The sequence below is a fragment of the Martes martes genome, assembly GCF_963455335.1.
Source record: "Martes martes genome assembly, chromosome: 5".
NCBI classification, from domain to species: Eukaryota; Metazoa; Chordata; class Mammalia; order Carnivora; family Mustelidae; genus Martes; species Martes martes.
This window is the reverse complement of record NC_137892.1, coordinates 123,493,893-123,638,071: the sequence shown is the minus strand read 5'-3', so window position 1 is coordinate 123,638,071 and position 144,179 is coordinate 123,493,893. Positions and strand designations below refer to the sequence as shown.

Here is a 144,179-nt window from a genome sequence, read left to right as displayed (position 1 = left end):
TTGTTTTGTTGACTGTTTCCTTTGCTGTGCAGAAGCTTTTGATCTTGATGAAGTCCCAAAAGTTCATTTTCGCTTTTGTTTCCTTTGCCTTTGGAGACATATCTTGAAAGAAGTTGCTGTGGCCTATGTTCTCTAGGATTCTGATGGATTCCTGTCTTACGTTGAGGTCTTTTATCCATTTCGAGTTTATCTTTGTGTACGGTGTAAGAGAATGGTCGAGTTTCATTCTTCTACATATAGCTGTCCAATTTTCCCAGCACCATTTATTGAAGAGACTGTCTTTTTTCCACTGTATATTTTTTCCTGCTTTGTCAAAGATTATTTGACCATAGAGTTGAGGGTCCATATCTGGGCTCTCTACTCTGTTCTACTGGTCTATGTGTCTGTTTTTATGCCAGTACCATGCTGTCTTGGTGATCACAGCTTTGTAGTAGAGCTTGAAATCAGGTAACGTGATGCCGCCAGTTTTATTTTTGTTTTTCAACATTTCCTTAGCGATTCGGGGTCTCTTCTGATTCCATACAAATTTTAGGATTATTTGCTCCAGCTCTTTGAAAAATACCGGTGGAATTTTGATCGGAATGGCATTAAAAGTATAGATTGCTCTAAGCAGTATAGACATTTTAGCAATGTTTATTCTTCCAATCCAATAGCATGGAATGGTCTTCCATCTTTTTGTGTCTTCTCCGATTTCTTTCATGAGTGTTCTGTAGTTCCTCGAGTACAGATCCTTTACCTCTTTGGTTAGGTTTATTCCCAGGTATCTTATGGTTCTTGGTGCTATAGTAAATGGAATCGATTTTCTAATTTCCCTTTCTGTATTTTCATTGTTAGTGTATAAGAAAGCAACTGACTTCTGTACATTGTACAGTTAGAGTTTTTAAAGGCAGAGTAGGGGTGGACTTGGCGGTAGGTGAGGACAAAGGGGATTAGGGATGATGTAAGTCTCTAAGAATTTTGGAAGCAAGGTCTCCAGGACCTTGAGGGGCTAGCTATTGTTGGCGAAAGGTTATTTATTACCAGTAATAAAAATCTTCTCCTGAGACCCTTTAGATGTATATCAGTGGGTCATGTGCTTGGGAATGATTCTCAACACTATCTTGGAGGTTTAGAGATAAAGTTTCCTAAAGGAATTATTAAAGTAGACTTACAGGATCCTGGTTGGACCTGTCGGGGTAGGGGGTCGGTCAGGCTAGGATTGTCCTTAGCAAAACCTCAAGGTGAGGGCAGGTTAAGTCCCTAGAGGAGAGCCACTCTGCCTGTTTCAAGGACTTGTCAGTAGGTAAGGAATTTCTTTCTTTTTTTTTAAGATTTTATTTATTTATTTGACAGACAGAGATCACAAGTAGGCAGAGGCAGGCAGAGAGAGAGGGGGAAGCAGGCTCCCTGCTGAGCAGAGAGCCCAATGTGGGGCTCGATCCCAGAACCCTGAGATCATGACCTGAGCTGAAGGCAGAGGCCCAACCCGCTGAGCCACCCAGGCGACCCTAGGTAAGGAATTTTAATGATTTTCTTCTGCCTCTGTTTCCCACATCAGGTGTAGAAACAGGGGAAGGGGGAGTCAGAAGAGACAAATTGCTGCCAGAAGGCAGAGAAAGCGTTCCTGGTTTCAGAGCTCATCAGCCCCAACAGAGAGGCAAACACCATGTTTTCCTGCCAACAAGTGGGGAGAGGGGTTAGGCAGTCCACGTCAGGCCAGAGAAGACAGAAAATTTCCCTGGAACAAAGGGAGTTTGGGTAGCTGCTTGGGAATGTTCCTTAATGTCTCTGTCCCAAGGGAGATGAACCCCAGTTGGCTCCAGTTATAGCCATCAACCCGGGAAATAAGTGAGGGAGAAGCCCCCCCCATCTGTTAGGAGGAACACAGAGAGAGAAAGTCAGAGTCCCCTTTGCTAGGGATGGCCTGTGTATCCTCCAGCAACCTGGGTTTACCAGGAGGCCGCTTAGTTACATAATTATCATCCAATATGTCAGGAGGGGATTCCTAGCCAGACATACTTGGGCAAACACATTGTGCAGGAGGCCTTTAGGTCGGGGTCACAGTGTAAAGCTGTGAAGGCCTAGGTGTGAGCAATGAAGGTCCCCTAGATCCACTCACCCTATTCCCTGCGGAGGAGATCTGACTGATAGATCCCCCAGAGGCCATGCAGTGTTCCAGGAGCTCAGTCCTTTCCTAAGTTTTGCAAAGCAGTTTGCTTCCAGGGGGCTAAAAGGCACCCCAAAGTAAAGTCCTCGGGAACCAAAGAAGCCTACTGAGGCCATGCTCCCCGAAAAGTAAAAGTCCATTACCAAATGCCCCCTGACTCGTGGCTGGCATCCCACGCACAATACGTCAGAGGTTCCTGTGTCAAAAGTGAATAGAGGTGTCCTTCAAGCAAGACATCACTAGTGATGAGGATCCTGCCTCCCCATGAAGGCACTCCTACCATCAAAGGCCCTGGAGGGGTGCTGGCATCCCTCCCCTTCCCCATTGCATCCTAGGCTACAGATGGGTGCCTGGTGAATGGACTGAAATGCCATGCCATGCTGATTAAGTTCTAGAACCTAGGTGAGGTTCGGTGGGGTGAGGTCGGGAGCCGATGACCAAGAAAGAATTCTTGAGACATCTTTTTTTATTTATTTTTTATTTATTTTATTTATTTTTTTAAAGATTTTTTTAAAATTTATTTATTTGACAGACAGATCACAAGTAGGCAGAGAGGCAGGCAGAGAGAGAAGGGAGGAAGCAGGCTCCCTGCTGAGCAGAGAGCCCCATGCGGGGCTCGATCCCAGGACGCTAGGATCATGACCTGAGCCGAAGGCAGCGGCTTTAACCCACTGAGCCACCCAGGTGCCCCTCTTGAGACATCTTTGGTGCAAAATGGTGGTTTATTAAAGCACGGGGACAGGACCCGTGGGCAGGAAGAGCTGCTCCCCCAGCTTGTGAGGAATGGCAGATTATGTACCCTGCTACCCTGCGGGCTGGGGGAAGGGGAGGTTTCAATGGAGCTTTCATATGCTAAAGAGGGTCTACAAGGTGCCGGGATATGGGAGGCTTGATCAATGTTGTCTTTTGGCAAGCCGTTAACATCAAGATAGTTGGGAGATTCCTGTCTTGCAGGATTGTGATCTCTGCAAGTTAACTATTTGTTTCTCATTTATGGCGGTCAGGGGTGCCTGAGGAATGCTACACTTATCACTGAGGGGAGCAGATGGAGAGGGGGTGCAAGGTGCCAGCTTTTGCTTTGTCCTCAGTCAGCCTCCTGCTCCCTCATCATTCCCCCCTGAACAATTTTGACCCTTAAATCTTTAAGGTAGTTGAAGGTGGAAGGTCTCATCTTCTGTTAACTTCTTCCTGCTGAATAGGGGTGTAGAGCTGTCCCTACCTACTCGGGTCAACATTGATCAGTTGAGGAATGTGTAGGGGAGTTAGGAAAGGTGGAGGCAGCTGAATCCAGCGCTGACAGGGAAGAAGTGTCTTTGCGTGTAGTAAGGATCATCTGTCGTGGTGAAGTCATTGAAGCAATGGAGTCTCGGCACCAAGTAGAGTAACATTGAACGAAGCAACATATTAAGATTAATAAGGTGGTAAGAATGAGAAGTCCGAAAAGGAGATTTTTAATTGTTGGCCATAGTCCTCCTTCAAACCAGGAACTTAACCAATCACTGAGAGAGAAGGATCTTATAGAGCCTTAATCTGGTTATTCATATCTTTTATTAGTCCTGAGACATTTTTGTGATAGTCTGGGATGTATACGCAACATTCCGTTTTGATAATTGCGCATGTGCCACCCTGTGCTGCTGTCAGGACATCTAAGGCCATCCTATTTTGTAGGACTGCCTTGCGTTATCTGTGAGATTTCTGTATTAAGTAAGGAGATGCTATTTAGTAAATCATTGAGTGCCTTTGTAGTATATTTATTAAGGGCTTTTACATGCCAAATGACATCCTCTAGTCCCACAGATGGAACAAAAATGGATGTTAAGTGATCATACTATTTAAAAACAGATCGTGTCCATCTTTGCTTTAAATCGGAGGATTAGCTGGAGTGGTGATGGTTTTAGTAATGTGCCCATGAATCCAGGCAAATCCTAAGATACAGCGACCTATCCACCCTGGAGGAAGGCAGGGCCACAGGTTAGTTCCACATATCCAGTGGGTTCCGTTTGGAGCTGGCCATCTAATGCCAGGTTGCCTTATCCAATCAGTAGCAAACCAGTCAGTAGCCTGGAGTCCTATTATTTGGGAACACATTTCTAATGATAGCCATCCTAGATGTCGTGTGTTATTTGCCCAAGTGTCATACGTATGATTTCTTTGTTCCCAGCATAAAACTGCCTTTTGACTGAGCCGTCCAATCGTGGGTGTGAGCCCCAAATATGTATCCCAGATTTGATATATGCCATCCTTAGTATAGCGATAAGGAGGGTTTTAACTTAGGCCCATATTTGATTGGGGAGTCATGGCTTGACAGCAATCCCCTTTCCTTCCAAATAGCTCCATGGGCATGTAGTACCAGGAAGGCATATTTGGAGTCAGTGTTGTTTATTTTTAGGCTTTGGCAATTGCAAAGTGCTAGTGAGCACTATGGCATACCTAGCTTTTCTTATTCTTTCTATGAAAAGTATTGTCATCAGTAAACCAACTGTCATTTGTATTTTTAACAGGAGCATCTTAAATCTGGCCAAATAGAGTAAGCAAGATCAATAACCTCTGAACAGTTTTGCTCTATAGAGAAGTACAATGGTCAGGTTCAGGCATACAGGTAACTAGGTTTAAAGTTTGACAAGTTTTAAGTATTATTCCTGGCATATCTGTAAGTGTAGCCCAGTATTTAATAAGCCGGCCTCCATTATCCATTGGTGGCCTTTGGCTTCTAAGACAAATCTGGACCTGATGTGAAGTCATTACAGTCAGAGACTGTCCCATAGTGAGCTTTGAGGCTCTTTTTATGAGGAGGGTTGTTCTATGCTTGGCTAAAACATTTGTTTGCAATTGGACCTCAACAGAGGTGGCTTCTAGGATAAATATGATTAAGGGATGAAACCATTAAGAAGCCCTTTGAGTGGTCCAGCCTTAACAATATCCTAATTACAAAGGATCACTGGCAAGTGGGAGAAAACTTGTCAAGAGATGAGAGGAGTCCCTCATGCATCATCTAATCCAATCATAAAGAAAGTGGGGTCATCCATTATCTCCACAAGTCCATAGTTAATCCTATGGAGTGCGGTATGCTGGCTTTTAGGCAATTTCATTATTCCAGCCACATACAAGGTGATAGTTAAATTATACAATTGGTGGGGAATCAATCCCATTTTCTAATTGTTTAATCACATGCCATAGGGTTTTGTTATTGTCCCCACGAAATAAAAAAGCAAGAAGATCGTCTAAATGAGCTATTGTGCAACTTTTCTGAAGTTTACCTCAAGTTGTCTAGTTTAGGTAAACAAACATTTAAAGACAATCAGGCCTAGAATTTAACATCCATAAAGGTGTGTTATTAAAACAATTTTTTTTTCTCTAAAATAACCCTCATTTCTAGAGATAGCCAAATCAGGACTAATTTATTTAAGAAACAAGTCCAGTTTTAACAAACTTGGCCTAATTATTTACATAAGCTCAGCAAGAACAGTGAGTGTGATCATATAGATCTTTTAGAATCTGCTTTGCTGGAACTTCTTATAAGGAATCTCTAGGTTGAACTTTTAGTAGCCTCTCCGGGCCAGAAGCCAAGCCACATACTTGCCATCAGACGTGCCTGCAATACCTGTCGACTTGGGCAAATTCTTCCTGAGGTCCTGCCCCTGCCAGGGAGTGACATTCTTTACTCACCTGGTGAGGCTGCTGGGAACTCTGTAAGCAAGGTATCAGGCCAACAGTTCCAAGGGGCTTTATGGCTCCAGGTTTCAAAAAGTCAACCTTAGTTCCTTTAAGCTGTCTGGTCATATCTGAGTCTTTTCAAATATGACAATCCAGTCAAAGCCTTGGTAAAATAATCCATGTTTCCAATGCTGTCCTGTTACAAGAACAGACTCTTATTGAACTTATGCAAATGACTGATTGCCATGGAAGAAAAAATACTTATTGAGACCTTTTGGTTTCAGAGGGTTCAGATAGAGAGAAAAGTTGAATGCTTTGATTCCTTTACAAATGAGTACTTTTACAGCTCTGTAAGTTACAGATAACTTAAGAAAAAAGTTTCCTTAGTCTGGAAGAGCAAACATTAGAGAACCAGCAATGTCTAAAATAAGACAAAACATTAAGAGACACAACACTATAATCTTTTAGTTCATTTAGTCCCATGTTACTAAATCTGGTGAATGCAGCTTTAGTTAGTTCTGGAAATTCTTACCCATTTCAGTTTTAGGATTTTCAAGTATATTAAATATCTGTATTTGTCCTGAAAGTCCTTTATATGAATCTCCTTTAAGATAAAACTCATTTTACAAGAGAAATAAAACAATTATAAACGACAAAAACTCAGAATGGATATGGTTAGAGCTGATGAGACGAGAGTTTACACTTTAGCTGGCAAGGAAATCAGGTTATTTCTGTGACACATAACATTTCCATAATTACAATATCAAGCGATGATCTCTCAAAACATTAAAACTTTAGGAAATGCATAGAATCTCTAGAATAGTTATAGCATTTTCGCAAATGTGACCCAAGGTTTATCTTTGGTTTAGCAGTACTTCATGAGTACTTATAACTTAGCATACCAAGGAAAAGCCTGAGTTAAAGAGATTTACAACTTAAATCTTGTCCACATTTGCTAAGATCTTATAAAGTTTTAAAGCACATGCCTAAATATAATTAGGGATGTTAAATACCTGATAAAACAAAACATAGAAACTGGGTTTTCTGGGCAGGCAAAGAGAAAAATTATTTACATTTTCTTAACAGCAGATAAATTAATCTAAGAAAACTATGTCCTTTTGAACAGAGAGAATTTCAGTCTTACACCAACGTACCTTTAATAAAACCCATTCGTTTCAATCTTACTCCGTCCTGACCATAGCTAAAATTCCTTTTCTGAAGATTTCCCTTCACAAACCTTCTACAACTTTCCTTTGCATTCAGGTTTTGTCCCAAGTCATTTCCTTCCAAAAAACCATCTTATTTAGGACAAATTTACCTTTTATCTTTAATAAAATGCATTTCCATTCCTTAAATCTTTCTTACATATCATCTAATTTTCCACAGAGTTGTTTCCCTTATTTTCCATCAGTCTTAGTTACACTCAGTACTCTTAGTACTCTTAGAAACACCTTAATCAGTTATTAACCAATTGTGAACTGTTATAACAGAATTCTTTAGATGGCAAATTTATCAATCAGTTAAGCACAAAAACATGTTTACCAACAGATTTAAATACTCTTAGTTTCTTTGCAGTAAGAAGTCAAAAGCACAAACCTACATTCAGTAATTAATGACTTCGCATTTTACTCTGTGTGGTTAAGACCTAGATGTCCATAATTTAATTCCATTTGTCATCCAACCAAAACTTTAAAGTTTCAGGTTACCAGAGACTTTGAAAGCTACTTCAGCAATTACCCATTAAAACTTTGAGACAGACAATTAACCATCAGTTTAGTAATTTCTTTGCTAACAAATTTTAACAAATAACACGAGCTTATTTGATCGTCAGTAAACTTCGAAGTTTCATATTTACTGCTGATAACTTAAAAGACGTCTATCTTAATTAAACCAACAAACTTAACTTAGTTCCAATACTGATTTACGTTCCACCTGTGCCCACTCCACTTTGAATGTTTACCTGAGACACGGGTGGGACGATCTGGAGTGGGGGGTGTTAGGTCCAGGGGGTGCTCTTCTTGCTCCTTGACAGTGAGGAGAGAAGGAGCCGTGGTGCATGATCTAGAGGCTAGTCATGCAGGCTGCATGCACGTTGGTGCAGAAACACGAGAAGGGGGGAGACAGAAGAAACAAAGTGCTGCCAGGAGGCAGAGAAATGATGCCCGATTTTAGAGCTCATCAGCCTCAACAGAGGAGCAGACACCGTGTTTTCCCACCAGCAGGGGGGGAGGGGTTAAGCAGTCCAAGCCAGGCCAGAGAAAACAGGGAATTTCCCTGAAACAACGAGAGTTTTGGCAGCTGCTTGGGAATATTCCTTAAGGTCTCTGTCTTGAGTTAAGACTAACCCCAGGGGCGCCTGGGTGGCTCAGTGGGTTAAAGCCTCTGCCTTTGGTTCAGATCATGATCCCAGGGTCCTGGGATCGAGCCCTGCATCAGGCTCTCTGCTCAGCAGGGAGCCTGCTTCCTTTCCTCTCTCTCTGGCTGCCTCTCCGCCTACCTGTGATCTCTGTCTGTCAAATAAATAAATAAAATCTAAAAAAAAAAAAAAAGACTAACCCCAGTTGGCTCCAGTTATAGCCATTAACACGGGAAATGAGTAAAGGAGAAGCCCCCACATCTATTAGGAGAAACAGAGAGAGATAAAGTCAGAGTCCCCTTTGCTAGGGATGGCCCAGCAACCTAGGTTTACTAGAAGGCGGCTTATTAACATAATTATCATCCAGTATGTCAGGTGGAAGTTTACTAGCTGACTCATTCCGGCAAACAAATTCTGCAAAAGCCCCTTAGTTCGGGGTCCTGGTGCAGAGCAATGAAGGCCTAGGTATGAGCAATGAAGGTATCCTAAGTCCATTTGCTGTTTCCTGCAGAGGAGATCTGACTCATTCCGGCAAACAAATTCTGCAAAAGCCCCTTAGTTCGGGGTCCTGGTGCAGAGCAATGAAGGCCTAGGTATGAGCAATGAAGGTATCCTAGGTCCATTTGCTGTTTCCTGCAGAGGAGATCTAACTATCCTGCAGATAGATCCCACTGAGGCCATGCAGTGTTACAGGAGCTCAATACTTTTCTAAGGTTTGCAATCCAAATTATTTCCAGTGGGTTAAAAGGCACCGCAAGATAGAGTCCTTGGGAACTGAAGAAGCCTACTGAGGCCATGCTCCCAGAAAAGTAAAGAAGGTCCATTACCAAATCCCCCCTGACTCCTGGGTGGCGTCCCACACAGGATATGTCGGAGGTTCTTGTGTGTCAAAGCTTCCCCAAACCCAGAAGCAGCCCCAGGGCCCAGCCCAGGCAGCTGGTAATTCCTTATCTCCCAGAGGGCGGGTCAAGCTCTTACACAGAGCCCAGTCAAGCCTCTTGAGCCGCACTCTCCAGGCTCTGCTGGAGGGAAAGATCAGCACCAGCCCTGGAACCGGCTCCGAGCTCCTCCCCTGCCCACTTCCTGACATGGTTGGCTCAGGAGAAGTGACAGAGAAATGCGTGTACACCTGGGTGAGTATGTGTTCAGTGCCATATCTTCCCAGAACTTCTGTGGGAGATACCAGAGCACTATTTTCTTCTTTTTTTTTAATGAGAAATCTCATCACATAACTTTCTCTTATAGAACATATCAGTAGACTCTCACTGCCATTAAAGCTATTGAAAATGACCTTTGCATCCTTGTGCCCTCAGAGTATGGATTATTTCTAAATCATTTCTGCCCTTTTCCTGTCAGTCAGTCATACTGGACTGGACAGACTGCTTCCAGGTCTGCCCACCACATTCCTTTCCCCCTCAGAGCCCGCTACTCAGTTTTCCCCTCTGCCTATCATTCTCCTCTCTCTTCTTTCATTTGGCTCCTGCTGACTCAACATCTCAACATTTCCCTTCTTCCTCTTTCCTTCAATGTGTGCTTACCGAGTCCTATTATGTGCTAAGGGCTAGTGATATTCTGGGGTTCAAAATTAATATGGTTTAGGTCCTTGAGGAGTTTTCAGTTCATTAGCAGAAGCAGACCAAAAAAGTGTATATAAATATATAAAACTTTATCATAATGAAAAAAATCACATAATGAAAAATACCACAATGAAAAATAAGATACATTTGTCTACAGACACAGTTAACTGAGTGAAGGGGCTGAGATAATGAACCCTCTGTTTTCAAGAACTTTTCATAATCACAACATTATTCTGTATTTAATAATTAGAATTATTTAGTTTATTTCTCATACCATTATTTTCCTTTTCAGTACTCACTACTTAAGATATATCCTGAGCCACTTAGAAAAACAAAGCAAATTGCAACAGCACGGTAAAAAATGAATTGCATTATTTTTCACACCTTCCTATTTTTGTCTGCCAAGTGACTTTGCAGTCCTGTCTGCTGTGGGTCTACAGCATTTCTCCACCTCATGGATGCTGGGTACATAGGTTAGTGAGTGGTTTGTTATGTGGCATTTTTTTGTGACAATAATCAACAAAACCTGTAGATACTGCCAAGTCCCTTGCGTATTTTAGAAAAGCTCTTGGTGTATTCTAATCTTCAGTGTGAGAAGGCATTACCTCACCAACATTTCTTTTGTGGCATAATACAAAGAGAATTACAAATTGCTTATTTAAAATAATTATGGATTCACATTTTTAGTCATAGGAGCCTCAACCACAACACTCCCACTATGTCCCCCAAAGTATGACTTACTGGAAAAAGGAAGCAAAACTACTGACTAAAACAGAGACATCCCTGTCTGGTACTACCTGTAGTGTTTATTTTTTGAAATGTAGAAAAAGGGAGTTTAGATCTCTGCATTTCCTGTTCAGAAAGACATCTGTATTGATGTTCACATGCTCCCATACTCCAGTGAAACTAGAGTTTGGAACCCACACCTTTATTGATGGTTTGGTGGTATGAGTAAAAAATAACTCAGGAAGGTCACTAATTCAAGAAGATTTTAACAGAGATGGTGGTGACAGGTTAGTAGCTGATTAAAATAAAGTGTAAAAGTCAGGCAGGTCAAAGATGGAATGAGTTGATTTTTATATGGTACCATTCCCAGAGAATAAAACCTGCTTGTGATATGTGCTATCTTGACACACACACACACACACACACACACACACAGGTCCCATTTCTCCCTAAGCATCACTCTTTCTCTGCTCTATTTAATAGTCTTCTCAAAATCTGTAGCCTGTTCTCCTCAAGAATATTCCAACGAGACTTTGATGCCACAACTACTTCTATCAAAATCACCTAGAAACACCTTGCTAAATGCTGGAGTCCTCAGTTTTTGCCATCCTTTACTTATTAGCAGAATTTTACATATTATTCACTCCCACTTTTCTTACTTGAGAGAATTGACATATAACATTATAGTAGTTTTAGGCATAGGCATTTTCTAAAAATCCTCCTTCAGTGGTGTTCCGGGGCCCTTCCCCCTCCCAGTGTTTTCCCTTCTGTATCAGTATCTTTTAGCTTCCCATGATCCTAACATCGTAGAACCTTTAAACACAATATTTGGATATTTCTCCCTTATTTAAATCCACTCCTTGGCAATCATAGCTTTAAATATTATCTAAATATGAATGAGCTCTAAAAGTATTCTCCAGCCTAGATTTCTCTCCTAAATCCCTGAATTCCAGACCGGTACAATACCACCTACTGTCTTTTCCTAAGTAATCAAAGACACCTTGAAGTCAGCATTTCCAAATCAGACTTGTCCTATCTCCCAAAGCCTGCTTCCCCTGACATCTTCTCTGTCTGGATTATAGCTACATTGTTTTTCAGCTGCCTGAGCTAAAAATCTTGGTGTCATCCTTATTTCTTCTTCTTTCATAGCCAGCATTCACTTTGGCTGCCAGTCCTATCAGCTTTACTTTCCAAATAGGTTTAAAATTCTGTAGCTTACTACATCCACCACAGTAACACGATCCAAGCCATCCGTGCTTCTAGTCTAGATAATCGTGAAGGCCTCCTCATTTGTTCCCTGATTCTGATTTTGACCCAATTACCTATTGTCCACACTGCAGCTGGGGGAAATTATCCATATCTGTATTTATATCGACCCCAATATATAAATCTATAGACATTTGTTTTTTAGAATGTCAATCATTTAATGCCACCCCATCCTTCCAAACCTATCAATGACTTGCCCTACTAGTCAGAGAGAAAGCAAAAATCATTACAGTTGCTCATTTCCCAAGGCTTCCGTCCCTAGACACTTCTTCAGTGAGGTGTTTCCTAATCATCTGATTTGAAATTAAGCTCCAACATTCTCTTTAGCAATCCTTTCCTCTCTTTCTTCTATGGCTCTTAATGATACCTGATGTCATACCTTTTTGCTAATTATTTTTGTTTCTTGGTCTTTTCCTATGGGAATGCAAAATTCATGAGAGCTAGGATGTTTGCTATTTCTTGATTATAGCTTCAGAGCACAGTATGAAATAAATATTCAGAGAAAAAAATGGAAAAATGAATGAATCTCATGAATCTTGTTTGGCTGAAATCGTAGGTGAATAAATTAGCTAATGAGTTAAAACTGTCAGAGCAGATTCCAGCACCAAACAGAAGTAAGGAGATAGGTTTTCTGATCTTTAGATATCCCTTATACCTTAAAGTCTTAGGGTTCTCTGGAGACAGGGCACGTATTGGATAAGAAAAAATTACATTAGTGCTTCCTTTTTTTTTCTCCTCCTCCAGATGGTGACAGCATAGGAAATGCAGCCGATAATGCAGAACGATAGCTCTGCCTCAGCATGTACTAGGCCCATTGTCCCTAGGAAATGGGACACGCTGAAGAATTAAGTATGTCTTCCTGAAAGTTGAGTGAGCCCCATCCCATAGATCCCACTCTGTGTAGGCCTATGTCTGCCTTTCAAAAGCCATGATAACCAACTGATAAGCACTCTGATTAATTTCACATATTAAGTATAAATTTGATGACAGGACGGATTGGCCTTGGAGGTAGTACTTGTAAAGACCATCTTGTATCACTGAGGGGCATTCTTGAAATTCTATTCCTGTCAAGACCTAAACCCCCATACATTTCACTCAACACTGTGGGGATTTATAGTGTCAGCAGTCTCAGTGCAGTTTTCATCTGCTGTGCACAGAGAAGGATTTGAAACAGCAATACCCACACAGTCCACGGGCACTGAGACATGAAAGCAACAAGGAGCATGACTGCGCATGGGTGCACACAGACATATATTAAGGGCAGGGGCCCGAGAAAGGGGAGTACAAAAATATACTTAATTATTTTCAGTCAAAAAAGCGTATGTGGCAGTTGATGTGACTGTGTAGAGAGTTTACATTTCCAGATTCTCAAATTCCTTTAACTCCTAAAAATACCACTATTATATTATGGCTTTATTAAAAGACTGGAGAAACATATTCCCGATCTCTTGTGGAGTCATAGAGCTAAATGAGTGGGTAAAAACTTTTAATTATATAGATGAATTTGACAAAAATGGAAGTTCACAGAAGTGACCAATGGATGTTTCCACTTTCATGCAATGCAGAGGAGCCCATGGAACCATCATGAAGAGAAGCTGGCCAGTGCATCGATGGCTGCTCTTACAGTACATGGTGAATCGTCTTCCCGCCTTGATGCCATAAAATTGTTAACTGCATAATGCTTACAAAATTATAAAAATCAATAAATGGAGAACTATTCAGTGTCAGGGGAAAGATGCTGATTCAGAATTCAAAGGGTTAGGAACTAAGAAAACATATGGTCATTCCTGTGCCTCACCTCTTACTTTTTCCTAAAAAACACCACATGTCTCAGAACAGAGATGTTGATCTTGAGACCCCAGCTTGACAGATGTCAGTTTGTCAGATGTCCAGATGGTGAAGTACTTGGCACAAGGTAAATTAAATAAATAAATACATAAAAATTAAAAAAGGAAAAAGCAAAAAATCTAGGCCGGGAGACTCTGTATTTCCAAACAGACTCAAAGGGAATAAAGTAGCGAGGGCTTGTATACATGGTAATTGAGAGCATGGCAGAAAATAGCACATCAAAAATATGATTAAAAATGACTACGTCTAGGGGCGCCTGTGTGGCTCAATTGGTTAAGCGTCCTCCTTTGGTGCAGGTCATGATCCTAAGGTCCTGGAATCGAGTCCCACTTCAGGCTCCTTGCTCAGCAGGGAGCCTGCTTCTCCCTCTGCCTGTTGCTCCCCCTGCTTGTGCTCTCGCTCTCTCTCCCTCTTTCTCTATGACAAAAAAAAAAAAAATAGAAATGACTCTGCCCAGCAGGAACACCACTACTATGGCTCAGAAAATAGGAAAGGTGATAACGTGGTTGTGAAGGTCAGGATGTTCATGTACCGCATCAATATCACCTCCCAATGAACCCAGGCCACAGGGATGCTAGGATTCTGTCGAGGCAAAGAAATTTCGTGGTCTTATCCTTGGATACGACTGTGTTTGTTATCTAGACCTAGAAAATTAAGTTCTCTTGGAGAAACTTTAATCACTGATGTGGTAACTATTTTCCACTCAACAAAGCAATTTCCTAGAGAAAATAGAGGCTCATGAAATGCATTTTGAAAGTGCTCTAAGAAAATATGGATGGACTTACAGGGAGTGTACTGAACTCCTCATACAAAGATCATAAGGTAAAATGGAGTTCTGAATGTGGCTTGTCAGCCCAAGAAAAAAATTCTGATAACTTAATTCAATAAGTGATATATGAAGTATTATATTTGTGATGGACTCAAGACTCCTTTTTTTGGTCAGTCCTTTTTGTTGTTGTTGTTGTGCATTTAAAAGTGAATGTCTATGTGCAGTATTTTTGTATATAAATTATTCTCAATAAGCTATTAAATACTTAGTAATAAATAAGGTAATAAAGTAATAGGTAGTTCACCCCCCAAAAAGAATGCATCTCTAGTTTTCAGAATATATGCTCTGGAGGACACCTGGGGGGCTCGGATGGTTCAGGGTCTGTCTTTGGATCAAGCCCCACATAGAGCCCCAGTGCAGGCTCCCTGCTCACCAGGGAGCAGGGAGTCTGCTTCTCTTTCTCCCTCTGCCCCTCTCCCCCCTGCTCATGCTCTCTCTCTCTCTCTCTCTCTCTCTCTAAAGAATAAATAAAAAAATTTTTTAATAAGATTTTTTTTTAAATATTTTATTTGACAGAGAGAAATCACAACTAGGCAGAGAGGCAGGTAGAGAGAGAGGAGGAAGCAGGCCCCCCGCGGAGCAGAGAGCCCGAGGCGGGGCTCGATCCCAGGACTCTGAGATCATGATCTGAGCCGAAGGCAGAGGCTTTAACCCACTGAGCCACCCAGGCGCCCCAAATAAAATTTTTTTTTAAAGAAAGAATATATGCTATGGAAAAAATTAGAGGAGCCTCCTCTTGTAAGCTCTGCCTTCTAAATTTATTTGGCTACCACTTTAAAGTGATAAAGAAAATTCTATGGACTCATAATCTGTTGTAGTTATTTATACGTTTTTAGGAAGCTTTCCTATGGGATGGGGCAGGGGAAAACAACCGTGAGTAAGATAGATAACTTTCCAGCTCTCAGAACTTTTAATCTTGAGGAATATAGAAAATACATATATAATTACCTCATACAGTTTTAAGTCTAGATGAAAAACTATAGAGGCGACGGCAGCAGGAACGGGACCTGGGCTAAGCTGAGCAGGGGAAGGGTAACGGAAAGGGAGGCTTCCACAGTCATTTATGGATGGTGATAGAGAGCAGGACACCGAATGGGCAACTCTATTGGATAAAGATCATGACATGAAGGCAGCCAAGAGGCAAGGGAAGCATTTAAAGATTTGAAGCAAGTTTCTTTGTTGTTTCTTTTGTTAGTTTTTTGTCCCGGATAGTGAGAGCCGAAATAGAGCAGAGGTGTGATTTTATTAATATGATGCTACTCCAAAGTGCTGTCATTTTCAAAGATTTGTCAGATAAGTCCTGTCCTTTCAGCCCTTGAACAGTGCTGAGTAAGTGGTACTGTTAGCAATTATACTCTTTTGCTGTTGAGGAAACTGAGGCTCATAAGGTATCTCATGGTTATTAAGGAAGTGAGTGCCAGAATGGAAATTAACATCTTTATCTCTTGGCTCTTAGAGTGCTTGTGCCTGTTGCCCTCTTTCCACTTGTCTTCTAGAGAAAGATAAGCAATGACTCTCTTTTTGTCAATGAAGTACATAAAATCCATTACAATTTAATGGAAATTTTAAAAACGGAGGAAATATAGTGATATCTCTCTTAAGGGACTGTTTTATATTCTGCTCTAGTGTGGTTTATGTGTGGTAAGTGATGTTATTTTATGGCATTGTAACAGGGAAAGCAGATTTGTGGCAAGTCCTTGAATTGGGAAAAATCTTCAGTTTCTGAGTAGAACCTATAATTTGCATTTGATTTTATAATTCTAGGATTAAGTCATTATAGCATGTTGTATACAATTAAGGCTGAAGAATACTTTCATTTTACGTATTAATGATGTTCACATAGGAAAAGATGTCCATGAAAGCCAGACTGAGAAAGTCAGTGAAAAGTTAGCCTGAAAAAAAAAAAAAAAGAAGTATTTTACATCTGAGATAGAGTGATTTCAGTTTTTTTTTTTTTTAAAGGATTTTATTTATTTGGCAGGGAGAGGTCACAAGCAGGCAGAGAGGCAGGCAGAGAGAGAGGGGGAAGCAGGCTCCCCGCCGAGCAGAGAGCCTGATGCGGGGCTCGATCCCAGGACCCTGAGATCATGACCCGAGCGGAAGGCAGAGGCTTAACCCACTGAGCCACCCAGGCGCCCCGTGATTTCAGTTTGAAGATCATGCTAGATTTTGTATGTGGAAGAGATCAAAGAGAGAAGTAAAAAGTTTATATGTAATAGCATAACTTAAAATAGAAAGCTTATTTTCTTATTTTGGCCCCACTAATTTATATGAACCAAAGTGTAAACTCATCATGCAATACTTTGTTTTCATCTGTACAGTGGGAGGAAAATGATATCCTTACTTCTAGTGAAATTGTGGAACTCAAGAAGGAATCTCTTAGAGCATTTCTTTTTTTTTTTTTTTTAAAGATTTTATTTATTTATTTGACAGACACAGATCACAAGTAGGCAGAGAGACAGGCAGAGAGAGAGGGAGAAGCAGGCTCTCTGCTGAGCAGAGAGCCTAATGCGGGGCTTGATCCCAGGACCCTGAGATCACGACCTGGGCCGAAGGCAGAGGCTTAACCCACTGAGCCACCCAGGTGCCCCTCTTAGAGCATTTCTAAACAGAAAATAGTATACAAGGGATAAATTTGAAAGAGATGAGAACTTGAATGAAAAACAGGGCAGAGGAGAATTCCCTATCTGGAATAAAATGAAAGAAATGGAAAGTAAGAGTTGCCTGTAACTCTTAGAAACTATCTTCTAGGTTACTGGGGTTTCTATTTAGAACTTTTTCACCTTGGTGCCTCAGAGACTAGAAAATAATTTAAGTAATGGATCTTGCCAGATTTCCTTTTGTGTATATTATATACTTTGTATTTTGCATATTTCAGTGGTATTGTGTGTTTCCATTTTACCAATTTTTCAGTTTTTACAGGTTTTAGGGGTCAACCTGTTGCTCCATTTATATATAGTAATCTTGAATTTGCTTTTACTTTTGAATAAATATTTTCATGATTTAATCAGTGGACAGTAATTAAAAGCATTTATTGAGTACTGGCATAAATTCTGTGTCTGAAAAAATAAAATGCATTGTTTAAGAAAAATTGAAAGCTACTTCCATTTAATTCATTAGCTCTTCATTTACAAAATCAAATTAATGAATGGGACAGCCCTATTCACAATATAGATGCTTCTGATTATTCCTAAAACAAGGCTTCATATATAATAGTTTTCACGACTTAAAATTTGAGATACGTTATCGCAAGTTCTAAGCAGTCTGGCCACACAGGAACTAGAACTTTTACAGTCTGAGTTTTATCGCCCCTCCAAGACTCTCATTAACACAGTTCCTGTTTATTGTTCACTTTCCTTTCCATGCCATTATTAATTCCATGCCACTATGAATTTGTTACTTCATCTCATTTACTGTAGGAAAACACCTTCCTGACACCCCATAAGATTTTGTGCCATTATATCATTAAACTGCTCACCTCAGGATGCCCATCTTTATAATTATCCCTGGGCTTTTCCAACGAGCCTAAGGTAACGTATGCTATTAAGATACCTTTTCTTGGGACGCCTGGGTGGCTCAGTCAGTTAAGATACCTTTTCTTGTATCATTGATTATTTTTATAAACAACAGTTTAATTCTTTGCTTTAACTGAAATTTTACTTTTTCCTCCAGCTCTCGTCACCAGAGAATATTGTTTTCTCACTTTCCTAATTCATTAGAAGACTGAGCAGGTTTCCATGCTAATTGCAGACCATGTTTTTGCCTCTGCTAGACAGCCATCGCTTTTTGGAAATCGTTACCAAACCTTGACGCTAGCTTTTTCACAACGGGTGTCAGCAACTAACAGTCAAATTGCATTCCCTCTCATTGATGACTTCACCAGCAAGCTCCTGGCTTTTTTCACCATCTCCTACCTTGCCAAATATTTTTACAATTTCACCATCAGCAGCAATGACCCTTCTGCCACCTGCAATGTCCATCACATCTAGATATTTCAAGGCCATTTTTATATTACTCAATTCACCCTTGAGAGACGGGTCATGCTTTTCATGTTTGGAAATGATCAATCTCAACGAACTCACACTTTGTGCACAACAAAATCATATTTATTGCATTTTTTTTTTTACCTTTTTGCAATTTCCCATCCTGTGTTTTTCCCACCCCTCAATTAAGTAGCTTGGCCACCATATTAAGTGACTAACAATTTGTTTAATTCAGTTAATTATTACTAATTATTGTGGATAGGTACTGTATTAGAGAGTTAGGATTTGAAGAATTTAAGACAAAAACAACAAAGGTTGACAAACATAGTAATTCCCCCTAGAAAATTTAATTCAGTAAGCACTAGAAAGTACTGCCACAACAGTTGGATACCCAGCATGTTGTAAAACAAAAATCCAACAGTGCCAGCTCAGGTGGCTTAATAGGTAAGATGACAGCCTCTGTCATGAAGCCCAGAGAAAAATATGTGGATGATAAAGCAAGATACTCAGAAGTTGTAGTGTGGTCATAGAGAGGTTACAGGGTTTAAAGTCAGGCTGAAAAAGATTCAAAGAAGGATTTCTTGATTAAGGCCAAATAGTTTGCAGCAAGGCATCCAAAAGTAGAAGCCTGAATACTGTCCCCCCAAAGACCAGCCAGAAAGTCACATCTCACCGACCACAAGCACAGAATCTGGACTACACCAGGGACAACATGGTGAAGATGATAAGGGTGCTCAAAATCAAAAGGAGATTCAAGGCCTTCTTATCATGTTATAATAAGAACATTGAAAGATTTGTTATGTCATGACCTCATCTTGGAGAAAATGAGAACAAGAAGAAAGCATCAGAAAGGCAGAATTCTCTGCCATCCCCATTTTGGTAAGAAATGACTGACATCCATCATTGTGTAAGTTTAAGGTGTATACATCATGATGGTGTGATTGACATGTATAGTGAAATGATGACCACAAGAGGTTCAGTTAACATCCATCCTCTCATATAGATCCAGGAACCGCAAAGAAAGAAGAAAGAAGAAAAAAAAAGTGCTCCTTGTAATGAGAATTCTCATGGTTTAATCCAACAACTTTCCTATATATCCTACAGGAATGTTAGCTCTAGTCATGTTGTAAATTATGTTCCTAGTACTTATTTATCCTCTCATTGGTAATTTATGCATTTGGACCATCTCCCTCCCATTTCTCCTCCCCCCAAACCTCTGCCTCTGGAATCCTCAAGTCTGGTCTCTTTATGTATGTTTAGATTACTTGTATATATAGATACATACATACTTAGATCCCACCTATGAGATCATACCGTATTTGTCTTTCAGTCACACAGTATTTCTCTTTCTCCGTCTGGCTTATTTCACTTAGTACAATACCTTGAAGGTCCATCTATGTTATTGCAAATGGTAAGATTTCCTGGTTGTGTGTGTGATTGAATAATATTTCACTGTCTATGTATAGACCACAACTTCTGTATCCATTCATCTATCAATGGACACTCAGGTTATTTCCAAGTCTTGGCTACTCTAAACAATGCAGTTGTGAACATGGGGGTACAGCTGTCTTTTCAAGTTAGTGTTTTCATTTCCTTTGGGTATATTCCTGGGAGTGGAATTGTTGGATCCTAGGGTAGTTCTATTTTTAGTTTTTTGGATTCTCCACAATGTTTTCCATAGTGGCAACACCAGCTTATAGTTCTACCAACAGTGCACTAGGGTTGTCTCTTCTTTACATTCATGCTGACATTTCCTATCTCATCTTTCTGATAATGGCCATTCCAACAGGTTGAGGTGATAGATCATTCTAGTTTGAACTTGAGCACCTTTACATGTACCCACTGGCCTGAAAGGCAGAGCATTTATCTGAAAGTGACTAAATCATTGAAAATAGGTTTTTATACTTGTGAGAACTGTGAGATCATATGTTGGCAGGTTAAACTACACAACTGACCCTTGAATAATGTGAGGGTTAAGGTCACTGACCCCTGTAAAATTGAAAATCCAAGTGTAACTTTTGACTCCCTAAAAACTTAATTACTAAAAGCCTGTTGACAAGAAGCCTTATGGATAACTTAAACAGTCTATTAACACTTATTTTATAGGTTATAGGTATCCCCTACTGCATTCTTATCATTAAGAAGGTAAGGAAAATCATAAGAAAATTACAAGGAAGAGAAGAAATACATTTACAGTACTGTACTGTACTGAAAAAGTTCACACATAAGTAGATCTATGCAGTCCAAATCTGTTGTTCAAAAGTCACCTGTTCTTTTTCCTTCTTTCAAAACACAGCAGAATGGAAAACTGCTAGCAAATTAGATCTTTTATAGAAAACAAAAATGCTAGCTTTCCTTTACATGTTTAAGGAGTATTATGAGTAAATTTTTAAGCCTACAATTACTATTTTCTCTTCAATATAGATCTCTGTAATATGTCATCAGGAAAATAGGAGTATAAAACAAACACTTTCTGAGACACAGCAGAACTTACATAATCAAATGTGAGTCGACTTCCTAAGTCATCAGTTACCTGACACTCACAATCCATGGATGACAGATCTTCAGAACAGCAGCTTATTTGGAATTAGCTATGAATGCATTTCACCAGTGCCATAAAGAAAGCAGTGTCATTACTCTGTGACCATACCTTGAATTCCTCATAATGTCATCTTTTTCAGTGTAACTATCTGTCTACCGTTACTTTCCTGCAGCCACGCATATTTTTAGCTTGAAGGGAGAATTAGTGATACCCCATCTGTCAATTAACACGAAAAATCAAAAGCTCTGTGGAGAAGGTTGGGTTTTGAAATGATGATGACAAATTTTCTCAGAACCATGGACAGCAGCAACCACCCTACTGCCCTGCTGTGAATTACAGACTTAATCTGCCAGGAATAGCACCATGCCATTTACACATAACTACACAACGTATATAAGAGAAAGAAATGTGGAACATTGTTCCTCCCAATGAAACTAGAAATGGGCAAAATAAGAACTTTGGAAGATACATAGGTTGTGAGTGGGCTTTGAAGCAAATTCAGACTGATTTCAGTCTCTGATTTTAGTTTCATTTTTAAATTTGCTGCTGGAATGTCAGCAGATGCCTGAGTTTGATTAATACACTCTAGGATGATGCTAGAAAGTGTGTGAGGCTCATGCAAATAAAATACTGTTTTTATTGGATTATGTTCTGAAAATTGTTTCAGTAAGCAATTGCCTTAATTTTTCAAGGAAATTTTCAGTGTTCCAGAAGGAAATGCTATGGCTCTGTACCTTGAGGACTGCCTTCTAGCTTAAAGATAGAAAGACATTAAAAGTTTTCCAATGAGTTTTCTTTAAAAAAAAAAAATCAAAACATCACAATAGCTGGCATGTATATCCTAGAGAAGCAGGCAAGAAAAGGAGACTGTAAATATGGCAAAACAAAACTGTATGGGTTTTGAAAAGAATATAGGAAGATAAGATGTGATTTAGTGTTATATTTCTGTGTTATATTTATTGATACTTCTGTGTTCTATTTATATAACACAGAAATATTCTGTGTTATATTTATTGATATTTATTCTGTTATACTTATTGATATTTCAATTATGTGTATTTGTCACTGCCTTTGACACTCTAAGCAGGAGTGTCAACAAATTTTTGAAATGACAAAATGCAAATTATATTAGTGATTGGTGTGGCAAAAAAATTCACTTGAAGAATTGTCAAAATAATCTTACAAATGTTAAAAAAAAAAAGGCAGCAGGACCTTTAATAATAAAAAAAATTCCCCAATCCATTCCCCTTTAACCCTTTATCTAAAAACCAAGTTCTGGGGTGCCTGGGTGGCTCAGTGGGTTAAAGCCTCTGACTTCGGCTAAGGTCATGATCGAGTCCCTCATTGGGCTCTCTGCTCAGCAGGGAGCCTTCTTCCTCCTCTTTCTTTGCCTGCCTCTCCACCTACTTGTGATCTCTGTCAAATAAATAAATAAAATCTTTAAAAAAAATAAAAACTGAGTTCTTATATTACTAATTTTGGTTCACTGATTTTTCTCTAGTATGGTATTTCTTTCTTTTTTTTTTTTTTAAGATTTTATTTATTCATTTGACAGACATAGAGGCAGAGAGGCAGGCCGAGACAGAGAGAGGGGGAAGCAGGCTCCCTGCTGAGCAGAGAGCCTGATGTGGGGCTCGATCCCAGGACCCCGGGATCATGACCTGAACCAAAGGCAGAGGCTTTAACCCACTGAGCCACCCAGGCGCCCCTCTAGTATGGTATTTCTTAAATATCCTTAACTCTCTCATTTTCCAAATTTAATTGTTACCCTTTTTAGTTAAAACAGGACATGATGTTTTACTCTGATAAAATGTTTTGTTCTTTGCTCCCAATTCATAAAGTGTTCTCTAACTTTTATTTCTTTTTTTTTTTTTTTTTTTTTAAAGATTTTATTTATTTGACAGACTGAGATCACAAGCAGGCAGAGGCAGGCAGAGAGAGAGGAGGAAGCAGGCTCCCTGCTGAGCAGAGAGCCCGATGCGGGGCTCGATCCCAGGACCCTGAGATCATGACCTGAGCTGAAGGCAGAGGCTTTAACCCGCTGAGCCACCCAGGCGCCCCGATCCCAGGACCCTGAGATCATGACCTGAGCTGAAGGCAGAGGCTTTAACCCGCTGAGCCACCCAGGCGCCCCCTAACTTTTATTTCTTGTAGAGCTCTTTCTCTCTGTGATTCTCCCCAGACTCCCAACTTACATTGCCTGTCTTACATTGCTCTAAAAACAAAACAAAACAACAAAAAAACCACTAAAAACTAAAAACAAAACAAAACAAAACAAAAAAAACCCTCTCTTGCATATTCCTTTTTTTTTTTTTTAAGATTTTATTTATTTATTTGGCAGGGGTGGGGTGGGGAGAAGGCTCTCCACTGTGCAGAGAGCCCAATGTAGGGCTCCATCCCAGGACCCCAAGATTACAACCTGAGCCCAAGGCAGATGTTTAACCCACTGAGCTGCAACCCAGGCGCCCCATATTCCTTTTCATTCACCAAACACCTCCCTTTCTCCTGGAAACTGCAGCCCTGCCTCTGTAGCCTGGACTGATTGCCATCTCTAGATCTGCTATTCCAGGGGACTGGAATTTTGATGTCATTTCCTTTATCACCTTTTATTTATGGTCTATTTCCTTATAATGCTAAAACATCTAAGTAACTTTCTAAGATCAAATATGTGGAAAGAAGTTTCCTGATGTCTGAAATTATTTTTTTATTCTAACTCAAACTTAATTGAAAATAGTAGTGAACAGCTGGTTTAAAATCATCTCTCAAAATTAAAAACAAAACAGAACAAAAACAAAAGTCACTCCTTTGTCATCTGTTAGCCAGTGTTGCTGATGGGAATACCAATGCTAATTACATAATCCCTCCTTCCCAGGTAACTATTTCCTCAGCCTCTTCTGCCTCCTCACCCTCCTTCCTATAGACCAAAGGGGGAAAAAAAAAAGGAAAAAAAACAACTTCTAAATTTCTTTAGTTTTTCTGCCATTTCACAACTCTTCATCACAGTATCGGGATTTCTATTTTCATGGGTTCGGGATGCTTCTCTGACACGAAGACATGTTTTTTACTTTGCCCTTCTGAGCATCCCTGTCCGATTGATGTGGGACAGCCTCCACTGATATTCTCTGCTGTCACCTTCCTCTCACGTGCTCTGTGTCATCCATTTCTCTTTTCTTGGAATATCATCCATGGCCCTTTTTACTAATTGCTACTCAGCAAAGATACTTTCATTTATTGTCCCCTTCTAAGACCCTTCTGTCTCTCACCTCTTTTGAACAGCATCACCCTCCATTATGTACTTTTACTGAAGATAAAGTCATTCGAGAAAGACTTTGCTTATACATCATCTTCTTGCACTCTCCCTCTGCCAGGGCTCAGGGTGTCCTTGAATCTATGTTGGTCTTGACTATCTGTTCCTATTTAACAAGTAAACCATGTAAGCAGAATCCAGGAGCACTATGTAATTTGTTGGGGTGGACTAAGGAAGATTCTGTGTTTCCCTGTGTGACTGGAAGACAGGGCAGGCTTTTAGAGTGGGACTGTCTAAGTGCTGGTATGTGAAGAACTTTCTACCCCAGAGCCATTCATTTCTCTCTCTTTACCTGGGTAGGAGAATAGAGTTTTCTATGTGGAAGACATTTTGTCAGTACTCAAGGGGAGAAGTCTATTGTTTGAAATACTGTTTCACTCATATTTAGGTTTCCTTTTGTGTCTCACATCTGCCCCAAGTTATTACCAGCTTCTCAAAATACTGATCTCCAGGGGTGCCTGGGTGGCTCAATGGGTTAAAGCCTCTGCCTTCTGCTCGGGTCATGATCCCAGAGTCCTGGGATCAAGCCCCACATCGGGCTTTCTGCTCCCCCCTCCCCACCCTACTCTGCCTACTTGTGATCTGTCTGTCAAATAAACAAAATCTTAAAAAAAAAATACTGATCTCCAAGGTTATCCATGGGACAATGTCTTACTTTTGGCTCAATACTTCTGTATCAGAACCTAGGCTAACTCTTGTTTTTCTCCCAGTTACTGGTTAACCCTTACTGATCTGTTCTCTGGGGCTTACAACTGTGTTGAAATGTTTTGTCTACTACTGGCACCCCACTTTTTTCTTTTTTTGTTATGAAATTACACTCTCTTACTTCATTTATTTTCAATTTAATGTATCTTCAGAAGAAGGAAAAAGATGTATGGCCAATTTTTCTTTTTGATAAATGTTACTGTTTGGAAAAGTAATGCACAACTTGACAGAGAAAGAATGTATAGCTTCTGACTTTTCAGATCTAATGTTATGGTGGTTCAAATTATTTTTCTTTATCTAAATATACTTGGAGTTCTTAGAAAAATGTCAAACTGCACAATTACCTAAATATGACTGGACTGGCATGCAACGGATTACTTCAAAAATTAAGGTATGATTGTGTGAATGATTGTGTGAGTGTGTGTGTGTGTGTATTTTCAAGCCTGGCGTATCTAGTACTTTATGTTCTTCTCATAATTTTATTCAACACCTTAGCCACAGCAGTTAGGCACAAGAAATAACAAGTATCCAAACTGGAAAAGAACAACTAAAACTGCCACTATTTGCAGAGCCTATGATTTTATATTTAGAAAACCCTAAAGACTTTACCAAAAAAAGTAAGAACTTATAAGCAAATTCAGTAAAATTGCAGAGTACAAAATCAATACACAAAATCTGTTCCATTTCTCTCCATTATTGACAAATTACCAAAAGAATTAAGAAAATAATTCCATTTACAATTGCATCAAAGGAATAAAATATCTAAGAATAAATTTAACCAAGGAAATGAAAGATCTGTCTCCTAAAATGTGTATACAGTTGATAAAGAAATTAGAAATAAATTGAAAGATACTCTGTGGGAGGGTATGGGCTATGATGAGTGCTGTGAAATGTGTAAACCTGATGATTCACAGACCTGTACCCCTGGGGATAAAAATACATTATATGTTTATTAAAATAAAAAAAAATAAAAAAAAGATACTCTGTGCTCATAGATTGAAATAATTAAGATTTTTAAAAAGTCTATATTACCTTAAGCCATCTATAGATTAAATGAAATCCCTATCAAGTATGAAGCAGCATTTTAAAAACCAAAATAGGATAAATAATGTTAAAATTGGTCTGGAACAACAAAGATCCTAAATAGCCAAAGCAATTTTAAGAAGGAACAAAGCTGGAGGCATCCCGCTCCCTGATTTCAAATATTACCAAGCTATAGTAATCAAAACAGTATAGTGTTAGCAAGAAATCCAACACATAGACCCATGCAACAGAATAAAGAGAAACACAGTCATGCATGTATGAGAACTTATGTTAAAGAAGACCAGAATATAAAATGGAGAAAGGAGAGTCTCTTCAATACATAACATTCGGATAACTAGACAGCAATATACAAAAAAAAAAAAAAAAAAAAAGAAAAAAGAAAAAAAAGAAAGAAAGAAAGAAAAAAAAAAGAAAACTCAGACTCCTCTCTTTTATCATATACAAAAATCAACTCAAACTTGGTTGAGGACTTCAATTTAAGACTTGAACCCATGAAACGCTCATTTAAAAAAGAAAAAAAAAAGGAGGTGGTAAATTCCAGGACACTGATCTTAGTGATGATTTTTTTTTGTGACTCCAAAAGCAAAAGTAAACAAAAGCAAAAATTAACAAATAATCAATAAAACTAAAAAGCTTCTGCACAGCAAAGGAAGCCACCAAAAAATCAAAAGACAACCGATTGCAGTAATTTCTCCCATTCAAATCATGTATCTTATTAAGGGGCTAATATCCAAAATATATATCTAAAAAATCTCATACAATTCAATAGAAAAAGTCTGATAAAAAAATAGGCAGAGGATATGAATAGACATTTTCCCAAAGAAGAGGTATAAATGGCCAACATGAAAACATGCCAAAATCACTAATCATCTTGGAATTGCAAATCAACAGCACAATGACCTATTATCCCATACCTATCAGAATGGCTATTATCAAAAACAAGAAATAAGGGGGCATCTGGGTGGCTCAGTCAATTTAGCATCTGACTCTTGATTTCAGCTCAGGTCGTAATCTCAGGGTTGTGAGATCAAGCACCATTTTAGGCTCAGTGTGGGCCATGGATCCCACTTTAGATTCTCTTTCTTCCTTCTCACCCTCTGCACTACCCCCCACCCCAAAAAGGCAAGAAATAACAAGTGTTGGCATAAAGAAAAGGAACCTTTTGTGCAATGTTAATAGAAATATAATTTGGTACAACTAATACGGAAAACATTACAAATGTTCCTCTAAAAATTTAAAGTAGAACTACCATATGATCCCGCAATTCCACTTCTGCGTATTTACCTGAAGTAAATAAAAGCACTAATTTCAAAAAGATACGTGCACCCCTATGTTTATTGCAGCATTACTTATAATAGCTAAGATATGAAACAACCTAAGTATCCATCAATGGATAAATGCATAGGGATGATATATATATACACATACATACATATGTAATATGTATATACATTATATATATAATTGAATACTGTGTTCTTTATATATAGGAATATATATATATATATACAAGGAATACATATATACACACTATAGATCTACGTATAGATATGAAGGTATTTAGGAATACTACTCAGCCATAAAAAGAATGAAATCTGACTATTTGCAACAACATGGATGAAGCTTGAGGGTGTTATGCCATGTGAAATATGTGAAATAGGTCAGAAAGAGAAAGAGAAATCCATGTAATATTACTTTTATGTGGAACCTAAAAAACAAAACAGTGAACAAAATCAAACAAAACTCATGGATACAGAGAACCAGAAGGGTGGTTGCCAGAGAAGAGGAGGGTGGGGGGTTAAGTGAAATGAAGTAAGTTTCATTTCAATTCTAGTTATGAAATAAGTAGGTCCTCGGGATGTAATTTTATAGGATGGTGACTAACGTCAGTAACATTGTATTTCATTGCATATTTGAAAATTACTAAAGGTAAATCTTAAATGCTGTAATCATAAACAGAAATGTTTTGTATCATTGTATGAAAACTGATAGTAACTACTTACTGTGGTAAACAATTTGCAGCATATATAAATACTGAATCATCATGTTGTATAGCTGAAACTAATACACTGTTATATGTCAATTACAGCTCAATAAAATATTCATAAATGAGGGTAAAATTAAAGAAAACTTTATTTTCTATAGCAAAACACTGCTTGGGATAAGCAAAGATAGAAATCAACTTACTGTTTCTGTCCTTACATCTGGAAACAAAATACCTGTGTGGAAGGAGTATATTGATACCTGCATGTCTGCTATACTGCCCAGGGTTTGGGGCAAAAGATGTTTCAACTGTTAAAAATTAGGGGGGGGGGCGGTGATGAGGGGTAGAGAAGGGACCCTTGCATTACAGTATAGAACTACTTTCTTCATAGATGTTGGTATCAACAATTCTTGATGATAAAATGAAAAACTTTTTTTTTTTTAAAGATTTTCTTTATTTATTTGACAGACAGAGATCACAAGTAGGCAGAGAGGCAGGCAGAGAGAGAGAGGGGGGGAAGCAGGCTCCCCGCCGAGCAGAGAGCCCGATGCGGGGCTCGATCCCAGGACCCTGAGATCATGACCTGAGCCGAAGGCAGAGGCTTAACCCACTGAGCCACCCAGGCGCCCCGAAAAACAGTTTTAGATGATGCCATAAAGTTGCTATTTCTCAAGAACCAGCTCAGGAGCACATTTAACCATGGTGTGAAATGTGGACAAAGAACATAAATCCTCCACTAAGAAATCAAAAGGTAGCAGGGGAGGGCTTTGCCACAGGGTGCTTTAGCCAAAAGGGGCATTGCAGGAATAGTGTCAAGAAAACGGGATAGATTTTCCTTAGTGCTTTGAAGATCAAGAGCTCAAAACCTTTAAGTAAAAGAGTTCAGGGTCCCCAGAAAAAGAAAAAGGAAACATAGCTTCTGTGACACAAAGTCAGTCATTTTAGTTACCCAGTTGTTTTCTGCGATCTATATTCGACTTGCCCAAGCACACGTATTGCAGAACTCCTAGAAAATGTCAGAATTACAAAAAAAAGAGTCTTGGTGGTTAAGTACTTTAAGGGGAAAAAGGGACTGCAAAAAATGAATGGTCTATCAGACAAGGAAAGAGCCTAGCCGTATCAGAGACACTAAATGAGTAGAAAAGCCTCAGTGCTGGGTCAGAAGTAAGCGAGGCCCTGCATTCCCTGCCTGAGATAAGGAGCCCTAAACCCCATCTAGTTAATTATTTACTTTTTATTTGGCTTATTTCTTTAGTGTCAACCTGTCATTTAAATTCCAGTTTGTGAACATACAGTGCAATATATAGTTTCAGGTGTAAAATTTAGGTATTCATGGTTTACATACGACACCAAGAGCTCATCACAGCCGGTGCCCCATCTAGTTTCTATGGTCTCTCGGAACATGTCCATAGCCCCCTTCCCTTCCTCCTACCTCTGCTTCATTATAATGTTAAAGTCACCACTCAAGGAGCACTACAAACCTCACCAACATAACATACAACGCATGTAGAGGCACGTTTCCTAAGCACTCACGCATGACATCACACGCACCTGGACATGCAATGAGAACACTCCCTTTGGTGAACATTCATCTTCACCCTAAGTAAAAGAAACCCACTCCCCCCAACTGGGGAGTCACAGCTTTGTAACTTCTTCCCCAACATCATCTTTGCTGCAAAAATCATCCTTTGTAATGACAACTCTACCTGGTATAGTCACTGTCACTAACTCACCAAGAAGTGAACTTACATTAGTTCTTTCACAATATTAGGCTTAGGAGACAATTTTTAGTACAGAAGTGAATTAAACAAGTCTCTGCAAGGCCTTGGAGAAAATGTTTTGGCTTCAGATGGCAAAATCCTCTGAGTTAAATGGAAATGAAATCTTATGGAAAATCACGTTGACCAAAAACCACTTGAAAATTGTTTTTTTGTGCTTAGACTTGAGAGTGCAGAAGGAACTCAAGTGTCAAGTCTTATCGAAGGGAGGGAAGCCCTACAGGACAAAATGAACATTTAGTTTCCTTTCTGGACTGAGCAAATATAACCCTCTTTCTGAACCTGTGGCTTGGCCAGAGTAGTGGACTTTGAGAGAAGAAAATGCCAGTGAGCTGTAGTATGTAGTCTGATGACCTTCAATTTGAGATGACTGCTCTGTCCTAAGCCAGCAGTGTATTTCTGTCACAGTTCCTGTTAAGACTGTCTTGCCATTCGTAAGAAAACAGTGAATAGTTTGCTACTGTTTTCCATTCTTTTATGTGTGAGCAAGCTGCTGTATTTAACAAGCATCCTGAGCAGGAATAGAATTTATTTCATTTCAATTGAAAATAAATCCCTTTGCATTTAACTCAATCTTGCCTGAGAATTAAGTATTTTGTGCAGCAAAAGTAGGCACAGGTCTCACGTTAAAGAAATTTCAATTCTTTACCCGTAGCACAAAAATACTTTTTATACATATACAAGCTTGTAAAAGGAGTTCATGGAAATAAAGAGTTTATACTGTAATTCTGTAATTACTATGCCTAACAATTCACTTCTATGATGCCACTCCACAAGAATGTTTTTTCAAAGTCATATAAATTTGTGTCTTAGACTAATTTGTTTTCACATTGTCTTGGATTATGGCTGAGTTAAAATTTGCTATTGAACACTGTCAAGAACATTAATGAAAATAAACTTCGATTTTACTTCAGTAATTTAACAAAAACTTAAATTTACCTTATGAATTTTAAAAATTTATACAAAGAAATAAAATTAAGAAAAGCCAATTCTTCCTAAGAGCCTTCTTTGTTCTTCCCAAGAAGTTTGCCTTTAGTTTTAAGAGTGGGGAGCCTTGAAACTGATGCTGAATAAATCATGTACAATTTATCTACTTCATTAGCAACTTGTATAGAAGAAATTTATGAAAAGAATTTAAGATCTAATTGAATACATTTTTTTTTTGGCATGGAAGAACTAGAATTTCAACGACCTGCCTTTGTGACATAAAGTGAATATAGTTTATGGTGATGGTAAACTACATAGAGAGAGTGAGCTAATGAATTGGCTGAAAAAACTGCATCCACAGGAAAATGTCCTTCTCTCCCTAAAATAGCAGTGGAAATTATTACTGCAATATTCTATCTACAAATTAGTGACCTCATTAAGTTACTAAAAGCTGTGAATATAATAACTTCTTGTGTGGCTGAACCTAAAAATTACTCTAAAAACTTCCCCTGAGTGAAATGATGAAGAAATATTGCTCTCTATTATAGATTGTATAGATAAATTACATGTATACAAATATACAAACTTGGAGGAAAGAAAGAAAGAAAGAAAGAACATCTTTTTCTATTGTAATACCCTCCCACTATTCAAGTACTCCAGTGTACACCTTCCAAAAATCAGGACAGTCTTCTACAACACCATCATACAACCCTCCCACTTAGGAAATCAACGTTCCTGCAACGTTATGTTCCAGTTCAGAGATGTCCCTGTAATTTTGCCACCACTGCATGAATGTGCCTTCTCCATTTCTAATCCAGTCTTCGTTTCTAGTCCAGTCTAGCCCAGGAAACAGTTGTTCATGATGTTCATGTTTCATAAGTTTTCAGTCTGAAAGAGTTGCTTAATCTGGCCTGTCTTTTATATCCGTAACAGTCTTGAACATTTGCAAGTTTTCACATTATAAAATGATCTCTCACCTGAGTCTGGAGCATGTTTTGTCATACCCAGACTCCGACTTCTCCGTGGTAAAGTCGTCATTGTGAAGAGAGCTATTTCAGTATTACACCAGCACACTGATCCTTAACAAAGCTCCAGCCACCATCATTATTTTCCCCAGTTATTAATGGCTCGCATTACTTCCTTATTTTGTTACCTTATTAAAGAAGAATTTTCTTTAAACTTTTATTTTTGTGTTTATATATTTGTATCAGTATGAACTCATGAGTTCCTGTTTTATGAAAGGGGGTATAATCTGATACTTTTAATTATTTTGATGCCCAATTGTCCTAGATAATTCTCACTGAGAGAACCATCAAGTAGGCTTTTATACACTTTGATGTGTCTTTATCATTCTTTGAGCACGTCTTTGCTTTCTGGTATAAGTTATTCCTGGACAAGAAGTCGTGTTAGTGCTGGTGATATTTAGAAACCAAAAATAATGGTAAGTGGCTGTCAGTAAGCCTGCACTCATCCGTGAACACACACACACACACACACACACACACACACACACACACCTGATTCTCATTATTCATAACATAAAAATAGACTTTATTCTATGAAGTCATTGCAAGTCCCAAATTAGGAAACACTGAATCATTGTCCCTGTGGATACAGGGTTAATTTCCCAGCAGCCTCTGGTCACATTTCCACCAACTGATCAATACACGACCACGTTCTCTGTGTGTTTCTGGTTGAAAACCAATTTTTAATATATATTATTAATTCATTAAGCTATAACTCATGATAACAGTGTAAGTTTAACCTGAACAAAGCTTATCTAAAACACGTATTTTTTTCCATTAGGCACATCATAGTTACTTTGTACTAGGAACACTAGAGATGGAGTGCAACTGTCCTTCAGAACAATATATTACTTAAAATATAACCCATGGGAAATTTTACTAGTTATCAAGCACGTTTAGATATAGCTTTAAGAAAAACACATACTGGCAACAGGTCTCTGGGGGAGAGGACGATATACGGCCTTGAAGCCGAGCAGCTGGGAACGCCCGCTCAGGGCAGAACGCTGCCTGCTTCATTTTTCCGTTATCCGCCCCCACCCCCCCCAGCACCTATGGCTGGTTAAGTAAGTCCTTTGAATGTGCTTGTTCAACTATAAACTTTATACTGCTTGTTCAGACTTATTTCACCCTCCTTCTTTTTTTACCTACGAGGCACACGACTAATGTTTGGCCACCTTCGGCTCTTTTGTTGGTTACTGTCTATATCTAATAAAAGCGGGACTGAGGAGTTGTTCGGGGCAACAGTCTTTTCGACTGTGACAACAGTAGACCGCAGCTGACTCGTTTGTGCCTCATTCTTCTCCCGTGCGCCGTCAGGAAGCGGCAATGGAGGGGCACCTGGGTGGCTCATTCGGTTAAGGGACCAACTCTTGATTTTGGCTTACATCACGGTCTCAGGGTTGTGAGATCGAGCCCTGCTTCAGGTTTTATGCTGGGCGTGCAGCCTGGTTAGGATTCTCTCTCTCCCTCGTTCGCCCCCTTTCCCTTGCTCTCTTAAGTAAAAATAAATGAATTAATAAGTTAATTAATTAAAACTAAAAAAAAAAAAACCACTAGACAGACCTTCGGCACTATGCTTCGGGAGCCATTTTAAGCAACAAAATCTGCCCCCCTCTCCAAGTACAGACATGTGAAGACCATGGCACTAAGCAGACTGAAAAAAAAAAATCTGTTCACACTGTGGGCATTTAAACAAAAAGCAGAGCATTGCTTTGTTCGCCCTCAGTTGGCAACATGCAAGTTAGAAACTCTGATTTTTTTTTGTGACTCTATTCATGTCTGCAATTCACTATGAAAAGACTAGATTGATTTCGGGGTTAAAAATAAATTCTTGCAAGCAAATGAATCCTGAAACATGTAATCCATGAGTAATTGGGATTAAGTTGCATATTTAAAAAGAAGATAAGTGTTCGTACCCGTATTTTAAATTCCAAACCCAAATCTTTGAATCCTTTGTTAGTGCATTACCAAGTGTAAATCCAACTGTTCCCAATGTATTGACTTATTTGCCCAATCAACAGACTTGACGCAATGTAACCAAACTTCTATCCACTCTGGCCACCTTCACTACCTAACCTGCAGGGGCCTGTCCCCCAAGCCCTCCAGATTGGGGACCCCTGAGCCACACCCTAGGACTCCACCTGCCACCCAGTAGGAAATCGTGCCATTCGGAGCTGCGCAAAACCCTCAGAGCAGGAGAAACCTGCACGCCCCCTCTGAGGCCACCCCTACCTTCGGTGCCCCAGCTGGCTGCAAACATGGAGGCTGACACTCAGCCAGCTCCCATCCCTCAACTCTGCTGTGGGAAAGCTCCCCTGTGCGGGGACCCTTGGGGGAGTCACGTGAGCCTGGCCCGTGTTCCTGGATGGCCGCGAAACACACCTAGCGAGAAAGCCCTCTAGACCGCAGGCACCAGCGTGGCACAAATCACCGCCCAATGCCAGCCAATTCTCACGAGCTTTTTGCCCAAATCAACATTGATTTGGGCAGAAAGCTCGTGAGAATTGGCCGGAAAGCGCTGGTAAACTTGCTTCCGGGGGCTCGGGCCTGCAGTGCCGCCGCCTGGGACTGGCCCAGGATTCCAAGTGGCTGCGGCCTGAACCCTGTAAGAAAGCCCTTGACGAGCCAGGCGCACGCGAGGCCAATGCTTCCCACTACTCGGCCCCCTCGGGTGCCCACCCCGGCGCTGGCAGATGGGGCCTGCCATGCCCTTGGCCCTCGGTCTAACCCTTGGTTGGGTTTTCAAGCTTCCGTGTCCAGGGGCCTGTCCCCCGAGCCCTCCAGACTGGGGACCCCGGAGCCATACCCTATGATTCTGCCTGTCCTCCCTGGAGGAAACCATGGAGCTGCACAGAACCCTCAGACCAGGAGAAACCCTCATGCCTACCTGAGGCCACCGCCACCTCCAGCGGCCCGCCCTGGCCACAAATCCCAGAACCTGACATGCCACCTGACCCCCATCTTCGACTCACCCCCCCCCGCCCCCACCCCAGGATCCTGCCTCAGTGACAGCAGATCGGGTCTTCCAAGCCCATAGGCCCTAACCCTAGGTTGGGTTTTCAGGCTTCTGTCCCCAGGGACCTGGCCCCCAAGCCCTCCATATTGGGGACCCCTGAGCCACATCCCAGAAGGCCCTTCCCTGAGGGCCCTCACAGAAGAAAGCTCCCCGGGGGGCAGCTTTGGGGGGGGGGCGCAATAGCGCATAGGGCTTGGGCTTTTTTTTGGCAGAAGGCGGCGCCAAAGGTGAGGGTGGCTTGAGGTGGGCATGCAGGTTTCTCCCGCTCTGAGTGTTTCCCGAAGCTCCCAAGGGCACGGGTTCCTCCTGGGTGGCAGGCAGAGTCCTGCCGTATGGCTCAGGGGTCCCCAGTCTGGAGGGCTCAGGGGCCAGGCCCCTGGGCACAGAAGCCTGAAAACCCAACCAAGGGTTAGGCCAAGGGCCTAGGGGCATGGCAGGCCTGAACCGCCAGCACCCTTGTGTGCACCCCAGGGGGCTGAGTAGCAGGAGGCACTGGCCTCACGTGTGCCTGGCTCGGAGAGGGCTTTCTCATAGGGTTCCGCTGCAACAACTTGGGACCCTGGGGCCAGGACCCGGCGGCAGCCCTGTGGGCCAGCGCTGCCAGAAAAGTTTGCCCGTGGTTTTCCAGCCAATTCTCACAAGCTTTCTGCCCAAATCGAAATCGTGGTCTAGAGAACTTTATCGCTAGGTGTGTGTCGTGGCCATCCGGGAATAAGGGTCTGGCCCTTGAGGCTCCCCCGAGGTTCCCCACGCAGGGGAGCTTTCCCGGGGCAGAGTTGAGGGAGGGGGTCCGTCTGAACATCAGTCTGTGTTTGCAGCCCGCTGGGGTGCCATGGTGGGGGTGGCCTCAGCGGGGGCAAGAAGGTTTTTCCCGCTCTGAGGGTTATGTGTAGCTCCTAATGGCACAGTTTCCTCCTGGGTGGCAGGCCTCCCGGGATGTGTCTGCTGAGCCACCAGATTGTGGACCCTGGAGCCACACCCTAGGATTCCACCTGCCATCCTAGAGGAAACTGTGCCGTTCAGAGCTGCGCAGAATACTCAGACCGGGAGAAACCCGCATACCTCCCGGAGGCCACCCCCACCTCCGGTGGTGCCCCCTGGCCATGATACCTGGAGCCTGAAACACCACCTGACCCCCATCCTCAACTCAGACCCCCACGGACCTGCCTCAGCGCTGGCAGATCGGGCCTGCCATGCCCCTGGGCCCTAACCCTACCTATAGGTTGGGTTTTCAGGCTTCCATCCCCAGAGACCTGGCCCCCAAGCCCTCCAGATTAGGGACCCCAGAGCCAAAACCCAGGACACCACCTGCCTCTATCCAGGGGAATTCCCAAAGACTCTCCTTCTGACTTCACCACCCATGAAACTGCCGAGAAAATACAGCATGTCCAACTCTCTAGATGGTCCACTGAGTGAAACTAGAAAGTCAAGCTTCCCTTTTAAATCGTCCAAGGCTCCTTGGAGTCATTTTGAATTTTCCCTCTGCCCTCATTGGAACTGTTTGGGTGAAAAGACAAATCCATTAGGATACATCACCTTTGAAAAAAGGAGAAGCCATCATCCAAGTCTCTATCTGACCACAAACAGCCACCTCACTCTAGATGCTGGCCATCCCATCACAGCCTAGGCCCAGTGGAATAAACACTGTTAGAAGAAGGAACACATGTATGTTCAAAACACACACCTCCATCTCACCTTCCCTTTCGAATCCAAGGGATTGCATGGTAAAGAGATGTTCCATATACCTTTGTAAGCCAGAAATGAACCGAGAAAATGGGATCCCCTGCCATATGCTCCCTGCAGGGAAACTCGGGAACTCTAGAGTGGCGCCCACTCTAGATGGCTGACATCTGCTTCAGTGTGGCTTTGTGGCTCCACTGGAGACCAGAGAAAAGCCCAGGAGGTTTGGGGTGAAAAGAGAAGTTTTACCTCCCGTCCTGGCATGGATGTGACATTGTGCCTAATGGGCCTGCTGTTTTCTCTGAACGCGGACGTCCTGGGACAAGCTGCATGACTGACTCTGTTGCTGATTTCCAAACTTCAGGTCTCGTGGAGCCAGAGTGAAGAAGGGTTGTCAGGCGGGGAAGGCAGGCACCTCCCACCTACAGCCTACACACCTGCTCCGATTCCTGGGAGGAGAGACACATGCTTGTTTCTTCAGTGGTAATTAACTTCCTTCTAAAGCTGACCAATGCCTTTGTCCTTTTTGGAGAAGCAAATATACTCTCCCAAACAAACACTCAACTCTTCGCTTCCAAATGCACCATGGCCGGGTTTGGTTTGCCTCCGGCTCCAGACCCCCCACTGGGAGGACCCTCCTGAACACTTGACAGCACACTGCCAGCAAACCTGGGAAAACGGGGCACAATGTTGAGTGGGGGCCCGGCTCCAGGGATTGTTACCACCACTCTTGAGCCTGGAAAACAGAAACTATACAGCTCACCACTCCCTCCTGTAAAAACAAGCAGAGCGTCCCCTTTCAGGGTTTCTCACCCAGCACCTCACCACTGCACTCAGAGCCAACAGGCTGCCCTGACTCCTCGTCCCATGTTTCCCACTGCAGCTCGCCACTGCCTCCAGTGGTGGCAAGCGGCATTACCATGCCTTCCAGGGACTCTCGCACCACAGCTCACCACTCCCTCCAGTGGCGTGAACCTGCACTGCCCGGTCTTCCAAAGACTCCTAAAGCAGCTCCCAACGCTTCCGCAGGTCTAAAGCCACACTGGCACTGTTCCTCCAGATTGGGGACGTCTGAGCCACACTCCAGGACTCCACCTGCCACCCGGGAGGAAACCGTGCCATTCGGAGCTGCGTAGAACACTCAGAATGGAACAAACCCACATGTCTCCCTGAGGCCACCCTTACTGTCGACGGCCCTCCCTGGCCACAAACTCACAGCCTGACCTGGTTCCTGATGCCCGCCCCAACTCAGCCCCCTGAGGAGCCTTCCTCTGCACTGGCAGATCAGGCTCGCCTGCCCCTAGGCCCTAACCCAAACCCTAGGTTGGGTTTTCATGCTTTCATTCCAGAGACCTGTCCCCCGAGCCCTCTAGATTGGGGACCCCTGAGCTTCACACCAGGACTCTGCCTGCCACCCAGGAGGAAACTGTGCCATTCCAAGCTGCGTAAAACCCTCAGCGTGGGAGAAATCGCATGCCTCACTGAGACCACCCCACATCCGGCGGGCCCCCCTGGACACAAAACCCAGAGCCTGACATGCCGCCTGACCACCGTCCTTGACTCAGCCCCCCAGTAATCCAGCATCACCGCCGGCAGATGTGGCCTGCCAAGGCCCTAGGCCCTAATCCTAAACCTAGGTTGGGTTTTCAAGATTCTGTCCCCAGAGACCTGGCCCCCAAGCCCTCCAGATTGGGGACCCCAGAACTCTGGGTCTAGGGACCAGACTGAGCCACACCCCAGAACCCCGCCTGCCACCGAGAAGGAACCTGTGTCATTCAGAGCTGCGCCAAACCCTCAGATCGGGAGAAACCTGCATGCCCCCCTTGAGGCCACCCCCACCTTCGGCGCCCCACTGGGCTGCAAACATGGAAGCTGACAGTCAGCCGGATCCCCTCCCTCAACTCTGCCCCCATAAAGCTCCCCCGTGCAGGGGCCCTCAGGGGAGCTGCATGGGCCCGGCCCGTGTTCCCTGATGCCTGCAACACGACCTAGCGAGAAAGCGCTCTAACTGGGGGTGCCAGCATGGGCCCAATCGTTGCCCCACGCCGGCCAATTCTCACGAGCTTTCTGCTCAAATTGATATCGATTTGGGCAGAAAGCTCTTGAGAATTGGCCAAAACCGCCCCCCCCCCCCACACCAAACTTGCTTCTGGCAGCGCCGGCCCGCAGGGTCACTGCTTGTGCCTGGCCCAGGGTCTTGAGTGGCCTGAACCCTGCAAGGAAGCCCTCTCCAGGCCAGGCACGCATGAAGCCAACACCTCCCGCTACTCATCCCCCTGGGGTGCCAGCCCCAGCCCTGGCGGATCGGGCCTGCCATTCCCCTGGGCCCTCTGCCTAACCCTTCGTTGTGTTTTCAGGCTTCTGTCTCCAAGGGCCTGTGCCTCAAACCCTCCTGATTGGGGATGCTGGAGCCACACCTTAGGAGTCCGCCTGCCACCTAGGAGGACACTATGCTGGTTGGAGCTGTTCAGAACTCTCATGGGAGAAACCCTCATGCCTCCCTGAGGCCACCCCCACATTCGGCATTCTCCACTGACTACAAACTCAGAGCATGAAGAGCTTCCGGACCCAGGTCCTTGATTCAGCCCCTAGGGGAACCCGCCTCAATGCTGGCAGATGGGGCTTGCCATGTCACTAGGCCTTAATCATAACCCTAGCTGTGGTAGCCAGGCTTCTGTTCCCAGAGGCCTGGCCCCAAGCCTGCCAGATTGGGGACCCCTAAGACTCACACCGGAACTCCGACAGCAGCCTAGGGCAAAATGATGCCATTTGGAACTGCGCAGAACCCTCAGAGATGGAGAAACTCGCATGCCCCCCTAAAGCCACCCCCACCTTTCATGGCCCCCTGGCCACAAACCAGGATCTGGTGCGTCACTGGATGCATGCCCACAACTCAGGCCCAAGAGGAGCCTGCCTCAGGGCCAGCAGATCCGGCCTGCCATGCCTAGTCCCTAACCCTAACCCTAGGTGGGATGTACAGGTTTCCATGCCCAGGGGCCTGGCCCCCAAGTCTGCCAGGTTGGGGACCCCTGAGACTCCCCCTGGGACTCCACCTGCCACCCAGAGTGAAACGGTGCCATTTGGAGTTGGGCAGAAACTTGAGCATAACCTGCCTGACGCCTGAGGCACCCCCAGCTTCAGTTGCCCCTCTGGACACAAACCCAGAGTCTGTTGTACCACATGACACAAGCACTCAACTCAGCCCACCGTGGAGCCTGCCTCAGCACCAGCAGATCGGATCTTCCCTGCCCCTAGGCCCTAACCCTAACCCTAGTTTGGGTTTTCAGGCTTCCATCCCAAGAGGCCTGGCCCCCATGCTCCCAAATTAAGGACCCCTGAGCAACACCCCAGGACTCTGCCCGCCACGGGGGAGGAAACCGTGCCTTTTGGAGCTGCGCAGAACCCTCAGAGAGGGAGAAACCTGCATGCTCCCCTAAAGCCACCTCCACAATCAGCGCCTCCCCCCTCCCGCCACAAACCCAGATTCTGGTGTGCTGCCGGACGCATGCCCTCAACTCAGCCCCCCGGGGATTCCGCCTCAGCGCCGGCAAATCGGGCCTGCCATGCCCCTAAGCCCTAACCCTAAGCCTAAATTGATATCAATTTGGGCAGAAAGCCCTTGAGAACTGGCCGGCGTTGGGCAGCGATTTGGGCCGTGCTGGTGCCACGGTCTAGAGTGCTTTCTCGCTAGGTGTGCGTCGAGACCATCTGGTAACATGGGCTGGGTCCCCGTGGCTTATTTGAGGGCCCCTGCCCAGGGGAGATTTCTGGGGGCAGTGTGGAGGGAGGGGGTTCAACTGAGTGTCAGCCTCCATGTTTGTGGCCTGGTGGGGCGCTGAAGGTGGGGGATGCCTCCGGGTGGGGGGCATGCAGTTTTCTCCCGCTCTGAGGGTTTTGCACAGCTCCAAATGGTGTGAATTTCTCCTGGGTGGCAGAGTCCTGGGGTGTGGCTCAGTGGTCTCCAATCTGGAGGGATCGGGTGCCAGGTCTCTGGGGATAGAAGCCAGAAAACCCAACCTAGAATTAGCGTTAGGGGCTAGGGGTATGGCAGGACCAGTGGGCTGGCGCTGAGGCGGGCTCCCTGGGAGGCTGAGTGGAGGGCAGTGGTGAGACGGGGCATCAGGCTCCAAATTTGTGGCTGGAGGGGAGCGCCAAATGTGGGGGTGGCCTCAGCGGGACATGCCAGTTTCTCCCACTCTGAGGGTTTTGCGCAGCTCCAAATGGTGCGAATTTCTCCTGGGTGGCAGAGTCCTGGGGTGTGGCTCAGCGGCCCCCAATCTGGAGGGCTTGCGGGCCAGGCCTCTGGGGCTGAAGCCTGAAAACCCAACCTAGGGTTAGGGCCTAGGGGCATGGCAGGCCCCATCTGCCAGCCCTGAGGCCGGCTCCCCAGGGGGCTGAGTAGAGGAAAGGGTTGGTTGGCCTTTTGAGGCGATTCTGGCCTGCCCTTGAGGGACTTCATGCTGGTGGGTCATGGAGCCCCATTAAACAACTTGTCTAGGTCAAGCTCATTCTTCTTCCTCCCTCTTTCCTTCCCAGACCCAGAGCACCTCTTTGTCCCCCTCCCCTCCAAGGATTATTATGAGGTGGTACAATTGTGGTCCCTTCTGGGTGACCAACCCTCTGGCCTAGGGGACACTGCCTCGGGAGTTCCCACTGGAGGAAGTCCCAGTGGATGGGATGGGACTGACATCTCCTTCGATGTGAAGAAGGGCTCTACCATCCACTGGCCATGAGCTTCCTTGGCTGGCTCCCTCTTCTGCTTGGCTGCCTCGGTGGCTTGAGACAATTCTCCACCAAGTAGATGCTGATCTACACCAACTGTGCACAGGCCTAGGGCACGGGTGGGCAGGGCAAGGGATATGGGGAGAGATGCCTCCTTTAGGGACCTCAGATTTGGGTTCTTTGGATTATGGAACTCTAAACAACCAACCAACTTTCAACAACACCCCCCATGTAGTCAACTGTCTTGTCCAGCCAGCATGCCAATCAGCTATTGAACAAACTTGCATCCAGAAGGCTTTCTGTCTATCCACTCATTCTCAGTCATGCCACACCATTCCATTCATCCGTCTTCCTTCAAATCCATCACCCTATTCACCCATCCTCCATCCGCTACCCGTCATGTATCAGTTCAACCAACCCAACCATTCGTCCTCTGTGAACACGGCCATTCCACCCATTCATTTCATTCAGTCATTCTAACAATCAGTTCAACAGGTTTGTCCCCATTTCTCTCCCATCTTCTCCACAGCACACCCATCTTCCTCCCCCACACCACCATCCAAGCTTCAGCAACATCATTCCGACTGGGAGAGAACTTCAATGTGACCTGCATGTCTCTGGGTGAGCCGGAAATTGCTGTGGGCTTTGTCTGGGGAATATCCAGGGCAGAGGGGAAGAGAAGGCTGCAGATGTGTGTCCATGGTGACGGTGTGTTGGCCAAGAGCACGAGAGTGAGGGTCGGGAGTGATCATGTCCAAGTGGAACCACTGCTGGACTGCTACTTTGAGTGACCTTGGGCCTCACGTGTCCTTGTTTAGTTTATTGTATAAAATGTATAATGTGATCCTTCGTTAATTTATCCAATAATAATTACTGAGCAGCCACCATATTCCAGACACTGTAGTTCGTGCAGACACCACAAGGATGAGGCACAAAGAGCTCTGGTTTCTGCTGTCTGCAAGCATACAGTCTACCTGGGGAGGAAGAAGTGGGAAATGACCATGATCATGGAGAGAAGACTAAACATCCCTGATGTACCAAGGATACATCAGGGCAACGTCATAGGAGCTTCTTAAGACAGAGTGGTCAGGGAGTCTTCTCTGAGGTGACATTCAAGCTGAGATCAGACTGGCCCAAATGGCATGAACACGGGGCTGGGACAAGTGCTCGGGCCTTATGCTCTGTGTATGTAGTAAGAGATGGATGAAATCCTTTAGCAACTGTTCCCCGGGCACCTGCCGTGGGTCAGACCTTCCTAAGGTGTTGTTGGACAGGTGGCAGTGATGTTCCTTCCTCTCAAAGACCGTACCCCCATAACCCTCAAACATCTGGAGAGCAACTGGGTCACGCAGTAGATCAGCCAGCACTGACAACTTCAAGAATCCTTAAAAGGGCTTCTTGGAAGAGCTGAAATTTGACCCGAGCCCTGCAGGGAGGGCTGGACCAACAAAGACACGGTGAAGGTGAGCTCTCCAGAGGCCTTAGGAGGAAAAGAGTGGGGGGTCATTCTCCCCCTTGTCCAAAATGGAAACTGAGACCCAGCAAGGGGAAAAGAAGGCACAGATGGTTGGGAGACACGGCTTTGCTGTACTAGTCCTTCCCCAGATATGTTCTTTGGAATGGTAGGATACCAAAAAGTACAGCCCCAAACCCCCCAAAAAAGTGTTTTGTTTTTTTTTTTTCTCTTACCTTGGAGACTCACAACTCTCACACATATGTGACAGACTCAGTGGTCTGAGTCTCTCCAATTTAATATTGCTTGACTCAGTGTTTCCCAAACAATTTTCATAATAGAACCCTTCCCCCTTGGGGAGGTAGCACCCATTAACAACCACACAAAACCAGAGTGCCTTACCGGGGGAGGAGGGGGTTGCTGCTCCCTGCCAAGCTACTTCCTGCATCTCCTTGAGTTGGAGAGGAGACCCTAGCTTGTCCCCAGGGACTTGAGAAGCTCACCTTTGCCACAAAGAACCTTTCCTTTCAGGTGCTCTGATCTGCATGTATGGATTGGACGAGTCCCCGTCCCTGAAGGAATACGCAGTGTCTCTCACTTGGCTGCTGGTGCCTGAGCCGGACACCTGGGCTGGCTGATGAACAGTTATTTTTTGTCCCGGCAGTTGGGCTGACCCCCCATCAGGGAGTAGGCCAGTGTCGTTCGCTGAGGAAGCCTGGTGCAGCAAGAGGCAGGCAGCACCCTGTATGTGGAAGAGGCCCTGGGCTGGGGACCCTGGCATCTCTACCTGCCAGCCCACCAACCTTCAGGGCACGGGAACTGCCACCATCTGTATCCGTGTGACCCGAAGCCCTCATGTCTCCCCTGCCCCTTCCTAGCTCCCTCCCTAGCTGCAGGCATGCTACTGTGGAGCAATGGGCCAAAACAGGGGTAGGTAACCATGTGAACCTTGGTATTTTTGATGCCAAGGAGTTGTTACTCTCAAAAGAATGCAAAAAGGACCTTTGCACTCACACCTTATACTCTGCCCGCACATCACTGTTTCCACACCTTGCACCAACCTCACAGCCTCCCTCCAAGCCCTGAGCTGTTCTGACGGCCAGTCTTCCCTCCAACATCAGCCCCCACTCCAAGGCTGGGCAGAGCTAGGGCCAGTCGGGTACCAGTACCCCAGGAGGGAGCCCAGAGCCACTGGCAAGTCACTCAGGCCACATATTGTCACATATTGCTCAATGGACCCTGGTTCCTCAGTGCCTCTCTCAGGAAAACACAGAGGCCAAATAAACACAATGCCATGGTTTCCAGGGCTTGTCTCCCCGGGGTGAGGGCGTGACCACAGTTTATCTCCCTGCCTCTGCCATAGGCTACATGAGGGAAGCCCTGCTCCCCACAACTTGCTCCTTCTCCAGCCTAGCCCTTCTCAATTAAAACGATGCTTTCTAAAGTACATTCTGCAGCCTGAAGTGCTTAGGTTGGGGTAGGACGTTGGTCAAAGGAGTTTTGAAAATGCTGGATACTCTGCTTCCTTCTTGGAAATTTGCAGTTCACATTAGCGCATTAAGGGTTCTGAGAAGTCCTGCACTTTGCAGATCTGTTTAACTTGACGGAATCTCGAGTTTCTCAGATTACTTGGCTATCAATTCTTTGCTTGGTCATGCCTATTAATGTGCAACGAATTAGCGTATCCCAGACAAACTTTGGGGAAAGATGCATGAAGTACATGTGTACTTCACTCCAGAGCTCTTCCCAAGGCTCCCAGATATATAACCTGTTTGCCCATAGCCAGAGAAGCATCTCCCTTAGCCCTACTAGGGGAGAAATGGAGAAAGAGAGTCACATCTGAATTCCAGAACAAGAAATGGCTGAAGACCAGGTCTGGTTTGATGGAGCTAACCTCAGTTCTACTGGACTGGCCTTTCTTACTTGCTGGTCTGGGGCTTGGGGCTGGAGCTGGGGAATCTCGGGCAAGGCCCTCCAGCTCTCGTGATTCTCAGTTTGCTGTGCTGCTGAAGAGGGATGAGAACTGGCTTCGAGAATCTTAGGTAGCTGACGGGAGGGAGTGTCTGTGAGAGCATTGAATTAAAATGCTCTGTGCAGGGGAGGGGTTCTCCGTACAGTGTCCAGCTGACCTGAAGCTTCCTGAGAAGAATATTAAATCCACAGACAGTCTGGGCTGCACGGACCTGCCGAGGCTGGTTCCTCCAGCCTCCCCTCTGCACTGATGGGGAAGCTGAGGGCCAGGCTCGGGGGTCCTGGCACCTGGCATCAGGCGTGGTAGAAGGAGTAAAGGTAGGGAGCAGGAGGAAGAGAGAAACCAGAAGTGGGTGGGTGGGGGGGGCAGGTAGAGGAAGGAGGAGAAGGTAAGTCACACGTCTGATTTTTCCAGAGCCCGAGGAGAAAAACAAACACAGCGAGCTAAGAGCGGGATGACAGCTGAGGTTCTGGCCCCGGCTTTGTGGGCTCCACTCCCCAACGTGGTTTCCTCATCTCTACAGGGATGAGGTTCTAGCTCTGGCAGCGAGGTGTCTCCAGACCCACGAGGTGGCCCTGAGACAGAGAGACCTGGAGGGCTGAGGGAGTGAGCCTCGCCTGGTCAGGGAGGAGGATCGCTGGTTTATCCCCTGGGCTGACCAGACTCTGGGACCAGAAGCAGTGGCATACCCCAGGTCATGCCTAGCCTCTGCCTTGGCTGGTTCGGGCCCTGGCACCGCCAGCCCCATGGCTCTCCAGCAACCCCTTTTCCAGCTGCCCACCTTTCCCTGTTAATTCCCAGGGTCTGGCCCACTTCCTCCCCTGTCCCCAGCCCCCTGTCTGACCTTCAAACAAACCTAGAATGGGACATTGTAGAGACTCAAGTATCATTCGTTCAGTTCCCCTGCCTGTTTTAGAGGAGGGGTAAACTGAGGCTAAGGGAGGGTCTGAGCAGAGGCGAGAACATCTGGGGAAAGCTACCAAGTCAGGACCAGGGGGCTTGTCTCTTTGTCAGATGGCCTCAGCAGCACTGCCCCCGGGAAAAGCTTAGGATGTTCCTGATTTGAACAGAGAGAACAGGGAGGGACGGAAGGACTCCTTTTGCTTGTTCCCTGGGCCAGCTCCAGGGAAGGCACATCTGGGGCCTTCCATCACCCCAAGGGTGATCCTGCATGGCCCAGGACCCCAGGCCTCTGGGCACACACCCTGGCTCCCACCTCACTCCTGCCCTCCGCCCTTCCTGGGACAAGAAGAGAGGCTCCTGCTGTCTTCTTCAGTAAGTCCTCAAGAGGGAGCCGTGACCACAGGCGTCATGGAGGGCCCAGGCTCTGGGCCCTAGCTGGCGAGGAAGGAGACCTCCGTGGGGGTGACAGAGGCCAGGGGGAAGGCAGGGGAGGCGTCAGTCCCGAGGACCCGGTACAGCAGCTCCTCCTTCTCCTGCTGGAGCTGTTGCCGCAACTGGGACTCCTTCTCCAGGGCCTCGCGGGCGAGAAGCAGGTCCTCCGAGAGCTGTCTGTGGGTGCAGACAGAGGCCCGTGTTGCCAGTGGGGAACAGCCTGGCAGCGGCTGCACCAACCAGCCCATTCCTCCAGGGGGCCTTCCACAGAGGGGCCGCCTGCCAGCATCAGGACCCCCACCACCCTGTCATCCCCCTGGACGCAAGGGGTCATTGGATCCCTTGACAGAGCAGAGTGGCCCTCACAGATAGACAGCTCTGGGTTCGGATCTGCCCACCACTTAGCTGTGTAACCCTGAACAAGTCCTTGACTCCTGCCAAGTTTCAGTTTCCTCATCTGTAAAATGGGAGTGATAACAGGTGGACAGGCTCTTAGAGTAATTATGAGGCTTAGATGAGATAATGTGTAAACAATTCAATGAATTATGTCTGACACATGATTGTGGCTCTCGTTTACCAAGCCTTTAGAATGGGTTCCTTCATTCATATATACTCATTCATTCATTCCTTAGGTCACCCCAGCTAGACATTTCCTGTCCCCTCTTCCTGTATCGGGCTTTGCAGTGGAGACGACTCAGCCAGGATGGGGACAGATATCAATCCGGACACTAAGACCGAGGTTCCTGGACAGAGCTGGTCTGCTGGGATTCTTGACTGTCAAGGAAAGAGGGAGCCACATTCCCCAGAAAGGACTGGGCCTGCCTGTTGGTCCATTTCCCGGGTTCTCCAAGACCCTCCCAACTGGAGATGTTGACCAAATGGTGGTGAGGGGAGGATGGGGGCAGGGGACAGCTACCTTGACATAACCATCTGGTTGCGGGCCCGGACATGGAGGTCCTCGTTCTCCTGCTGCAGGGTGGAGATTTTTTCCTCCAACATCAGATTTTTTTCTTTCTGTAACAAATCAGATGGCACTCAGAAAGCCACCGACCTCACATGGCACAATGGATGCCATCACCTCCCTCTTATCTGTGGTCACTGAAAACACTGACTCAGTCTGGACTCGATGTTACATTTTGTGAAGCAGTAAGATTACTTTAAAAAACACACCCGAGGAGTGAACACAGAGCTGCCAGTTTTTAATTTTGCCACGTGAGACGTAGCAAAAAAATATAGCCACTCCCATCTAACGTCTCCATCAGTGCATAAGGGAAAGGATATTTTTGGTTCCCCGAAGTCAGGATATAATCTATATAAATAAAATTACATGTGTCTGTTATGCTAGTGCACAAAAATGGTTGAACAAAATTCACAGGGAGTGTCTGAGATGGTCTGATTAGAATACAGGTTGTGCGGCACCCACGAGTAGGGAGATTTCTTCTGGAGTAACATAATCTCTCTCTGGATGCTGCCCTAGGTTCCCAAGGCCTCCCTTCTCCTGGAGACAAAGCCATCAGTGTGCTCAATGCCCATCACTCCCCAGGCCTGTCCTTGATGATTCTGGCCTCCTTTCTGTCTGATGGTTCAGCGTTGCCTTCTTCCCAGCCCCTGCCTGGCCCGGAACACCTGCCAGCCTCTCCCAATTAGCCAAGGTGACCCTGGGGTCACCCAAGTTAGAGCAGCAGGAATAGCTCAGAAAAGCCCAGGGCCCATATGAGAAGGGGCCCGTGCTTGACCCAGACTGGCTGCAGACCAGCCTCTGCTGTCTCCAGGGCCAGCATGGGTGGCAGGTCCACGCTGGTGTGGCCTATGCTGGAACCTCCTCAAAGGGCCTTCCCTCCACACCCTTTACAAAGAAAATGCTCAGAAAGGCCAAGCCTGAGGCTGCGTCGCCCCCAGCTGCCAGGCACAGACCACTGTTTCCATGAGGATCAGCCGCTTGTCCAGCTCGTGAATACGCTCATTCTTCATCTCGATGACAAAGTGTAAACTCTCCAGCTCCTGCTCCCAGAACTGGCTGGGGCTCCCATAATCCTAGACACGGATGTAGAATGATCTCATCAGACCAGCAGGCAGGGAGAGAGGGGTACGGGCTACCTGCTGCTCTCCCATTCTGCCTCCAAATCACTGTCTTCCTCTCCCCAGTCACCTCCGTCCCTTGGGGCTCACGGTAAGTGCTTAACGTGCTCCATCTCCTTCCAGCCTAATAATACGCTCAGCCACAAGCCCCGTTCCCACCCTAGATGAGGAACTGTAGTTCCGAGCGGTTAAGCTGCTCGTGCTAAATGCTAGGTTACCTCTTTGCACCTAGTTCCTTCTGAATCCAGAGCCCAAGCACATCACGACCCCCCATGCTTCTCTCTCAGCCTTGCTTTCCCCCTCAGTGACACGGGGACCCTCTTTCTTCCAGGTCCTTGTGAAAGTAAGAGTGTCAGGTCTAGCCCTGGCCTTGAAGAGGAACCGGATTTTCCCAGTGTCCAGACCCTGACCTCCCTGGAGATTCGAGAAGGAAAAGTTGCCAGGTTAACTGCCACCTGCCTGGATGTGCTTCTTATAGTCTCGGCTCAAAATGGACTCTTCTACCCTCTTCATCTTGGCTTGGAAGACCTCCAGCTGTGAGGACAGTCCATCGATGGTCTCCTGGAGAAGGGAGTGGGAGGGAGATGGCCAAAGGCTGGTTCATAAAGGCTGGAGGTGGACTTCTCACCCCAGAGAGGGCACGGTTTGGGTTCTTCCATGAATCTTCATCCTGCCCTACCCACCAATGCAGGCTTGATTTGTTTCAACCACTGCCTGAAACATACCAGCCCCATCTCTGCTCATAAAGCCTTTAAGGACTCCCAGTGCGCTTGGGGACCATGTCTGGGTATCTGAGGCTGGTGGTGCTAGCTCGACATTGAAAGCCCACCCAAGCCGGACTCTGTACTTCCTCAGTCTTCCCTCTCCGTCCTCCCATTGCCAAGTATATTCTTGCCTCCTACATTCCCCTTCCAAGAGCTTCCCGCATCCAAACCTTGCCCAATACCTTCACGATAGAGCACACCTTTCATATGGCTCATGGGCCCCACAACTTGGCCTTTGCCTCCTCGCCAGCCTTAGTTCCCTGGTTACTCATACTCTTCCTCCCAGGGGGATCTTGGACTTTTTTCAGTTCTACAGGTAATCACATTTCCCCCTCTTCTCTATGTCTTTCAGCACACTGGGTTTTTTTTTTTTTTTTCTACCTAGGGCATGCCTCTTACATCTTTTTCATCAGAAGAATTCTAATCTATCCTTCAGGTTCCAGATAAGGTTTCATCCCTCTGGGAAGGCCCTGACCTGATAAATTGACTCAGATGCCTTCCTTCATGCTTCCGAAGCTCCCCATGTATCCACCTGCCAGCCCCGTCGCACCATGGTACCTGGCCCATGAGGTCTCCAAGATCCTCCAAGCGCAGTTCTCAGAGAAATAGGGCAACCCTGATCTGCTACCAAGTCCTCTGGAGCTAACAGCTCAATCACCACATCGAGGGGCTGGATACACAGAAGACACTCACCTCTGTCCCTCACCCCTAAGCAGAGGCCAGGAGGCTTTCCCGCAGGTCCTCCCCTCCCCCGCAGAGATGGCCATGAGTTCCCTCTCACCTGCAGGGTCTCCTTGGCCTCCTGAAAGGAGTGGGTAAGGGCTTCCTTCTCCTGCTCATGCGAGGCCCGGAGGACTGTAGGGAAAGGAGACCTCCGTGAGCTCAGACACCCAGGAACTTTACCCTAAAGCCTTCTGGCAGGCCCCATGAGGCCCGGAGAACCTGGGCAATCGGCTGGGGCCCACAGGGGCCCAGGGGCTGGGGATGGTCTTACTCATCCTTTGCTGGGCTTGCAGCTGCGCCAGAAATATAGTAGAGATTTAATGAAAGCTCATGGAAATGGAGACAAATGATATCTTGGGAGGAACTGTGAACCCTACCAGATTGTGGGACCCACCCACGCCGCACTGAGGCTAAGACCCAAAGACCCTGCAGCAAGCTTGCTCATCTGACTCGCCAGCCATGACAATGCACAGGGCCGATGTTTTGCAAGCTGGGTTACCCAAACTTGGAAACCATTAAATCATTATTTCTCAAACCAGGGCAGAGAACTACAATAAGTACATTCGCTCTGGAGCCAGGAAATCTACTTTGTTGTCATTCTGCTTCTTCCACAACCGAGGAACCTTGAGAGGATCACCTCAGATATTAAAACGTTCTACTGCAGGCACCTGGGTGGCTCAGTCATTAAGCGTCTGCCTTCTTTATTTTATTTCATTTCATTTCATTTTTTTTTTAAAAGATTTTATTTATTTATTTGTCAGAGAGAGAGAGAGAGAGAGCGAGCACAGGCAGACAGAGTGGCAGAGGGAGAAGCAGGCTCCCTGCGGAGCAAGGAGCCCGACGTGGGACTCGATCCCAGGACGCCGGGACCATGACCTGAGCCGAAGGCAGCTGCTTAACCAACTGAGCCACCCAGGCGTCCCTCATTTCATTTTTTCAGTGTTCCAGGATTCATTGTTTATGCACCACACCCGGTGCTCCATGTAATACGTGCACTCCTTAATACCCACCACCAGGCTCACCCCACCTCCCAGCCCCCTCCCCTCCAAAACCCTCAGTTTGTTTCTCAGAGTCCACAGTCTCTCATAGTTCATCTCCCCCTCCGATTTCCCTCAACTCACTTCTCTTCTCCTTCTCCCAATGTCCTCCTTCTGCTCAGGTCCTGATCCCAGGGTCCTGGGATTGAGCCCCACATTGGGCTCCCTGCTTGGTGGAGAGCCTGCTTCTCCCGCTCCTGCTTCCCTTCCTTGTGTTCCCTCTCTCCCTGTCTTTCTCTGTCAAATAAATAAATAAAATCTTTTTTTTTTAAAGATTTTATTTATTTGACCGACAGAGATCACAAGTAGGCAGAAAGGCAGGCAGAGAGAGGAGGAAGCAGGCTCCCCGCCAAGCAGAGAGCCCGATGTGGGGCTCAATCCCAGGACCCTGGGATCATGACCTGAGCCGAAGGCAGAGGCTTTAACCCACTGAGCCACCCAGGCGCCCCAAATAAATAAAATCTTAAAAAAAACAAAAAAAAAGTTCTACTGCGTCAACTGTGATATGAGTTGTTCTAAGGGATGACCCAAGGATGACGTGAGGAAAGGACACACAAGGGCTCTCCAGACTGGGCAGTGCTGTGCAGATTTGCTATTATTCCCCCAAATCAGTGTAGTTATATTTCTTATCCCACCTCCTCTACGGAGTCCCTTATGGAAAATTCCAACTTTGTCTCAACTGAAAGAAGACAATGGGGAAGTGACCAATCATTGGGTGGGATGGGAAGTAGGACAGGGAGGACAGGAAAAAAAGTGTCATATGACCAAAGGCCCAGGTAGTGGGCTTGTGTCTCAGTGGGCAGTGACAGAGAGAAAACAATGTTCATTCATATAAATGTGATAGAGCTGTCCAAAACTCAAGAGATCAGCTGTATAAAAATGACAAGCTGAATTTTTTCCAACTATGGGCTGAATCTGTTAATTTGCTGACCAAGACAATTTCTGATTCCAGGTAAGCTGGAGGATGTACGCTCCATACAGTTTGTCCTACTCCATGTAGCTATAAAACCCAGGCAGAATGGATGGGATAGCTATTCGCAGACTCTGAACAGTAAATGGTGGCAGGGAGACGTGCCAAGAAGACCAGAATTTGAAGTAGCGTGAAACCAAGAGTTTTAAACAAGACTCAGAATCTCATGTTTTCAAATATTTCAGAATATCATTTATAATTACTCAGCATGCAAATCCAAATGGCTCAGCATAAAAATCCAAAACGTCTCAGCATACAAAGAAGCAGGAAAATCTTAACTTGGCTGAGAAAGACATTCGGCAGATGCCAACACTGAGATGCTACAGATGTTGGAATTATTGACAGAGACTTTAAGACAGCTGATACAAAAATGTCTCGTGAAGTAAGGGTGAGCACTCTTGAAGAGAATGGAAAAATGGAAAGCCCTAGCAAATATATAGAAGCTATTAAAAAGAACCAAAAGGAAAGTTTAGAACTAAAAAATGTAATAAATTAAAAAACAACAACAACTCAGTGGGTGGGCTCAGTACCAGAATAGAGATGGCACAGATAAAGAGGCAGTGAACATGAATACGGATCAATAGAGATTATCCAGTCCAAACAACTGAGAGAAAAACAATTGGGAAAAAATGAGCAAATCCTCAGGGACATATAAAACAATCCAAAAAGTCTAATATTTATAGATCAAAATCTCAGAAAGAGAAGAGAAAGAGTGTGGTGCAGAAACTGTATTTGAAGAGAGAATGGTTGAATGCTTCCCAAATCTTGCAAAATAGAAACCTACCTACTGGAGACACCCACTGAACCCCAAACAGGGGAAGCCCAGGGAAATCCACACCCAAACACATCTTTTTTTTTTTTTTTTTTAAAGATTTTACTTATTTATTTTTCAGAGAGAGTGAGAGAGCACAAGCAGGGAGAGAGGCAGGCAGAGGGAGAGGGAGAAACAGGCTCTGCCCTGAGCAGGGAGCCCAGTGCAGGACTCGATCCCAGAATCCTGGGATCATGATCTGAGCCAAAGGCAGATGCTTGTCGACTGAGCCACCCAGGCAACCCCAGACACGTTATTTTTGAAAACTAATGACAAAGAAAAAATCTGGAATAGACCCAGACAAAAACAATGCATTACTTAGAGGAAACAACAGTTTGAATGACTGTGAATTTCTTATTAGAAACCTTGGAGACTAGAGAGAGTAAGAACATAAATAGGGAATTAAAAACTGCCAAAATTAAAGAACTGTAAATCTAGAAGCCCATAGCCAGTGAAAATGTCCTCAGGAACGAAGATGAAACTAAGACATTCTCAGAAGAAGAAACACTAAGATAATTTCTCATCTGCAGACCTTCTAAATGAACTGCTTAAGGAAATTCTTCAGATCAAAAAAAAAAAAAAATGATACCAAAGGCAACTTCCGAACTTCAAGAGTATAGGAAGAACAACAGAACCCTGCCTGGGTAATATAATAGCCTAGTCTTCTTCTTTTTCTCCCCTTGTGCTCTTTAAAATATGATTAATGGTAAATCAACATTATAACAGTGTAACACTGTCTGATGGGGCAGTCAGTGTATGTGGATGCCATACCTAAGACCGGTACAACAGAAAGGAGAGAGGATAGGGATCTAGAGGATAGCAGGCTTTCTTTTCTTTCTTCTTCTTCTTCTTCTTCTTTTTTTTTTTTTTTAAGATTTTTATTTTTTTATTTGAGAGAGTGGGAGTGCACAAGAAGGGGGTGAGGGGAGAGGGAGAGGAAGAAGCAGACTCCCATTGAGCAGGGAGCCTGATGTGGGGCTCGATCCCCAAACCCAGGATCATGACCTGAGCCAAAGGCAGATATCCAACCAACTGAGCCATCCAGGCGTCTTGATGGTAGGCTTTCTACATTCCCCTGGAGAGGCAGAATGTGAATTCTAAGTAGACTCAACTATTTTGTAATTCTTAGAGCAATCACACACACAAAAAGAACTATACAAGAGATATAGTAAAAAAGACCAGAGACAAGTTAAAAATGGAATACTCAAAAATGTTCAAATACTCCAAAAGAAAGCAGGGACAGGAATGTAGAGCATAAAAACAACAGACCTACATCCAACCATAGCAGTACGAACACAAACTAAATGGTCTAAACATGCTAAAGAAAAGACAGAGATTGTCAGACTGGAGCTTTAAAAAAACACCCAGCGGGGCACCTGGGTGGCTCAGTGGGTTAAAGCCTCTGCCTTCTGCTCGGGTCATGATCCCGGGGTCCTGGGATCGAGCCCCACATTGGGCTCTCTGCTCAGTGGGGAGCCTGCTTCCTCCTCTCTCTCTGCCTGCCTCTCTGCCTACTTGTGATCTCTCTGTCAAATAAATAAATAAATTAAAAAAAAACCCAAAAACACCCAGCTATGTGCTACTTACAAGAAATCCACTTGACATAGATGTCACATGTAGATCACAAGTAAAAAGGTAGAACAAGCAACATGAATCAGAGGAAAGCAGTAGTGGCTGTATTCATTTCAGATGAAGTGCACTTAAGAATAAGGAATAACGGGACGCCTGGGTGGCTCAGTTGGTTGGACGACTGCCTTCGGCTCAGGTCATGATCCCGGAGTCCCGGGATCGAGTCCCACATCGGGCTCCCAGCTCCACGGGGAGTCTGCTTCTCCCTCTGACCTCCTCCTTGCTCATGCTCTCTCTCACTGCCTCTCTCTCAAATAAATAAATTAAAAAAAAATAAGGAATAACATCAGGGATGAAGACATTGGCATTACATAATGATCAAGAGGTCAGTTCTCTAAGAAAACATGACAATCCCAAGTGCTTGTATACCTAACGAAGGAACTTTGAGATCCATGAAGCAAAAACTAACAGAACTGAAAGGAGAAATAGACAAATATACACAATTATAGTGAGGAATTTCAACACTCTTCAGCATTCAATAGAAAAAGGAGGCATAAAATCAGTAGAATATAGAAGAACTGAGCACTGTCCATATCCTGATTTAACCACTTTATAAACTACAACCTACAGTAGCAGAATACACATTTTTTTCAAGTACGCATGAAACATTCACAAGATAGACCATATCCTGAGTCGTAAAACAAGCCTTAACAAATTATAAAAGGAGCAAAATACAAACTCTGTCCTCTGACCACAATGAAATCAAACTGGAAATCAGTCACAGAAGGAGAACTACCAATCTCCAGACACTTATAAGTGTTCAATGAGCCAAAGAGGAAGTCTCAAGGGAAACTAGAACATATTTTTAACTGAACACAAATGAAAATACAACACATCAATCTGTGGGATGCAGAAATACAGGGCTTAGGGAGAAATTCGTAGCACTAAATGCTTCTGTAAGAAAAGGAGAAAGGTTTCAAATGAGTAATATAAGCTCCTAGTGTAAGAAATCATAAAAAGAAGAGTTAACGGAATATAAAGGAGCCAGGAGAAGGAAATAAACATAACAGGAATCAATGAGATTAAAAATGGAAAAATTGGGAAAAACATCAATAAAACCAAAAGCTGATTTTTGGAAAGGATTAATAAAGTTGGTAAACCTTAAGCAAGACCGACAAAGAAAAAGAGAATACACAAAGTACCAATATCAAGAAATTAAGAGGGAATATCACCACAGACACAGAAGATATTTAAAACAATAGTAAGAGACTATTATGAGCAATACTAAGCATATAAACCTGATAACTTAGATGAAATGTACCAATTCCTGAAAAACCACGAACTGCCAAAACTCACCTAAGATAAAACACATCACCTGGGCATTCCTATAATTACTAAAGAATTCAAATTTGTACTTAAATACTTTCTGGAATACAAATATTTGAGAACAGATGGTTTCATTCACAAATTCTATTGAACATATAAAAATGATACCATACAAGTTCTATACAATCTCTTCCAGAAATGAAAGATGAAGGGACAGTTCTCAACTCATTCCATGGGGCAAGAAAACCTTGAAACTAAAACCAGACAGATAGTACAGAACAACAGCCCTCATGAATACAAACACCTTCAGTAAAATATTAACAAATCAAGTTCAGCAATACATAAAAAAGAATACATTAACGTGACTGAGTAGGGTTTATGCCAGGAATACAAGGCTAGTTCAAAATTTGAAATTCAAATCAATGTAATCCACGATATTAACAGTCCGAAGAAGAAAAATCACACAATTATATGGGTCATAGATCTAAATGTAAAACTTAAAACCATACAAATTTTGGAAGACAACATAGAAGATCTTTGTTGCCTGGGGTTAGAATTTCTAAGATATGATACCTCAAGCATAGTGAATGAAAGAAAAAATAATACATTTAGAATTTATCAACATTAAAAGCTTTGCTTTATAATATACATTGTAAAGGGAATGAGAAAAAAAAAACCCTCCAGCCTAGGGGAAAATATTTGCAAATACAAAGGACTTGCATCCAAAATACATAAAGATCTCTCAAAACTCAACAGTAAGAACAAGCAAGCTACGGAATGGGTAAGAGATTGGAATGGATATTGGACCAGATGATACCCAGACAGTGAGTAAGCACAAGAAGAAATGGTCAACATCCTTAGTCATTACTTAAATGCAAATCAAATCCATGATGAGATATCACCACACACCAGTTAGGATGGCTAAAACTTAAAAGAAAAATTGGCAAGTGTTGGGCGAGAAGGAAGAGTGGAACTCCTATATGGCTCACAGGAAGGCGGCATCATGGCCACTTAGGCAACCAGTTTCCGGTTTCCCATAAAGCTCAACATATACTTATCATATGGACGCTCTATCGTACTCCTGCACTATTTACCCAAGAGAAATGGAAATTTAGGAACACACAGAAATCTGTACGTGAATGTTCAGAAGAGGATCTATTCACATTCGCCTTGAAATGGAAACAACCGAAATGTCCTACAAGTGAATGAGTAAACAATGGAATACAACCCAGCAGTGGGGGAAAAAACCTGAACTTTTAATACATGTAACTTGGACGAATCTCAAAGATATCACGATGAGGGCTGCCTGGGTGGTTCAGTCAGTTAGTTAAGCATCTGACTTCGGTTCAAGATCCCAGGGTCCTGGGAGGGCGCCCCATGTCTGGCTCCTTGCTTAGCGGGGAGTCTGCTTGTCTCTCTGCCCCTCTCCCATTCATGCTCCCTCTCTCTGTCTCTCTCAAATAAATAAATCAATAAAATCTTTGAAAAAAAAAAGATGCCATGAAGAGTGAAAGAAGCCACTATCAAAAATCAGGTATTACTTTGTTTATAAAACAACCTTGAAAGGACAAAACTATAGGGATGGGGAGCAAATCAGTGGGTGCCTGTGTGGTAATTCCACACAGAGGAATTGGGAGTAGTGGTGGAATTGAGGACAGAAGGACAGCCTGAGGGGCACCTGGGTGGCTTAGTCAGTTAAGCATCTGACTCTTGGTTTCCACTCAGGTGGTGATCTCGGCCTCCTGGGATGGAGGCTCCTGTCAGTCTCCTTCGTTCGGTGCAGAGTGCTGGGTATTCTCTCTTTCTCTCCCTCTGCCCCTTCCCCTGCTTGTGTGCTTTCTCTCTCTTTCTAATAAAATAAAATAAAATCTTCTTAAAAAAGGATAGCCTGAGAGAATTTGGGGGAGTTGGAACTGTTTTGTGTCAGATTACGGTGTGATTACGTGAATGTACACCTGTGTTAGAATTTAGGGAACTGTATACCAAAACAGTCAATTTTACTGTATGATAATTTAAAAAATAAAAAAAAAAGAGAAAATAAAAGACAACAAAGCATAGTCAAAGGTGAAAACCACCACTAGCTTCTCCCAGTTATCTATGTACTGTCCCCCAAACACATAAAATCCTATATTTTCCTTCCCACTATGTTTTTATTTATTCATTTAACACACACCGGTGTACCACCTAATATAAGGCAAGTGATTTAGAAATAACTATGTAGGAATTCTAACTGATGGGAAGAACTCAAGACAAACAGTCCCTTCTCCTATGGGGTTTTTCCATGAGGAAATTTTTCTTATCAATATATTTATAATATACTAAAAATAGTATCACACCAATGCATGGAGAACAGAGCTGTTTTCCTACAACAGCGTCCTGACAAGGGGAAGGTAGATTTTAGAGATATGGAAAGTGACCTGAGGTTCAAGGTAGCTTCTAGAGATACAGAAACAGAGCTGAGGTTGAGTGACAGGCCCAACATTGCACAGCGCGTTAGAATTAAAACACAGCTCTTCAGATTCCCAGGGCTAGGGCTTCAAATCCATTCCAAAACATTTTGTGCTAATGTTGCAATATGTTTCAAGAATCCTAAAATTGTTCAGACCTCTGTTCTAGTTATTCCATTTCTGGGAATCTAAGGACATAATCGTGAAATGTGGGCACATCTTTATGCAAAAGACGTTTAGTGCGGTGTTATTTACAGCAGTTAAAATCTGGAAGTCTAGACTCAAGATATAAGGAAAACCATGTATGCAATGGCCTAACTTTATCAACATTTACAAGCAGCATAATTATTTGGAAACATGTTGGAAACAATGTTAAATGAAAAGAACAGGATCTAAAATTTTACACATAAAATAATCCTAACTGGGGGGCACCTGGGTGGCTTAGTGAATTGATTGTCTGACTTTTGGTTTCAGCTTAGGGCATGATCTCAGGGTCGTGAGATCGATCGAGCCCTAAGTTGGGCTCTGTATGGAGTCTTCTTGAGATTCTTCCCCCTCCTACTCCCATCTCCCTGTTCCTCCCCCTGCTTGTGCGCGCTCTCTCTCTCTCTCAAATCTATCTATTTAAAAAAATAGTCCTACCTATATTTTTAAAAGACAGTTCTCGAGAAAGACCATGCAAATACCAGTGATGAAAGGAAACACTGGTATAACATTTCTAGGTCTGTTTCAGTAACATTAAAAATGTACCCAACAGGGCGCCTGGGTGGCTCAGTGGGTTAAGCCTCTGCCTTTGGCTCAGGTCACGATCTCAGGGTCCTGGGATCGAGCCCCGCATTGGTCTCTCCACTCAGCGGGGAGCCTGCTTCCCCCTCTGTCTCTGCCTGCCTCTCTGCCTACTTGTGATCTCTCTATCAAATAAATAAAATCTTAAAAAAAAAATGTACCCAACCTTCTCCAAAGAAGACATACAGATGGCCAAAAAGCACATGAAAAGATGCTCAGCATAATTAGGCATTAGGGAAATAGAAATCTAAACCACCATGAGCTACCACTCCAGCTTCACTAGGATGGCAACAATAGCAACTATAATGACAAGGGAAAATGACAAGGACTGGCCACGATGTGGGGCAATTGGAACCCTTGGGCGTCGCTGGTGGGGACGCAGAGCGGCGCTGCTGCTGTCGCAGACTGTTTGGCTGTCTCTCACAAAGCTGAGCACAAATTTGCTGAGTAACCCCACAAATCTACCGCTGGGAAGACACCCAGGGAACCGAAAGTGGGTGTCCAAGCAGGTGCTCGTACTAGCGGCACTATTCACAGTTGCCAAAGGGTGGAGGCAGCGCAGGTGTTCATCAACTTTACAAAGTGTGTTTACGAAGTGTGGCGTGTCCGTGCCAATGAGAACAGAATATGACTCAGCCATAAAAAGGAATGGACTAGCTTTTAAAATGGGAGGGAAAAAAAGAAATAGTGCAAATGTACAGTGCCACAGGGATATGCCCAGCAAACATTGTGCTGGGTGAAGAAGCTGGACTCGGGGGGCCACAGATGGCATGATGTCATTTAGTGAGTGTCCCAAACAGACGAAACCATGGCCAGAGAGTGGACTGGTGGCTGCCAGGAGCTAGGAGGCTGGGGAGGGGCAGGAAGTGACTGCTTGGTGGGGACAGGACTCACTGTCAGGGTGATGAGGGTGTACTGGAACGGGATGGGGTGACAGTGGCAGGGCACTCTGGATGTATGAAATGTCACTAATGGTAACCGTCTTACGTGTATTTTACCAAAATAAAAAAAAAATACATAAACTTTGTCACACCACTTCTACTAGAAGGTTATTCTAAAGATAAAATCACGAATGTGGCCGGGATTTTACAAGACAGTGTTCACTGTGGAAGTATCATTGCTATTATAAACAATGGCAGAAGTTTGAAATCACCCAAATGCCTAACGAACGGGGCTCAGTTAAATGAACAAGGGCTGACATTGGAAGGATATGTAATTACTAAAACTTCTGCTATAGAAGTTTAATGACAAGATGTTAGTAGAAGTCAAAGTGAGAACAATTTATCTCCTTCCCTCCAAAGTCTGTGTGTGTATGTGTGTAGATGAATATCCCAGGTAAACACACACACACACACACACACACACACACACACACAGAATGAAAGGGATCTATATCAAAGGGGTAACAGGGACTAGTTCTGGTGGAATTACATACAATTTTAATTTTCTCAATAAGAAAATAGTAAGTACTAACAATTGTTCGCTTAGTATCTTGTGAAATATTAGGTACTGTTCTAAATCTTATCTATATGTGCATCAAATCATTTAATTCTCATAAAGACCCTACGAACGAAGTTAACCCAATTCTTCAAGGGTACACAGCCAGTGAGAGTAAGAGGAGAGGCTGGGATCCCAACCCAGGGACTGTACCTGGAGAGCCTGAGGTCCTAACCATGATGCTTTAAGATCATTTTGTTTAACCCATAGATTCTAAACTTTTATGATGGTCACATCACACTATAAAAGGGATAAAAGTATTTGAAAAAAATAACCTAACTATAAATTTTAAGACCTGTCATTGTTGTAGGAAAGGAATATAGATATTTAAAAATTCTATTTGTCTAGATTTTTCAAATTTCTTTAAGGAATATGAATTGCTTTTAAAATGGAAAGGGAAAAAAAAAATCTCTCCACTAAGGTTAGACAAAGCATGGTGTCAGTTTTAAAGTCATGTCCAAAAGGACAAGTCCAAAGACCCTGAAGACCCCAGTCCCTGAAGCAGCCAACTCTTTGTGGACCAGAGGCACGAGGGGGCAGCCAGAGGCAGGGGGAGGGCCCAGCGGTGGGAGGGAGGGGCTAGAGACAGGAGGTGGCAGCCAGTGGGAGTCCCCCTGTGAACTCGGAAGGTGGGGACAAAAGAAGGGGCCCTCCACACCCTTGGTAGCGAAGAATCTCCATCCTTACCTTGCAGGGTCTCCTCATGCTCTCCCTCCAGGACTCTTCTCTGTTCATCTAGTTTCTCTTGAAGCTCTAGCTTCCTGTCCTTCTCCGCCTGGGGACAGGAGGTGGCCCCCAGCATGAGAGCGAGCAGGTTCAATGCAGCCCCCCTCATTCACACACCAGCGCCTGGAGCTTCGTAGAGGTTGGTGATTAGAGTCCCATCCCACCATCTGAGCGATGGGCACAAGACCATCAGGACACAGCAGGTGTCGCTGACTCTGCCTTCTTTAGATCTTAGAAGGGGGCTCCCAGAGAACAGTCTAGGTGGGAGGGATGTAGGAGTCTTCTCATCTTGATGCCCACTCCAGGCAGGAAGTCTTTCTACTGTGTTAGTGTTTCCCAATCTTGCACCGCATACCATGAATACAATGAATTATATGAAAGCCATTACAAATATTTATTCAAAAGATAAAGAACTTCCTTCTTGGTACAGGCATAAGAGTTGGTTAGAACACCCAAATCCAAAGGTGGTCCTCATTCTGGCATAGAGCAAGGTTGACTGAGCAAGAGGAAGCGGGAAGGGTTGTGTGTCGCCCGGTCTCACCTGTTGTGCCCATTTCTTCCTGTCCTCTTCGTGTTGCAGGAGAATTCTGGTTATCTCCTTCTGGTACTCCTCAGCCTCCTCAGATGCGCAGAGCTGGACGGCTGGGGCTACAGGTGAGGAAGCAAAAAAATCACACAGAGCCGGGGTGAGGCCAGGGTCTTCCCTATGGGAAGCCAGGGCGAAGGGGCGAGAACTCCAGGCTCCACCTCAAGAATGGTGTCAGTTGGGAGCAACCTCCAGTGGCAGCCACTCACATCTCTCTGGCTTGGGAGACCCTCCTCAGTGCGGGGGGCCAGTGGTCTCATTCTGCCCCCTACGGTCCGCAGCAGAGCTGGTAACTCACAGGATGGACTCAGCCCATAACAATGCTGTTTGCTCGCACAAATATCTAAAGTAAAAAAAGGGGGGCACCTGGTTGGCTTAGTCGGTTAAGCGTCTGCCTTTGGCTCAGGTCATGATCTCGGGATCCTGGGATTGAGTCCCGCACTGGGCTCCCTGCCCAGTGGGGAATCTGCTCCTCCTCCTCCCCGGCCCCCCGACTTAGGCTCTCACACTCTCTCTCTCTGAAATAAATAAATAAAATCTTTTAAAAAATGAAGTAAAAAAAAAAAAAAAGTTGCCAAGACTTAATAACTGGGCAACTTTTACTTCATACACAGATTTCCAAGTTTTCTTGAAGAAGCCAAAGGCCTGGCAGTGTGTACCTTTGTGCCAACCAGGACCCAACGCCAAGGCACAGCTGTCTCCTGCTTCATCCAGGACGGGGCTCTGCTGTCTGCCACAGACCTCGCCTGTCTCTCCTGAGGGCGCACTGAAGGGGCCACTTCACCACCTGCTTTGCCTGCTGGGATCTGTGAGTGTCTGAGTGTGGGACCCCTAACCTTTAGCATCCCCCCACCAAAATGGAGGCAGAGGGGCTGCTGTGAGTGGGAAGCAGATGCAAACAGGAAGTCTAGCCCTTGCTTATGGAAACTCCAGAAAAGGGCCCTGCCAATGCCACTCTGAGTCCAGCAGGCTCTGGGTGTGCCCTAAGGCATGCCCCACCCTCTCTGAGCCTCAGTTACCCAATATGGGAAATCAGGATAATAATAACACCTAGCTCACAGGACTATGGAGATAATCAAATCAGGAAACGATGGTAACAGAAATAACACCAGCAAGGTAAGGAATACTGAGAGCTTACTGTGCCCAGGAACATGCCAGCCTTGTTCCAGGGGCCTCACGGGGAACACGTCGTCCTCACAACAATCCAGTGTGGTGGGGACTACATTTATCCCCATTTCACAGAAGAGGAAACTGAGGGACAGAGAAGTTATGCAACTAGCCCAGGATCACACCGTTCATAGTCGGGGCCCGGGCTGGAACCTGCACAGTCTGATCTCATGGCAGGACCTCCTGACGGCCACCTCACCCTGCCTGCTGATGCACACAGAGCAGGAAGCATCGTGTCAGGCATTTAGAGATAGCTCAATAAATGTGGTTTTGTTTACTGAATGCTCTCTGGAGAGTCATTATTGCTCCTGACAACCCTTAGAGGGGGTGGCATCACGAATATAGTTGGCATTGTCATTAATGGTCATATTATTTTTGCAGAGCACCAGGGGCAGGGTTGGCAAAGAGCATGAGGAAAAAGCTGAGGAGTGGGGCTGCGAGCCAGGAAGCCAGCCCTGGGCTGCCTGTCAGGATGGGGGTTGGGGGGAGTGAGTCAGTGCCCTGGGTCCTGGGGGACGGCCATGGTCAATTTCAGGGAACCCCAGACTCTCACAAACCATTGGGCTCAGGGTCCCAAACGTTGGTCCACAAGACCAGTACCTGGACTAGCCCTGGCCAGGGAGAGGCTTAGAACAAAGACAGACCGTCACCACCAGGACAGAGTCTTCAGCCCCACTCCCAGGGACTCTTGTTGAGCTGGTCTGCGGCAGGGCCCCAGAATGCGTAACTTTGAAGTTCCCCCAGGTAATTCTTATGCACAGGCAGATTACAGAGCCTCTGAATTCGGGTCCAGTTGCTTATCTGGTATTTAAACGTCGTCTACAATGGCCCCGCCAGTCTCCAGTCTGTAACTGAACCCTTTCAGAGATGGAGAGCTCATTTCATTACTAGGTAGCTCTGGCGGTTTTAAATCAACAATCATACAAAACATCCTTTGAGATTCAACTGAATTCTGCCTGCCTGTTTCTGCCACCTTGAGGCCTTTGTACTGACCTCTGGGTCACACTGAACAAGGCTTATCTTTCTTCTCTCTGAGGGCACTGCAGACACTTAGGGAGACCTGTTGTGTTTTATTGCAACATCTTCTTTCCAGGTAGAACATCCTTTGCTCCTTTAAGTCCTCTTTACAGTACTGGGTTCCAGATTCCTCACCAGCCTGATCTGTCTCCACTGTTCTCCCTCCAATTTTTCTGGATTCTCCTGAAAAGGTACTTTACAGAAATAAACTCAGCACCCCAGGTGTAGTATCAGTAGCCAGGAAGAGGCAAGTACAAGTCAGGAGTATCACCTCCTTGATTTTAGACATGATACTGCTATTAATGTAACCTACCTAAGATCTCATGAGATAATTAAATAGCTGTATCAGCTTTGTTGATTATAAAGTAGGAAACCTTATGAAGGGTAGGAAGGGCATTTATGGGGCTGGCTACTCACCTGTATCCCCATTGAGGGGACCTAGTTCCTGTGGCTCTGGTCTGGGTGGCTGATCTGGTTTTGGGCGCCTCTGGAAGAAATGAGACAACAGTGAGGTGAAGGTAGAGGGTAGGAGGTCAGTGTAAGGATGGATGCTATAGTAGGATCCTTCCAAAGGCAAGACGGGACCGACGTCCAGCTATGCCAGACCTTGCCTTGGATCTAGTTACTTAGGCTGCCTCCCTCACTAGCCAAAGGCAGCACTAGCTCTGTGGAGAAGGGGTTCCCTGAGTAGGATTTCTCATCATTACCAGGGAAACCCTCAGTGGGGAGTTTGCCGCTGGTTGACCTCTCCTTAGATTCTCGTGGTTTGTGCCATCACCCATGAGGCCCTCCCCACCTCTTCCTTCTTCCAGCTCTTGGCCAGACCTTTTGCTATTACCCTCAACCCAATTACAGCTGAAACTTCCCACCCTCTAGTTCAGAGACAATTACCCTTTCCTCTCAGGAACTATGGTTACCACAACTTCTTTCCAAGTTCCCTGTATTCGGGGCAAAGCATCAGAACTCCAAGCCGTGGGGTGGGGGGTGGGGAGCACCCAGGTAGCCCAGTTGGTTAAGCCTCCAGCTCTTGGTTTAGGCTCAGGTCATGATCTCAGGGTCCTGGGATCGAGCCCAGTGTGTCACTCCACGCTCAGCTCAAGAGTCTGCTTGTCCCTCTCCCTCCCCTTCTACTCTTCCCCATGCTCGCACTCTCCATCTCTCTCTCAAATGAGTAAATAAATTCTTGAGGAAGAAGAAGAAGAAGAAAAATGATGATGAGGAGGAGGAGGAGGAGGAAGGGAAGGAGAAGAAGAAAAAGGAAAACTCTGGGTGTGGAGTCTCCTTAAGATTCTCTCCCTTGGGTACACCTGGGTGGCTCAGTCGGTTGAGCCACTGCCTTCAGCTCAGGTCATGATCCCAGGGTCCTGGGATCGAGTTCCGCATCAGGCTCCTTGTCCAGCAGGGAGCCTGCTTCTCTCTCTGTCTCTGCCTGCCACTCTGCCCCCTTCCCCCTCCCTCCCTCTCTAAAAAAAAAAAAAAAAAAGAAAGAAAGAAAGAAAGAAAAGAAAGAAAAAATAGAGAGATACTTAAAAAAAATAAGTCATCCTGTGGAAAGGGTATGAAAATGTTCAATTAACTGTACTTTTTACTCTGGTCACAGATTTTTAAAAGTCAGTTATTGCATACAATTATTAACAATATCCTGAACTCAAGAATGATTGACCTGCTGTTAGAAAGCGTACTTCTGCTTGGGGAAGGAAGGTGAGTCAAGGGCGGGCTTCTACAACCTTCTGTTCCTGCCCCACAGTGCCCAGCACAGAGTCTGGTGCAGCTGGAGCCCCTGGCAGATGGAACAAGACACGGTGCCTTCCCCCAGCCCTTGGGGGCCGGCATCCCTGACAGCTGAGGTCTCCTTCCACTGGGTGAAGGGTGAAGACCTGAAGACTCGGCTCTCCTGCCCACGAGAGAGGGGATGCCCGGCCCAGGCCCAAGTCAGGGAAATTGTCAAAGCAAGTCTGGGGAAGTGACAGGAGCCAGCCTTTGTACCCCGGGCTGTAGGAAGGAGGGAGATCAATAGGTGTCTCATCCCCATTGCCACCACTGGTTACGCTAACCTGGGGGTGTTTTCATGGGATTGAGAATTCCCGGATTCTAGTCCCAGCTCTTCTATAACCCTGGACAAATCTCTTCCCTCCTCTGGGTTCCTGCCCCCTCCTTTGCTAGGTATAGAGTCAAGAAGGTCTTAGTGGATCCCCGTGGGGTTCCAACTCTTAGCCTCTGACCTCTGCTCCTCTCCATAGTACTCACAGCCAAGTTTATCACAGGAAACCCAGGGAGTGCTGTGCCTAGATGGGAAACTCAACATTAGAACCAGGTCTCAGCACAGTAGAGACAGAAGCAATGTGGTTAAGAACCCCGGGATTCCAGGGGCGCCTGGATGGCTCAGCTGGTGAAGCATCCAGCTCTTGGTTTCGGCGTAGGTCATGATCTCGGGGCTGTGGGATCAATCCCCAAGTCAGGCTCTGGGCTCAGCATGGAGTCTGCTTCTCTGCCTCTGCCCCTCCCTACCTCTAAAATAAATAAATAAACAAAAACTTTTAAAAAATTAAAAAAAAAAAAACTCTAAAAAAAAAAAAAGAATTACCCACACCAGGATTCAAATCCTAAATGTAACACTGTGTGACTGCATGGCCTCTCTACGCCTGGGTTTCCTCAGGAGGTCGTTTTAAGGATTAGATGGGATAATGGCCCTAGAGTGTCTGGCATATTCTGAGAGCTCAAACATTGCCTGAGTTTATTATGTTCTGTCTGGAAAGCAGGGCAAGAACAAAGGCCCTGTAGTGCTTTGGTAGCTCTCCCTCAGACTGGCCTGAAGTAAGATCATCGAGCTCATGAAAAACTGTCTTCTGCCAGATCACCACCGCAGAAGGATGAAAAACTCTCCCCCACTAACAGCTTCTGGACCACAGGCAGGACAGGACCCTGCGCTCAAGTCCCCAGATCCTGACAAAATGACTCCCAGGATTACAGCTTCCAGCGATGTCCAAGACTTATCACCAGGACGCCTGGGTGGCTCAGTCAGTGAAGCGTCTGCCTTCAGCTCAGGTCATGATCCCAGGGTCCTGGGATCGAGTCCTGCCTTGGGCTCCTTGCTTGGTGAGGAGTCTGCTTCTCCCTCTCTGTCTGCCTGCCTCTCCCCCTGCTTGTACTCACTCTTTCTACTTATATGACTTAAAAAAAAAAAAAAAAAAAAGACTCACCACCATCTGTTCTCAGGCGAACATCCTCTTCTTTCTCCCTATTTCTTCAATAAATATTTGTAAACATCTCCCTCCAATTATAGTAGTAGTAATAATAGATCTATTTATTAATTACTGGGACATTACATATACTTCCTTATGTTGTACTTTTTCAAATATATTATGAGCCTTTACGATACGGCATTAAGTGTTCTGTAGATATATTAATTCGAATGACTCAAATATTACATCTTTGTGAACGAGTTCAATCGTTTAACAATCTGCATGAATACTTCATTTATTTCCATTTCTTAATTTCCGAATTATGCTTTCACTAATCACTTGCTGATTTATATGATTTTTTTTACCCATCCAAAACCACCGGCTTTACCCTCTGTAAAGGTTCTACCCATGAATGCACCCACTGTTGGCGCACGACAAGGACAGTTTCACGGCAGCCCTGACAACAGGGACTAACTAGTATTACTTCTTTAAAAAAACTGGCAAATTTGCTAGACCCAAACCAAACAAGCCTGTTGTACTCCTGGCCCCAGTGGGCACATCCCTGTGTTCGAAGCCATCCTGAGGCATTCATCCCAGCATGACGCACCCTCCATGGTTCCTCAGGCTTCCAGACTGAGCACCTGTCATGTTTCCTCTCTGTCTCTCCCCAGCACTGAGTTAGTCCCCAGCAGCTCTGTGCCTGGGTGCCTGCTCGGACACCCATGTGGGGATCTACCTGGCTCCCTATGTTTCTCCAACGAGGCCAAGGGGCTCCTTGAGGACAGGGACCATGTTTCAAACATGGATTTGTCCCAGCATCTGCTATGATGCCCAGAACACTATTTCTAGGAATGTGGTCTCTAGATCTCCTGTATTAGGACCTCCTGGAATCTTTGCTTTACACAGCCTCTGGCGCCCAGTTCTAGACCCACAGGATCCAAGGGTGGTGGGTGTGCTGGGGAGCTCTAATCAGCCAGTCTATGCAGGCAGCTCTGATGCTCACAGGAGCCTGAGGACACGTAGCCCAGAGCTGAGCAGGAATTGATAAGGACATGAAAAATCCGCAGGCTGGGGCTCGGGCAGCTCCCTCCTCAGAAGCCACTGAGCAGAGATCACCCTGTGGTGGGAGAGGACAGGAGCTGGGAGACGGACACAAGAATTTCCCCTTCCAAAAGCAGAGCAGGGAGGTCCAGGGCTGGGGTCAGTCATCCAGACTGAGCTCTGGAAAAGGGAGAGCAGGGTCAGTGGGGTTTCCTGAGTCAACAGAAACTGGGAGAAGACAGCGAAAGGGGGGCAGCTGGCAGCACAGGATGTAGGGAGAACCCAGGACTGGGGGAGACACCAGGAGACCCGGGTTCCAGCTTTCCTATGAGACTTTGCTGGACCTCAGTTTCTCTATCTGCCACACGTCAGGGTCGGAACAGGTGTTCTGTTCGTTCTTCCAAATGCCAGGACAGCCCTTCCACTATGGAGGCCGGAAACAGCGCCCTTGTCTCTTGGTAACACACACCCAGTTCTGGTCCGGCCCAGACCAGAGCCCTGCTTTGAGTCCAACCTGAAACGAACCTGGTCTGTGGCAGGATGTGGCTGCCAGATACGGTGCAGAGTCTGGGTAGAGTGGGAGCGCGGTGGCTAGAGCTGTGGAGAAGCCAGATGAGCTCACATCGGGTCCAGTGAGACCCCCAAGGATATGCTTGCATTTCTAATGGTAAATCGACAAACTGGAATGCATCCAAACGGAGCTGACGACACATGGAAGGAGCCCCAAACCAGATTACAGGAGCTACTGTTAACAATCGTTGGTCAGCCTCAAGAACAGGTGAGAAAACCTGGCTGCTGCCTTCAAATCTCTGCCTTCAAATCTCATGAGGTAGAAGCTGCTAGTGTGTGGTCCGCAGCCTCGGAGGGCAGGCTTGTGGTTAAGGACTAGAAGTTCCAAGAAGTTTCAGTTCAACATGAAGTAGAATTTCAGAACTATCCCAGACAGAGATAGGCTGCCTTACTAGAGTTGGGGGTTTGGTAGTGGTATGAGTTTCCTGTCACTGGTAGCATGCAAGAAAGGCAAACTTCATTTTGCAGGTTGAATGGCATGATCACAGAGAACCTTCAACTCCGACAGTCTATAATTCTATAAAGCATCCTTGATGTTCAGCAAGTTAAGCCCTCTGGTAAGGGTTAAAGTTCAGGTGGTGTGTGAAAGCCACCAGCATGAACACGACCTTGGAGGGTTCTGTTGAATGTTCTCCAGGTTGTAGTACTTTGGGGTGAATTTCCAGAGTCCTGTACTAAAGCCTTTGGGGCAGACGCCTCAATTTCCCTCATACTGTGAGCCGCACCAGGCTACCGTGAGTAAGGCAGAAGCCGTTCAGACAGAAGCTGCCCAGCCATTCCTTATGTTGGGGCCCCTGCTAGGATGGGAATCAAGAGCAGCCCTGAGGATGGCCCAGGCTTTCCTGACCACACTTGGTCTCACTTCCCTGTAGGGACCATCACACCATGCTTTCCAAGGGCCTTCGGGCTTTGTGTATTTCTGATTGAGTGGTATCAGTCAGAGTGGTCCTCATTATTTCTGCTTCGCTTAGAGAATTTAGTAATCAAAGGACCTGTAAGAGTTACCTAGCTCTTGGGTGCCTTAGGTGGCTCAGTTGGTTAAGCATCTGCCTTTGGCTCAGGTCATGATCCCAGGGTCCTGGGATCGAGCCCTACATCAGGCTCCTTACTCCACAAGGAGTCTGTTTCTCCCTCCACCCCTCCTCCTGGTCATTCTCTCAATCTCTCTCTCTCTCTCAAATAATAAATAAATAAAATTTTCAAAAAAAAAAAAAAAGTCACTAGTTCCTTTCCTGTCCCCTGGTTTCACTCAGCCACAGAGTTCTATCACATCCATTCTGGCTGAGGAATGCTTCCTGGGACCCAGAAGGCAGGGTTGGAAGGATCCCTGAAGACTATTTATTCCAATCCCAGCTTCCTATTCCCAGATGGAGAAACTGAGGCCCGGAGGTGGGATGGACAACACTTGTCAGAAGCCACAAAGCAGGGGAGCAGAGCCCTAATGAGAATCCAGATTCAAGGGGGAGCCTGGAGGCCCTTCCATTTCCTTTATGCATATGCCAGATTGATCCCCATAGCCAAAGAAGAGAGGACAGACCAGATCCATAGCCTCAGGGGACTCAGGTCACACCCCTGTGCTGTATCAGAGCTGCCTTTCCGGTGTCTAGACTCAGTGTGGGTGGGGCCCGCACCAGTAGTTTCAGAATCTTAACAACCCCTGGGCAGAGCCTATTGGCTAAAGGGAGAGGCAGGAAGGAGGGGTGGGGTGGTGCGGGGGCCCAGAGGGCCCCCTCCAGAAGGGGGAGGAAAGGCAGGGCCTAAAAGTTCAAGGCTGTTGAGAAATATGAGCATTCACACCCAAATCACAGAGGCTCTGTTGGAAGATCATCTTAAAGACACAGGTCTCAGCTTCCCTATCTCTAAGATGGACAGGCAGAAGCATTTTGCCCAAGTAATGCCTGAATTTGATTTCATTTTCACCGTGCTGGGGACACTGAAGATTCAGTTCATCTCATTCATGTTTCAGCATGTGGCGTCAGCATCGCCCATTGCGTGCCCCAGGACAGACCAGCATGGCTAGGAGATCACGGTGGCCTAACGGTTGGAGGGCCAGCCTGCACCACTCAGCTCCGCTGTGGGGCACCGCGCATTGTCGGAACACCTGTGATGGCCCCAGCGCTCCCCAGGCAGGGCCGGATGTGGTCTCTAGTGCTTCTATCTGATCAACTGAGAAGTGAGATCTCAGAGGAGGACAGAACCACTTCCCTCTTCAGAACCAACCCGCCGAGGCCTTGGTGGACTGCAGGGGAGGCCTTAAGCATGGGGCCCAGCCCCATTCACAGACAGACTGTGAGAGAAAGGCTTTCTGACGCGCAATATTCCTTGTCTTTCTCCCCAGAGCCCACGTTTTCCTGTCCGCTACGTTTTCCTGTCCGCTACAAGCTTCCTGGGGTGTCCACAGTTCTGGTCGGCTTGGAGGGCCTGGAGCTGGCAAAAGCCTTCAACACCAAGTCTGGCATTTGGGTCTGCCTGAGACCCTGAGGCAGTGGGACAGAAAATGATGTCAGCAGCCGAGGCAGAGGAAGAGACATGCCGAGGGCTGAGATAATATGCCAGATGTCCACCGGCCTCTCCAACCCAATGGCAAACTCCCACGTGGGGCTCTAGAGTCAAAATCTGGGCTTGCCACTTGCTATGTGACCTTGGGAAAGTACCTCACCCTCTCCTGGCTATGGTTGCTTCTTCTCTGTGGCCTGGAGTTGGGCATTGGGGATACATCGGAGTCCTTCTAGTGTTGACATGCTTTGGATGTAGGAGAAGGGGCAGAGTGAGGTCATCCTGCCACCTCATCCTGTATCAGTCCTGTCAGGCTCGTTTGCTCAGGGCAGACAATCTGACACTCAGCTGTCAACCCCTGAGTGAAGAAGGCCTCCCCAGAGGACAAGAAAAGAGGCGCCCTTGCTCAGGAGAACCCAGGTGGGTGTCCTGAGCCCTTCCCACCACCCCCTGTTCTCGAGCAGCCCCTGTGGGGAGGCCGTAATTGCCTGGGGCGCAGGGTGACGGGGAGTCAGTAGCTGTCCCCCCCAGGTTATAGGCACAGGGCCTCACACCCCCGCAACCGCACTGCCCGCAGAGAGACACACATTAGCGAGGGCAGCCGTGCCTCCCCGGGGAACTCAGGGCACGTCGTTTGTAACACGGACACACCAGAAGCCAGCTGCATGTCTGTTGTGGGGCCTGCCTCGACACACGAAGGTACGTGACACTACGCAAGTCACGCGTAAGTCTCAACCATGGAGGACATTTACCTACAAAGTTAGAAAGGCATTTAGTAGAACACGGATATGCAAAATAAGCCTTTTTTCTCAGTACATCAATGCACACAAACGAACAGAGAAAAAGCCCCTAGAAAAGCACAGACGGACGGCACTTGTCATTTCTAGAGAAAGGACAGAGACTGTTGTAGCCAAGGAGGGGGGCATTTAGTATTACCCGAATTCTTAGAATTTTTTAAACAGAGATGTATTCATGTTTTACTTGTGTGCAAAGGATTAACAACAAGAAGACATACCTCTCTTGAAACTGAAAAGCAGCCGAGGCAGTCATTTTACAGATGGGGACGTCAAGGCCCAGGGAGAACACCTCCTAGCTCAGATCCCCAGCCAGTGAGTGGCAGAGGCTGGAGTCAGAGCGCGGCTGACTCCCAGGGCAGCGCTTTCTCCCACAGGACCCGAGGCTGGTGGCCGAAAAAGCCTCTGGGCCTTGCCCAAGCACCTCCTTGCTTGCCACGCTCCCTACTCTTCTGGGGCAGCCGTGGGTCCAAACGGGAGGCCTTGGGTTCTTGCTGCCCACTTTGACTGACAGTGGAGGGTGAGAGCAGGGGTTGGGAGTCATTAACCTGAAGATGTACAAGTTTCCCAGGGCTGCTGTAACAAATTACCCCCGAGTCGGAGCCCTAAAACAGAAATGGATTCTCTCACAGTTCTGGGGGCTGGGAGTCCAAAATCAAGGTGTCGGGAGAGTTGGTTCCTTCTGGGGGTTCTGAGGGAGAATCTGTTCGATCCCTCTCTCCCAGCTCCTGGAGGGTGCCACAGATCCTTGGTGTTTCTTGGCTTGTGTGTCTGCAGCACTCTGAGCTCTGCTTCTGTTATCACATGGCCTTCACCCTGTCCAAATTGTCCTGTTCTTATGAGGACAACAGTCATTGGATGAAGGCACACCGTAATCCAGTAGGACCTCGTCTTAACTGGATTCCATCTCCTAAAAAACCCATTTTCAAATAAGGTCACATTCATAGGTTCTCGGTGTACCTGAGTTTTAGTGGGGGTGTGCATTCTACCCCCACACCAGTACAGATAACTTTCTAATCTAATGTCAAGGCTACATCCTAAAGGAGTGGGCAGCAGGTAGGGTTGGGGGGAGCCGGGGAGAAGTGGCGAGGAGGTCTACAAAGTTCCTTGTATACTCAGTGTATAGTGGGAGAGAGGGAGAAGTGGAAGTAGGTCACGCTGTACATCACTTATCTGGGGGAAAGCCTGGACGTGGGATGGATGTTTTATGTATTGTAAGCCGTTTGGCCTAGATGTTCTGGAAGATTCAGGTTTGAAAATAAAGTGACAAGATAAACGATTCCTAGGGATTAAAATTCACCTGGCAAGAGAAGCAGGATGACTTGTCTTCAGGTAATGGACAGATTTAGATCTACACATGCTAAAGATGGGTAGGTTTTTTCTCTTGCTCCTACTGTCTGCCCACGCTGGGCTCACAGGAGCTCCTCCTCCCCCACCTATGGGTCCTGCTCTCCCTAATCGTCCAGCAGGGCTCACAGGGTTCTGAGGGTGGAGGACGCTGAGGGGACAAATATGGGAACCCAGGTGCCCCCAAGATGTCAGAGCCAGAACTCGGGCCAACCATCGGGCTCTCCCTTTTACTGGGAGGGAGGGGGTGTCTCTACATTTTCCAAGTTTATTTTTTGAACATGAATGTTCATGAATGTTATATGAAGACCTTTGAGAACCCCCTTTCCAGGCAGATTTCAGGCTGTTGTTTACTAGCTGATCTGTGAACACTGAGAGGTCAGGGGGCAGTGCCTCCCCCCTCAGGACCATCACCAACTTGACTTTCATAGCAGCCTGCTTCTGGGCAACTAATGTGAAGTTTTATCTTTTCCGCCCTCTTTACAACAAAAAGGACATGAAGCATGGGCCCCAAACTCAGCACCCAATTGAGGCAAAGATAAAAGTCTTTAGGTGGTAGGGGACATATCCTACCCTTGGGGGACCTACACTAGCCACCTGGGAATTCAACTACAAAGGAAAAGAACAGAATTAAAACCACATACTTGTGCAGAAAATGTGTTGCCAAAGACTGTGTCTCTAAGGCAAGGATTATCATAAAGTTTTCTAATGGTCTTAGGCCACTGGTACAGATGTCCTCTTATAAAACAGAAATCTGGCTTTCAACCTCACAAGATTTTCAGAGTACCTATATATGGAAGCTGATACTGGATTTAGCTGGTATGATTTTTTTTTTTTTAAGATTTTAATTTATTTATTTGAGAGAGAGACAGTGAGAGAGAGCATGAGAGGTGAGAAGGTCAGAGGGAGAAGCAGACTCCCCATGGAGCTGGGAGCCCGATGTGGGACTCGATCCTGGGACTCCGGGATCTTGACCCGAGCCCAAGACAGTTGCTCAACCGACTGAGCCACCCAGGTGCCCTAGCTGGGATGATTTTATGGGTTGGGCAAAAAATCACCAGCTCAGAGGCTACGTACACACCATTGTCTCCACGATGCTTGGGGGACAGGGCTCAGGGCCCAGGAAAGTCAGCTTCCTCTCAAGTTCTTCAACCGCCCAACCCTTGGCAAACCAAGCTGAAAGGTCAGATTCGCCCTGTTCTATTGCCCAGGTGTCAGGAGCCCGGACTAGCCTCTATCCCACTCACCCCACACAACTGTCTAGCCCTACCCGCCAACCTTCAAAGCCCAGCCAAGAGGCCAGCTCTCCCAGGAGGCCTTCCCTCAGCTCCTCCACTCCCCTCTGAGCTCAGAGCCACCCCTCCTCCACCCATCAGGATGAAAACCCGAGGATGCTTATGAAGAATGAGGGTAGGAGCTGGGAATGCAAACAACCAAGGGTCCAAACCAGTTACATAAGCCATGGAGCATGCACAGAATATTAGGTGGAATTAAAAGTCGTGTTTCCATGGACTATGTAACAAGAAGGCCTCCAGCAAAATATTAACTAGAATATAACCTCTTTAAAATATAGTCCCAATCATGTAAAAATAGTCACCCTTGTGTATATTTTATATATATATATATGAGACACTGAAATGTACATAGAGGCTATATCTTAATGGTGATTTTTAAACTTCTTTGTATTTTCCCAAGCTCTGAAATTTTACCTTAAATATTATAATAATCAGAATTAGATTTTTTTCTTTTTTAAAAAAATTTTTAGTCATTTATTTGATAGAGAGAGATAGAGAGAGAGAGAGAGTACAAGCAGGCAGAATATAGTAGGTAGAGGCAGAGGCAGAAGCAGGCTCCCCGCTGAGCAAGGAGACCGATGCTGGACTCAATCCCAAGACCCCAGGATCATGACCTGAGCCGAAGGCAGACACTTAACCCACGGAGCACCCAGGCACCCCAGAATTAGATTTCTTAAGTCGAATCCTAAATATTTACTAGTCCTGGGCTCGCATCCCCTCTTCTAGTCTTGCCAAAATGTCACCTGACTTCTGCTTGAACTCCTCTGGAGATGGGAAACTTGCTACCTTTCTTCCTCACGAGAAGTAGAATCTGGCTTCCTTTAGCTTCACCGGCCACAATTCTGCCTTCTGGAACAACAGAGAACAAGGTTGCTCCCCACGTCCCCTTGGCAACACTTCAGAGGTTCGAAGGCAACAGCCAGGCTCCAGGCTTCATGTCCCCAACCCCAAGGAGATTAATATCCCCCTGTCTCCCACATCCCTGTTTGCTTTTGCTTGGCACGATCCAGGCAGTGATGTCTATGAAGTATGATTACGTCTCCCTCTGGCCTCACCCACATGACCTCCTATCAAGGGCACGCCACTTGCCGGTCAGTGTACCAGGGGCTCTGCTGCGTGCCTTCTTTCAACTAATCTTTAGAACAACCCTATGACCCAGGAGCTAATCTCACACCTCTCTCACAGATGAGGAAACTGAAGCATGGAGAAGCCAAGTCCTGTCCACAGCCACTTAACGGAGTGTGACTGAGCTAAGACCGAAGCAGCACCTAACACCCAGCCTGCTGTGCACAGGGAGAAAATGAACACAGGACCCCGGCTCTAGAGCCTATCCCTTCAGTGTCCGTGGTTTGTTTCGGAATTTCCTGTGCCCTGCCGGCCTCTTCCAAATCATTCACTTCTGCATCCCTACCTCGCTCACTGGCCTGCTACCCAGAAGTGCTCCTGAAAGGCTCCTGAAAGACCGACCCATTGAGGACCCGTTGCCTGAGGCCCAGCTGTGGGAGCTGTGCTGAGCGGGTTCTCCGACTCTCTGCTCTGGGCTGTGGTGCTGCGGCCAGAGCCAAAGTCCTGGGGGCTGCGGAGTTCTGACACCACACCAGGCACACAGGGCATTGACCATGAGGTACTAGGTGACCTTCCCCACCCGGCCAAGGGGGCCCTGTAAGCTACTGGGGATGGAAAGCCCCTCTGGACTCCCATGTCATTCCTATAGCCAAGTCCACAGCAAATTTCTTTCCTTGGCCCCTCCCCGTCAAGTCTTCCTGGGGACATGACCACATCACCCAGGGTCTCAGTCAAGATGGGTTTAGGAAGGACTTGACAGTGCCAATGACTCCTCAGCCCCCACCTGCCAGGGATCCCCACTTCAGCACTCATCAGGGTTTCAACTCATCCCAGTAAAGCCCTGACTTAGTCTCAGGTTGGGTCTCTTGGCTAAGCCCACCAGGCACAGGAGACTACAGGACTCAGCAAACCCTCTAATCCTTTAACTTGGAAAGACTGAGAGGTCCTAGTGGTCAGGCCTCTGTCCCCAGCTGGGGTAGTCCCCACTGAGCACATTGGGCTCCTTCCTTGCTGCCGGCTACCTCTACTTTCCACAGTGAGCCCCGTCATTCTGCACTTTCCTCTGGCTCAGCCCTGGCTCAGGCTCTTCTCTCTGCCTCAACTGGAACTCCTCCCAAACCTTCAACGCTCAGTCAAGGCATCTCCACACCTCTTCTTCCCCCATCCAAGGAGTCTTTCTGCATCTCCCGAGGCTGGGTGAGATTCCACTGTTGCACACCGGCCTGGCCCCTAGCCTGGCTGGTTGGCCCTCACTTGCTCACTCAAATAGTTGGGCAGCACCTAAAGGAGGCGATGAGCACCAGAGGGAAGTGCAGAAAACCAGGCTCAGTTGAACAGCTTTGTCATCGATGGACCCTATGACACTGGACTCACCACTCCTGCTTGAAGCTCTGGGACTTCACCTGTGGCGTGGCAAAGAGCCGGCAGCTCAGCCGAGCTTCCGGGGCTTTTGTAAGGCCTGTGGGATGTGAAAGCTCTCTGCAAAGTCCACTCAGCGTGAGTCATGGTTGCCGTGACCTAACCCTTCTGCAGTGTGAGCTCATTTTTGTACATCCCATCCTTGGGGCCCTGTATCCCCGAGGGGACTGACAGCTGGTGGGGATGGCCTTGTGAGCTCAGGCCTTGTGGGGTTTGGATGAGAAACTGGGCAGGGGCACAGCCTGGAGCGATGGAAACAGGCGTGAACTTCAAATGAACTGGCTTATAGGTCCTGCCCCACAGGGGCAGGGGCCTGGCATTGCTGGGGCCGGGAAGATATGCCAGGCTGCCCTGAGGCAATGGAGTGAAAGCTTTAATGCCAAAAGGCTCTGGAATCAGTAAGAAGCCACCAGAAACACAGAGTAGGGATATGGACAAAGAACACTGGACTAGGGAGCCGGACACCTGGGTTCCACTCTAAGTTACTCTGTGACTTCAGTCAAGACCCTTCCCTTCTCCAGGCCTTACCCTCTGATCTGTGCATCAGCACAGGTGGTACCCGGGGCCCTTTTCCAAGGGGATAGTCTGTGGGGGCTTTACTTGCCCTTCACAGCTTGGGGTGGGGGGGTGGGGTTGTCCAGTTCAGGCTGTGCCAAGGACAGACAGGGACAGCTGGTAAGGCTCTTGGAAGGACGAGGAGGCAGGGGAACCCATGCTCACTGTGGAAGTGTCAGGCCTGGAAGGGAGCCCCTCTTCCAGTCTCCTTCCACCCCTGCCTAGATGGAAGTCACTCTTGGCCCACTTTGCAGACAGAGATGTTGACACAGATACACAGAACACAGACTCTCAGACCCTTGGGAATCATCGTGCTCATCTCCCTCCCTCTCCATGCAGAGGGAGAAACTGAGGCCCTAAGAGTGGTACAGGCTTGCTCAAGGTCACTAACATGTTTATGGTAGAGCCAGGACTGATGTCCACCCATTGCTGGCTCCATTCCGGGTCTCAAAGCAGGCTCAGCTTTCTCTGCCCACCATCCCTATCGGCCAGCCCTCCACTTCCACGGCTGCAGGCAAGCCTCAGTTTCCCTGCTGGAGTGAGGGAAGACCAGCGGGAGGGTTTCCCGTCAGAGCCTCGTGAAGTTTTTAGGAATAAAGGAGGAGCCAGAGGCATTGTACTTGGGGTGAAAACTCTTCTCCCTGAACTAGCACAGGGCAGGGAAAGCTTGCGTTGGCCCCAGTAAAATGAGAGAGAGAGAGAGAGAGAGAGAGAGAGAGGAATTCAAGTTTTATGAAAAATAACTACTTTTGGTTGCAGTGTGGGGCCTCTCTGGGTCTCCGGAGGGACTGCTCATCAAGTTTATGGGACCACCGACTCCCACCTAGCTGAAAAGCAAGGAGTAGTAGGCAGAAGGGTTAGAACTTGAGGGTCCTCCCTTCCCCCTCTGCGCCTCGGGCGTCCCCCTGAGGAAGTTGTCCTCTGGCTCCAGGCTCCGACCTTCTGTGCTGGTCAGAACCCAAGGGGCACCTGGTCCCACTGTCAGAAACCCGAGTAGAGTCTCCCCGGCCCTAACCTAGCTCCGAGGCCCCTCGGGGGAGGGACAGGAAGGAAAGGAAGGGCAGCAGCAGGCGGTAGCTCTCCTCCCTCTTTGGCCCCTCCCAGTACTCCCAGGACAGCCCACACGCACCGGCTCTGGGGCCTGAAGAGGTTTGAGGCCAGCGCTTCTCAAAGTTTAAAGCCTGTTGTAATCACCTGGACATCTCGTTAAAAGGCAGGTTCTAGGTTAGCAGGTCCCGGGCAGAGCCTGAGATTCTGCATTTCAAACAGGTCCCGGGTGGTGCCGCTGCTGTAAATCCGTGGACCACTCTGCGAGTAGCGGCCGCGGAGACCGTGTGCCTCAGAACGGTGGGAAAAGCGGAAGGCCCAGAGAGGTCAAGTCACTTGTCCGTGGCCACACAGCGAGCAGCCCCAGACGGAAGGAAAAGGGCACCTGCCATAGCGCTAATCATTTCCCCACTCCGGCAGCCGGAATTAGCTGCGCTTCCCGGGCCCAGGGGCCGTGTTCGTAAACTCGGCTGCCCCGCGCGGCTCAGCCCCGCACCGGCGCTAAGAGCGCCGCCCGGCGGAGCTTTCCCTGCCTCCCTCCGCGCCGGCCTCTCGCCGTCCTCCGCCTGGCACCCCGGGACGACCGGAGGGGGCCGGCGGCGCCGAGAGTCCCTGCGGCGGAGCGGTTCCGCACCCTCCTCCCTTCCCGAGGCAAACTTCGCCGCCCGCGCCCATTACCTTTTTGGGGGCTTTGCAGCAGCACAGCCTGCTGTGTCCGCAGCCCATCCTCCTCCGGGGACTCCCGGGCGCCGCCTCCTAACTCCGGCTGGGCCCCCCCGGGGGACCCAGCCGTCCTGGCCCCGCTGAACGCTGCGCGCCCGCGGGCCGGGGCTGCCGGCGAGACCCTGAAACTGAACCTGGAAGCGCAGACTTGAGCCGGAGCTGGGGCGGCCGCGCGCCGTAAATACCCGAAGAGCAGGGCCTCCGCGAAGCCCGCGGGGTTCGCGGTGCTGCCTCCCAAGGCAGGTGACCAGCATCTCTGTAAATGATAACGACCTTGGGCCAGGGCAGAAGAGTTCCCTAAGAGCAATGGATGGTTTTCCGGGCCCTCGCCAGAGAAAAGACCTGGAAAAAAATTAAGACAATTACTTAGAGAAAACACAACAGCTACCATTTCTTGAGAGCTGCTGGCTACATTGTACATATTACTTTATTTTTTTTCCATCTCCTTGCAACAAAGATATTATTCCGTACATATTACAGGTTAGGAAAATGAGGCTCAGAGACGTGATTTGCCTAAGCTCACATAACTGGTGAGTACCAGAACCCAAATAAATTCCAAATAAAACTGGAATTTATTGAACCTAAGCTTTGAACCACTTCCCTACAAATACATAATGATACTTAGTTTAATTGTAATGCCTCCTCACTTCTGAGTCAATAGTTCTTTCCAGCTCACAAGCATCTGTAACACTCTGTCTGTCTTGTAATGTTACCCATTACAACTCCTTGGGAAGCAGACAGGCAGATGCAGTGGGAATAAGGGACAGAACATGCCACTGCCTGGGGAAGAGAACTTTTATTTACCCTCACTTTAATCTACCTGAGGTTTCTGAGAGTGGCAATGCCACAAAACCACACCTAACATTGAAAATCAGTGTGCATGTGTCTCCGTGTGTCTATTAGCAAATGATACCAGGCCAGAGACACTTGGGAAGGTGTGCAAACGTGAAAGGGACTTACAGTCATGAATGAGGAAAGAATATGAGACTACAAAAGAACTTCCCCCTCCACAGATTATAAAACCAAGTGTAGCAGATTCTAAGGAAGGAAACTAAGGACCTAGATGATATGAGGTTCTTGGAAGGAAGAATAATATAGGACAGTGGTTTACAAAGTGTGGTCCCCAAATCAGCAGGATCCGCATTACCAGACAGCTTTGTTAGAAATACAAATTATCAGGCTCCACCCAGACCTACAGATCCTAGACTCTGGGGATGGGGCTCAGGAATCTACAGTTTCACAAGCCCAGCAGGTGATTCTGAGCCCTGCTAAAGTCTGAGAACCACTGCCATAGGACGTGTTAAACAGGTAATGAGAAAAGAGTGTCTCCTTAAATTTACAATGTTTATTGAAACTGTACTCAGGATCTAAAAACAAATTAAATAAACCAACAAACAGAAAAAAAATCCCCAAACAACCTAAATATCCAAAAAAAGGAGCTTGGTTAAGTAAATTAAGATATATCTATAAAAACAGAAAGTTATGTAACTAGTAGAAATACTGATGAGGATGAATTTTTTCAGTTTAAAGAAATAACATGGGGTGCCTGGGTGGCTCAGTTGTTAAGCATCTGCCTTTAGCTCAGGTCATGATCCCAGGGTCCTGGGATTGAGCCCTGCATCTGGCTCCCTGCTCAGTGGGAAGCCTGCTTCTCCCTCTCTCACTTCCTCTGCTTGTGTTCCCTCTCTCTGTCAAATAAATAAATAAAATCTTGTTTTAAAAAAAGACAAGAAATAACAAATCTATTCCTATTTTTAAAAAAGTATTAATAGTGATTACCTCTGTACCGGTGAGGTTTCAGATATTTAAAAAATGAATATATACTTATGACTATTAATCAAAAATCACAATTGTGAAAAGAAAGTTTTTTTTTTTAAATATGTTTCTAAATCCATTCATGAGACTGAAACTAGTTTTTCACCATCAAGTGAATACATGAGTTAATATATGAAAACCTGAAGAAAGAGACAATGACTGTGAATTAACTAGGTAGAAAAGTAAAGAAAAAAAAAAAAGCCAAAATGGCCAGAAATGTGTGGGAAGATCATAACTAGGAATGCCCTGTTTGATCCTCAACCCGTTGCTTCCCCTTTTGGAGAGTTTCCCATCTGAACACTGAAGACTTGCAGTTTCCAAAATTGATCTGAAATGTTTAATGCCAACAATTGAAATCAATGGCTTGGGCTGGCAGGTGGGACCTGGGAAGGCAAATGCTACTCCTAGAGCCTCTGTTCTCAAGAGCTCTTGCCTCCAGCTTCTTTGAGCTTCCTGGGAGACCAGGCTCAGATTTGCCACTTCCATACAACTGGCTTTTTGGTGATATTCTTCAAAGCTCCTGCCTCAGAAAAAAATCTAGAGGTTTTTTTTTTTTTTTTTTTTTGATTTGGTAACTTGCGTTTGAATAAGTGGCTAATGAGCTTTGTTGATGTACCAGTCAGGTTAGGTTAGGTTTTGCGGAGGTAATGAAACACATAAAAATGCAGTGACTTATGGTGAGTGAAGCTAAGTGTTGCTCCTACCGCATGCCCAGCATGGGAAGGCAGGGGACTCTGCGGCACACAGACATTCTGCACCAACCTGTGATGCAGGCATCTCAACACCAGTTTTGCCAGGGTACGAGAAGAGTGTATACAGGGAATGAAGCATAGGGTCTTAAATGGGTCAACTCAGAAGTGACACCTGTTAAGTCCTCTCACATTTTATTGGCCAGAGCAAGTCACATGGTCATGCTCAACTTCAGGGGGATGGAACGGATAGTGTGTACCCAGAAGGAGAGGAGAACCAGAAATACTGGTGAACAGCAGAAATGTCTCCCATAGTGAGCCATCAATAAGCAAGTACGATGTGCCCATTTCTTGCGCAAATAGGGTGAGTAATTCATCCTGGTTTGCTCAGTATTTCTGCACTTTTAGCTCTGAAAGTCCCATGTCTCCTTAGTCCTAAGACCGCTGGGATGATTGTTCACCTTTCAGGCAAGGCATCGTGAAAGAACAAGGGAAGGAGACTCAGTTCTTGTCCTTGAATTAGCTACAACTGCTTTCTGTTTTTTAATGTTAGACCTGTACATAGAAAAAAAGAGGGAACAATACAAAACAGGATATAAAGCTAATGTTAAGTTGTGGAAAGTATTGGTATTAAAAGAAGATAAGAGACCACGGTGGATAGGGGTAGGGAAGGAGGACTTCCTGGAGGAATACCAATGCCGAAGGATGACCATGCTGAAAGGAATCCTACCATCCTGGGTTGGTTTCTGTTGCCTGCGACTGAGACAAATTTCTTTAATAATTTCCCCTCTAGGTGTTTGTGCAGGCCATGTTTTTGTCCTTCCAGCAATGGGGAGATCACTACCCATCTTCCCGTATCTAGGGAAAGAGGGGAAGCAGGGAGAAGCAATTACAAGAGGGAGGAAGAGCACGAGTCCAGGCAGGGTAGAGATGGAGGTTGGGGAGTTGGGGAATGAAGAATTAGAGTTGGTGGCTAAGTTGCTTGTAGGGGGACAGAAGTCGGGGACGGGGTGGGCTCTTTTGGGAAAAATTGGAAAGAACACTATGGGGATTATCCTGAACTTCTTTCATAAGAGAAGTACAATATACCCATATATAAAAAGTTTTGTCTAGAATTTCAGGCAATTCAGGGGCCCCCGAAGCCCCTGCAGTAAGGCTGCATATGCAACCTCAGTTAAGAACCTTTGAACTCAGTGATGCTAAACGTCTTTCCAGCCCTGAACGCTTTTTCTCTTCAGGTTCTTCCGACTGAGCTCAGCTGTTCCCCAAGTGTGTTGTCTGCCAAAAGTGACTTTCCATACTACCCTTCTCTGTGGGTTATAGTTCCACTAAGCACCACAAAGCAGCTCAAATGCCCTCTCTTCCTGAAAGCCTGTGGCACCTGTTCGGCAGCTCTCTTGGCACACATGTGGTTTTCCTCTGAGTTATACTTGTTTGTGGGCTCTGTGTGTCCTCCCTCCTAGACTAAGGGTTATGCCTCCTCCCTCCTTACCCAGCCGGTACTTAGTAAATTGTGGCAGAGACTTCCAGTCACCTTACTCAACTTCCATTCTTCCCTCTTCCTTAGTTATAAAATCATCCTATTTTCCAGGGCAGCAATGTGTGGGCTAAGGGACTACTTACCCAGCCTCCCTTGTATCTAGGGTCTAGGGGTGACTGGTGATATGTAAAAGAAAAGTACTGGTTGGGGCATCCGGGAATTTTTATTTTATTTTATTTTTTTTTTTTTAAGTGAGAGAGAGAAGAGAGGCAGAAGGAGAGGTAGGGAGAGAATCCCAAGCAGGCTCCATGAGCAGCACAGAGCCGAACACAGGGTGGATTGCATGATCCTAAGATCACGACCAGAGGCAGAATCAAGAACTAGAGGCTCAACTCACTGAGCCACCCAGGCACCCCTCCAGGAAAATTTCTAATGAGGAAATGACTCATCTGGGAAGAAGGCTCCCCCTTTTCCTCAACCCCACCTCCTCTTCCTGCCTGGAATACAGACATGATGGCTGACTTCCAGCAGCCATCTTAGTACCCTGAGCAAAAAGATAAAAGGAGCCCAGATCTCTGATGAATTTATCCAGCCCCCATACCAGCCTTGATCAATAACTAATTTTTTCACACAATAGAATAAAAAATAAATTTGTTTAAGCCACTGCCATTTAGATTCTGTCACTAGCAGCAGAATGCAATTTCTAACCAATTCATAGGTCACTAATTAAGGTTTATTATATTGAACTTAATTGGAATATTTTCCTTTTAGAGACCCCAAAGGAAGTGAGGAAGTGAGGTAAAGTGAGGCTCTGCTGAGAAAGTTTGTCAGGTCTTTGATGGAAATGTTTTGATAGCTTCCTCTTGAAATTATATATAAGAGAAAAAGATAAGAGAAAACCTAAAATTTTTGAGTCTTCAGGCTTTTTGTTGTTTTTAAGTAAGGTCTACCCTAAGTTGGGACTTGAACTCATGACTCTAAGATCATGAGTAGCATGTTCTACTGACGGAACCAAACAGGCACCCAAGTCTTTAGGCTTCTACTGGAGTATTTCTCAAGGAATGGACAGGCTCATGTGCTTTGGAATCCTCTGGAGTCCTCATTCTTTTCCTATCTACCAGGAACTGGAGAACAGAGTCAAAGGAATTTTCATACTAAAGTTTGAGCCTTATGTCTCCAGTGGTTGTGGTGGGTCATCATCTCACCAGAGAGTCGAGTTGCTACATTAATTATATTAAATTGTGTTCAACTGAATTAATGGGGAGGTTTGGGAAGGGAGAACGGAGCCTGAGTAATGCTAATTAGTGAGAAGCCACCTCTGCCCATTTTCCCAGGAGTCCCGCGGCTTGGGACTTGGGGCTCCCATAGGAGAGCAGGCAGTAAGATTCACTCCACCATTTTCTTTACCAAGAGTTGATTCATGTCACTAATCTGGTTAGTGTTATCTCTGTTGGATAAAGTTCAGAAGGAAGTTCTCAAGGATCTTATATGTAACACAGAGTAGGAGAGGCATAACATCACACAGGGATTTTCTCTAAGGAAAACTGCCCAGCATGGTAAGTGGGCTCTAGGGTCTGGAAACTACAAGGAATGAACAGGATTGGACATTTCTTCACATCAGTGGTTCTTAAATGTGGTTCGGCGATCGGCGGCATCCCCATCTCTTGGAAAACAGTTATAAATTTTTGCCCTCCCCACCCTCCCAGACCAGCCGAATCAGAAACACTGGGTGTGGGGCCCAGGCATCTGCATTGCACAAGTCCTCCGGCTCATTCGGATGTGTGCTTATGTTTGAGTAGCTCTGACCTTTATGTCCTCTTCATGTCTGATGGTGATTTTTTAAATGGGTATAGAGATAAGGTAGAGAGAGTGAGGTCCAGGGCTCAGTGAGTCTCTGCGCCAGCCCCATTTTCCATGGTTGAGACATCCTTGGCTGGGTTGATGTCTAGGTCACCCCTTCCTGTACCCGCCATGTGAAACACAGGGGACTGGGTTGCGGCTTCTGAGCCAGGCCCTGAGTCATCTCACCTCTAGAACTAAGAGTGAGTCCTTCTGCTGAAAGTCCTCTGATGAGCAGTTTGTTGATTTAAATGTACTTGAATGAGCAGGACTGCAACACTGGCTGGGGCTTTCCAGATCAGAGATGGATATTCACTTCTCTGGTTGCATCCAAGTCTGAAATGGACCTGCCCCTCTATGTGCCCCCTCATCACCCTTATCAGAGGATGGCTTCTACCTTCTGCCTGCTCTCCATGCCCTTCCATGTCAAACATATTTACTGTATGTCCTTGTTGGGTGGGATCCCAGTTTCTCATGGCCCACCTCATTCTTCAGTTTGAAAAATGAACACTTGTCCACCTATGTCAACTGCTATGTATTCACAATTTAAGCCACCCTTTCCCAACGGGTAACTGCTCCATTCCCCGCCCTCTAGTCCTCCTAGCCCTGACACCACCCTCCTTTTTCCATTCCAGTGAGACTGTCTTACCTGCAGGAAAGTAACTGGAATGAGAGTCAGAAGATGGTGAGGATGGACACTTGGCTTCCCAAGTCCAAAATTGGAACACACGATTTGATGAATGAATTTGTGACATTTATATTTTTTATTGACCTGATTCTATTTATTCATTTACTCTTTACCCGCATATTGGAGTTTCTGGGCTATCCAAACAGTTTACGGGGACAGGGAAGTCAAATATGGGTAAATGGGAGTGACTCAGCACAAATGTGAGAAAGGATGTAGGTCCGAGGGTCAGGATCAGGTCATGATCCTGCAGTCCTGGGATCAAGCCCCATATCCAGCTCTCCACTCAGTGGGGAGTCTGCTTCTCCCTCTGTCCCTCATCCTGCTTGTGCTCTCTGTCTCTCACAAATAAATCAATAAAATCTAAAAAAGAAGAAGAAGAAGAAGAAGAAGAAGAAGAAGAAGAAGAAGAAGAAGAAGAAGGTTACCTTACCTCTGCTCCAGGTAGACAAGTAATGTAACAAGGGGTACGGAGAATACCATGAAGCGGGAGGAGTAACGAATTCCATCTGGGAGAGAGCAGCTCAGAGGAGGCTTCACCAAGGATGTGATGTTTGAGGGGGGCTGGGCAGGTTAAGTAAGGGTTCTTCCTGTCAAGAAAATAATGGACGTAACTAACCTTATTGTGGTGATAATTTTGCAACAGATACATGCATAAAGTTAAAATTAAAAAAAGAAAGAAATTAGGGAAGATCTCTCAGGCCTGGTGCCATGTGGGTTTTCAGGGAGGGCTTGGTGGCTCAGTGTGGCTGGAGGGCTGGCGAAGGTAGGGAGCGAGAGAGGTGCAGATAGACAGGCAAGAGAGGCCTTGAAGGTCCAGCTTTGACTTTGCCCTGTGGGCAGTGAGAGGGACACGATCAGGCTGGTGTTGCAAATGGTCACAGGGGGCTCTGGTGGAGGGTGGACAGAGAGCTCGGGAGAGACCTGGTGCAGGTCCAAAAGGCACTTCAGTCCAAAAGGATGGCAGCCCCCAGGTCCAGCTCAGCCCTGCCCTCACTGAGCTCCCAGCCTGCTATAATATGGTAACTACGGCGGGCGCTGCAGAGTAGGGGTGCCTCCAGTAGGCGGTAGGCGGGTAAGTGGAGAGCAGTTTCCTCCCCTCTTAGCCTGGGAGGTGGCAGCTAGCAGCCGGCTGGCCGTGTTGTGGTTACCAGGGCCTTGGGTTACAACACATGTTTGTTTTTTAAAAAACGTTGCAATACCTTTTAAATCAGGGCCCTGGACAGGATCCAAGGACAGTAGCAAGGACCAGCCCCTTGGCACTTCTTAAAGAAGCAGCTGCAGAGGGTGGCAGCCTCAGGAACCTGGATTTCTGGAAGAGCCTGAGTTCAGGCAGGGCTTGGAAGCTGGGGCAAGGCTGGAAGCAGATGGTATCTCCAGCTCACCCCATTCCCCCTCTTCCTTCCTCAAGGCACTTTTGCATCCAGAGGACTTAAGGTGATCTGTCTCCCAAGCTGTCTTGAAAAACCAGAGGCCGCAGGTGGAGGCATCCAGGAATATAAAGCCCACCTCCCTGGGAGGAGAGACCTTCCAGCTGGTTCAAGATTCAGGAGTCTGGTTTGAGAGGGAGTGAGCCCCCCATGGAAGGAGGTATGCAAACAGAAGTGAACATTGGTAGAGCATGTTGGAGAAAGCATGCAAGGACCTGCTGGGGTAGAGGTCCTGAAACAAGGGATACTCACATCCATTTTTATTTCCACAGGAAGAGATCTTTGCTGTGGTCCCTTTTCAGAGACAGAAGTTACTCCTCAACCGAGTAAAGACTGAGATTCTAGACACTTCCATCTGGTGCACTGTTGGTGGGAATGTAAAATGGTGTAGTCACTATGGAAAACAGTGTGGAGGTTCCTTTAAAAATTAAAAATATGGTAATATGTTCCAGTAATCCCACTTCAGGATATATATCCAAAAGAATTGAAATCAGAATCTCAAAGAGATGTCTGCACACCCATGTTTATTATTCACAACATTATTATTATTCAACATTATTCACAATAGCTAAGATACGGAAACAACTAAAATATCCACTGACAGATGAGTAGGTAAAGAAATTGTGGTCTGTGCCTACAAGGGGAATATCAGCCTTGAAAAAGCAGGGCATTCTGCCACTTGTGACAACGTGGATGGACCTGAAGGACATCATGTGAAATATACCCGTCACAGAGGGACAGATACCACACGAGTCTACTTATATGTGGTGTCTCAAATAGGCACTCATAGAAGCAGAGAGTAGCGAGGTGGTTCTAGAGATCTGTGGTACGATATTGTGCCTAGAGTTGACAATCCTCCGGGTGCGCTTAAATGTTTGTTAATAGGGTGGCTCTTACGTTAAGTGTTCTCACCACAAAAACAAAAGGAAAAATAAATGAGCACTAGGAAACTTTGGGAAGTGATGGAAATGTTTCTCCCCTTGATTGTGGTGATGGTTTCAGGGGTGTATGCATATGCCCAAACTCATGGAATTGCATACATTAATTATGTGCAGTTCTTTCTACATGGATTGTACCTCAAGAAAGTTGTTTTTATTTATTTTTTGGAAGATTTTATTTATTTATTTGTGAGAAAGAGAGCACAAACAACAGGCAGAGGGAGAGGCTGGCTCCCCACTGAGCAAGAAGCCCAAGGCAGGATTCGATCCCAGGACCCTGGAATCATGACCTAAGCCGAAGGCAGATGCTTCGCTGACTGAGCCACCCAGGTGTCCAATAAAGTTTTTTTTTTTTTTTTTTAAGACTTTCATTCTGATCCTTGGCGTGCTACTGATTTGCATTTTGACCCTGGATAACTCACATGCATTCACTTCTCTGTCCTCACATCCTTGCCCCATGTTTGACCCAGTGCCTGGCACGGAGTGTACTCAAGCAAAGATTTGCTGAACAAATGATGAATGGATTAATTGACCGGATTGGGTCCAAAGTTGGATCCGGATCCATGGGCTTCAGAGGTTGCGCGAACCTCTTGAAATTTCATTCACAATTGTGTATGTATGAATGATCCCATTTTTTTCTTGGGTAGGGTCAATCACTTTAATCACCATTACCATCATTTATTGATGATTTCTTATGATATGCTAAGTCTACATCTTATCGCATTTATTCATCAGGAACCACCCACTGTACTAAAGTGAAAACCCAGGTTTGAAGAGTGTTCAGGGCTTGCTTAGGGTCATATGCTGGGTAAGACTGACGTCAACCAGACTTCCGGTCCTGAGCTCTAAACCACTGTGAAGAATTACTCCAGCTTCTCAAAGAGATCCATGACCCCCGAAGGTGAAGAGAAAACATTCTAGGACCCCAGAGCTTGATTTCTTTGTGGGACTGTGGGGAACGCGGGACAGAGGGCGAAGGTGGAGGAGAGAGCCAACCAGCCGGAGCAGGACCGTGCCCACGCCCCCGCAAGGCTGCTATTTAGAGCAGTCCCAGAGCCCCCAGAAAGGAGGATAAGGGGGCAGGCAGGGGAGAGCGGTTGTAAAAGGAGCCCGAGGAGGGGGAGGGGGCTATCTCCTCCCCCGCCCCCGCTGCCTCCAGCTCACTCTGTCGCCTGATGTCTAAATAAGGCTTACAGGCACATTCTAGGCAGCTAAAAATAAACTCCTGCTCCCCCTCCTGCCCTTGGGCTCTGGCGACCTCCCCAGCCCCGTCAGGGTTCCCCTGGGCAGGACCAGCTCTCCGGAGCACGCCCTCTGAGCTACAGAATCATGCTTCGCGGGGGACCCCAGGGCTCTGATGGGCGTCCTTCCTACTGAAGGAGACACCTGCCCTGGATGTCAGGATTCCCGAGTCCTACTCTCGGCTCCGCCCTAACAAACCTGGACAAGCCCCTCTTTTGTCTGAACTCAGTCTCCACACAGATAAAATGCGGGCATTGGAATAATGATGTAAAGCTCTGGCAGCTTTGAATGAAGTCAGGATCCCACTCTCTGGGGTCAAACTTCAGTTGGTCCACGGTGGTTCTTTAGGGTACATCCGTCTTGCAGACTTATTTTTAGCTCACGCGGTCTTCTATAGCGATCTGAATTAGCTACCCACACTGAACGATTTGAAGAATTCACATAAAATTCTGTATTTCCAGCTTCTCTTGAAAAATCAGATCTGTCCACCCCGGGCCAGCGGCGTGCCTGCTCACAGCAGCTCGAATTGGGCAACTGCCGCCCCCTGCCGGTGAGATGAATGTACTGCAGGGGGGCGCCGACAGCCTCACCCAGGTTTCCGCCCAGCCCTGCAGGCAAGAGTGTGCGAGGGCCCCAGAGCGATGGCGGTGAGTACTTAGAACACCGGCCCATTCAGTTTTGCATCCCAGGGGCCTGAGACCCCGGCATTGCTCTGCCCAGTACATGCTTGTTGAATAAATGATCCAGACAGTTAACGGAATGCTTTGGAACCTGTAAAGGACGCATGCAGAGGTTGTGATGATGGTGCTGGCTAGCGGAAATCTGGTGCCCCTGCAATGCTTAACCCCTACCCCAGAGTCCGGGTCCCAGGTCCTAATGATGTGGGAAGCAAAGGCAGAAGGAAATGCAGATAAAATTAAATATCCTTATAACCTGCCGCCCACGGACAAACACTTGAGGCAGGAAGGGTATAACCTTCCTCCAGGAAGCTCCAAACTGTCTTATTAATGTTAATTCCTTGCTAGAGGGAGAAACAACCTTGGTTTGACTATAACAAGGCCTCAGGTTTCCTGAGTCTTCTTTCAGCATATGAAAATCCTTTTGGAACTTCCCTTATCTTTACATCTCCCAACCCTAATGTATATAATTAGTTGCTCCACACAATCCTGGGGCAGCAGCAACTCTTTCTGCCCCCGGATCCTGTCCCTGTACTTTGATAAAACCACCTTTTTGCACCAAAGATGTCTCAAAAATTCTTTCTTGGTCTTTGGCTCCGGACCCTACCAACCTCATCTGTATTCCAAAACTACATCCTCAAGAAGGGGCAACATTCTTAGACTCCCACCCTTAATCCCCAACCCTGTTGGGAGTTACCAGATAATTAAGGTTCTTTTAAAGGCATTGCCTGGACCTCCTGAGAAGTCAGTGGGATTGTTCTTGGTTGGGAAATTACTGACAGAAACAGCCAGGGTCTGTTAAATTAAGTCCTTCAGAGCTGCATGGTGACAAGCAGGACGGAGGAAGGGTAGGAAGTGTAGAACAGAGATTTTCAAAGAACAGGCTTCTGATCAGCCTGCTTGGATTCCCCCGGCTCACTGGAGCTGGATGCTGCCTCTGGACTGACTCTCAGACATCACACAATCCATCCCGCCTCAGCATGCAGTAGGGCGATGGGCAGAGATGAGAACCTAGGAGCGCCAGGACAAAGCGTTCCTGCTCTGTCTCAGTAAACAAGGAGGAGTCACCTGACGCCTTCCTTGGAAGGAAATAGTGATTCTATATCTTATCTCTGCCATTCAGTGGTGGAGAAAAGTCAATCAGTCTGGACCCTTGCTACTCTCATTGTGGTCCTCCAACAAGCGGCGTTGACTTCAAGGAGACTTTGTTAGAAATGCATATTCTTGGACTGCACCGGAACCTGAGGAATCATAGTCTGCTTTTTAACAAGATCCCAGATGTTCTGTATGCATTCCACAGTTAGATAAAAGCGGCTTTGGACCAGTGGTTCTCAATGTTGGCTTCACCTTGGAATCCCTTTGGGGGACTTTTTTTTTTTTTTAAAGATTTTATCTATTTATTTGAGATATAGAATGAGAGGAGAGAGCCTGAGAGGGGAGAAGGTCAGAGGGAGAAGCAGAACCCCTGCCGAGCAGGGAGCCTGATGGGGGACTAGATCCTGGGACTCCAGGATCATGACCTGAGCCGAAGGCAGTTGCTTAACCAACTGAGCCACCCAGGCGCTCCCCTTGGGGGACTTTTAAAAATGCCCATGTCTGGGTGCCTGGGTGGCTCAGTCCGTTAGGCACCCAACTCGATTTCAGCTCAGATCATGATCTCAGGGTGGTGAGACTGAGCCCGCATCGGGCTTCACCCTCAGCGGAGAGTAGGCTTGAGATTTTCTCTCTCCCTCTGCCCCTCCTCCCTCTAAAATAAAGAAATAAATAAATCTTTTTTAATAAGTGCTGATGTCTGGGTCCCACTCTTGCGTGCAGCCTGGGCATGTGCTCTCAGGTAATTTGTTTAAAGCTCCTCAGGTGATTTCCGTGTGTGCCGGTATTGGGACCACAGCTCTACGCAAAGGCTCGAAGGTGATAAAAATCTTTGGGAATCAGAGCCATGCAAATTTGTACAGGGGCCTCCCACCCTGGGCCCTCAGACTCAGGCTGGTGGAAGGGCAGCTAGGCCTGGCTGGTGAGCAGAGGCACCTTCCCCAGGGTGGCCCTGCCTGCCAGATGGAGCCACCCCCTCCCCCAGGGCATTGTCAGGCCACCCGAGGCTCAGGTTTCCGGCAAGTGGGGTGAGAAGCATGTGGTGCTCCTCTGAGCTTTGGCAATCCTGCCCAGGGGTGTTGCCCTGACCCGGGAGACTAGAAGGCATTGCCTAAAGTCAGAAATACCATTTACCATTTAGAGAAAAATTTTTGGCTTCAATGCAAAACTGTTTATTGCCTAGAGCGTCCCCTCCCAATACGGGCTTGTGATTCTACGGGTCAGGCTCTGAGCCTTTCATTGCCTCTGAAGTTGTAGATAATAACTCACGACCCTGGAAAAGCAACTTTGTCTGTGGACGTGTAAATGCATGTCCTGTGGAGATTAAATTGACTTCCCTCCTCTACCACGAAGGAGGCAGCTTTACCTCCATTTGCACATTTATCTCAATATTCCCGATCTACACATGTGTTTGTGTTTTAGACTTTCCTTTGCACTGGTTGTAGCATTTGTATTCCTCACTGAGGAAGTTAAATAAAATCTCTCCGTGTGATCATTTTCTATCTGTATGAGAGCTATGATTTTACCTTCTTTTTGACAATGATCCTTTACTAGCGAGCATAGCCACGATAAAACCGGATGTCCAGGGGTGCCTGGGCGGCTCAGTGGGTTAAGCCTCTGCCTTTGGCTCAGGTCATGGTCTCAGGGTCCTGCGATTGAGCCCCACATCAGGCTCTCTGCTCAGCAGGGAGCCTGCTTCCTCCCCTCTCTCTCTCTGCCTGCCTCTCTGCCTACTTGTGATCTGTCTGTCAAATAAATAAATAAAATCTTAAAAAAAAAAACAAAAACAGATGTCCATACTACACGTGGGTTGAAACCACACAAAGACCAGGCTTTAACAGAAATGAGAGATCCAAACCGTATGCCCACAGGGGCTGTGGAGACCCCTGAGCTCAGATGCCACGGAAAGGGGCAAGGACAGCTCAGCTTCAGCGGACTGTTGCCTGTCGGATGGCAGGCTGGTGTGTCCAGATTCTCTGATTTTTTCAGAAAAAGTAGGAAATCCACAATTTAATGAGGAATCCCTTGTTTTTATTATATACTGGCAACTATGTAAATTTCTAAGAAATACCATGCAAACAAATCATGAGTTTGAGGCTGGAGTTGCCTGTCTGGTGACTTCTGATCTGACTCAGTGCCCACTTCATGTGAATTTGAAGTGATAAGCACTCCTCATCGCACTCGGGGCACTCACCATACCAGCCTGTGTGCACCTGCTGGGTCCCCGGCAACACGGACTCACCACACAGGGGCACAGCTGGTAGGTCATCCTGGGCCCTGTTATTGGAGGGCTCAGACCCAGTTACTCTTCTAGGAAGCTCGTGACCCTGATCGTTAGAGTGATAACAACTTCCAGTTTTCCAACCCGTCCCTCCTAGGATGTGATTTCTTCCAGGACAATTGGCTTGTTTTGATAATTGCCACTTTTATGTATGTGGGCACCTGTTGTGGGCCGGGTGAGTCACATCAGCGGATGTCACTCTTGGCTACATATTTGAATTGTCTGGAATTAAAAAATGCACTGAGGCCAGAGATTTAGAGATATAATTGGTCTGGAGTGTGGGCCTGGGGATGGGGATTTTTAAAAGCTGCCTTGATGATGGTATGCAGCCCTGGCTGGGAACCACCACCTGATGGTCTTGACCATGTTTACACTTCCCGTTGACTCTTACCCTAGATGTTTTCCACATCTCCCAAGTATCATCAAAAGTCTGTCTCCTCAGAGAATTCCCACCAGACTCAAGCTTGCCACACTTTGTATTTTTCGTCTTCCAGTATAATTACTCTTAGATAGTATCTTGTTTATGTCCTTCCCTGCTGACTACCTTTCTGGAATGAACTCTGTTGGGGATAGGGCTTTGATTATAAGGGTGGGGGCAGGACCTTTATATAGTTCAAATCTTTCTATAGTTTCAATCTGTAAGTATTTGTTGAATGAGTGAATGGTTTAGCACTGACAAGTAGTTGTTTATTACTATTAATTATTCTTTTAATCTTTGTTTTGCAAATGAGGAAAACGAGGCCAGAGAGGATAAGGTCCCTTCCTATGCTCTTGCTGGAAAAGGCCAGGGTCTGCCTGACATGGAACAAGTGCTCTGAACAAGACACTGTCCTTGTGGTTTCACCTTCTACCCTGGTTATAGATTTGGTTTGCAGTCCCTGTGTCTGTGGACTTCCAGCAGCTCCTCCAAAGCCCTTCAGATGGAGATCAAATATTCTCATCCACAAGGAATGTGCCAGCTCACAGAGAGATCCTCCAAGATGGCTGAAAGCATTAGCCTTTGATGCCCAAGATCCATAAGGGCTTGTGTGAAAGAGTGTGTCTGAGGCTGAGAGACTGGAGTATTCAGGAGTGGGGAGGAAGTGGGTCATGGTGTTGAAGGGCCTTGACAGGTACAAAGATGGAGAAGGAATGATGCTGGAAGGGAGCCAGTGCAGCCCCCTTCCTAGTTCTTAATGAGGCTCTAGGGCAGAGCAGCGTAAGCTTCCAGTTCCCCGATCTATCACCGACACAAGCGCCAAGGAGTCTAGGCACACGGGCACCTCTCATACCACTGTGGGATTAGGTTTAGGACAAGTGAGTTTTAATTTTTCTTTTGCTGTGGGTCATTGGGCAGATCCTCTACCTCCGAGGGCCTGAAAATGCACTTGCATATAATGAAAAGGCTGTTCTAGATGAGAGAACGAAGAGCTTATCAGAATGGGAGGAAGGTGTGTAATTTAAAAAGCATATTAATTTTAGCCATTCTGACAGGCGTGAGGTGGTATCTTATTGTAGTTCTGATTTGCATTTCCCTGATGTTGAGCATCTTTTCATGTGTCTGCTGGGCCATCTATATGTCGTCTTTGGAAAAATGTCTATTCGTGTCTTCTGCCCATTTTTAATTGGATTATTCGTATTGGGAGTGTTGAGTTGGGTAAGTTCTTTAGGATACTAAGTTCTTTTGGATACTAACCCTTTATCGGATATCTCTTTTGCAAATATCTTCTCCCATTCTGTAGGTAGCCTTTTAGTTTTGTTGACAGTTTCAACAAAAACTGTCCTTCACTGACCAGAGGCTTTTTTAAAAAATTTTTTTTTAAAGATTTTATTTGTTTATTTGACAGAGATCACATGTAGGCAGAGAGGCAGGCGGAGAGAGAGGGGGAGGGAAGCAGGTTCCCAGCTGAGCAGAGAGCCCGATGCGGGGCTGGATCCCAGGACCCTGGGACCATGATCTGAGCCGAAGGCAGAGGCTTAACCCACTGAGCCACCCAGGCGCCCTGACCAGAAGCTTTTTATTTGGATATAGTCTCAATGGTTTATTTTTGCTTGTGTTTCCTTTGCCTCAGGAGACTTATCTAGGAAGAAGTTGCTCTGGCTGATGTCAAAGAGATTGGTGCCTGTGTTCTCCCCTGAGATTTTGGTGGTTTCCTGTCTCACATTTAGGCTTTTCATCCATTTTTAATTTATCTTTGCGTATGGTATAAGAACATGGTCCAGTTTCATTCCTTTGCATGTTGCCAACACCATCTGTTGAAGAGACTGTCTTTTCCCATTGGATATTCTTTTCTGCTTTGCTGAAGATTAATTGACCATATAGTTGTGGGTTTATTTCTGGGTTTTCTATTTTGTTCCATTGGTCTGTGTGTCTATTTTTGTGCCAGTATAATACTGTTTTGATTACTACAGCTTCAAAATATATGTTGAAGTCTGGAATCGTGATGCCTCCAGGTTTGCTTTTCTTTTTCAAGATTGCTTTAGCTGTTTGGGGTGTTTGGGGTTCCATTCAAATGTTAGGATTGTTTTTGTTCTGGCTCTGTGAAAAATGCTAAACAACAGATGTTGGTGAGGATGTGGAGAAAGGAGAACCCTCCTACACTGTTGGGAATGCAGACCGGTACAGCCACTCTGGAAAATAGTATGGAGGTTCCTCAAGATGTTAAAAATAGAGCTACCCTAGGATTAGCAATTGTACCACTAGATGTTTACCCAGAGAATACAAAAATACTAATTCAAAGGGATTCATGTACCCTGATGTTTATAGCAGAATTATCTACAACAGCCAAATTATGGAAACAGCTCAAGTGTCCATTGACTGATGAATAGATAAAAATGTGGTATATGTACACAATGGAATATCACTCAGCCATGAAAAAGAATGAAACCTTGCCATTTGCATTGATATGGATGGAGCTAGAGTGTATTACTCCAAGCAAAGTAAGTTTGTCAGAGAAAGACAAGTACCATATGATTTCATTCATATGTGGAATTTAAGAAACAAAACATATGAGCAAAGGGGGAAAAAAGAGAGCGAGAGAGAGAGAGAGAGAGAGAGAGTGTTAAGAAACAGACTCTGAACTATAGAGAACAAACTGGTGATTACCAGAGGGAAGGTGAGTAGAGGGATGGGCGAAATAGGTGAAGGGTACTAAGGAGGGCACTTGCTGTGATGAGCACTGGGTGATGTATGGAAGTGTTGAATCACTATATTGTACACCTGAAAGTAATACTACACTGTATGCTCACTAACTGGAATTTAAATAAAAACTTAACAAAAGCGTATTAAAAGATCAGGTAAAGGGGCACCTGAGTGGCTCAGTGGGTTAAAGCTTTTGCCTTCAGCTCAGGTCATGATCCCAGAGTCCTGGGATCAAGCCCCGCATTGGTGTTTCTCCTTGGCGGGGAACCTGCTTCTGCCTCTCTCTCTGCCTGCCTCTCTGCCTACTTGTGATCTCTGTCTGTCAAATAAATAAATAAAATCTTAAAAAAAAATCAGGTAAAGTCTGGAGGTTTGTGAATAGCAATGCAACAGTGCCACTTTCTTAGTTTTTATAAAAATACCCTGATCTTTTTTTTTTTTAAATTTAAAATCAATTAGTTAAGGCTGAAGAGTCCAAGATGGCAGAGGAACAGGAGACCTTAATTTTGTGTGGTCCCAGGAATTCAGCTAGATAGCTATCAAATCATTCTGTACCCCCGTGAACTCAACTGGAGAGCTAAGAAAAGAAAAGCTGCAACTCTACAAATAGAAAAGCCACCACTTTCTGCAAGAATGACAAGATGGAAAAACTCACCTTAAAAAAGAGAAAAAAGACAGTACTGACTGCCAGGGACCTAATCAGTATGGACATAAGTAAGATGTCAGAACTAGAGATCAGAATGACAATTATAAAGATACTAACTGGGCTTGAAAAAAGCATAGAGGACGCTAGAGAATCCCTTTCTGGAGAAATAAAAGAACTAAACTCTAACCAAGTTGATATGAAAAAGGCTATTAATGAGATGCAATAAAAAATGGAGGCTTGTACTGCTAGGAAAATGAGGCAGAAGAGAGAACTAGTGATACAGAAGACAAAATCATGGAGAATAAAGAAGCTGAGAAAAAGAGATAAACAACACAGCCACATGCAGTAGAATGAAACTGGACCATTTCCTTTCACCATATACAAAAATAAACTCAAAAGGGATAAAAGACCTAATGTGAGACAGGAATCCATCAGACTCCTAGAGGAGAACACAGGCAGCGACCTCTTTGACCTCAGCCACAGCAACTTCTTCCTGGACACATTGCCAAGGGCAAGGGAAGCAACAAGGGAAAAATGAACTATCGGGACTTCAAGATAAAAAGCTTTTTCACAGCAAAGGAAACAGTCAACAAAACCAGAAGAAAACCAACAGAATGGGAGAAGATATTTGCAAATGACATATCGGTAAAGGGCTACTCTCTGAAATCTATAAAGAACCTAACAAACTCAACACCCAAGGAACAAATAATCCAATCAAGAAATGGGCAGAAGACGTGAACAGACATTTCTGCTGGGAAGACATACAAATGGCCAACAGACACATGAAAAAGTGTTCAACATCACTCAGCATTAGGGAAATCCAAATCAAAACCATGATGAGATAGCACCTCACACCAGTCAGAATGGCTAAAATGAACAAGTCAGGAAATGACAGATGCTGGCAAGGATGTGGAGAAAGGGGAACCTTCCTATACTGTTGGTGGGAATGCAAACTGGTCTATCTACTCTGGAAAACAGTATGGAGGTTCCTCAAAAAGTTGAAAATAGAGCTACCCTACAACCCAGCAATTGATTTACTGGGTATTTACCCCAAGAATACAAATATAGTGATCTGAAGGGGCACATGCACCCCAATGTTTATAGCAGCAATGTCCACAATAGCCAAACTATGGAAAGAGCTCAGATTTCCATCGACAAATAAATGGATAAAAAAGATATATATATATTATATATATAATATATATATTTATATACATTATATATAGTATATAAATATAAAATATATATAATAAAAAGATATATATATAATGGAATACTACTCAGCCATCAAAAATGATATCTTGTCATTTGCAAAGACATGCATGGAACTGGAAGGTATTGTGTTTAGCAAAGGAAGTCAATCAGAGAAAGATAATATCATATGATCTCACTGATAAGTGAAGTTAGAGAAACAAGACAGAGGATCACAGGGGAAGGGAGGAAAAAATGAAGCAAGAATAAACTAGAGAGGGAAAAAAACCATAAGAGACTCTTAACCATAAGAAACCTAAGAAACCATAAGGGGGTTGCTGGAGCGGAGGAGAGTGTAGGGTGGGGTAGCTGGGTGATGGACATTAAGAAGGGAATGGGATGTAATGGGCACTGGGTATTATATAAGACTGATGAATCATAGGCTTATACCTCTGAAACCAATAATACATTATGTTAATCAATTGAATTTAAATTAAAAACATTTAAAAAATAAAAAATGCAATGCTTTTATATTTTAATAAGATTTTTTTTAGATTATTTATTTATTTATTTGACAGACAGAGATCACAAGTAGGCAGAGAGGCAGGCAGAGAGAGAGGAAGGGAAGCAGGCTCTCTGCTGAGCAGAGAGCCCGACGTGGGGCTCGATCCCAAGACCCTGGGATCATGACCCGAAGGCAGAGGCTTTAACCCACTGAGCCACCCAGGCGCCCCAATAATATTTTTAAAAAGTCAATTAGTTAACATGTAGTAGAGTTTAGTGATTCATTGGTTTCATATAACACCCAGTGCTCATTACATCAAGTGATAAAAATACCCTGATATCTTAATGTGAACAGTGGAGAAATTGGTAGAATTCTGTTAGTTTTGCAAGTTTTCTATAAATCTAAAATTAATTCCAAAATTTAAAAAGTTATATAAAAAGAGATGATTGGGTAAGTTTTTTTTTAATTTAATTTTTAATTTTTATTTTTTTTATAAACATATAATGTATTTTTATCCCCAGGGGTACAGGTCTGTGAATCACCAGGTTTACACACTTCACAGCACTCACCATAGCACATACCCTCCCCAATGTCCATAACCCCCCCCCTCTCCCGCCCCCCCCCCCAGCAACCCTCAGTTTGTTTTGTGAGATTAAGAGTCACTTATGGTTTGTCTCCCTCCCGATCCCATCTTGTTTCATTTATTCTTTTCCTACCCCCCAAACCCCCCAGGTTGCATCTCCACTTCCTCATATCAGGGAGATCATATGATAGTTGTCTTTCTCTGATTGACTTATTTCACTAAGCATAATACCCTCTAGTTCCATCCATGTCGTCGCAAATGGCAAGATTTCATTTCTTTTGATGGCTGCATAGTATTCCATTGTGTATATATACCACATCTTCTTTATCCATTCACCTGTTGATGGACATTTAGGTTCTTTCCATAGTTTGGCTATTGTAGTCATTGCTGCTATAAACATTCGGGTGCATGTGCCCCTTTGGATCACTACGTTTATATCCTTACGGTAAATACCCAGTAGTGCAATTGCTGGGTCATAGGGTAGTTCTATTTTCAACTTTTTGAGGAACCTCCATGCTGTTTTCCAGAGTGGTTGTACCAGCTTGCATTCCCACCAACAGTGTATGAGGGTTCCCCTTTTTCTGCATCCTCACCAGCATCTGTCATTTCCTGACTTGTTAATTTTAGCCATTCTTTTTTTTTTTTTTTTAAGATTTTACTTATTTATTTGACAGACAGAGATCACAAGTACGCAGAGAGGCAGGCAGAGAGAGAGGAGAAAGCAGGCTCTCCACGGAGCAGAGAGCCTGATGCGGGCTCCATCCCAGGGCCCCGGGATCATGACCTGAGCCAAAGGCAGAGGCCTTAACCCACTGAGCCACCCAGGCACCCCAATTTTAGCCATTCTGATTGGTGTGAGGTGATATCTCACTGTGGTTTTGATTTGTATTTTGATTGGGTAAGTTTTAAATTGTATTCATGCATTCATTTATTCACCCAAGATTGATTGCTTATTATGTGTCAGGTCCTAAGTCACGTTAGGGACCAAAAGTCATAGTGCCACTCCTTGTAGGGTTTACAACTTAGTGGTGATTTGGCAGGAATAATATCCCTATTGCTTTTTTAAAAAGCAAAACTCAACTACAAAGCATTATAACTTAACAAAATCTTGGCTGTGGGCTATATAAGCAGAATCCTTGCTCTATCACTTTCTAGCTTTGTGACTTTGGCAAAGCTAACCTCACCGTGTGTGTTTTCCTCAGTGGTAACATGGGGCAAAAAAAAAAAAAAAAAGATTCCCTCATCGGTGTTTAACAGTGCTTAGCATGCATTAAAGCACTTACTATCGGTTATTACAATTATGATTATAATCATTAAAAAGGCACAGTGATTCGTAACACGATACAGGAGAGCGTTAACAGGGACAGGGAGGGTGACATTTAGTCAAGGAATGTATCCGGGTTTGAAAACAAAAATGCTTTTCAGGCAGGGATGGTCACTGCTTGTGTGGGTTTAGAAAGAGCAGCTCCTCCCCGCCCCCGTGCTCTGGCCCCGCCCTAGGCCCCGCCCCCTTCATCATCCGGCTCCGCGGTCGCCAGTCAGAAGGAGGGGCTTGACGCCCACGCCTAGAGGGAGGGGCTGAAGGCGGAGACTCAATCCGGCTGGAGCAGGGAGAGGTCCGTGCAGCACCGGCCTTGAAATCTCCCATCCCCCACTGGGCGGAGCAAACCTGGAAGTGGCCGCGCTGTTTTGCATAGCAATGATCAGCTTTGCATAATCGGGGAAGGCAAGCATTTAAAGGAGACGCTACTGCCACAGACCTAGTAGACTCGCGCAGACCCACTGTTGGCGATGATGCTGAAGATGCAGGCTCCTCTTCTGATGGCCTTGGGCCTGCTTCTCGCCGGCCCTGCGGCCCATGCACGCAGGGCCGTCCCCGTCCGCGTCCCCGGGAGCCGGGTGAGCCCCCGTTTCCTCTGGTGGCCGCTTCCAGCTTGCCGGCCCAGTTGGGGTGGGATTACGGGGGTGACTACTCCGGTTTCTAGAATTCCTTCTCTTTTATAGAGGCTCCTCAAGTCACTAACTGTGGGACTGTGAGTGGGTCCTTTTCTCTCTCCGAGTTTCGGTTAGCTCATCTGGACAGTGAAGGTGGACTGCTCCAGACATTTGGGAAGGGTTAATCTCCCTCAGGTCTCTACTCTCTTGTCCTTTTCTTCCTGAACATTTGAGTGAAATTTGGCAGGACCGCAAGGCTAAGGAACTGCTCCCAGGCCCAGAGACTCAGCCTTGTTTACCTGCCCCCTCCCTTCCACCACCCATAAAAAGACCTGGCACCCATCCCTTCCCCTCTGTACTGCTCTGTGTCTCAGCTTGTCCTGATGGGTGGGAGGGTTTGAGAGGCTTGTTCTTCCCTTGCTCGAGATCCAATCCTGTGACCCACTGCTTCTAGTTACAGGCCACAAAGAGTCTCCAGCTTCCTCCTTCACTTTTCACTCACCCCATGCTCTAGACCCTTGGAAAAGGGAAGTTCTGTCATTCTACGTGGGATCTGGAGAAGCCTAGTTCCATTGCCTCTTTGCTGCATAGCTGTGGGCAAGACACAGATGGTCTCTTCATCTGTAAAATGGGCATGATGATACCAACCTGCCTTTCTCAGATGGGTGTGAGTGAAGGGAAATGCTTTCGTGGATAGAAAGGCTCTAAAATCTTAGACAAAGTGATACAAGCCAGTAGGCTTGGCCTCATCCTGCTCCAGGGGTAAGGGGTCCCATTTTATTTTTCCTGTTGAATGAAGGCGTAAGGACCTGTTGGCCTTATTTGCCCAGAGTTTGTCCCGGGGTGTAGGCTGAGAATGTTTCTCTTGGTTCCAGGGCTGACTGCTATGAGGTGGAGTCTGGCTAGAGCTCCAACTTGCCCTACATCCCCATTCCCTTATATATCTTGCACATGGTTGCCATCCCAGACCAGAGGGCTTTAGATAGATCAGCAGTTTTGGGGAGGCCCTGAGATATAGAGTTCACCCACCTCGCTTAGGCCCCTATAGGATACGGGCCCGCACACCATTCATTGTGAAGCAAGAGGCACTTCGTTTTCTCTGGGCTCATGGTGATTCAGAGCCCTATGCCTGAGACCATGGGCCAGATAAAGGCAGTAGGGTGATAGTGAACATTTAAGCATTTGAAAACCTGAGTTTTATTTCCTTTTCTGGCATCAACCAGTCTCATGTCACTGGACTGTGGCCAGCATTAGACTGGGGGGGGGGGAGAATGTCTAATCCCGTGCTAGGCATACAGTAGGTGCTTAATAGACTTGGTGACACTGTATAATGACTGTCATTTATTGTGCACATACTCTGTGCAATGTGTTGAGCTGTGTGCTTTTATTCCTAATAAACTTTTGTTGGGGGGGGATGCTTTTTTTTTTTTTTAAGGTTTTATTTATTTATCCGTCAGAGAACAAGAGAGAGAGCACAAGCAGGGGGAGTGACAGGCAGAGGGAGAAGCCGGCTCCCGGTTGAGCAAGGAGCCCGATGTGGGGCTCGATCCCAGGACTATGAGATCATGACCTGAGCTGAAAGCAGATGCTTAACCGACCAAGCCACCCAGGCATCTCTGGGGGAATGATTTTAGATTTATAGAAAAGTGCAGAGAGAGTATGGATTCTCATATACTCATCCCATTTCCCCTAATGTTAACATCTTCTATTACCATTGTGCATTTGTCTGAACTGACAAATTAACATTGGTTCATCACCATGAACTAGACTCTAGACTTTATTTGGATTTTACCAGTTTTCCCATGAATGTCCTCTTTCTGTTCCAGGATCCAGTCCAGGGCTCCACAGTACATTTCTCATCAGATCTCCCCAGGCTCCTCTGGTCTGTGACAGCTTCTCAGTCTTATGTTTTCATGGTTTAACAGTCTTGAGGAGTGATGACCTGTATTTTCTGTACAGACTTCTCTTTTTCCCAGTAGCCCTGTGAGAAGATATAATAGTGCCCATTTAATAGATGTGGAAACCAAACCTCAAGAGGGTAACACCCATGGTCTCAGCTGAGGGGTGATTGGCACCGAGGTCTGTGATGTTTACCTGTATTTTTGCCTCCAGACCTGTGCCTTTCTCCTCTGCCCTATGTTCCCTCTTCCCACATATTGGCCTCTCCTGGGAATGGTAAATACAGTGGTCTCCCCCTTACCCGTGGTTTTGCTCTCTGTGGCCTGGATGCCCAGTCTGGGAGCGGATGATCCTCTCTGACATCATCGGAAGTTTAATAGTAGCCTAATATTATATCACAATGCCTGTGTCATTCCCCTCCCCTCATCTCATCAGACAGGGACTTTCTCGTCTACATCATCAACAAGAAAAAGCGTTGAGTGTAGTATAGTAAGATATTTTGAGAAAGAGACCACATTCACATAACTTTTGTTATGATTATGATGGTTCTGTTTCATATCAGTTATGGTTGTTAATCTCCTACTGTACCCAATTTATAAATTAAACTTTATCATAAGGATGTATAAAAAATATGCATCGAAAAAAACATAGACTATATAGGGTTATATAAGGTTCAATGTTGTCTGTGGTTTCAGGCATCCACTGGGTGTCTTGGGACGTATCCTGCACAGATAAGAGGAACTCCTGTGCCAGGTCTGGCTCGTAGTGAGCATTGCTAATCCGTCCTGCCTCTGTTTCCAGATGAGGCTGGACCCAGCTGCAGAAATCACTGCCATAGAAACCTCTATTCAGGCACTGGGAAACTGTGTTATTATACCTCCCCCAGGACCTGAAGGACAGGGAGCTTGGGGGAAGGGAGGGAATTTTTCATCTCCAGCAGGACACTCTGGATACCTGCTCCAGCCTGGAAGGAGTCCTCGATGTGAAGCAGGTTGCCTTAGGATCTGTGAAAGCAGCCCCAGAAAATGGCTAGTCCTCCTTACCAACCCTTCAGCCCAACTCTTAAGTCTAGGCATTCTTTCATTTGACGGTGGTGGCCTCTGAACTGGTCTCCCCGTTCCAATCCATTGGGTTGGACAATCCACTTGTCCCTCTCCAATCCATTCTCAACCATAAACCAGAGCGTGGCATTCTCCTGCAGAGAGGTTCCATTGCAATATAGTAAGTCCAGGGTGCCAGTTATGACCTATGAGGTCATACATTAAATGACCTTGCCAACCCTCCAGCCTCATCCGTGTCAGTCATCTGCTACACCTAGCCCTATAGCCTTCTTGTAGTGCCCAGACCAGCTAAAATTCCTACCACAGGCCCTTTGCCCATGTTGTCTCTGCCTGGAGAGAACATTCTTTCTCTCTGTACTTACATGGCTGACTCCTCATCCTGCAGGAGTCCGGCTTAAGTATCATTTCCTTACTGCCTTATTTAAGTAAGCCCTTTGTTACTCTCAACACGACCTCTGTGCGTTTCTTTTCTGGCTCTCAGAAATCATGGTGGGTAATATTTATTGGCATTAGACTCTAAGCTCCTTGAGGCAGGGCAAGAACATTTCTTTCTTTCTTTTTCTTTCTTTCTTTTTTTTTTTTTTTAAAGATTTATTTATTTATTTATTTGACACAGAGAGAGAGAGAGAGAGAGAGAGAGAGAGAGACATAGCGAGAGAGGGAGCACAAGCAGGGGGAATGGGAGAAGGAGAGGCAGGCTCCCCACTGAGCAAGGAGCCTGATGTGGGGCTCAATCCCAGAACCCTGGGATCATGACCCAGGCCGAAGGCAGACGCTTAAGCACTGAGCCACCCAGGTGCCCCAGGGCAAGAACATTTCTAATTGTTTACCACTATTAATACAGACTTAGCCCAGGGCCCATGATCATTGCTCCTTAAGTATTTGTGGGATGAATATTGAAGGAAACCTTCATTGGTACCTACCCTGTGTGAGGGGCTGTGGGGCATGCAGGCATGAATCAAACCCTGTCCTGTTTTTCTTACTCATGTCATGACATTTCATTCCAAGGGACAGAAACCCATTCCAAGAAGCTCAAGTAAAGGGAAGTTTACTCCAGGTATCCAAGGAATCTCATGGAAGTAATGGCAGGAAGTGGAGGCTGGGCCACATCATGGCTTTCATTCTGTGAGCCAGCCCAGCTTTGGGCCTGGCATTGTGTTGAGAGCATGATGCTCTCATGCTCACGCTCATCCTCACAATCACCCTAAGAGGAAAGTATAAAACCTTCACTTCAAAGATGTGGAAATTGAGGTGCCAAAGGGGAAACGGGCCCACAGAATCATGTGATATGGTGGCTGAGCCACTCTTGGTGACTAAAGCTCTGATGTACCCTATATCACCCTCCAGAGTCATGCCTTCCACTGCTACCCCGTACTGCCTGGTTAGACAGGGGTGAGGGTGGGGAGGGGACACTTCTGTTCTCTCCCCCAGAGACCAGCAGAACCCTTAGTTCTTGTCTCTTCCCAAACTTTGGCTTGGTCATGAGTCACAGGTCTAGGTATTCTGGCCTCATGCCAAAAGTTAACACCCAATAACAGCGCAAAGTCCTGTAAGTGATTTTTGTCTCAACCTCCATGTCCCAGAGGCAGAGAGAATCTGTCAGCCTAGCTTGGGTTAGGTGTTTCCTTTCAGCTCAGTTGGCTGGGTTGACGATGGCGTGAGCTCGGGGGTATGGGGCTGGGTGGGTTTCCTTCTGAGATGGGAGGTGCATGGTGGGAGTGCCTGAAGTGTCTCTTAGATGGCCTTCAAGGGGGTGGGAAAGGGGTGAGTGGGTGGGCAGAGTCTGCCTGATATAGAAAGTGTTAAAGATCATGGGCAAGTAGGCAGGGTTCTGTGGGAGTGGGGAGTCAGCAGTCTTGTGTAGCCAGACAAGATGGTGGAATTCCAGGACCTCTGGGGTATGTGGAAGAAGAGGAGGAAGTGGCTGAGCAGAGGCGAGGAAGGTGATTCAGACGGGACAGGGCATGGGCAATGGGATGGGGGGCAGGAAGCACTAGTTAGGACTGGGGAAGCTTGTTCACTAGGGTTCATCAACAAGCGCCCCACTGGGGGTCTCTCTGCATATGTCCTATTACCTCCCTGGGCTGATTGCATACTCCTTGAGGGTAGGGTTTCCCACTGTGTAAAGTTTCCTATTATTCCTGGCCCTGGATTGGGCATGGGGTATGACATGAATAAGGTCCTGGGCATGAGGCTGCAAAGGTGAATCCTCCAGGAGCTTCTCTCTAAGGAGACACCAGGACTGGCTGGAGAGGGGTCGGGGGCCGGGGGTGGGAGATCAGAGAAGGTACCTACCAAGGGTGGATGTGGTTAGTCACCTGTTTTGAAGCTCAAGGTCTGGTAATATTGTGCTTTATAGTTTACAGCACACTTCTGGGAGATTATGTTTTTGGAATCTTTTAATATAATACTGCCTATGAACTGGGGACCACAAGTGTTATCCTGGGCTTCTAGGTACAGACTTGCAGATAAAGCTCAGGGTGGGGAGGTACCTCGCCCAGTGTCACACCCTCAGTAGCCTGTTCTGTTGACGCTTCTGACCTGCGAAGGTTCCTTTTGTCAGTGCTGCTTATTCTTTCTGCCTGATTTTTCCTTGACCATCCCAGATAGATAGCTTTTCCTGGGAGAACTGCAACGGCGGGAAGGACCCGGTGCTGCTCAAAAGCCTGACTCTGGAACCTGACCTCATTACCTTTCCCGGGAACGTAACTATCAGCGCTGAGGTCCAGATCCGTGTCCCCCTCAGCAGTCCTCAGAAGGTGAGCCTGGGCATGGGCATGGTTGGGGAGGTGCTTGGAGGGAAGGTGCGGGGGGCCATATGGCAGGGGCCCTGAAGGATGTATGTTCAGGGACTTGTGGGTAATTGTGCAATCCCGATTTCTCAGAGCAACAAAGGATGCATAGATGCGTAGACTGTCTAACAGCCCCGGTCGGGCAATGTGGTTGTGGTGCTGTTGTTAATTATAAAACAGACACATCACTTCGTAAGTGACATCTAGTCACTTTGGAAATCACAAATTGCCAAAAGGTAGGGAGAAATATACCACCTGAAATCTCACTATCCAGTGATAGGGGTAAACACTTTTAACATGTGGTAGGCGAGGCTTTGGAACTGTCCCCCAATCAATCACATATAACACACATATTCTTTAAAGACTTTATTGATTTCCAGAGAGGGAGTGAGACTGTAGGTCTGTCCTGGTGTACTTAACAAATCTATGATCAGATATGTAGTTTGTTTCTGTGGTAGTTTTTTGTCTGTGTGGTTTTATTTTTTGGCTGTTAGAAACACCTTTGCTGAAATTATCCTTGTAATGTATCTTTTTGTCCTTCTCTGATTACCAAGACACAGACTTTTTAGGTCTTTCAAGTGCCTCCAGATTTTTGAATCCATGTATGCTCTCCAACAGATTTGCCTTTTCCCACACATCTGTTGATTCTGAGCATTTTCTAATAACGTTTTCCACTATTTTATGTCATCCCTGGGGAGGTTTGATGTCTTTTCATTAATTTTGTTGCCCTTTGTGTTTCCTTTGAGATTGACCAGTTTGATCATGTCTGTTTCCTCTGTTGGGGGTGGCTATTTCCATGCTTTTTCAGAACAATAAAGGCTTTTCATTATCTATTTAACACCATACATTGTCATCCTCCTCACTACTTCGAATTGCTGCCTTTATAGCATATTCCTATATGCCCTTCTGCTTGTCCTGGTGCAGCTCTACTCTGGCCCCAGTTTTATTCTGATTCTTTGAAAGGTTTTTGATTTGGAATCTATCCCTGTAACTACCCTTCAACCTGCCAGAATCACAGCCTCTACCTCGTAGGTTGATTGTGGGCAATTACTGGGTTAATAATGTGGGGAGTACTTTGCATAGGGCCTGGCCCACAAGACCTGCTCAGAATATGTTAACTCTTGTTAATGTTCAATTAGTGTCTTTTCCTGCCACCCCGGGACCCAGACAGAAGCCCCGGCTCTGTGTGGACCGCTCTAGGGCCCTTGGTACCTCCTTCTAAGTCTTTTCCAGGCAAGATCATTGCATTTTTTTTTAGCTGAACTTCAACTGATAATCTAGCAGGGTCACACAAATGCCATTTCCATGCTCCTTCTGCTGGGTCTGGGGTGCAGAGCTCTCTGGCAGGTGCTCTCATGCCATCGTTAGGCAAAATGTTGGCATTTCTGTGACACTGTGCATCTGCCTTGGAAGGAAAAAACTCGCAATCTCCTTCTGCCCCCAGCCTGCATTTCTTGGTTTCTTCAAAGACCATTAAGATGGACACCACCACCCCCTTTCCTATCCCTTAATTACCTGTCAAATATTTGGGCTGTTGCACTTTTTAAAAACCGTGCTCAGGTTCCCTTCGCCTTGCATTTCTCTTCTGTTATATTTGGTTTTGTTCTTTTACTTTTCAGGTAATGTGCATATTAGCTATTAAATGAAAGCCTCTGAACACTTGTGTAGGAAAAAAGATGATTAGCCTCGTTTTACAGATAAGGGACACTGAGGCTCATAGAAGGGTGCGACTTGCCCCAGGTCACGTGGTTATCAGCACATTCACGGCTGGGTGTCCTTATGTTGTATTGTTCCCTGTTCCTCAACTCTTTCAGGCAGGGAGGTGGACTTAGCACCTGATGTGTTTGGAGGAGAATGCTCCAGAACTTTCCCTTGCTCAGCAGAGACCCCCTTTTGAGAGAGTGTCAGGACTCCAGCCCCGTATGAGCTTGGAGGCCTCAATGGCTTCCACCTCTTGTTACTGAGGCCTAGAGAGGAGAGTGAGTGGTCCAGACCCACGGAGAACCAACACATCCTCTCTTCCTCTGACCTTGCTGAGGTAGAATTTTTTTAATGCAGAGTCTCATCTCGGACCTGGATGGACTTAACCCCAGCGGCAGTGTTGAGAAGCTGGGTGCCCCAGATTCCATGAGCCGGGAGCTGGGGCCACCCAGGAGCTCCCTTTTCCTCTTCTGACTTGGTTCATAGGATCTGGCATAATTTATAACTCCCTTCTGTGGGCCCTCTCTCAAGTTCCAGCCTCTGGGACCCTGGTTTTCCCATCCTCAAGAATCATAAATTGCTGTTTTATTTGGCATATACCCTTATGTGGGGCTTTTAGACATGGCTTTCAGGCCTGATGGTTCTTCCTTGGCAGAGGGGCTGGAACAGGCTTGGCAGGGGAGCAGAGAGGAGGGCTGGGAGGGGACTGTGTGTGAGTGGGGCATGGGGGATACTGTGTGCATCAGCAGAACGGGAGGAGGTCAGTGAAGGAGACCATTTGAGTTTGTCCTCTTAGCATCCAGAGTATACTGACATCTCTCTTCCTCCTGGGCCTGGATTATGACATCTAGGGCAGTTGGAAGACTGAGTCCACAGCCTGGAGAGCCAGCCCGAGCCCTCCAGGGTTTGTCTCAAACAGAAAAGTCCTAAATCAAGTGAGCCTGGAGGCTGGGAAATATGGAATTGCTAGAATGTAAGAACTGAAAAGAGTCTTAAAATTGTGGTTTCCTGTCGTAACACCCACAAGGGGTCAGATGCTCAAGTGAGCTAACGTCCTCCTGCCCTTTCCTTACTATTTTCCCTTGATACGTTTTGGGGGGTTGAGGGCACGGACACGGTCAAGAGAGACAACTCACTCAATGAATGCCTGGCACACATCCGGCACAGCTGGGACTGTCCGCCTTGAAATCCTGGCCACTTCTGGGTCAGCGGCAACCTCTAGAACGGGAATAGCATCCTGACGGCATGGAGGTGTGAAGCACATCGTAGATCTTCTTGTCCAGCTTCTCTCTGGCTGTAGGGCTCCTCTGGTGGCTTCTCCAGCTGAGTCCAGGGAGCCCACCACTTCTTGGGGGGTAGTTCTGTCTGTTGTAACCTAGCTATGATGGTTAAGAAGGTCTTCCTTTATATCAATCCCATAGTGATCTCCCTATCAATTCCTGTTGTTTTCTTGGGATGCCTGGGTGGCTCAGTTGGTTAAGTGTCTGCCTTCGGTTCAGGTCATGATCCCAGAGTCCTGGGATCGAGCCCCACATCAGGCTCCCTGCTCCGTAGGGAGTCTGCTTCTCCCTCTCTTTCTGTGATCTCTTCTTGCTCTCACTCTCAAGTAAATAAATTTTAAAAATGTTTTAAAAAATAAATACTGTGTTTGGTAGCTATACAGAGAAAATTTGATCCAAGGGTAAAAAATAGGTTTCTGCTCCAACTGGCTGGCAGTAGCTGAAGTCCTACATAGACAAGGGCTCTGAAGCCAAGATTGGGCTGAGGAGAAGTCTAGGAAATGGTGCTAGTTAGCCAGTTAGCGGTTAGATGGCAAGTGCCTTTCAAATCCAGTGCCACCGATGGTAGTGACTACCTAAAGAATTCTAAGACTGAGGTTCATTGAAGGGTAAAAAAAATCACAGCAATGATTAATACCTGCCATGGGCGCTGGAAGAGGTGCCACTGGGATATGTGCCACAATATTGTCACTGCTATATCAGAATATCTCCAAGATCCCATCCGACTAAAAATTCTGTGATTAAAATAAAATGCTGACCTTTTGGAGATGTAGAGAGGCTGGGATGTTTGCCTTGGGATTCATACTGTTTCAAACTCTTTCTCACCAGGTGGAATTAACTATAGAGAAGGAAATGGCCAGCTTCTGGGTCAAAGTTCCATGTTTGGGCCATGCTGGTAGCTGCACCTTTGAAGACATCTGCCAAATATTAGACGTTTTCATTCCCCCTGGACAGTCCTGCCCAGAGCCCCTGCATACCTATGGGCTTCCCTGCCACTGTCCCCTCAAAGTAGTAAGTACTTAGGGAAGGAGAGTATTATTTCTGTGGCTGGAGTAAAAATGTGGGGTTTGGAGAGATGGGTTCTTGCATTCTCCTCCTGCAGATCTGGATGTTTGTGGGTGAAAATTGGTGTGATCTATCCTGAATTGCTTACGTTTGGGGCCCTTGGTTTATCCACTTGTGAACTGGGTGACTTGAGCTGCAGTGTGGCCTCCAGTGCCCATGAGCTGTAACCTTCCATGCTGTGTAGTGCTCCAGCCATCTCTAATCTCACGTGGCACTCAGGAGAGTGGGAGGAGGGGCAGTTCATGGCTGCAGTCCTACAGGAGAGCTCCAGGAGAGTCCCGTCAGTAGGCTCCCGCTGACCTGTGATCCATTGGTTTTCCCGCAGGGCACCTACTCAGTGCCCGAGACTCAGTTCACCCTGCCCGACATGGACCTGCCCAGCTGGATCAGCTCCGGGACCTACCGCATCCAGAGCGTCCTCAGCAGCGGTGGGAAACGTCTGGGCTGTGTCAAGATCTCTGCTGCTCTGAGGGGCGAGTAAAGTGGCACCAGCCACAGCAGAATGAAAGGGTATGAGGAAGATGTCCCTCTTCTTCTGCCTTGCATTTGCCAAGGTCAAATTCTGACTCTCTGTCCCCCTTCAAGCCCCTTTCTACAATGATGCCACTTCCCTCACTGAAAATCCTTCTGTGCCACCTGCGTTCTAGGCTTGGGCAGGCAGCTCTGGCCTGGGGAGGAGCTTGGCAGCTCTTGATAGCCCATGACCTGCCAGGCCGGCCGTTTCATCTTCCTTCTCACACCTATGATTTTCTCTCTAAGAGCTTAACTCATTTTCTAAATAAGCAGTAGGACTCATGTATTTTGTGACCCCAAGTTCAGACTGACCCAATCTTGGTTTCCTGAAGTATCTTCATGATTTTCTTAAAAAATGTTTTTTTGGTCACTGACTTGAAAGCGGAATGAGAGTATGAACGGTCTTTGTTTTACTCCAAGCCCTCTTACCAGGAAGGGACTGAAGTAGTTCAGCGTAGCTTATTCCTCTATTAACTGCTATGATTCATTCAGTATTCTTTTCTAGATTTGCCCAGGGAACAGCGGGGCATAGCGTGTCCTGAGGAGGTAGGGCACGTGGTGGAGGGCTTCACTGGGAGAGGTATTTAAGAATGCCGTATGTATTTAAGAGAGTTTACAAACTCAGCTGCCTGCTGGGCCAAGCACGAGACCTAAATGAGTGAGGACAACCACGAGGAACATATTGCTTCCAGGCACGTCTTTTCCCCCCTTTGTGTAGCAGCTCATATCCACTGTTATAAGGCAGCTGGTGTCCAGTCTCGAGCTTGGGACTATTATCAGGGCTGATGGGGCCTGAGTTGAGTTAGAGAGGGTACACTCAGCACTTAGGGGCAGCTGGTGCTGCATGAGAATGTCGTGGGCCCAGGATTACCAAATAATCTCCATTTTTTTTTTTCCCTTGGAGAAGCCAGAAATCCAGACTTTTATATGAAATCTTAGAGTTTTTAAATATTGGCAACTAGTTATTTTTTAAAACACTGTGCAGGCCAAGAGGGCCAAACAGACTTGCCAGTGGGGAAGTCTGGCCCAGTGTGGCCGGTTTGCGACCTCTGATGTAAGAATACACATTGTCCTTTCGATCTGGAGACAACTCCTCCAGTGCTGTCTTTCCCTCCCTAGGGTCAAATCCATAGTGTCTGACGCATGGAACAGGCTCTTCCAAGGCTCAGGGAAGGGGAGGCAGCCTCTCAGGATGGGAGCTGCAAGAATCATGAGGCCGCCTGCCCCAGCCAAGGAGTGTTGTCAGGGTGAATGGGGAAAACCCTGAAGATTTGGAACACACCAGCAGCTGCTCTGTGGAGCAAGGATCCCATGAAGAGGGGTGGACTCCATCAGGTGCCTGGGTTTGGCCATCGTCCCATCCTCCACGCAGCCTACTCACCTATGGATCGACCCCAGCTTCAGGGCTCATTTGAAGCCTTGAATGGCAATAAAGCTTTTTAACTTGCTGAGAATTCCTCCTTTGTCTTGGCTGCATATTTGTCCATCTTGGGGATTTTAGGAGCTTGTCGGTGGAGGGCTGTTCCTGGTGGAAGGGTTTGTTGTGATGGCACAGAAGAGCTGAGATGGTTCCAGGGACCATCTCTTCTGTTTTTGTCTTGTGAGTTGCTTGTTATCCCTGCTTTATTCAGCCTCATCACCGTCCAGTGTCCTTGGTTTACTTTTTGACTTTCCTATTCTCTGTGACCATGCCAGCCTTTCACCCTTTTGGCTTTTTTGTCCTGATTCTCACAGTTGTTTTCAGTTCATATTTGAGAATTGAATCTCATTATCTTGGTATATCTTCCCATGTCATGACAGGCTCTTGGGTCCAATGTTCCCCTGGGTCTCAGTGGGGAAGGGGTGAGAAATCTCAAATCAGAGGCAAAAATAGACTTTTTAAGGAATGATACTGAGCCAACTGGAAAACCATTTGGAAAAAGTTGAAAATAGATTTGTACATCACACCATATGCAGAATAAACTCCAAATGGATCCAGGGTCTAAATGTCAGAAAATGAAACCATACAAATACTAAAAGAAAACATAGGTGAAAAATCCAGAGGTGGTAAAATATTCACACATTCGACTACCTTAAAAAAAAAAAAAAGTCACTTCTTAAGAAATACCATAGAGTCAAAAGACTGGAGGAAAACATTTATAGCACATATAATAGACAAACCATTAATATTTCTATTACATAACGAATGAAACATTCAAGGGACTAAAAACGTGATAGAAAAATTGAGAAAAGACATGAGTAGACAACTCTCTTTTCTTTCTCACACATACTCACACTAAGATGTAAAAATGGTCCTTAAACCTGAAAAATGTACAAACTTAACCAAGATTAGAGAAATGTCAATTGAAACACTAGAGAGAACATCATGTCTCAGACTAGTAAACAATGGAAGCACAACCACACGACTAGGCAAGGCTGTAGGGAGACAGGCATCTCTACACAGCTGGTGGGAAGGCAAAATGGTACAATACTTAACAGGAATTTGTCACTACCTAACCAAACTTCAAAAACACTTACTTTTTGACCCAACATTTCACCACTGGGGATTTCCTCTAAAGATAAACCTCCAACAATAAAAAATATGCCCGCATGTGATTATTCACTGCAGCATTGTGATTGCAAAGACTGGGAATGTAAGTGTCTATAAGAAAGTGACTGAATGAACCACAGTATATGTGCACACTGAGTACTTTAGCTATAAAAAAGAATGAGGAAGAGGCTCAGAGAAGCATCCCTTCCAAATCAATAAAAATAAGTCAACACCCTGACATCTAATAGTAAAACTTATAAATCTCAAAGACAAAGAGAAAATCCTGAAAACAGCTTGGGACAAGAGGTCTATAACCTACAATGATAGAAACATTAGATTGGCAGTAGACCTATCCACAGAGACCTGACAGGCCAGAAAGGACTGGCATGATATATTCAGAAAAATACACAGCCAGAATACTTTATCCAGCTAGGATGTCACTGGAAATAGAAGGAGGATTAAAAAAAAACTTCCAGGGCAAACAGAAACTAAAAGAATTTACAATCACCAAACCAGCCCTACAAAAAATATTGGAAGGAGTCCTCTAAGCAAAGAGAGAGCCCAAAGGTAGCATAGACCAGAAAGGAACAGAGACAATATTAACAATCACCTTACAGGCAATACAATGGCACTAAATTCTTATCTTTCAATAGTTACCCTGACTGTAAATGGGGCTAAATGTCCCAATCAAAAGACACAAGGTATTAGATTGGATAAAAAAGCAAGACCTATCGATAAGCTATATGTGTGAGACTCATTTTAGACCCAAAGACACCTCCAGATTTAAAGTGAGGGGGTGAAAACCATTTACCATGCTAATGGACATCAAAAGAAGGCAGGGGTGGCAATCCCTATATCAGACAAATTAGATTTTAAACCAAAGACTGTAATAAGAGATGAGGAAGGACACTATATCATACTTGAAGTGACTATCCAACAAGAAGTTCTAACAATTGTAAATATGTATGTCCATAAAATGGGAGCACCCAAATATATAAGCCAATTAATAACAAAATTAAAGAAACACATCAAAAATAACACAATAATAATAGGGGACTTCAACAACCCCCTCACTGAAATGGACAGATCATCTAAGCAAAAAAACAACAAGGAAATAAGGGCTTTGAATGACACACTGGCCCAGATGGACTTCACAGATATATTCAGAATATTCAGTCCCCAAGCAACAGAATACACATTCTTGTCTGGACATGGAACAGTCTCCAGAATAGATCACATCCTGGGTCATAAATCAGGTCTCAACTCGTACCAAAAGATTGGGATCACTCCCTGCATATTTTTGGGCCACGATGTTCTGAAACTGGAAATCAATCACAAGAGGAAATTTGGAAAGAAGTCAAATACATCGAGGCTAAAGAGCATCCATCTAAACAATGAATGAGTCAACCAGGAATTTAGGAAGAATTTTAAAAATCTATGGAAACACATGAAATGAATACACAACTGTTCCAAACCTCTGGGATGCAGCAAAGGCAGTCCTAAGAGGGAAGTGTATAGCAATACAAACCTTTCTCAAGAAACAAGAAAGGTCTCACATACACAACCTAACCTTGTACCTAAAGCAGCTAGAGAAAGAACAGCAAATAGAGCCTAAACCCAGCAGGAGAAGAGAAATCATAAAGATTAGAGCAGAAATCAATGAAATACAAACTAAAAGAACAGTAGAACAGATCAACAAAACTAGGAGCTGGTTCTTTGAGAGAATTAATAAGACTGATAAACCCTTGGCCAGAGTTGTAAAAAAAAAAAAAAAGAGAGAGAAAAGACCCAAATAAATAAAATCATGAATGAAAGACAAGAGATCACAACCAACCCTGAAAAAATACAAACAATTATAAGAACATATTATGAGCAACTATATGCCAACAAATTAGGCAATCTGGAAGAAATGGGATTGATTCCTAGAGATGTATAAACTACCAAAGCTGAAACAGGAAGAAATAGAAAACCTAAACAGACCCATAACCAGTAAGGAAACTGAGGCAGTCATCAAAAAATCTCCCAACAAACAAGAGCCCAGGGCCGATGGCTTCCCAGGGAAATGCTACCAAATGTTGAAAGAAGAATTAATACCTATTCTTCTGAAGCTGTTTCCAAAAATAGAAATGGAAGGAAAACTTCCAAACTCTATGAGGCTGGCATTACCTTGATCCCAAAACCAAAGACCCCATCAAAAAGGAGAATTACAGACCAATCTCCCTGATGAACATGGATGCAAATAGTCTCACCAAGATACTAGCCAATAGGATCCAACAGTACAGTATAAGGATTATTCATCACAACCAAGTGGGATTCATTCCTGGGTTGCAATGTTGGGTCAACATCTGCAAATCAATCAATGTGATACACTACATTAATGAAAGAAAGGTCAGGAACCATATGATCCAAAAAAAAAAGGTCGGGAGAGAACCATATGATCCTCTCAATAGATGCAGAAAAAGCATTTGACAAAGTACATCATACGTTCTTGATTAAAACTTGTCACAGTGTAGGATGGAGGGTACATACCTCAATATCATTAAAGTCATCTATGAAAAACCCACAGTGAATATCATTCTCAATGGAGAAAAACTGAGAGCTTTTCCCCTAAGGTCAGGAACACGGCAGGTATGTCCACTGTTATCACTCTAGTCAACATATTACTAGAAGTCCTAGCCTCAGCAGTCAGACAACAAAAAGAAATAAAAGGCATCTGAATCAGCAAAGAAGTCAAACTCTCACTCTTTGCAGATGATATGACACCTTGGGTGGCAACCCCAAAGGACTCCATTCCAAAACTGCTAGAACTCATATAGGAATTCAGTAAAGAGTCAGGATATAAAATCGATGCACAGAAATCAGTTGTATTTCTGTACACCAACAATGAGACAGAAGGAGGAGAAATTAAGGAGTCGATCCCATTTACAATTGCACCCAAAACCATAAGATACCTAGAAATAAACCTAACTTAAGAGGCAAAGGAGCTGTACTCAGAAAATTATAGAATACTCATAAAAGAAACTGAGGAAGACACAAAGAAATGGAAAAAAGTTCCACGCTCATGGATTGGAAGAACAAATATTGTGAAAATGTCTATGCTACCTAGAGCAATCTACACATTCAATGCAGTCCCTATCAAAATACCATCAACTTTTTTCACAGAAATGGAACAAGTAATCTTTTTTTTTTTAAAGATTTTATTTATTTATTTGACAGACAGACAGATCACAAGTAGGCAGAGAGGCAGGCAGAGAGAGGAGGGGGAAGCAGGCTCCCTGCCGAGCAGAGAGCCCGATGTGGGACTCGATCCCAGGACCCTGGGATCATGACCTGAGCCGAAGGCAGAGGCTTTAACCCACTGAGCCACCCAGGCGCCCCAGAAATGGAACAAGTAATCTTTAAATTTGTATGGAACCAGAAAAGACCCCCGGATAGCTACAGGATTGTTCAAAAAGAAAACCAAAGTTGGCGGCATCACATTTCTGGACTTCAAGATCTATTACAAAGCTGTCATCATCAAGACAGTATGGTACTGGCCCCAAACCGGGCACATAGATCAATGGAACAGAATAGAGAGCCCAGAAATGGACCCTCAATTCTATGGTCAACTAATCTTCAACAAAACAGAAAAGAATATCCAATGGAAAAAAAAAAAAAAAAACAGTCTCTTTAACAAATGGTGTTGGGGGTGCCTGGGTGGCTCAGTTGGTTAACCAACTGCCTTCAGCTCAGGTCATGGTCCCGGAGTCCCGGGATTGAGTCCTGCATCAGGCTCCCAGTTCCACAGGGAGTTTGCTTCTCCCTCTGACCTTCTCCCCTCTCATGCTCTCTCTCACACTCTCTCTCTCAAATAAATAAATAAAATCTCTAAAACAAACAAACAAACAAATGGTGTTGAGAAAATTGGACAGCCACATGCAGTAGAATGAAACTGGACCATTTCCTTTCACCATATACAAAAATAGACTCAAAAGGGATGAAAGACCTAAATGTGAGACAGGAATCCATCAGACTCCTAGAGGAGAACACAGGCAGCAACCTCTTTGACCTCAGCCACAGCAACTTCTTCCTGGACACATTGCCAAGGGCAAGGGAAGCAACAAGGGAAAAATGAACTATCGGGACTTCAAGATAAAAAGCTTTTTCACAGCAAAGGAAACAGTCAACAAAACCAGAAGAAAACCAACAGAATGGGAGAAGATATTTGCAAATGACATATCGGTAAAGGGCTACTCTCTGAAATCTATAAAGAACCTAACAAACTCAACACCCAAGGAACAAATAATCCAATCAAGAAATGGGCAGAAGACGTGAACAGACATTTCCGTTGAGAAGACATACAAACGGCCAACAGACACATGAAAAAGTGCTCAACATCACTCAGCATTAGGGAAATCCAAATCAAAACCATGATGAGATAGCACCTCACACCAGTCAGAATGGCTAAAATGAGTAAGTCAGGAAACGACAGATGTTGGTGAGGATGTGGAGAAAGGGGAACATTCCTATACTGTTGGTGGGAATGCAAACTGGTCTATCTACTCTGGAAAACAGTATGTATGGAGGTTCCTCAAAAAGTTGAAAATAGAGCTACCCTACGACTCAGCAATTGCATTACTGGGTATTTTCTCCAAAGATAGAAATGTAGTAATCTGAAGGGGCATGTCCACGCCAGTGTTTATAGCAGCAATGTCCACAATAGCCAAACTATTGAAAGAACCCAGATGTCCATCTACAGATGAATGGATGAAGAGGGTGTGGTGTGTAGGTATGTGTGTATGTGTGTGTCTATAATGGAATATTACGCAGCCATCAAAAATGAAATCTTGCCATTTGCAACGACATGGATGGAACTAGAGGGTATTTTCCTAAGTGAAATAAGTCAATCAGAGAAAGACAATTATCATATGATCTCACTGATGTGAGGAATTTGATAAATAAGAGGGTCATAGGTAAAGGGAGGGAAAATTGAAAGAAGATGAAACCAGAGAGGGAGACAAACCATAAGAGACTCTCAATATCAGGAAACAGGGTTGCGGGAGTGGAAACAGGTGGGAGTGTTGGGATGTCTGGGTGATGGACACTGGGGAGGGTATGTGTTATGGTGAGCACTGTGTATTGTGTGAGACTGATGAATCACGGGCCTGTACCCCTGAAACAAATAATACATTATATATTAATTAAAAATGAATGAGGAAGATCTTTGAACTGATATATTGTTATTTCCAGGTTATAGTATTAGGTGCAAAGGCAAAGACAGAGAAGTGTAATGTGCTACTTCTCATGTAAGAAAGAAGGGGTGGGTACAAATAAATACATATGCATTTGCTCATTTGTAAAGAAGAGCCGGGACTGATGAGAGTAGTTATTTACAGAGGGTAGGTAAGAGTATTGGGGTAAGAGGGCGAAATGATACCAAGGCATAGAGGACAAAGGGGGTGGGATACTTCTGAGCATATCTTTCTGTGTAACTGGGACTCTTAGATGCATAATAATGTTCCTCATACCCAGAACAGGATAGAATCATCCAGGAGATGAGGGGAATTCAACATGGAATACAAACGATAACAACCGTATGGTATTTCACATGAAGAATGCAACCATATTGACGAAGGTGAGTAAGAAAGATAAGTAACTGAAGTTGCAGTGTTTTGATGGGATACTATAAAGCTAAAGACCAACAGATCTGCACACAAATATTGGAGTCGAATTAATTTGTTTTGCACAGGAATAGGGGTTAGAAATTTTGAAAATATGTGTATGTTAGGATTGAAAAACTAAATATATTGTGGATAATGAGAGCATGGGGGCATACTGAAAGGACACGGAAGTCAACCTGAAGGAGCTCTCAATGGCCAAATCTTGGACATTTTGAGCAATAAAATAAATAATGACAGTAATGTATTCTAATCCACCGAATACAGAAAAATCCATGAGTCCATACACGTTAGAATCCCAGTGAAATACAGAAGGAATGTTGGGAAGAGAAAAAAAAATCACCATTAGGCAAATAGCATTGTAATAACAAGGAACACCTATGGACGCTAAAATTATTGGGTCAAAGTATGATCAAAAGCAGGATTTTATGGGGCACGTGGGTGCGTCAGGTTAAACCATGGACCCTTGATTTCAGCTCAGGTCATGATCTCAGGGTCATGAGATCTAGCCCCCCACTGGGCTTCACACTCAGTGGGGAGACTGCTTGAGATTATGTTCCTTGCCATCTCCCTCCACTCTCCCCATCCCAGCTCATGTGCTCACCCTCTCTCTCTCTCTAAAACAAAACAAAATGGGATTTTCATGCTTTCAAGTTTCTAACAAGATATCAACTGCAAAGGGGAAAATAGTCACTTTATGGTGAGAAAACTGTCAGGCGCCCCCTTAACCAAATGTATATCACTAAGTTAACATCACTAATAATAAGACATTGACCTTGGGCACCTCCCAATATGAGGCACTGATAAAACACAACAAGACTTGTGTGGTATTGTAAAAAAAAATGGGTTAACCTCAGTGAGGAGAAAAGAGGAGACAAACCCAAACTGAGAGACACTACCAAATAAATGCCCAGTATTCTTCAAAAGTGTGGGGCCATGAACAATACGGAAAGACTGAAGAACGGCCACAGATTAGAGAGAATAAGCTGTGGGCTCTTGAATTTGATGCTGGATTAGAAAAAGGCCCAGAAACAGGATTTCACCAACGTCAATTACTTGGTTTTGATCATTGTATTAGGGTTCTGGAAGATGTTAACAGTAGTGAAAGCTAGGCAGAAGGTGTATTGGTAACTCTGTATTATTTTTGCCACCTTAAAGTTTTTTCAAAATAGAAAGTTGTAAAAATATATTGCTGAAGTTTCCATTTTGAGGTACAAAGAGCGTATGAGCTAGCTCTCATGCCACTTCAGCCCAGCAAGGGAGACAAATGTATGCAAGTAAATACCACAACTGTGGTGTGTCACAAGATAGAAGTTCCTGGGGACTGCAGAGTCTGGGTTGGTGCATGAAATCAGAGAGGGTTTTCTTGAGGACATGGCAGCTGACATCTGAGAAATGAGGAGGAATGCATCAGGGAAGGAGAGGAATGGTGTATGGGGAAGCTCTGCAGCAAGGGGGTACACGGTGTGTTCAGGGAACCGGACAAGGTCTGTTAAGACTGGAAAGAAAAAGGGTTGCTGGTGCAGGAAGAAGCTGGAGAGGTGGGGAGGGGCCAGCTCACCCAGGGCCTTGCAGCTGGGTCCTAGTTTTTGCCAAAGCAGCCCAGACAGCGGAGAGTTTATCCTCCATTGTTGCGACTAGACTGATCAGTTTGGGTCCTATCGGTGATCTTTAGAGCGCTGATTGCAATCAGAGTGTACGTTGTACCTGTCACACAGTGCCGAGTTTTCTTGTCTGGTAGCTGACCTCCCTGACCTGTAAGCCCAGCTTCTTAATTAAGTTGGAGTCCTCCTGAAGATCTTTCCTTTCAAGAGTCGTATCACTTCAATTTCACTTTCACGTGGTATTGGCATACCAGGCAGAAGTTCTGCCCCCTCACCCATTTTTTTTCCTTAAATCTTTGAACTCAGGGACTTGCTCGAGGCTCTCCTGTGTAGGTTTGAGTCAGCCTGGACACTGTTTGCCAAGAGCAAATCTCATGCATCCTTAGGAATTTGCCTTTCAGTTTCATTGCCAGGGGCACTGTGACTTATAAACGGTTGCACTTGGGTCGCGTGGAGCCAACTCTGGATGCCTCCATTTCACGTGGGTGACTTCTGCTGCCCACCACGCCACCCACCCAGGCAGAGCCTGTGTTGCTTTAGCAATATCAACTTGAGTTCTGTAGCAATCCCAGTTTTCTTATTGCTCCTTCTTTCAGGGGGCTTGCTGAAGATCCGAAGTCCAGCTCTGTCATTTTAAGACTGATCACGTTTGTCCAGCAGAGAACTATAATGGGAAACATTTCTGAAGGTCCTGGTCGGGGGCGGGGGCAGGAATGAAGTGGGGGAGAATTCAGCCTGCATTGTTGCAGTTGGAATGGCCAGTTTGGGTCCTATCAGTCATCTAAAGATCTGAATGTAGGTTGCAGTCAGATAGCATGTGTCCCGCCTGTTGCATGATGTCTGACGTTCATTGTCTGGTGGCTTACCTCCCTAATCTGTTTTGCATTGCTTTATTTTGCATGCAAACCCTAGTGCCAAGGTTGGCTATCCACTATCTGTAGATTATTCAGTGCTATGAGAAGCAGAGATTCTTCTATTCCTTTTCCCAGAGGTTCTTTCGCAACCCAGGGTCTATTAACTTCATGGACTTTGCGATTGTGCCTGAAATTGCACATAGATCTTAGCATGTGCACATATATGTGAATTTTATGAAGGAGGATCTATGACTTCCATTAGAATCTCAACAAGGTCTATAACCATCTCCTACCCCAAGGTCATAAATCACATTTACCTGCATTTTTATTGCCCTGTATTCTACAGGAAGGCTTCCATATATTCCCCAAAGCCTTTCTCCACACTTGTTGCCTGAGTCTCAAAAGAGCAAAGATTTTGTTATTGACTTATAGCTTTCTTATCTAGTGATAGGATGCTTCTCTCTAGCCCCCCTCTTTCTTTCTTTCTTTTTTTTTTAATAAACATATAATGTATTTTTATCCCCAGGGGTACAGGTCTGTGAATCGCCAGGTTTACACATTTTACAGCACTCATCATAGCACATACCCTCCCCAATGTCCATATCCCCACCACCCTCTCCCGTTCCCCCTCCCCCCAGCAACCCTCAGTCTGTTTTTTGAGATTGAGTCTTTTATGGTTTGTCTCCCTCCCAATCCCATCTTCTTTCATTTTTTCTTTTCCTACCCCCCCAACCCCCCCACATTGCATCTCCACTTCCTCATATCAGGGAGATCATATGATAGTTGTCTTTCTCTGATTGACTTATTTCGCTAAGCATGATACCCTCTAGTTCCATCCATGTTGTCGCAAATGGCAAGATTTCATTTCTTTTGATGGCTGCATAGTATTCCATTGTGTATATATACCACATCTTCTTTATCCATTCATCTGTTGATGGACATGTAGGTTCTTTCCATAGTTTGACCATTGTGGACATTGCTGCTATAAACATTTGGGTGCACGTGCCCCTTCGGAGCACCACGTTTGTATCTTTAGGATATATACCCAGTAGTGCAATTGCTGGGTCATAGGGTAGCTCTCCCCCCCCTCTTTCATAGCTACTTCTCATCTCTTCTAAGAGGTGGTTGTTTGACATCTGACTATTGGTAATGGATGATGACTGAAGATGAGAACTCTCCTAACTCCGCTGGGATTCCTGGTGTTCCATAGCATCAATCATGTTATAGAAGGGAAGGTTGAAAGAGATATTACTGGGTGCCTCGGTGGCTCAATTGGTTAAGTGATTGCCTTTGGCTGGGGTCGTGATTTCATAATCTCAGGGTCTTGGGATCAAGTCTTGCATTGGGCTCCTCCTGCTCTGTAGGATGCCTGCTTCTCCCTCTCCCTCTGTTCCTTCCCCTGCCTGTGTTCTCTCTCTCTCTGTTAAATCAATAAATAAAATCTTAAACAAAAAGAAAAGTGACATTGCCTATAAATATTCATTATCCTGTTTCCACTATCGTAAAACAAATCATCATTAAAATTTCCTGTTACATAAAGTTTCTTTAGTTGTAAAATAAATACATTACTGTTAAAAATACAATAACACAAGCAAGCAAAAAAAAAAAAAAGCATAAAATTTCACCCCTAACTCAACTAACTTGGTGAAAATTCCTATAACATTTTATGCTCTGCATACCCTTTAAAATTGCTTGACTATATGCAAATGACCTCTTTTTAAAAAAGAACCAAAATGGAATAATGCTTCGCATTTTATTTTTAGCAGTTGTATTGAGGTATAGCTAATATTAAACTGAATATATCTAAAGTGTTTAACTGGTAAGTTTTGAGATACATACCCTGGGAAGCCGTCCTCACAGTTAAAATTATGAACACATTATCCATAATGTCCAAAAGTTTCCTCATGCCCCTTTGTAATACCTCCCACTCACTCCACCCACCCCTTCCCCTTTCAGAAACCAGATTTGTTCTCTGTCCCTCCAGAACAGGTCGCATTTTCTACTATGATAAAGCTATCATGAACATTTATGTACAAGTCTTTTCACAGGTATATGCTTCATTTTCTTTTATAGGAGTTCCAGTTCCTCCACATCTTTGCCAACACTAGTAGGGTCAATCTTTTAAATTTTAGATATATCGTGGTATCTCATTATGGCTTTTATCTGGATTTCCCTAATTACTAATGATGTTGAACATATTCTCCTATGCTTATTTGCCAGCCACATATCTTCTTTGGTAATGGGTCTGTTCAAAGCTTTGTCTATTAAAAAAAAAGGTTGTTCCCTTGTCACTGGGCTTTGAGAGTCCTTCATGTACTCTGGGTATGAGTGTTTCCTTAGACATAACTTTGCAAAGACTTTCTCTCAGACTGTGGCTTTTCCTTCCTTCCTTTCAACAGTGTCTTTGAAGAGCAAAAGTTTTAATTTTGACAAAGTCCACTTTAGTGATTTGTTCTTTAATGGACTGTGCTTTGGGTGTTTTATCTAAGAATTTTCACTTAACCCAAGGTCACAAAATTTGTCTCCTATGATTTCTCCTAAAAATCTTATAGTTTAAGGTTTTATATTTAGGCCTAATGTCCATAGGTCTATTTTGAGTTGATTAATATACATAATGTAAAAAATAGATCTCTTTTTTTGGCATATTGATATCCAATTTTTGTAGCTCCATTTCTTGAAAAGGCAATCCTTTCCCACTACTTTGCCTCTGCACCTTTGTAAAAAATCAGTTTCCCACATATCAGTAGAATTTATTCTGGGCTCCATTCTGATCTATTCATGTAATCATCTGTCTTGGCACCAACACCAGTTTTGGTTACGATAGCTTTGTTATGATTCTTGAAGTCAGACAGTGTTAGCTCTCTATCTTAGCTCTTTTTCAAAAAATATTTTGACTATTCTAGGTCCTTTACATTTTCATATGAATTTTAGAATCAGCTGGTCAACTTAAAAAAAATAAAAATCCTGCCAAATTTAGTGAGAATTGATATCTTAACCACAAAGTCTTCTCAGTCATTAACAAGGTATATCTCTCCATTTATTTGGGCATTAATTTCTTTTAGTAATATATTATTATATTTATAAGGATTATATTTTATAGTCTTTAACAGGTGCCTCATATCTTTCATCAGATTTACCCCTCATTATTGCATATTTTTGATGCAATTTTAAGTGCAATTTCTGATTGTTCTCAGCTAGTACAGAGAAACACAATTGGATTTTGTATACTGACCTTGTGTCCTAAAGCTTTGTAAACCAATTAGTAGTAGCTTTTTTGTAGATTCCATTGGGTTTTCGACATTGGTATCATGCCATCTTCATTTTTAGTATATGCGCTGCTAAAGCGAGCAATTCATGCCATCTTTGTAAAGATGGTTCTTTCCTCTCTGATCTGGATGCTATTTATTTCTTTTTCTTGCCTAATTTCATTGTCTAGATATCTGACACAATATCAAATAGACGAGGTGAGAGTAGACATCACTGATTTGCTTCTGATCTTTCTTACAGGAAAAGCATTCATTTTTTTCCATCAAGTATGACATTAGCTGTAGGTTTTCATAGATGCTTTTTATTGGTTGTGAAAGTTCCCTTCTAGTCCTAGTTGTTGGGAGTTTTATATTAGGAATGGATGTTAGATTTTGCCGAATGCTTTTCTGTGTCTATTAAGATGATTATTTCCTTTTTTAGTTTGTTAGTAATGGTGAATTACACTGATTTCAAATATTAAACCAATCCTGTATTCCTAGGATAAATCCCATTCTGCCATGATGCATTTCCCTTTTAATATATTGTTGAATTTGGTTTACTAAAATTTTGCTTACAATTTTTACATGTATGTCCATGAAATATTTTGATCTGTAGCTTTATTTTCTCATAATGTCTTTGTCTAGTTTTGGTTTGCATTATGTTTTTAATAAACAAGCCTTTTCCCACTGATCAATCACAAACATATTTGCCTATCAATAGATGCATTTTTTCAAAGTGTGGCAGCATCACACCATTTTATTTTGGACGAGTCATAACTTAACCTAATGTTGGATGTTTGCTTCCAACTTTTTAATATTATAAAAAATGCAAGCTCTCCTTTTGCATAAATTTTTGCAAACACAAAATATTCTTAGGATAAATTCTCAGGGTTAGAGGGCCACATATTTAAAAACTTATATATTATAAAATTGTCCCTCAGAAAAGCCATAACAATGTATACTCCCATCTGCAGAGTACAAGACTGTCTGTTTTCCAAAACCCTTCCCAATACTAGGTATAATTTTTGTTAAGTAGGTCAGTAGTCCTTGCACATGATGAAATCCTTCTGTCTCACACAAATCGCACAGCCTCTTCAGCCTAAATAGTTCTAAGTGGCCTTGAGATATGAGAGAAAAAAGAGAGAGGGAGAAAGAGGTAATGTCTTCTTGGTAGGGAAGTCACCACCATGACAGATTGCTAAGAAATATGTTTGTATTCCTTACCTTACTTCTGGTAGGCCTATATCTCCAGGGCAATAATGTGGCTTGCTAGATGGCAAACATTTTGATTTTCACACAGGTTGTTGAAGGATAAATTCTTTTTTTCACTTTCAGAATGTTGTATCTAGATGAACCCTTAACAACCAATTCATCCAGTCCCTCATTTCATAGATGGGAAAACTGAGACAGAGAGAGGGAGGAACTTGCCCAAGATCCCTTGGGAAATTAGTGGCAGAGCCAAATAGTTGGATAAAATTACTGATAAGTTCTGTTTTTGTCCTGTCTGTGACTCTTCCACTTAGAAGAATATTCAAATAGAAAACCCCACTTTCCCAGCATATACTTCTTTAAATCTTATGCTTTAAGGGAAGCAAATGTAGGAAAAAAAATTGTTTTTTTCTCTAGAAAAGAAAAAGCTTTTGCATTTACATTCATGCTTGGTCTGTTTCCAGGGATATCATGGGCAAATGGCATCCCTTTTCCCAGTACATGAGGTTGGTGGTACAAATGGTTGAATGCGGTTTTGGTTCATAGGTATAAAAGACCTCCAAAGAAATCCAAAACCAAAAAAGGCATAGTCTGAGAGGTATGAGTACTGACTTGTGTCATGTACATTTCTCATGGAAAGATAAAGAAGCCGCTAATTAATATAGAGATGTTGGGGTTTGATGAATGTATATAACATCCACAGTGGAAGTCAAGTTGGGGATAGGAGGAAGGGAAAGCTATTAGAATAAAAATAGATAATTATGCATAGACACCTGTGGAATTGGTTATGGAATGGTTGATGGGTTGGATCAACTCATAGAGGGCTTGGTATGTTCCAAATACACACCCTAAAAGGCCCAGGATGCTGATCATGACATCCTTTGCAATGGTGACACAGCTCATGTCTTCAGCATAAAAGGTGATGAGCTCCAGGAGAGGTGGGATGATGAGGGCCAGGGCACTGCTGCTCACAGAGCCCACAAAAGAGATGACCAGGTCCAGGCGGGGGATGAGGATGGCTGAGACACCTGCAGAGAGAGAAGAAATTTAGAATCCCTGATTGTTCCTGCAAGAGAGAAGTTCAGAAACCAACCATTTCTTTGGAGCCTTATAATCCCACTGATGCCAGACCATTTTGGAAATGTGGGCAAGGGATCCCTTGCAGATGAGAGCAAAAGGTCAGGCACTGTGGTTCTGGATTCCCCCCTCTGTTTTAAAGACCAATATAGATGCTCTTCTTTTATGTTTTATCTAAAACATAAAAGAGGAAGGGCTCCTCTACCACCCATCTACTATCTCCTTCTCATTCAAGAGATGGGGGAATCTAGAGCTCTAAGGAAATGGGATGTGGTCAAGGTCACAAATTCTCTGAGATGAGAATCCATTGAAATGTGTGTCTAAGGCCCTTCCACTCTTCGATGCTGCATCCCTTGCATATGAAAGAACTTGTATACATCATAGCTGCTCTTACTCAGACACTGGATCTACTGCGAATTTGTACTACTCTACAAAATACAGCCACTGTCTAGAAGCAAGAATGACTAAAAAATGGGAGATGGCTTTGTTGTCAGAATCTGAATGACTTGTTTTCCTACTCCTGGAATGATTCTGGTAACTAAAAGGAACATAAAACATGAAGACAGCAATAGGCTGCTCCCTCCCCATCTCATCTAAAACACCATGGTCTTAAATCTCCATCTTTCATACAGATGATGAACAGACATCATGGATATTCTAGGGGATTCCAATTTCAATAATGTATGAGTGAATAACTATACCACATATATGATTTCATTTCGCACAACTGTATGATTTTCCTATGAACAAATTAGGGAAAAACTGTCCACAAATGCACTCAAACTAGCCTGCTGGATTTGAAGAAGACCTCACCGTTTTCTGAAATTGCTGCGACACATCTACTCAGAGAATGAGAGAGACTCATCAACTCTTGCAGTTGAGAATTCGTCACCCCTCTGATGGGATGGTCAGGTCCACAGCTTTTCCTTCTCAGATATTTAATGAATTGCTTACTGGAGGAAGCACAGAGAAGAATCTGTCTCTTCTCCAGGAGACCTCACACTGACCGGGCAGAGAAAATATTTTAATGGAAAGCTGTAATACAAGGCAGTCTGGATGAGTTTTCTAGAAAGATCTTATCTGGTGATATCAACCCACTGCTCACAGACCTTCTATGGCTCCCCACTTCCATCTCCTTAGCACAAGGTCTCTGACAACTTGGGCCTTGTCAGGTGCTCTGGCTTCATGTCATATCACTCCCCATTACTTTCAGTTCTTCCAAGAGGCCGTAGGTAAGTACTTGCCTCAGTTCTGTGCACAGCCTCCTTCCTAATGTGGTTCATTCTTCACTTCTCTATCTATCTTTTACTTATCTCTTAGGTCTTTTAAAAAATTTTTTTTTGCATTTATTTGAGAGAGAGAAAGAAAGCAAGAGGGAGCACAAGCAGGCAGAGGGGCAGAAGGAGAGAGGGAAACAGACTCACTGCTGAGCAGGGAGCCCAATGTGGGGCTCCAACCCAGAACCCTGGGGTCATGACCTGAACCAAAGGCAGATGCTCAACCAACCGAGCCACCCAGGCATCCCTATCTTTAAGGTCTTAACTGAAATATCACTCCACTGGAGAGGACTCCCTGATCCAGCCTTGGCTTAAGTATAGGACCTTCCAATGTGCTCTCAGAGTATCCTCTTATCTTAACCTTCATATGGTACCTCATTACATACCATCTTACCATTCATCACAATGTGTTGTAATTATTTCCTTGCATATATTTCTTACACAACATGTCTTCTTTATTATTCATTATTGTATCTCCAGTGCTTAGCACGATGCCAAGCATACAGTAGGTGCTCAACAAATGACTGCTGAATGAATGAAAGATAATGGAATTGACTGCTGAATAAAGGAGGAGGAAGTGGTCATCTGGCATGTAACAGAAATAGGGCCTGTCATTAGACGGTCAGCTCTGTGTAGCACTGCCTTCCCTGATCTCAAGTGGCCTGAACCTGTGTACAGGTTTTCTCTTCAACTTAGATCCTTCCTATTAGGAATGACCTCAAAACAATAGAGCTGCAGGTCCCTAGTGTCCTGTTACAGACCAGAAACTCTATAGTACCTTAAACCAGCAGGTGTGTTGTTTCTGCTTCCAGAAATCCATTTATGTGGCGCATAGCATCTGATAGCATGTTCTTCTGGGGGAAGACTCCAACAATTACACAGTTTCTCCTGACCTTGAACTGAAACTTCATTTCCTCAACTTTAATCTCCAACTCCTGGAATCTTTAAGACTAAATTTTCTCTCTCTTGCATATATACCATAGGTGTTTGAGGACAGATAGAGAAGTTCCCCAGGCCTTCACTTCTCCAGGCAAAATGTCCCTAGTTCTTTCCCTCTTTCCTCATGGGGCACCTTTTCTGATGTTCTTCCTCAGGACAAGCTTCAGAGAAAAAAGTCTCCAGCCCTGTTCACACCTACAACAGTGCCTAATGTAGAATGAAAGAGTGAATCAATGAATGAAGGAAGCATTAAGGAAGGAAGATAGGAGGAGGAGAGGAGAAAAGATTGCACCCCAAAAAATGATCGCCAAGACTTTAACAAATCATCCCTTGTTTTCTCCTACAGTTGAAGGCCACTTTATGATAGGGACTTGATCTTACTTTGTAATAGAGGGCAATATGGCACACGATGGAAAACAGACTTAAGTGCTATATAACCGATGCTCAGTTCCCAGCTCTGTCACTTAGCAGCTCTATGATTTGAGTGTGTTACCTAAACTCTCTGGGCCATCGTTCCTCCAGCTGGTAATATTATGTTGCTAGGCTGTCATGAGTATAAGGCAATGTCAGTATGGCACCTGGCATCTGGCAGGCACAAAGGAGTATGATTGAATGAATGGTACTTCTTTCTCCCATAAACCTGTCAATGGATACATTCCATGTGTAAGCCCATTTTTCAGATAGAAAGTTGAGGTTCAGGAAGGCGAAGTTATCTTGGCCAAGGTCCAAAGAAGGTAAGTGGCAGAGCCAGTGATAGTGGGGTAGATGCCAGGGTGACTAGCAGCCATAGCTTTGGAGAAAGAGTGCCCTTCTATCTTACTCACAGGTCAGACAGACCAAGGCTGTGCGGACAGACAGGTCTATTAAGAGTGTCCAGCTCTCTGACACCTGGGAGATGACGAAGGGGATGATGATTTCGGCTGGGACATGGAACTGGAGGGCGTAGGTGAAGAAGATGCCGATGGAGTACATCAGCTTGACCGACTGGTACAGCCTGCAGACAGACGGATAGGACGTGAAATTTGATGTGGCTCCTGGGCAGGGTCACTCAGGACTCACTCAATGCTCGGAAACTGGTACCTATCACTGAGTTACAGAACTGGCTCAGGCTTGACCTGCCATCAGAGCCACCCAGGAAGCTCATTAAAAGTGACGTTCCTGGATATTCTGACTCATTAGGCCTGTACAGTCTCAGGCACCCGTGCCTTTTATTCTTTTACTTTCTTGAAAAGCTCTATTTATATAGAGTAAAATTCCTAGTTCAAAAGTCGTAGAGTGAAAAGCTTCCCTCCCACCCTTGATTCCCATTCTTCTTTCCCTAGGCTACTCCTCTAAGAATTTTCCTGTAACCGTTTCAAAAATAATCAGTGTATAAAAAAACCTTACACTGAATATAGGTACACCTACACACATATCATAGCATCCTCTACACACAGGTGAGCTCCATTTCTGTTCATTAAATATTTCTTGGAGATTGTTTATCAGTACACATAGATTTGGCTCTTCTTTGTAATAGATGCTTGATATTCCAATTGCATAGATACACTCTAATTTTTTTGAACCAGTTCCAGTTAATGGATATTTAGATTATTCCCAGTCTTTTGCTAGTAAACAATGCTGCAAAACATATCCTGCTGCATAGTTATCTGTACACATTTAGCATACACCCTGAGAGGTAAAAATGCTGGCTGAAAGTACATGTGATTTGAACTTAGGATAGCTACTGACATATTTCCCCTTCGTTATCCTAGCTTATTGGAAAGCTTGCTTCCCGGCATCTTTGTCAAAACACAATGTGTGAATGTGTGTTGGTCTTTGTCATTCTGGTTTTTTTTCCCCCAGGCATTTCTATTATTATGAGGGAAACGAAGTATTTTTTCAAATATGTAAAATGCCATTTAGAAGATTTGACTGTGAACTGTGGGCTCACGCCCATTTTTTCCTTGGGTTTTGGGTCTTTTTCTTATTCGGAAGGGGTATTTGTCTAAGGCTCCTCTGGGGAATCTGATCGCCAGCCAGGTTCAGAGCCAATGTGAAGTTTTCATGATACCTTATGCCCACGTGTTCCAGCTGAGACTCCCCAGCAAGGAACGTGCCCTGCCCAAGGTAGCCAAAGGCAGCCTGAGCGGCCCAGAAAAGGAAGAGCATATTAGAATGATATCTTACTTGCATAAAGAAAGTTAAGACTTCAAAGAAATTCCACATTATTACCCCACCTAGTCATTACCACAACACAATGAGGTGGGTGGGGCTGGTGGTATTTTTCTTATTTTATATCTGTGGCCTTGTGGGAATTGAAGACCCTACCACTCTACTCGCCTCTGCACGTAACAAGGACAAGAGCTAATACTTGACAAATACTTACTGTATGCCGGGCACTTTTCTTTTCCTTTAGCAGGTTCATGGTGAAGGGCATGATTCACTGCCCTTTCTGTAAATGTTTTGATTTGACACTGGAGGGAGTGGCTGTCTCCTCATTCTGTGTTCTTGAGTGGGGATGGTGCAGAGCCAAGCCCCAGCCTCTCCATAATGGACATGTAGCATGAGCATAGAATTAAGCATTTATGTGTATTCAGCCAGTGAAATTTTGGAGTTGTTTATTACTGGAGCATAACCAATCCTATACACATAGGCATTAGGGTTATCCCCATTTTACTGATGATGGAAATGAGGTCTGCAAAATTAGGTAGCTTGTCCAAGCTCACATAAGAACCAGGATGCAAATCCCTTTACTTAGCTTTAGAACCTGTGCCCGTCAACACTTGGTTCTACTGACTGCTGAGTTGCAATGCACTCACTATATACTGTCAGAATAATGTAACAGCTAACCCTTGATGAATGCTGTATGCCAGCCACCAAAATGTTACCTGGATGAACAAATGGGTGAGTAAATGAATGAATAATCAAATGTAAGAACTCCAAACTAAATTCCAGCTGGGGCATAACAATGGCAGCCTAGGTGCATTTCTGGAACTGGGGGCCCGAGTAGTGGTCCATCTGCGAGACCCTTGATCATTATTCTGGAGTTACACTTTTTGTTGTTGCTGTTTGTGTTTCCCAGACACTCCCAGATCATTCTGTTTTAGGGTCTTTGAACCATAGAGTCAGACAGGTTCAGTGTCAAGTTTCAGTTTCTCACAAACAAGGTGAGGTGGGAGAGTTCTATACAGCCTTTCCAAATAGCAACTTCCTCGTCTAGTGACTGGACTTGATGAAAATCATGCTAACTCATAGGGCTGTTGTGAGAGCTTAACCAGATAATGCACAATGCCTACATTATCAAACCCACATGTTATCATCTCACCAAAATTGGCAGTTAATGTATGGTGCTAGTGACAACCTAAAGGAATGTCACATTCTGTTGCTAAGACTCAGATCCCACGACTCTAGTACCCTTGTCACCACAGGCAGGCAGGGACATACCAGCAATTGGGCAAGTTGAGGGTGATGCTGGCTTGGGTGTTGGACCCAAACTTCATGTAGCCCAGTGTCCCCAGGCAGATGTAGAGGATGATGATAAGGGACATGCCCAAGTACAGAACAAAAGAAAACTGTTGTGGATGCTTCATCTGATTTTTGAGAGGCAGAACCTAAAGGTTAAAGGAGATTGAGAAAGAAGAGGTAGTCAGAAGCGTGGCCCCTCGGGAAGGAGCAGGCTTCCCCTGCAGGTACAGACATCCTTCTCTGGGTGGCCCAGGGTCAGGAATGGCCACACTCTTTTTTATTTTCTTCCATTCTCGATTGCCAGGAGTGCCCTACTCTGGCTGGACTAACGAGTACATTTGCAATCAGTCTTCAAGGCTTAGTGTGGTGCATGGAGGAGTTGGTGACCAGGATGGGTCCTGATGTTCCCCTCCACCAGGAGAAGATCATATCCTGCACTTCTCATAAATATTTTAAGACACCTGGAACAACTGGTTTCCCCAGAGGGCACCATGGACCCTTTATGCAAACCCCACATCCCTCTTACCACACCGACGCCTTCAAATGTGAAGATGGCTGTACCAAAGAACAGTAAGAAGGTCTTCCAGCTTTTCATCAAGGGGAGGCTGCCGGGATCTGGAATCTCCTAAAAGGAAGGAGAAGAAGGGCATTTGTTTTGCCATGGTATTGTAGTCATCCTCAAACTTTTCCTGGTAGAAAATTGGTCCGCACCTGCCATCACGAGTGTCATGAGCATCCGTGAAGTAGCTAGAGCTGAATCAGACTTCTTATCTTTAATAAGTTCTTGGTGGGACAGCGCGCCTGGGTGGCTCAGTGGGTTAAAGCCTCTTCCTTCTGCTCAGGTCATGATCCCAGGGTCCTGGGATCGAGCCCCGCATCGGGCTCTCTGCTCAGCAGGGAGCCTGCTTTGCCTCCCTTCCTCTCTCTCTCTCTGTCTGGTTCTCTGCCTACTTGTGATCTCTGGCTGTCAAATAAATAAACAAAATCTAAAAATAAATTAAAAAAAAAATAAAAAGTTCTTGGGGGCACCTGGGTGGCTCAGTCGATTAAGCATCCAAATTTTTTTTTTAAGATTTTATTTATTTATTTGACAGAGAAAGAGAGAGAAAGCATGAGCATGGGAAGTAACAGAAGGAGAAGGAGAAGCAGGCTTCCCACCAAGTAGGGAGCCATCATGGTGCAGGGCTCCATTCCAGGACCCTGGGACCATGACCTGAGCTGAAGGCAGGTACCCAATCAGCTGAGCCACCCAGGTGTCTAAACATCCAACTCTTGATTTCAGCTTAGGTCATGATCTCAGGGTCCTGGAACTGAGCCCCATGTTGGGCTCCACACTCAGTGGGGAGTCTGAGACCCTCTCCTTCACCCTCTGCCACTCCCCCTACTCATGTTTTCTTTCTCTCTGTGTCTCAAATAAATAAATAAATCTAAAAAAAATTTTTTTTAAAGTTCTTTCTTTTTATTGTGGTAAATTATACATAGCATAAAATTTATTATTTTAAACACTTAAGTGTACAATTCAGTGGTGTTGAGTACATTCTCATCGATGTAAAACACCGCCCATCTCCAGAAGGTTTTCATCCTCCCAAATTGAAACTTTGTATCCATGAAACAATAACTCTTTATTACCCAGCTCCTTGTCACCCCTATTCTACATTGTTTCTATGAATTTGAGAATGCTAGGTACCTCATAAAGTGGAATCATATAATCCCTGTCCTTTTGTGGCTGGCTTATTTCACTGAGCATAATGTCTTTAAGGTTCATCCATGTTGCAGCGTAGATCAGAAGTTCATTCCTTCTTCAGGAGTGCTTTTCATGTATTTACCACATCTTTACATGTGGGCAAAGTGGGACCCAGGGAGAAGGGAGTTGCCTGAGGCAACTTTGCAAGATAGAGGCCTAGCATGGGTGAGAATTCAGGTTTCCTGTCTTCCCACTCTCCAGTGCCTCTTTCTCATCACTTCTACTATAGTGGCAACATGCATGCAGAGAGAATGGTTATTTTAATAGACTCCTGTGGCAGAATATTGGCTCCTTCCCAAAGATGTCCTTGTCCTAGTCCCTGGAACCTTTGAATATGTTATATTAGATGGCAAGGGAGAATTAAGTTTTCCGACTGAATTCAAGTTTCTAATCAGCTGACCTTAAAAGAAGGAAATTATCTTGGGTCATCTGGGTGGGTCCAGTGTAATAACAAGGGTCTTTAAAAGCGGAAAAGGGGATCAGAAAAGAGAACTAGAGATATGGTGGTGTGGTACACACTTAGCTTTGCATTGCTCACTTTGGAGATGGAAGGCAGCCATAAGCCAAGGCATGTGGGCAGCCTCTAGAAGCCGGAGCAGGCAAGAAAACAGATTCTCCCCATAAGCCCCAAAAAGAAACTCAGCCCTGCTGACACCTTGATTTTATCCCAGTGAGACCTCCAGAACTGTAAGATAAATTTGTGTTGTTTTAAAAGGCTGGATTTGTGATAATTTGTTACAGGAGCAGTAGGTAACTAATATAACCCCAAAGATTTTCAGATTCAAAGAAATGAAGCTATAATGGTAGAATTTCAGGGTTTATGATAATAACAAACCATGGGCTTGGGAGGCAAACCGGTAGAAATTAGTGAAAAAGTTACTTTCTGTTTATCAGTTTCCTTGTCTCTAAGCTGAGTACTTACAAAATATAAAACATATAAAATAGTATCACTGGAAAGAATCAATGAGTAAATATATATTGAGAACTTGATACCTAGTAAATAAAATTTCTTTATCATGCATGTATCCCTTGTCAACCTACCACTGTTACAACTTTTGTTGGTTCTTAGTTGAGGTTTATCTCCCCAAATGAATGCGACCTCCATGAGAGCAGATATGCCACCAGTTTCACTTGCCACTGAATCCCAGTGCCTTGCACCATGCCTGGATCACAGAAGGTATTCAATAACTAATTGTCAAATGACTCACTGTTATCCAGCATGACGACAATGATGATGATGTCAACTAGCTCTCACAGCTTGTGGGGCCAAAGTGCTCACAGATGTCACTTTAGCTCAGAGCAGGTCACCTTCCTCACCTTCACCTGCCCATAATGATACTAACCTTTCCCAGGTGTCTCAGAACCCCTTCTGCCGTCGATTTTAGGCACAGACCTGTATGATATACTCAAAGATCAGAGCCATGCTCCCCAGGGTGGTGACGTTGGCCAGCATCGAGAAGATGGACAGCAGCCTGAGGTTCTGGATAAACACCAGCAGGACCACGAAGGGCAGGATTGTCAGCATGTAGAAGCGAATGTCCAGGATGGGAGTCAGCACCAGGATCTTCCTGGGTTGGCAGTTGTTGGAGGTCATGTGGACTTCTTCTACCATCTGATGTATTCATAAGGAGGGGCAGTGTAGTTAGAATTGTCAGATTAAATACAAAAGGCCCATTTAAGTTTCTTTTCAGATAATTAACAAGTAACTTTTTAGTCAGTATGTTCTAAATATTCCATAGGACATATTCACAGTAAAAAAACAAAAACAAACTTGCTGTGTTTATCTGAAATACCAATTTAACTGGGTGTTGCACATATATACATATGTATGTGTGTATATATATACACATATATATACACACATACACATGTATATACACACATACATATGTATACACACACACACACACACACACACAAACACACACACACACACATATTTTTTCCCCAAAATCTGGTAACCCCAACTGTGGCGCCCATGACTGTGACAATAAGAAACCCTTAGAATCTTAAAATCTCCTTTTGTCATCTAACCCAACCTCTTCTTTCCTGTCAAATGGTTTCCTTTCATATAGTCAGAGAATGGAAGCTGATTACAGAAGGATGTCTTCTCTAACTTTAGCTAGTCCTAAAAGCTAGAAAAGCTCTGAGCAAAATCCATCTGCTTGAATATTTCATCTACAATACTTGCCATAGTTCTGGCTGTTCGAATGCACAAAACCAATTATGCCTCCTCTATCCATGAAGCCAAGAAAGAACGCTATGACTGATTCATAATGCCTCTTGGTAAAGCAATGAGGGCAAGATTGCAGCTTATTTGTCTCATATTTAATCAGTCATTTTCTACGTGACAACCCTGAGATACCTACAGTGAATTCCAGCAATACTTTTCAGGCTAAAAATTCTCAGTGATTTCTGATTGGACGTGATGGCAAGCCTCTTTTCCATCCTGGCTACATTCCTCAGATGTTGCTTTGGCTTCTCAATAATCCTCTTAACAAGTGACAGGACTGAGAGAACCCCCATGTAGACTGATCAGGAATGACAAATGAAACCATTTCCCCCCACTATACTGAACACTATACTTTTGCTAATGCAGCCCTAGCAGCGGGATGTCTGCTTTTCTCCCACTTTGCCCAGAAGATCCTCTTCACCTGTTGCAAGTTGTCTGCCATAAACATAAAATAAACGCTGCAGAATCCCAGTTGGGTAGTGATTAATAAGAAGCTGACAGTGTACCTGAAGAGGAAAAGAAGAGACAGATAAAGGGAGAAGACAAATTACTTCTTAAAATGTATTTATTTTTATTTTAATTTTTATTATTATTATTTTTTAAAGATTCCATTTATTCATTTGACAGAGATCACAAGTAGGCAGAGAGAGAGGAAGGGAGAGAGGAAGGAAAGCAGGCTCCCCACTGAGCAGAGAGCCCGATGTGGGGCTCGATCCCAGTACCCCGGTATCATGACCTGAGCCAACGGCAGAGGCTTTAACCCACTGAGCCACCCAGGTGCCCCTATTTTTATTTTTTGAAATGATTATTTCTGTTGTTATTATTTTTAATACTCTGCTACATTTTTTTTTACATTGAAAATTTTCAAGCCCACAGAGACAATTGAAAGACTGGTGTAATTAACATTTAAATATGTCCTTGAACTAAATATGCCAACTGTTAACTTTTGGCCCTAACTGCATTATATAAGTATGGATTTGTATATGAATGCATGTATTCATCCCCTCACACGGGCATTCTTTTTCAGAACCACTAGAAAGTCAATTGCAGATATCATAATACTTCAACGGTAACTCCCTCAGCATATCCCTCTGGAGACTATGATCCAGAAAATCGACCTCAATGTCCTCAAATATATAGTCCGTATTTTAAATAACCCAACTGTCTCCAAAATATCTTTTAAGCTATTATTTATTTTTTGGATTCAGGATCTAATTGAGGTTTCTATATTGCATGTGGCTATATCTCTAGTCTTTATCCATGTAGACCAGCCCTGTGAACATCCACATTCTTTGATTTTCCATGACATTGGCTTTTGGGGGAAGAATTCAGGACAATTGTCTTGTAGAATGTCCCACACTGTAGACTTGGAGGATTGCTTCCTCATGATTAGACTCAGGTAAGTATATTTGGCAAGCATACCACATAGGTGATATTTGGTACTTTTTCCATCATATTGGGAGGCCCATGCTGTCCTGTGGCTCCTCTGTGATGATGACTGTCAGATGATTGTAAATGTAAATTTACATTGTAAATGCATATTTAACCTCGTTATAATCTGGAAGTAAAGCTTTGAGGTGGCATGAATATCTTGTTCCTCTCCAACCAAGGGTTTTGACATTCATTGGTGATCCTTGTCTGAATCAATTATTTCATCGGTGACAGAGTGATGGTTTTCTCATTCTATCTGGCATTTTTTCTGTATTTATCAGTTGGTATTTAAGAAAGATATATTCTTCCTCTTTTGGGGTATCACCAAAAAAACTCACTCTAATTTTTAAAATTTAGTATATTATACTCCATTATTGTCATTATTCTTTTGTATTCTTCAATTGTCCCAAAATTGGAGATGCATTTGTTGTTTAAAGGAACAAAAATATGATCCATTTAGATGAAATTGGATGTGTTCAGGGTAGTATAGCCTTAGAGCAGTGGTTTTCAAAGATGGGGTGCAGTACCACTTGCATCAGAATTACCTGAGGTTTATGCAAAAAAATACAGATTCTTGACTCTTGTATCAGCCTTTGAAATCAGAAGCTCAGTATCATGTGAGACCAGAATAGAGATGTTTTCTCTCTTTATGATGGAAAGTTTTAAGCATATACAAAAGGAATGACAATAATCCATTACTCCTCACCTGCCAATCCCAGCTTCAACAGTTATTAACTTTTTGCCAGTCCTCTTCTATCTCTCCCTTTACCCCTACCACTCACATGCTTGTTTGTTGGAGTATTTGTAGCAGACTAGAGAATTTAAGGCAATTCATCTGTAAATAATTCCATACACAACTTTAATGGATAGGGACTTACTATATATAGATCTCCAAAATGCCATTATCGTCCCTCCAAAATTAGTAATAATTTCTTCATATCATTTAATAACAGTCCATATTCAGATTTCTCTAATTGTCTTAAAAATATCTAACTTACTGCTGGTTTCGAAACAAGTCTATACATTGCATTTTGTTATTACTACTACATCTCTTAAGTTTTTAAAACTGCTGCATTCCCCTCGCTCTGCTTTCTTTTTTTTTCCTTTGCAATTTTTAACCATTTAGGGGGTATTGAAGATACCAATTTATCTTGTAGTATGTCCCACTTCCTTGATTTGGTTGATGACTTCTTCATAATGTCAGTTAATGCATTTCTCCATACCCCATGTTTCCTGTAAACTGATATTAGATCTAGCAGCTTGACTAGATTGAAGTTCTTTATTCATCTCTCTGGCAAGAATATTTCCAGGGTGATACTCTGTACTCCCTACTGTATCCCATTATAAGACACATTGTGTCTGGTTATCCTGTGTCTAGACATGAGATGCTATGATTAATACCTGGGGTTGGGTGGTGTCAGTGTTTTCTTCCTATATAAAGTCTCCCAATGACTTTTCACCTCATGACTTGAGCACCCATTGATGATTATTGCCTACATCAGGCTCCCACGTATACCTTAGCACACTAAAAATTACAAATCATTGTTTAAAATATGTTCCTAACTCTTTTTCAGTTACTGGGCCTCTCGAGAAATGGTACAGTGTAACGGGGGGGGGGGGGCTAGAAGTTCAGGATTCTAGTTCTTGCTCTGCCACTAAATTCCTATGCGACATTGGGTAGCTTTATTGCCCTATTTGGGTACTATATTTCGCCATTGAATAGGCATGGATATGGTGGTATCTAAGGACCCTTCCTACCCAAAAGTTCTGTTCAGCAGTCATCTGAAACACAAGCCTTGGTGAGAGAGGATGAGCATTTGTATCATTCATTCATTATTGCCCCATGACCTCACTTGTCTGATAATCACATGAAGAAAGTCAGACTGACACACTCCTGTTTTGTGTTTGGTGGGATGAATACAGGAGGGGAAATCTATAGTGATTGTATTGTGATTATAGTTGACTAATAAATCCCATATTTCTATTAAATGACAAAAAGAAATAACCAGGTAGATCTTTATGTCCCAGCATGGAAAGAAATTAGAGACATATTATTAGATGAAAAAGCAAATTTCAAAAAACAGAATTCTACTTAGTGTACAAGAAAATGCTAAATGAAACTTGTATTTCCACTTACACATGTATATTCATGTACTTGTAGAGATAAAGTCTAGAAGAATATTTACTAACTAGGTATCAACTGTTATTTATAGGATGAAGAGGGGCTGGGGATGGAGAAATATATTGTTGGTTGGCTTGTAATAACAATGTATTCATTTAACCCTGTAACTAGGAATAATGGAAGACCAAGTGAGGATTATTATTGTTCTTACTATTCCCACCACTACTGCTACAACATTTATGAGTACTACCTTCCCCACACCGAGTGGGTCCTCAGCCAGGCGTTTGGGCAGGTTTCCAGGCTGTACATCATGGCCTCTCCATAGTTGACAAAAGTCTTTTGCAATCTAGGGAAAGGGCAAGCAATGTACAACTTAAAGCATTTTTGTTAAGGGTATACTTTACTTCCAAAGTGAGTAATTATTATATATTTGTGTGTTAGCATGAAACATTCTGGAAATTTTCTAGCAGTGGTATTAACAAGATATTTTATAATACACTCTAACAACTTTCAGGAGACTGCCTTTTTTTCTTTTTTGGAGTTGTCTTCTTAAGCACTAATATTTAAGTGAAAAAAGATTTTTAAGGAAACGGTAGCTTTGTCTTAAGTCTACAAACCAGGAAAGAGGGGTCATGAAAGGTGTGCAAACCTAGTCAGGGGGAGGAGGAAGTAGAAAAGGGAGTTTAGGTATGACCAAGCCAGTGACAGTCTTTTCTGGACTTTATTCCCTCCTTCTCAAATGTTGGAACATTTGAGATACCTGCCCCAGACTGGGTCCCATGCAAACGTGGTACTTAGGCTTCTGCCAAGCACCCCTGTAGGATGTGACACGTAAGTTGCTGTCTGTCTTGTCCCTCTGCCCTGGATGGCCCTTCCTAAGGGCAGGGAAAACCTTACTGAAGAACCACCTGTGAGCTGGGAGCAGCAGCAGGGGGCCAAGAGATGGACCCCACCTGCTCCCTGAGGGACGCAGCTGGGGATGGGAAGGAGACCCGGACTTGGGTCTTGGGTTAAAATCCCAACACACCCCCCTTCAGATGGCTGAGAGGCCTTGAACAAGTCTCTTTAGACTTCTGAGCCTCAGTGCTTTTCACACACCATCTGGGTTTGGGGGAGAAGATGGTGACTGATGAATGTGGAGACACTGTTGGAAATATGGCATAATCCTTCTGTTTTTATTATTGTTCATTATGCTGGGCACTCCCATATACATGAGGTCATCACATTGCATTGGAGTGGTAAATTTATTAGTCTGAGGGTTACGAATTCAAAAACTGCGGGGCATGAGGTATCAGTGATATGGGGAGAGGGGCTGGTGTACCACAGAAGGGGGAAGAGTAGAGACTGTAGCAAGCCCCTGGGACACATCCTGTTCTAAGAGGGATCGACCGGGACTCGGTTCCCCCTTAGCGATGAGCAATGAGACCCCAGAGCTGCCAGATTATCTAACTGGCAAGGAGAAGGTGAAGTTTGTTTTTTTCCTAATGTGAAATCTCCAGGTTTTTAAACATAGGCTAAAACAAAACGAAACAAAAATTGTGAAGCTCTTAGACCATCAGTCTGTAAACTCTATATTAGAAAAAAAAAAAAAAAAGAAAAGAAAAAACAACTCATTAAAAAAAAATCAGGGGGCACCTGGGTGGCTCAGTCAGTTAAGCCTCTGCCTTCAGCTCAGGTCATGATCTCAGGTTCCTGGGATCGAGCGCCGCGTCAGGCTCCCTGCTCAGCGGGGAGTCTGCTTCTGCCTCTGCAGTCTCCCCACTCAAGTTTATGGTCTCACTCTCTCTCTCAAATAAATAAATAAAATCTTTTTTAAAAACCAGGAAAAGGCTTATCATGGCTTAGGCATCAGAAATCTACAAGGTGATATCATTGTCCCAGCAAGAGATGTGCAGAATTGTTGGAGTGGGTCCCACAGGCCTTTGAATACCAGCTCTGCCACTTCCTAGCTGTGTGACCCTGAGCAAGACATTCAGTTCACCTAGATCTCAGTTTCTTCTTGTGTAAGATGGGGATAATAATAGCGCCTGCTGTACAAGTTTACTGTAAGGAGTAAATAAAAGAAGGCTTCTAAAGCTCTGGCCACGTACCTCGCACATGTAATTGCGCAGTAAATTTAATTGTTGAATGAATAAATGCTCTTACAAGTGTTTTTGTGAGCTGGAAAGTGCCCTACAAGTTAGGTGTGACTGATGAGTACTCCAGACACACCTGTTTGGGTTTGATAATTTGGCTTTAGGAGGAGTTTCTTTTACTCTCTCTACTTTGACCTATGGGGAGTTTCTGCATATCAGCAAGGACCCCTCTGGATTTGTGTGGCTCAGGAACAGCTAAGGGTTGTACACAGAAAGCCACCGGCCAGTCGGCTGTAAGGAATTACTAGTCACCCATAAATTGTCAGTTTGTAAATCTGCAACTCTCAGCATTGTTCGCCTTCATTGCATTTGTCTTCTCTTTCAGGAATTTCTTTAGTGTTGGAGTTTCAAAAATGGAAACACTGAGTATTTGTATGTATGCTTTATCAATGACCAGAGCCATTGTGAATTATTCATTTCAACTACGGTTTTTGCTTTTACTGAATTGTCCCAGAGAGGGTTTCCCTGGCCCAAATTGCCCTTCCAAGGTATGTGTCTTGGAGTTGGGGGGAGGGTGGTTGTAAGGGGAAAAGAAGGACATCCTAAGTATCATGCATACTCATGGTAGTTTCTAGAGCACGCTTGCATCTTTTATCACCTTTGATCTTTCCAGGTACAGATATTTAGAGTCAGAGGGTGCAGGAACTTGACAAAGTCATCCAGCAGGTTAGTAGAGTGGGGCCGGGACCGAGGAGTTTCCCGTTGGGATTGTATCCCCATCTCCAGCACTTCTATAGAATCTAGAGCAGTAGGTGCATGGCTGGAGAAGCGGCTCATTAAGTGGGTCAGTGGCCAAAGGAAACTCAACACAGACGGGGCCTGGCACTGGGGGGAGAGAGAAGCAGGATTCTCACCTCTGACCAAGGTGATGGGCGCAGTTCAACAGGATGACCATGCAGTGCACGGTGAGGATCCCAATGGCCAGCAGGCTGATAGGACCCACCTAGGGGGGAAAGAGGGGTGGGGACAGTGAGCCATACATTGATCATTCCCATAACTGGTCCTGTCCCAGTCTGGGTGCTAGGGTGTCCCCCTCATGATAAAGCTGCCCCTGGGTTGGAGGTCCTTGCCTGAATGTCCTTTTGCCCCTAGACAGTCTAGTCCGAATTGCCCTTTTTAGCATCACTGCAAAGTAGCTGCCCAGTCTCTGCTAGGGTACTTCTCATGACTAGCCCACCACCTCCACAGACAACCCACGTCTTTCCTCATATGCCTTGGGTTCTGCCTTCTAGATCCCTCGTTCCTTCTTCACACCCTAGCCCTCACCTCCCTCAAGATACTGGAAGACCAAGGTTTCTCTTAGG

General features: G+C 44.8%; 3 protein-coding genes and 1 pseudogene across 5 annotated transcripts in view; 2 read left to right on the top strand and 2 right to left on the bottom strand.

The window, feature by feature from the left end:
• Positions 1–40,971: 40,971 nt before the first annotated feature.
• Positions 40,972–43,446, top strand: LOC308343351 (platelet-derived growth factor receptor-like protein; annotated as a pseudogene). The gene is made up of 3 exons: positions 40,972–41,213; positions 41,645–41,823; positions 43,293–43,446. The product of its transcript is annotated as a platelet-derived growth factor receptor-like protein (transcript).
• Positions 42,831–79,072, bottom strand: CCDC69 (coiled-coil domain containing 69). Its single transcript, XM_080803734.1, has 9 exons — positions 78,870–79,072; positions 63,798–63,867; positions 61,152–61,258; positions 60,572–60,659; positions 49,500–49,573; positions 48,414–48,515; positions 47,790–47,909; positions 46,792–46,889; positions 42,831–46,052 (listed from the first exon to the last, which is right to left on the bottom strand). Exons 1-9 carry the CDS (start codon positions 78,915–78,917, stop codon positions 45,875–45,877), a joined length of 885 nt encoding a protein of 294 aa, XP_080659860.1. The 5' UTR covers positions 78,918–79,072; the 3' UTR covers positions 42,831–45,874.
• Positions 79,073–81,676: 2,604 nt separating this feature from the next.
• On the top strand, positions 81,677–112,832 carry GM2A (ganglioside GM2 activator). 2 transcript variants are annotated; one of them, XM_080804920.1, is made up of 7 exons: positions 81,677–81,782; positions 86,834–87,012; positions 89,494–89,679; positions 106,630–106,782; positions 110,625–110,807; positions 111,187–111,371; positions 112,494–112,832. In XM_080804920.1, exons 3-6 carry the CDS (start codon positions 89,674–89,676, stop codon positions 111,340–111,342), a joined length of 498 nt encoding a protein of 165 aa, XP_080661046.1. In that variant the 5' UTR covers positions 81,677–81,782; positions 86,834–87,012; positions 89,494–89,673; the 3' UTR covers positions 111,343–111,371; positions 112,494–112,832. The 2 variants fall into 2 exon arrangements, with proteins under 2 accessions (XP_080661046.1, XP_080661045.1); XM_080804919.1 differs by lacking the exons at positions 81,677–81,782; positions 86,834–87,012; positions 89,494–89,679 and adding an exon at positions 100,716–101,027.
• Positions 112,833–127,232: 14,400 nt separating this feature from the next.
• Positions 127,233–144,179, bottom strand: part of SLC36A3 (solute carrier family 36 member 3) — a gene marked incomplete at both ends in the record, with an annotated part of 22,708 nt that continues 5,761 nt past the window's right edge. Inside the window, 8 exons of the mRNA XM_080804918.1 lie at positions 127,233–127,501; positions 130,591–130,760; positions 133,190–133,356; positions 133,737–133,835; positions 136,348–136,566; positions 137,609–137,693; positions 140,991–141,086; positions 143,730–143,818. Of these exons, the coding sequence (XP_080661044.1) occupies positions 127,233–127,501; positions 130,591–130,760; positions 133,190–133,356; positions 133,737–133,835; positions 136,348–136,566; positions 137,609–137,693; positions 140,991–141,086; positions 143,730–143,818 (1,194 nt within the window). The remainder of the gene's footprint in view (positions 127,502–130,590; positions 130,761–133,189; positions 133,357–133,736; positions 133,836–136,347; positions 136,567–137,608; positions 137,694–140,990; positions 141,087–143,729; positions 143,819–144,179) is intronic.

What these genes read in the sequence shown, in the direction of transcription:
- CCDC69 (XM_080803734.1), bottom strand. Translation starts at nt 78,917, where the DNA reads ATGGGCTGCGGACACAGCAGGCTGTGCTGCTGCAAAGCCCCCAAAAAG. An exon ending in ACTATAAGAAGCACATCCAG is followed by an intron (nt 47,910 to 48,413) that starts GCAGGTGGCAGT and finishes ATCCGTGTCTAG; the next exon opens with GATTATGGGAGCCCCAGCCA. An exon ending in AACCAGATGGTTATGTCAAG is followed by an intron (nt 46,053 to 46,791) that starts GTAGCTGTCCCC and finishes CTGCACCCACAG; the next exon opens with ACAGCTCTCGGAGGACCTGC.
- GM2A (XM_080804919.1), top strand. Translation starts at nt 100,920, where the DNA reads ATGATGCTGAAGATGCAGGCTCCTCTTCTGATGGCCTTGGGCCTGCTT. An exon ending in CCCTCAGCAGTCCTCAGAAG is followed by an intron (nt 106,783 to 110,624) that starts GTGAGCCTGGGC and finishes CTTTCTCACCAG; the next exon opens with GTGGAATTAACTATAGAGAA. An exon ending in GCCACTGTCCCCTCAAAGTA is followed by an intron (nt 110,808 to 111,186) that starts GTAAGTACTTAG and finishes GTTTTCCCGCAG; the next exon opens with GGCACCTACTCAGTGCCCGA.